Below are 144,179 nucleotides of genomic sequence, written 5' to 3'. Positions count from 1 at the left end.
TTGTTTGGCTAGAGATTTTGCTTCAAGTGGATATGATAGTAAAGGTACATATTCTCTTTTATGGCATGCCAACTTCCAATTTGTTTTATAAACTAAAATAATAAACTAAAGATAAAATTTCCTGTTTCTCTAAATGGGGAGGAGAACACTTTGCACTTCTGAAGGAAAGGAAAGGTCTAAATTGAATGTATTATTACCCTCAATTTTTTTTAAAAAAGTTATTAAAATGTTGCAGTTTGGAAAACTCTGTCAGGCTGCAATGTTTTGTCTCCCAGTGCACCTGCATTGAGATTAACAGTCCCAGTCTTTCTTCTCTTTCAGATTTGATGCTTGTAAATCCTTCCCTTTATTTTACAATTGTGGGTGACCCATAGTTTGAGAAATGCTGCACTAAGTCAAAACTAATCAAATTTTGGCTTAGCCTAATGCATGAATTCAGCATTTTTCTCCTTTGACACATGTTGGCGTGACCATACCATAAAGCAGTGTTTTTTAGCCCCGTGCTGGCTGGGGATTTCTGAGAGTTGAAGTCTATGTATCTTAAAATTGCTATATCCATCTTTCATACCAGACAACAGACAGAGCTTGGGCTAAGAGACAGTGGCTGGCTCCAAATTTCTCCAGTAAATTTCCATACCTAAGAGCAAACTAAAATCTGAGTCTGTCTAGCATATTGACCACTATACCACACTAATTGACCATAGCCTTCTATTCCTCATGTTGGATTTGCTAACTTAATTACAAAGGAAGGAAACACTTCTCATTCTAGCTCAGATTGCTGGCATAATCTGACAGATTTCCATAAGCAGCACCACTCACCCTAACTGAAAACCACTGAGAGACATTGGCAGTACATCAAGTAAAATAAAAATTAAAACCCCTGAGTAAAAAAGTCAACTCCTGCTGACTTCATGCTAGAGATTTTATGTTCCAAAGGGAATAAATTCCAGAATTTTGGCAAATTTACTAACCCCTCATGCTCCTTGAAAGGAAAACTACATTGCTAACACCTAGTTATTCTCTTTAGTATTAAACACACAGTTTGGGTTTTCACTGTAAGATTTTACCTTAGAACAGTATTTTCATAATCGGCTGGCTGGTCATATGTTTTTTCTGAATTAAAACTGAATTAAAACTGAAAGCACACAAAGCTGACAACAGTTCAAGTGTTTTAAAGTAATAAAAGACAAAAGTAGCATGTAATGCTCAGTGTAACTCCTGTTTCAAATAAGGAATAGTGATTCATACAGAGAGATAACAATTTAACAAATCTTAACCCAGTTGGAGAAAGAGAATTGCCTACATGTATTTTTTTTATATCTATGCCAAAGACACGCACCATGCCCATTGGAGTTATACATATAATTATTTGAATTCTAGCTATAAACGTAGCAGCTCCAGAGTAAAGGCAAACTATTTCATTTAAACCTTTTGCTAGGATGAAGTCTGAAATTTAACTTTCCTAAATTATTTATTCCAGTTATACTTGCCTTTCTACTCCATTTATAGCCCTCACTAACAAATAACACCCCCCAAAAAAATATAGGCATATGTCCAAATAAAGTGTTTTTCATTTATAAAGTACATATTCATATAAATCTTCAAAAACATTAGGTGGTTTTCCAAAATGCACATTATACATGAAACAGCTCCAAAAGAGTTCAGAATGAGAGAACTATGTGGTCTGGGCTACTATTAACTAGAAGAAAAGGAAAAGTTCATTTTGCTGCGGGCAGAGAGCAAAGGACTTTTCCATTTCTGGTGGAGAATTTTAACAGTATGTTGAAATCCAGGGAAAACTAAAGGGACTGCTGATTTTCCTCTACACCAACCCTCTGAGCATCTGGTTGCAGTTAAATAATTTTCTCAACATTTGAGTAACTTGAACAGTGTGTGGTTTTTGCTGCCCCAGAAAGAATGCAAAATAAATTCCTGCTGCTTTGAGGACCACCACATGTTTACAGCTTAAAGAAGGGTGATGCTCCTAGAAGAAATTAACAAGCTGAACTGCCTTTGTGGCATGTTTAGCTTCGAATGTCTGCTTAGCAGTACAGATGCCAAGACAGCAAAGTTCCACCTGGTTCCAATTGTTCTTCCAAAGCGGGGAGTGGAACAGCTCCTACCCACCTGTGCTTTTCCCGATGAAACAGCTTCCTAGTCCTTTTGGGAAGGGAGAAGAGGGTTAGTTCCAGTTTTAAATACTTAAAAAGTAGGCTTAGGCAAGAAGAAGTGGATGAAGAGTTATGGTCCCCTGGCAGCCTTTACTGAACATTGATTTAGGTTGATTGAGCAGCTGATCCAATTTTGCATATTGGTAAATATGACTAGTTTGGCCCACAAAGTGGACAACTGATTTCTGACTATACCTCATGTAAACTGATGTACAGGTAAGAAACAAGGATTATCAGATGTACAATTAAAGAGCCTTGAAGACAGCTGAGGGGCATTTGTAAAGTTGACATTGGCGAGATTCATGTGTTGCATATATTGTGCTGTTTGTTTGATTCTAGCTTTTGTATAATAGATAAACCAAACCATGCAGTTTGTAAATGTCAGTTTATAGCTTAGCATCATATATGAAATTATCACTGTGATTTAACAAACCAAGATTAAACATATCAAGGTTAGTGCAATAACATAGTTTGTAATGAGTATGGTGCAGAAAAAAGTTTAATGCCCCCTCCCTACAACCAAGGTTTCTATCCTCTTCTATTTATTTTAAAAATAAAAACAATTTGGTCCAATTAGCTTTTCCAAATATGAATGGAACAGTCATATTGATGTGGATGTGGTTCCCATCTTCAAAAAAGTGGGGGGAAACAGACCCAGGAAACTACAGACCAATCAGCCTAACATCAATACCTGGGAAGATACTGGAAAAATAATGAAAAAAACATTTGTGAATATCTAGAAAAAATAAAGTTATAATTAGTAGCCGGCACAGATCTGTTAAAAACAGATCATGCCAAGTCAATCTTATTTCATTCTTTGACAAAGTGACTAAATTAGTAGACCAGCAAAATGCTGTAGACATAGTATACTTAGACTTCAGGAAGACATTTGACAAAGTAGACCACAGCCTACTTCTTGGTAAGTTAGAAAAATGTGGGATAGACAGCATCAGCACCAGATGGATTTGTAGCTGGCTGACAAACTGTACTCAATGAGTAGTCCTTAATGGTACTACATCTACATGGAGGAAAGTAAGCAGTGGGGTACCACAGGGTTCCGTCTTAGGCCCAGTACTCTTCAATGTCTTCATAAATGACTTAGATGAGGGAATAGAAGGGGATCTCATCAAATTTGCAGATGACACTAAGCTGGCAGGAGTAGCCAATACCCTAGAAGACAAGCTCAGAAAATATCTCCAAAAAGATCTTGACAGACTTGAACAATGGGCCCTAGCCAACAAAATGATATTTAATGTGGAGAAAAGCAAGGTTTTACACCTGGGCAGGAAAAGCCAAAGGTACAAGTATAGATTAGGTGAAACCTGTCTCAAAAACAGTAATTGTGAGAGGGAGTCCTAGTGGACGATCACTTGAACATGAGTCAGCAGCCAAAAAAATAATACAACCCTTGGTTGTATAAACAGAGGCGTAGAATCAAAATCACATGAATTACTAGTATGGGGGCTTCATTATTCAAGGTTTTTAAGAAGAGACTGGACAGCCACTTGTCTGAAATGGTATAGCTTCTCCTGCTTGAACAGGGGGCTGGACCGGAAGATCTCCAAGGTCCCTTCCAGCTCTATTCTGATTCTCATTCTGAAATTAAGACTGATTATAAGTGTAACGATTAAAGATACTGATTTTTAGCCCTGTCTTAGGTATGAATGCAAATGGAATGACTTTGGGTCGGTCCCTTTCAAGCCTAGCAAGAGGGCAATGGTAAACCATTTTCAAAACGTTTGCAAGGTTATAAGTGCTGTTTGAATGGTAGGCTGTCCTAATAAAGATATAAATTCTTTACTGATTTGCAGGAGATGTAGATAATTTTTGTATGGACTTCTCAAAACAAATATGATCTTAAATAGATTGAAAAAGTGAGAAATGGGACAGAACTGAAACGATAGTTTCTTCCTTCCATAATTCTCAGATTATATGTAAGGCAGAAAAGCATAGACACTTTTTGCAATGGACATTAAACTGGTTCACTTTCCTTCATTCATATGCTCTTTCAGGATTTATTTGAGCATCCTTGGATCCATCAGTCCGGGATCCCCATTTGGTGCAATATGTGGTAAATAATTTTGGGTCTATATTTTCTTTCCCACATTTGTCTTTAAATTAAATGAAAATTATTTTTTTAAACCTCCATGGAGTAAAATCCAAGGTTTCTAAAAACACCTGTTAAACCATATGAGGTTCATACCCAAGCAGAATGTCAATGACACATTACATCAAAACATCTCCATAAGGAAATAGTTTTCACTATTTTAAGTTTTCACAGTGAAAAGAGCTTTGCTTTGGTCTGTCTGGTTACATCTGTGTTTCTCAATCTTGGCAATTTTAAGTTGTGTGGACTTCAATTACCAGAATCCTTAAGCCAACCATATGTTCAAGTTGCCAAGGTTGGGAAACATTGGGTGAGATAATCCAATAAGATTCTTTGAAAATTTGCATCCTAGACTATCATGATGGCATTAATATTAAAGGTAAAGGTTCCCCTGCACATGCGTGCTAGTCGTTTCCGACTCTAGGGGCCAGTGCTCATCTCCGTTTCAAAGCCGAAGAGCCAGCGCTTGTCCAAGGACGTCTCCGTGGTCATGTGGCCGGCATGAGTAGACACCAAAGGCGCACGGAACACTGTTACCTTCCCACCGCAGTGGTCCCTATTTTTCTACTTGCATTTTTATGTGCTTTCGAACTGCTAGGTTGGCAGAAGCTGGGACGAGTAACAGGCGCTCACTCTGTTATGCGGCACTCGGGATTCAACCCGCCAAACTGCTGACCTTCTGATCGACAAGCTCAGCGTCCTAACCCACTGAGCCACCCCATGGCATTAATATTAATTAGTACTAAATGAGGACATTTGTGCTTATTTTCTAAATGAACGTGTATGTGTTTTTTTCTTAAAAAAATCTTATTTTCAAAAATGCTTTTAAAATTTACATCTAATTTATTGTTAATCTCTCCATAATTTATAAGCTTTAAGTAAAGCTACCATATCTGGCAACAAAACTTTGTTTTTGGACATTTACTTCTTGGTAGAGTTAACCGCTAAGTTAGGTCCCTTGACTTCAAATTATGTTTTTTTAAAAATATTTAAAACAGTGAATTGGATAGCTGTATTCAACAAAACTCTGTACTCTACAGAGAATGTAGACTTCTTTACTTATTCATGTATCATGTTTATTTATCGTGCATTTGTTTAAAAAACTAGACTTGGAAGAAGCCTTGCATGAAATTAAGCGGTAGTGGCTATTACCTAAAAAATGTTGTTGATCCTTGTAATCCAAATTGGGAGAGACTGGGCTATAAGTGATTTTTTAAATTTAGTTTAGCCGATTTTGTGAGCATCATTATTTTGGTTTGTAAACCACAGTTTATGGTAACCATGATATGTAAACCTAGCCAATTGTGGTTTATTTAACAAACCATTATTAAAATAAACCCTGGTTTAGTGTGATGTGTGAATTCAGTAACAGAACTACAAGGAAGAAAGTCTAGAAATCTTTATCAAGAACAGAAGGGGGGGAATCTCCTGTCCTCCCCATCCTAAAAAAAGAGGGCAAATCCATAATGTTAATGTAAGAGAGACAAATACACTAATATATAACATAGCCAGCCTCCTGCCTGAATGTCTGACAAGCCAAAAGGAGAAGTGGTGCATACCTATACATCCATTTGTGCTAGACAACACATGAGACTGTGGTTTATTTGAACAACAAACCATGGTTACTAACACTTTCATATTATTTTTAAACTTAGCTCATAGACAGACTTGTCCATTCCACTAAACACAGCACAGGGTGTCTTAGCTTACCACTGCAAACCACAATGCAATTATTATAACCCATGGAATTTCTCTCTGGTTTATTACAATTGGAAGTACTCATTATGCTAAATTTGCATGAAGTAACCAATAGAAAATAAGATTTGAGTTGGTGGGCAGCTAACAGCAGCTCCATTCAAGTGGAGAATCATTGGGCCTGTCATAGCTAAATTGTGGGTGCAGTATGGAGCATTTTTGTATACCTCACATTTATTTTTTATTTATTTTGTTTATATCTGCCATTTTTTAATAAACAATTTAAGGCTGCAAACATATCTAATATTCTTTCTTCCTCCTATTTTCACCACAACAACAACCCTGTGAGGTGAGTTACACTGAGAGTGTATGATTAGTCCAAGGTCACCCAGCTAACTTTCATGGCTAAGATGGAATTAGAACTCACAGTCTCCCAGTTTAATTTGTTTTTTAGGTCCCAAATTAGTTGCAAAAGTGGATGGCAGCTTAAACTTAAATCACTTAGATTCTGATAGAGCAGATGGCTTGCAGAGACCTCAGCAGTGGAATTCTTGACTTGTTATTATGTGAAGTACATAAATTGGCATTTTCTAGGTTGCATTTGCTCCTGGATGATTCTGAATTAACTGATAAGCTCTAAAATCAGAATATAAGTGCAAAACTGACATGGAGATAAGCAAAGAGCGCTCAGATCTCCCAAGTTATATGACAACTGGAGAATGCTGGTTGCACTTACCCTGCCATTCGGCCTCTGCCAGTCTGCATCTGCGCTTGTGGGGCTGTCCGTGGTCGTGGTCTATTCTGGACAAGGTTCACCGATGGTGTTCTCTGCTGTAGAATCCAGCTTGGACCTCTACTCAGAGCACCAGTGTTTGTTCTAGGATTGCTGCTCTGAGACCTCACATTGGTGAGAGATGGGAGTTTGTGGACTGTGGGAGCTGAGTATTGTTTCTGAAGTTCTCTCCCTGCTGGATTTCTCATCTGGGCATTAGCCGCAGAATTTGTCTGAGGAGTTACAGGAACATGTTCCAATGTAGAAGAAGAACCATGTACTTGGAACAAACTGTGCACCTTAGTTCTTGGCCCAAACCTGCCTTGGTTCTGCTGAAATCTTAGCTGTGTCGTCTCCCTGTTCCCAGCATCTGTCCTGAAAGAAGGATATTGATCCAGTCGCCCAGCAAGGTCACTCTGACTGTCCACAACCCCCATAAAAAGTGCTATAGTTAATGGGAGAAAACTGTTCCAGGAACGCCTCATGATTTCCATCCCAGAGAAAAAGTGAACTCTTGTCAGATTAATAGGGTCATACACCAAATACAATTGGACTTCGGAAAAAAGTCCCTCCAGCTAAATCCCTCTGGTACATTTCAGAGCCAATCACTTGTTCAGGTACATCCAAAAGAGGCTTCAGTAATAACCTGCTGTCTAGATGGAAAAGCAAGGCTCAAAGGAGCAACAGCACAGGTCTTCCTGAACCAGAAGCAACAATTCCCTGCCTTAGAATTCTCTTCAGTGGCTGTCAGAGCGCGTGGTATTATTCTTTCCAGACAACTCCAAGGCACCTTCTCCTTTGCCTCTCGCACTGGCCGGCTCTGGATAGGATGGGCAATTTTATTTTTGGAAACCTCCCCCTTTTGAGTCTTTTTGATACTGACATAGTCCCTCTTCAGAGGACACGCTCAGTGCCCCCCCCCCTTTACAAAACACATTCCAGCAACACCCACTTTGGCACAGGGAAACAAATTACAAGAGAGAACTATTAACTCTTGAGCAACCAGAGAGGCCCATTCACAGCCTGTGCCAAAAGTTGGTGCGCTTTTGTTTCTTTCTCCCTCCACCCCTTTCTCTTACACACACTGCCTAAACTCAACAGAAGCACATGCTCAAATTTTTTGCACAACTTTAACCAAGCAGAAGTGAAATAGATGCAGACACAAATAGATATATGATGCATGTGAAACAAGTAATTGTCTCTCTACTCTGACTTGATGTCAACCACTACATATATTAGATTTAGTGCAGAACAGGGCTTGTGCAAGCCAAAGTCCAGGCTATTATATTCTACATTTTCAGGAAGAAACCAGAAAAATTCTTGATGCACTTACACAAGGACTGAGCAATAAAGTAAGGTTTGGCTACCATTATCTTAATCATACGGTTTGACTGGATTCTTTCCCTTAAAACCAGGAATAGGCACAAAGGTGATAGAATGAAATCTGCTTGTTATTATAGTCAGAGAAGGAGCTGGATCTTAATTATTTATTTATACTTTTAAATATGATATGCTAACCATTTTTCCATTCACCATGGCTTGCATACTTCTAACCACATATAAAAAACTAACAATTCAACCATTAAAAAACCTTACAACATTAAAAATGTAAATGACATGGATAACTCCCAAGGCAAATTGTTTCATAGTTTAGACCTTGAAAAATAGAATTGGTTCATCTATATGGCAGGATGTTTCAGCTGTGATTGACTTACCATCTTAAGCCTTTCCTGGAAAAGTCTCATTTGGCTAATCTTATTCATGCAATAATTTGTAATCAATTTATTGTAATGCATTCCAGTAAGGCAGGGGTCTTCAGACTTGGCCCTTCTATGACTTGTCGACTTCAACTCCCAGAATTCCTCAGCCAGGCATGCTGGCTGAGGAATTCTGGGAGTTAAAGTATACAAGTCGTAAAAGGGCCAAGTTTGAAGACCCTTGTACTAGGGGATGCCATTAAAAAACAAAAACTTGGAAACTGCAGTCGGTCCATAATGTGGCAGCCAGACTTCTGACTAAGATTAACCAGCAAAAGCATATAACACCTGTCCTCACAAAACTGCATGGGTTGCCCATTCATTTTCAGATTTTCAAATTAAATTCAAGGTGCTTGCTTTGGTGTGGAAATAGCTCAGTCTCTGATTATCTGAAGGAGTTTCATCCAGAGTAGGCTGATTATAAGCTGCAATAGCCTGCAAGGGTACAGTATTTTGGCACGTATATACAGTAGGTGGAAATAGAGCTTGCTGGTTTTTGTTGGTGGAAGAAACTAGAACAGCTCGTCAACTCCTTCAGATCTGTTATTTGGTATTTAATGTTTCAGTTTCTCTCCCTGTGCACCAGCCTAACCAACACAAACATTTCCTACAACTTATACCAAATTCTGATGCAAGAATTATGCAATATTTGAATGACATGATTAGTCATGGTTTTCTGAATTAAATCATTATTCACATAATAACACATTAAACTAAAACCTAATTGTATAACCAGCAGCTCCTAACTGCATTCCCAACAGAAGGTTTCAAAACAGGCAAGATGATGGTTGCAGCATCACACTCAAACCTGGCCCTTTTGTCCATCAATGTCACATGTACAAAGGGCAGACTTAAATTACAATGTTGCATCTGCATCCTACCTATTTTGGCTCTTCTCAATGCAGATGTTGCTGTTTGCGGTCTGGGTTAGCACAAACTAGAAAATGTCTGGGAAATTTGTGGTTTGGTGTATTGGACAAACAGTTTGCCCAAAAGAGTTATGAGGATAAATTCTATTGAGGGGGTTGTTATACAAGGGGTAATTTGCACATATAAGGTATTATTTAAAGGGATTATTGAGAATTTTGTATTGCATTTGGAAGAATATGGCAGATGATGAACATTAGTACAGGCTTCAGTGAAGCATGAAAATCCAAATTGTTTATGCAATTAAAGGTACAGTTTGGTGTACTTAAATAAGAAACAGGTTGAGAACAAGATGATATATTTAAAAATATCAGATGGACTAAAGAAGACAACCATCCTGATAACTCAAGAATAGATTTTCTTGGAGATGGGCAAAGGTCATATCAGTCCAGATAGAGCAATACATATATCAAGATTCAGAAAGACCAATATATCAATCTTCTTAGTAGTGAAAGGTCATCAAACTCTACCAGATTGGCCAAAGGCTACGTCAGTTGCTGGGGTACGGTATAACTGCACTGCATCACTCAGTATTATGGAGAAAATTTATTTCTGGATATAAGATAATATGTTTGCAATAGTGGCGAATATCTGTAGCTTGGGTGTAGGATGAAAGTGGAGGTTCATTCTATGAGCTTGTGGGTTGGTTTCTGAACATTTCATTACTAGACTAGGTAAATTCTACTGAAGATGTTACCTAGCCTGGTAGTGAAATGTTCAGAAACCAACCCACAAGATAACATGTATTGGGCTGCCCAGGCTAAGCTCACTGAGGGAAAACTCTCCAAAGAACCAACTGGCTAATGAGCTGCTTATCCTGGTAGTTATGGCAGATGGACAGCACACTCTATAGATGTGTCTAAATTTAATAGGCCTTCCCCAATTCTCGTTAATTATCATTTGTCTGAAATGATATAGGGTCTCCTGCTTGAGCAGGGTTTGGACTAGAAGATCTCCCAGGTCCCTTCCAACTCTGTTATTCTGTTATTTAAAAAGAAACAGTATTGAGATCTTATTTCAGTTACTTAGCATTTTTGGTATTAGAAGTCAGGATTTGCCAATGTAACCACCTCCCTCAGATGATGATAATAATAATGAAGTTGGAAGGGACCTTGGAGGTCATCTAGTCCAACCCCCTGCTCAGGCAGGAAACCCTATACCATTTCAGACTAATGGCTGTCCACTCTCTTCTTAAAAACTTCCAGTGTTGGAGCATTCACCACTTCTGGAGGCAGGTTGTTCCACTGGTTAATTGTTCTAACTGTCAGGAAGTTTCTCCTTAGTTCTAGGTTGCTTTTCTCCTTGATTAGTTTCCATCCGTTGCTTCTTGTCCTGCCTTCAGGCGCATTGAAGAATAGCTTGACTCCCTCTTCTTTGTGGTAGCCCCTGAGATATTGGAACACAGCTATCATGTCCCCCCTTGTCCTTCTCTTCATTAAACTAGACCAGAGGTAGGCAACTTTGGCTCTTTTATGACTCATGGACCAACTCCCAGAATTCCTGAGCTAGCCATCCTGAGGGGAAAGGGAGAGGTTTCCAAGCTGAGCCATGCTGGCTCAGGAATTCTGGGAGTTGAAGTCCATGAGTCATAAAACAGCCAACATTGCCTACCCCTGAACTAGACATACCCAATTCCAGCAACCGTTCGTTATATGTTTTAGCCTGCAGTCCCCTAATCATATTTGTTGCTCTTCTCTGTACCCTTTCTAGAGTCTCAACATCTTTTTTACATCGTGTTGAACAAAACTGGATGCAGTATTCCAAGTGTGGCCTTACCAAGTCATTGTAAAGTGGTATTAATACTTCACATGATCTTGATTCTATCCCTCTGTTAATGCAGCCTAGTACTGTGTTTGCTTTTTTGGCAACTGCAGCACTCTGCTGGCTCATATTTAAGTGATTGTCCACTAGGACTCCAAGATCCCTCTCACAGTTACTACTATTGAGCAAGGTATCACCTACTGTATACTATACCTGTGCATTCAGTTTTTCTTGCCTAAGTGTAGAACCTTACTTTTTTCACCACTGAATTTCATTTTGTTAGATAGCGCCCAGTGTTCAAGTCTGTCCAGAGCCTCCTGTATCTTAAGCCTGTCTTCTGGAGTGTTGGCTATTCCTGCCAGCTTGGTGTCGTCTGCAAATTTAATGAGTTCCCCGTCTATCCCCTCATCCCAATAATTGATGAACATGTTGAAGAACTGGGCCCAGAACAGAGCCCTGGGGCACCCCCACTACACACTTCCCTCCATTGAGGACCACAGGCTGAGTACGGCCAGTCAGCCAGCTACAAATCCTAACCCACATTTTTCTATCTTATCAAGTAGTAGTTTGTGATCTACTTTATCAAATGCCTTACTGAAGTCCAAGTAAATTATATCCACAGCATTCCTCTGATCCACTAATTTTGTTACTTGGTCAAAGAATGCAATAAGATTTGTCTGGCATGATCTGTTTTTGACAAACCCATGTTGACTTTTAGTAATGACTTTGTTTGCCTCTAGGTCATACATGTCGAACACAAGGCCCGGGGGCCAGATCCGGCCCGTGAAGTGGTTTCATGCGGCCCACGAAGCCATCCTGGAAACAGTGAGGGAACGGCCCCCACTGCCTTGGCCCTGGCCCAGAGACCCTCCTCCTGCCAGAGACCCTCAGATCTGTCCCACTCCTGCCCAGGCCCCCATAGGCACCCTTGATGCGAACGATGTAGAGCTGGCTACACCCACCCAGCAGGCCATACGGACTCTAGCCACGCCCACCCAGTAGGCCATGCCCACCCTGTCCATACCCACCTGGCCCCCTGAGGGCAACCACAATGCTGATGCAGCCCTCAATGAAATTGAGTTTGACATCCCTGCTCTAGGTGCTTGCTGATTCGTTGTTTGATTATCTTTACCAGAATCTTCCCAGGTATTGAGGTCAGGCTGATAGGTCTGTAGTTTCCTGGATCTATTTTTTTTCCTTTTTTGAAGATGGGAACTACATCAGCTCTTTTCCAGTCCACTGGTAGTTTCCCATTGCTCCAGGATCTTTGAAAAATATAATTCAGTGGTTCTGAGATCACATCTGCCAGTTCCTTGAGAACCTTGGGGTGTAGTCCATCTGGTCCTGGTGATTTGAACTTGTCTAGGCTGGACAGGTGCTCACTTACCATTTTCTTGACTATCTTAACTTGTGTTTCTATTCTGTTTTTTATGGCACTATTTTTTATAGGTTGGTCTGTTTTTTTCCCTTTGTGTAAAGACAGATGCAAAAAATGAGTTAAATAGTTCTGCTTTCTCCCTGTTGCTTGTCACCTTCTTGCCACTTTCACCCACTAATGGACCAATCATTTCCTTCACTTTTTTTCTTGTTTCTTATATGTTGAAAGAAGCTTTTTTGTTATTTTTGACTTTGGTCGCAAGCCTTAGTTCATTTTGAGCCTTAACTTTCCTCACTTCATCTTTGCAGGCTCGGGCTATTTGCTGATATTCTGACTTAGTTATGTGCCTCTCTTTCCACTTTCTATACTTGTCCTTTTTATCTTTCAATTTATCAGAGAGTTCTTTATGCAGCCATGCTGGTTTCTTTTGAGAGCAGTTATTTTTCCTCTTTGTTGATATTGTGCTAAACTGGGCTTTTAATATCTCACTTTTCAAAATTTCCCAAGCTTCTTGAGTTGTTTTCCCCTTGAGGTTTTTCATCCATGGAATCCTTCACAAGCTCTCTATAAGTTTATTGAAATTAGCTCTCTTAAAGTCCAAGACTCTAGTTTGACTGTATTCTATTGCTTGTGCTTCCATAATGTTGAATTCCAATATTGCATGATCACTTCCTCCCAAGGTTCCTGTGACTTCAACACCTTCTATTATTTCATCTCTTTGTTATTTCAGACAATTTTTTTCTACTACAAAATGTTTATATTTGAGTAAGATTGCCCTCCTAGTCAGTATTGCTTTACTTCTGACTTTACTTCTTGGAAACTCTAAATTGTTTATAAAGACAATTAAACTTCAGATAGGTCAAAACTAGACCCATTTAGTTCTTTGAGCTAATCTCACAATGTACAAATTTGAGAAAGAGGAAAGATACAGTTTCTGGAAAATATAAGAAAAGAATGCAAAGAAGCCACTTATAAATAAATGTGTTTGATAAAAACCTCTCCAATGCCCTGAATATATTGATAATATCTACAGTTCGGGCCTATTGCATAATCATTTTCAACCAACAAATTGTTCCCTTCATGGTGCAGAATAAAAGAGGAATGTCCCACTTTCCATCTTTATGTATGTATGTATGTATGTATGTATGTATGTATGTATGTGTATGTATATGTACAGTATGCATATATGTATTAAGGCTGAAGCAATTAAGGCTGAAGCAACTAAAGGTCACTTATTTGGGGACTGTCCATGCTGTCTTTACATAAGCACAGGCACATGATTCATTTCTTTTTATCTGAAAGTCTTGAATCAATCTTCTTAATTCCACTGTTATCCACATTACCAAGTTGCTTTTGGTGTAGCTGAAATTATAGGGATATGAAATCACACATACAACCCACCTTCTTTCCACTTAATTGTGTACAACAATGAAAATTAAAATATTATTAGAATAATTTCTAGTCTCCCGAATGTGTCAGTACAATGTATACATCTTCTAGTTTACTTGCAAAAATTTGTTAGATTAAAAATCCCTGTGTGAACAGATTCTTAGGGTAAGAGGGAAGTTTGATTATGTTTGTGACAAACAAAATGTGTCAAAAGTGTACCAGTGCTGTTCCTATTATTGGCAGGGAATGCTGCTTGTGGCACAGATCACATAAAGGCCACATTTCTAAAAAGCATTTTGTGAAAGATCCAAGTAAACAACAGCATGATGCCAGCAGATGTCCATATCCAGGGTCTTCTGAAATGATATTTTCTACATTAATGAAACTAAGAGAAATAAGTATTTGTGAATTCATACTCAAAACAAAAAACAAAACTCAAAACAAAAAAAAGTCTGCTTAGAATACATGGTTTTTAAACCGTATCCATACACTGCCTGGCAAAAGCATTAATTTTGGTTTATAGTTTATAGTTTATTTGATTTATATACCGCCCTTCTCCTTGGTAGGGACTCAGGGCGGTTCACAGGGCATATATAAAAAGAAAGACAATACAAAAATTAAAAAAGGATTAAACCCATGCCCAATTAAAAACAGTAATACAAATTTAAAAAACAATTAAAAACCCATAATCCCCCATCAGGCCAGACCAGCTAATTCGAACAGGTGGGTCTTCAGGCCCCGACGGAAAGTTCGGAGGTCTGGTGCCATCCGGAGCTCCACCGGCAGTTGATTCCATAATGCCGGAGCACCCACAGAGAAGGCCCTCCCCCTGGGGGCCACCAGTCGACATTCCCTGACTGGCGGCACCCTGAGGAGGCCCTCTCTGTGGGAACGCACAGGGCGGAGGGGAGTCGATGCCGGCAGCAGGTGGTCCCTGAGGTATCCCGGACCCATGCCATGTAGGGCCTTAAAGATCGTAACCAACACCTTGAACCTCACCCGAAAGACAACTGGTAACCAATGCAGCTCGCGGAGCAAAGGTGTAACATGGGAGTACCGGGAAACTCCCAAGACAACTCTCGCGGCCGCATTCTGTACCAGTTGGAGCCTCCGAGTGGTCTTCAAGGGAAGCCCCATGTAGAGAGCATTACAGTAATCAAGGCGAGAGGTCACGAGCGCATGAGTGACCGTACACAGGGCATCCCGGTTCAGATAGGGCCGCAACTGGCGCACCAGGCGAACCTGGGCGAAAGCCCCCCTAGTCACGGCCACTATATGATCTTCCAGGGTAAGCCGTGAATCTAGGAGGACTCCCAAGTTGCGAGCCCTATCCACGGGGGGTAAGAGCTCACCCCCCATAGAAAGAGATGGAACATTTTGAATGTCCCGGGATGCCGGAATGCACAGCCACTCAGTCTTGTCAGGGTTGAGTTGAAGTCTGTTCCTCCCCATCCAGACCCGAACCGCCTCCAGGCAACGGGACATCACGGCGAGGGCATCACTGGGGTGGTTTGGGGTCGAAAAGAAAAGTTGGGTATCATCGGCATACTGATGATACCCAACTCCAAAACCACGAATGATCTCACTCAGCGGTTTCATATAGATGTTGAACAGGAGAGGTGAGAGAACCGACCCCTGCGGAACTCCACAAACGAGAGACCTCGGGGCCGATCTCTGCCCCCCTGCCAACACCGACTGCGAGCGTCCCAGGAGATAGGAGGAGAACCACTGAAGAACTGTGCCTCCCACTCCCAATCCCCTGAGACGCCGCAGCAAGATACCATGGTCGATGGTATCGAAAGCCGCTGAGAGGTCTAATAGGACTAGGACAGAGGAATATCCCCTATCCCGCGCCCTCCAGAGATCATTCACCAGAGCGACCAATGCCGTCTCCGTGCTGTACCCGGGCCTGAAACCCGATTGGTAGGGGTCCAGATAATCTGCTTCATCCAGGACCAGAGGGAGCTGATGCGCCACCACACTCTCAACAACCTTCGCAAGAAAGCGAAGGTTGGAGACTGGATGAAAGTTGTTCAAAACGGCTGGGTCCAGGGCAGGCTTCTTGAGGAGAGGTCTCACCACCGCCTCCTTCAAGACGGTGGGGAAATAACCCTCACTCAGAGAAGCAGATATAACCGCCTGGAGCCAGCCTCGTGTCCTCTCCCTAGCTGCATAAACCAGCCAGGAAGGGCACGGGTCCAACAAACATGTGGAGGAGCTCAGCCTCCTCATAATCCTGTCCACTTCATCAGGGGTCACAGAATCAAACTCTTCCCAGATAACATTGACAAGACCGCCCGTGTCCTGATCGCCTGACTCTGCCCAGCTGGAGTCCAAACCGGTCCGAATCCGAGCAATTTTATCCGACAGATGTTGACTAAATTCCTCGGCACGACCTTGCAAGGGATCCTCCCTCACCTCCTGATTAAGAAGTGAGCGAGTCACCCTAAACAAGGCGGCCGGGCGATTATCTGCGGACGCGATGAGGGTGGAGAAGTAATTACACCTCGCCACCCTCATCGCTGCGAGATAAGACCTAATATAGGTTCTTAACCGCAACCGGTCGGGTTCGGATCGGCTAGACCTCCAGCAGCTCTCTAGGCCCCGTTTCCGACGCTTCATCTCCCGGAGCTCCGCGGAAAACCATGGAGCTCGCTGGGATCTGCGCCGGGTCAGGGGCCGCAAGGGTACAACCCGGTCAAGTGCCTCAGCGGCTGCCCTTTCCCAGGCTTCCACTAAGGCATCAGCCGAGCTGTGAGCAGTGGAGGCAGGTGGGGACCCCAGCGCCGCTTGGAATCTATCAGGATCCATTAAGCGTCTGGGGCGGTACCATCTAATTGGCTCCGTACCCCCACGGCGGGGGGTGGCAAAGCGGAAGACCAGCCGCAGGAGATGATGATCGGTCCATGACAGGGGCATAATAAATGGAGAGCCCCCACCTAGATCATCCAACCACCGTCTAGATAAAAAAATCAGGTCAAGGGTGTGGCCTCCCTCATGAGTTGGCTCTGAAATTACTTGCGTCAGGTCCATGGCCGCCATGGAAGCCATGAACTCCCGAGCTAGCTCAGATGAACCTCCCAGGGATGGTAGATTGAAGTCTCCCAAAACTATAAGATTGGGAAACTCAACCACCAAGCCCAAGAGGATATCGAGCAGCTCGGGCAGGGCTGCCGCTGTGCGACTAGGCGAAATGTACACCAGCAGCAAGCCCAACTGCGCCCCAGGACCAAATCTCATAAAGAGAGACTCACACCCGACTATCTGAGGAACGGTGGTCTCCCGCGGACATAAGGTCTCCCTAATGGTAACCGCCACTCCCCCACCCCTACCTTGAGCTCGTGGCCGGTGTAGCACCCGGAAGCCTGGTGGGCAGAGGTCAACCAAAGGGACCCCACCCTCTAGGCCCAACCAAGTCTCCGTGATGCAAGCCAGGTCCGCATGCTCACCCTCAACTAAATCCCTAACGAGGGGAGCTTTATTAACCACGGACCTGGCATTCAGGTACACCAGCCGGAGCTCAGGAGGCTGCACATCCCCGCTCCCGGGACCTCGGGGAAGAACCAGAGGGTCGGAGCGCCTCACCGCTTGTAGACAGCGGAGACGGCCCTCCCGGTAACGATATGGCCCCCTGTCTATCCGCCTGCTGCCTTTCCCCATCGTGGGAATTGGTAATCCCACGACCCGCTCATGAGCCCCAGATGTAACCACAACCCGCTCCCCCCGAACGCCGTCAGACCCAGGCCTGGCCTGCAACAAAGTTGTTTGGCTACCCCCCACCGCCAGACAACCACTACCCCCCACCCCCCTCCCCAACCCCCTAAAAAATTTGACTAAAAAATTAACCAGGGGCCTCTTGTTAGATTTATATCGAGAACCCCTGGCCTTTCCCGGCCATCTCTCAGGGTCCCAATAATTGGGCCCCTCATCGAGACTAGGGATAGAAAAAAAGGCGGGACGCACCCAGGAGAGGGGGGCACCCCTGAGGGCGAGTAAGTCCGTATCGGAATATCGATGCATCCAGTCAGCAAGTCCAGAGAGGGCAGTCCAATAATTAAAACCAACAGGAGGATCGAAGGAAAGGAGTGGGACATTTGGGCCATCCACCAACCAACTGCCACTTGGTTGGATGCTCCCAGGGGCATACCACAACCCGTCCTCTCACAACGGGGCGCGAGTATGCCTCCGGGGATGGTCCAAAATGCCCACCCTGGGTGGGGCAGCACCCACAGAGCTCCCACCTCTATGGTTTGATCTGAATGGTCATCTCTTAAAATACAATTCTGAGTAGCAAACATCAAAATAATAACATCGATAAAAAATCATCAACAAAACTGAAACACATCACTAAATTCTTTAAAGCATTTGCATTTTGAATAGAACTCTAAAATCATGATTGATTTGACTGTTTAGGGTGAAAGGTTGAGATAATTAGTTAAAGATGATAGGAAGTTCTGAGTGTGGAATAAAGCACTTTTTTGGTTCAGTCAATAATGGATCTTGAGGAAAAATGAAGTAAAAGAAATAACTTAAAGAAACAAGAAAAAAGTAGAAGGACCGCAGGAAGAGAACATTTGAGTCCTGTATAAAAATGCACTAGAAGATACATAAAACTCCCAACTTAATGAATGGAAAGTGGATATAAGAAAAGAGAATGTGGAAAGAGGGAAAGGGGTGAAAAGTATTATGTTGCAAGCTACAACAGGAATGGAACTAGTTACACTAATGAGAAATGTCAAAAAAAGATGCTTAGTGGATTAAGAGAAGATCTGGATGAGGAAACAAATTAATCTTTTTTTCTGTAAAAATGAGAATGAAAAAAAATATGCTGGTTTAATTTATTAGGTACAGCATGTCTAAGAAAATTAGCTGAATTCTGACTGAAACCATAATAAAGGTGACATTAAGCCAAACCTGGGGTGTACAGTCAGTGGTGGGATTCAAATATGTGAACAATCAATTCTCTATGGGGATGCCGCTTCCGGAAGTCTATTCTAGGCCTGGGCAACAAAAAAATTACCTACCAACTTTGCCGAAGTGGTGTGAACTGGCTGAATCCCACCACTGTGTACAGTGCAATTTTATGTTATGTGAATTTAGAATTTAGTGTACCTTTGGCATGAAGGTGGAGTTGAAGTTTGATTAGTAAATTTGATAGGAGTATAAATTGGAAATAAAGAATGCATGAGAAAGATGAAATGCTTGATAAAATATCATACAATGCTGGGACAATTATTGTGATTGCCTATATAAAACTATATTTTGTCTCCAAACCAGGCAGTTTTTCTGAAATCCTTAAATCTTTGCTTTTAGCCTTGTCTTTTGAATCCCAGCTGCTATTAAGAAATTTTAGCTTATCTTGAGCTCAGACTGAAACTGGAAATCTGGCGTTGCTTTCTGACTTTAGTATTGAATGTCTCTACCTATTATTGACTTTGGACCATTAATAATTCAGTCTGGAAAGCAGAGGAGTAGAGTCAAGCTATGAATTTCATACTTTTCCCATAGCGCAGGGACTGTTATTATGAATTATGTAATAAGGAACTTTGTTCTTACAGAGTAACATACAATTCTATGGAATAAATTCCACAGACAGTGAAGGGATGTCCTCAGTTGGATTGAATAAAAAAACGAGAGAGAGTCTGCAACAAGTATGTATTCATGTACAAAAAAATGCATATATGCATTCAGAAGTATCCAATGAACTTTGAATAACTAACAGTTTCTCCAAATTAAATCATGAAACAATTTTATGTGGGGGAAGAAGGGGGAAAATCCACAATATATGCCTGTCCCATGGGAGCAAACTAAACTTTTTAACATTTGTATGTCATATTATACAACTGAATTATTCTCATAACAATAAGGGGAGAAATTAAACATATTCTAGACATTCAAATTTCTAAATGCTGCCGGCATCAACTTCCCTCCGCCCTTTGCGTTCCCACTGAGAGGGCCTCCTCAGGGTGCCACCGGTCAGAGAATGTCGATTGGTGGCCCCCAGGGGGAGATCCTTCTCTGTGGGCGCCCCGGAGCTATGGAATCAGCTACCGGTTGAGCTCCGGACGGCCCCCGATCTTCGCTCCTTTCGCTGCGACCTAAAAACATACTTGTTCGAACAAGCCGGCCTGGCCTGATGGGGGATTGGTGGGGTTTTATTGTATTTTATTGGGGTTTTACTATGAATTGTTTTTAGTGGGCATGTATTTAATCATTTTTTAACTTTTGTAATTCTGTGTTTTTTATTCTTGCCCTGTTCACCGCCCTGAGTCCTTCGGGAGAAGGGCGGTATAGAAATATTAATAAATTAAATTAAATTAAATTAAATTAAATTAAATTAAATAGTTCTCCAATGGAAACTCCCAACAGTTAAATGCAGGTTCAAATATAGAAAGAGAGATAATTTCTTCAGAATATTATATAATTTCTAAAGAATAAGTGTCCTTCCAATCTTATACTATTGAGTATTCTGTGATCATAAAAGCTCACTTTTACTGTACTTTGATTAATATACAAACCATTGCTATATAATTCAGAAAACATGATCAATCATAAAAACAAATGAATCCTGTAGAACACAATTACTGTGTGAAACTAATTGGAAGCTACTATAACATGCAGTGCATAATATCAACCATGTAGTACTTCCAATACCCCAACTTGTAATTAATTGAACCTATCTTTTTTTAAAAAAAAAGATGCAGATATGTTCCATAGACATGAAAGTGATATCATTTTTAATATAATTGCTTATAAAAATGCAAGTAGCCAATTTCACCTTTTCATTTGGCACAGAAAGTAACATATATGTTAAGATGAACTCTTTTAAGAACAAATTATATATCCAGTGTAGAAATATTGTTTATCTTATATATAAATTCAATTAATTTTATTAATTAATTAAAATATATATGATAAGTCAACTAAAATGCTTTTAGTTAAGGTTCAGACCTAACTTATTCCCAAATGAGGACCCACCAGCTATGTATATATTCAATCACTCTAAGACAGCAGTCCCCAATCCTTGCAATTTGGTGGCCCAGGGGGGGAGAGGGGAACCGGGCCCCACAAGCAGTGGGCTGGCATGCACACACACATGCAGCTCGATTTGTGTGAGCAGCGGGCTGGTGCGTACATACATATGCACACAGCTCGACTTGCACAAGTTGAGTTGCACTCAGTTGTGCCCATGCGCTAGCCCACTACTCGCACAAGTCAAGCTCTGTGCATATGTGTGTGCGCAGGCCTGCTGCTCACATGGCCCAGTTCCAATTAGAACATGGCTCAGTAGTGGGCCGTGGCCCAGGGATTCAGGACCCCTGCTATAGGAGATGGAGAGGCTTTCTTCAGGGGAGAGGGGCTAATAAAAAAATAGTAATGGTATGTGAGAAAGACCTTGAGAAAGGGAGTGAAAAGATGTTACCTACAGAACTGTCAGATGAGATAGGGCGTAGCTTGCAGCTGCATAATGGGAAGAGAAAAAGGCTCAGAAGAGACTTTCCTCACTTTTCTGGATGTAAAGAAGATGACGGCAGATTTGTGCTTTCAGACTAACAAGATTATCTTACTGTAGCCTTATAATGATGTAGAATTAGCTCATTGGTCCACCTGGGATGTCTGACAAGAAGCATCACACACATAAAGTAACTACTGGGAAAATAGCAGATGCTGCAAGAACAACCAACTTTGCATTACAGTTCAAGACTCCAGTTGTTGACTTGGCTGTTTGATTTTTGTCTAATTTTCTGTCTACAAGCAGCCCTGAACTATCATTATTTTAATTCTGTCCATCGGATAACATTTCTATACAGATAAAGAAATTGTTTCCTGCCCATCAACCCCTCACGGTAAACAGAGACAGGGTTATCCCATTTCTTGGTCTGGGACTTTGTCTCTTCTTTAGTTTATTTTACCAGCCAATTGAATCAGCAAACTAATCTTAATCCCTTCTGGTCAATTTCACAATGTCTAGAGAAAGCTGTCCAGCTGATTTTTCCTGTTTTTAAAAGCAGTGTGCAGTTTCCCCAAGTGAAACTGATCACACCACAACTTTGAAACACATTGTACTTGGCAGCACATGGAAGCCACAATTACCCTTAAGAATTATCATAAACAATGTCAAGGAAAAATAACTTCATTTTTAGAGGGAAATAGCATCAGAAAAATGAATTGAGGAGAATGAGATCATTTGCACAGTATGGGATATTCAGAACAAGAATTCAAAATCTATTAGTAGAAATGCAAAAGCTTCAGAAGTAATTTATTAATTGCTTATGTACCATCAAGTCATTTTTTTATAGTTAGCAATAACATACATAGAAATTTTCTGTGACAATATATTCCTAATCTGTTCTTTCAAAGTCTCCCATTGATACTCCTATTGCCATTATAACTGAGTCCATCGTCCTTGCTGTTGGTTCCTTTCCTTCCATCTTTTGCAGCATTAAAACCTTTTCCACAGAGCATAATTTGAGCATGGTTATTAGTGCTTCAAGCGAGAACTCTGGGTTCATTTATTCAATGATCCATATGTTTGTTTTCTTGGCTGTCCAGGATATTCCCGGGAGCTCTTTGATCAAGAAACGAAGAATGCACGTTATTCAATTGTTATTAAGTGAATGTATTTTTTCCTTGTTTTCCTGATACAATTTAAACAAAAAGAGTACCTAATTAAAACCTAAATCAAATATCTGTACACGTGCTAGAGATGAGCTCACCAGTTTGAGCTATAAAGCAAAAGTGGGAATTTTTAATTTCATCAGTAAATAGAATGTGGGATAATTTTGGGTTTTACCAATTAGACTGATTTGCTGATACAGAAATGGCTAGTGCGTACTATTATAGAAATGTAAAAAGTTGGGATTTGATTTTAATGTCTGATTTTACTTGCAACAGAAAGAGTTGAAAGTCAATGCCTTTTGTTTTTTCCCCTCCCTTTCTTCACACCTTTTTTATTTTCCTTTTTTCTACTGTTGTCCCCTACTATTTGCTTTCGTATTTTCACATTTTATGTTATGAATGAATAAAACTAATAAAGAGTGGGGGAGAAGTAAATAGAATGTGGGGAGAGTTATAACTTATCCTATTTTGCTTTATATCCTCTTAAACTGTATGTCCGATCGTCCTCTCCTCACACCCAGTCAGCTATTACAAGAAACCAAACAGAGAAAACTATTAAAGCAATGGAGTGTGGAGTGCTAACATTAAAAGGTTCTTTCCTATTTTACTACAAACAAATCTTCAATTTTTCACATATTTACTTATGTAGTTAATTTGATATACTGTAACACTAACTACCAAAGTTACAATAAAGATTTACAATAAAAGCAAATGTAAAATCAAAACATTAAAACACTTAAAAGAACTATTAAGACAATGAACCTAGTAGAACATTTGAAATCTGACTGAACAATTACAAATTAAAAGCCTGAGCAAAAAATATGTTGTTGTTTTTTAAAAGCTAATAAAAATATGAGACCCATCACCTTTATAGGGTGTTCATTCCAAAGAACTGGAAAAACAAAGGAAGATTTGTCCTGAATCATCACTATACAACTTCACGCTGTCTATAGGTAAACCTGTTAGAGTCTGCTCTGTTGATTTGATGAGCATCACAAAACTTTCCTGCAGATCTTCACACTGCACTCACTCTGGTCTAATGGCCACACAGTTACTCTGCTCACCAAACAGCCAAAACAATCACAGAACCACTCAGAAACACTGATATGCGCATGTGGACATTTTGAAATGCTGGTTTTGAAATAGGAACTTCTTGTTATCTTTTATTTGAGGGGACAGCCTGTCTTTTCATGGAGAGACTTTTTGACTTGTTACATCTCCCAGCCCCTGGGATGTCCTTGTACTGGCATGTAAAGGAGATCAGAACCCCAACCTGCCACTCCTCATCATTTCTATTTCTACATTCCTCACACTTCTGTTTATCTCCATACCATCCTGGCATGCTATAAAAAGTTTTAAGAAGCATTAAATTCCATTTTTCTTCTCACTACTTTTCTCTTCTTTTCTCTTTGAATCCCTCTTCTCAAATAAATGTGCTTCAATTCTCAGTACCATCAAATAAAAATGATTCACCACAGGTGACAATGGAAGAAAATTCTTACATGTTTGGTTGACAAGTGTTGTTTGAGTTGTCTCGAATAGACTTATGAATGCTGGTGAAGGATAAACACAATCAGACTAAGATTTGCTACTATTCAATTTCCCCAGCAAAACAAGCTTAGAAGTGACAGGTCTTTCTGATGAAAATAGCATACAAGAATTCATGTGAGATCAGCCTTTTGCTGATCATGTGACATCCTAACCAGTTTGCAATTATGGCCATTTTCAGTATATCCTTATGCCAGTGGTACAGTATCTATGGCAGTATTCCTAACCATGGGACACTTAAAGACTTTAATTCCCAGAACTTCCCAGAGAGTCTGCTGGTTGGGCAATTCTAGGAGTTGACATCTGCACATGAAAATGGAGAAGGATGTTTGTTTAATCAGAAACCTGATGGAGCAGGATAAGATAGTTACTGGCAAAAAGAAAGCAGTGATTAATTAGCAGTTCTGTGTTCAGCTATAGGACAGAAAGTGTAAATCCTTTTGGCTGGTATTCTCGGCAAATATGTTAGATCTGCAAACATGTGATATATCAGTGCTCATAGCTTTCTAATCATTCTGAAAATATTCAAATGAGTTGGGGTCAATTTTGTTTGCACTTTAAACTGAATTTAAGAGTTGGAAGATACAAATGGCCATATAGAACTGTTCTTATTTTTCCTGTCACTCTAACAGAGAGAGGGAGTAAGTGGCTTTGTAGGGTGAACTGGCTCTAGGCTTTTTGTCATGTGAATGAGCTTTTTTTTTACTTGTCATCATCTCATCTTTTAGGGATAGCACATGTATTACAATTTTCAAAAAATATAAACCACAGTGCCCAGGGATTTATATATTATGAGTCAACTGAAATCTGGCATCTAGATATATGGTATATAAATAAATAAGCAAACATTTGGCTTCCAAATGTGTCTCTTGGCCTCATGTTTGTTGAGCTAATTAACATCATTTCTTTCAAATGACAAGTTCAGAATTCACATATGCTTATTCCCTGTTTCTCTCTCCCTCACTGAGCTCATCTCCTAATATATTGCAGATGAATGCATCCCAAGGACTTGGGAACTGTCTGTTGCAAGAACACCTCTGATCCAGAAGGACATTCCTTGATGGACTGAAGCTTCATAGATCGGGGTTACTTCTGATTCTGGACAGACACCAAGGATATTGGACAGATGATGCATTCAGAATATATTTACTTTGTATGGTCTTTCTTGTCTCAGCTTTGGTTTTCATAATGTGAGGGCCACAAAGTTTGAGTTTTTGAGAACTTGTTTTATCCTATCTGTAACTCACATTTTCTTTTTTTTTACACTCAGGCTTTATATGTGATCACAGCTAACTAGAAATATGCAAGCTTGTGAGTCCTCCAGAACTTTTTCTCAGGGTTCTCTCCTAGGATTCTTATCACTGTCCAAATAAGACATGCCAATAAAATAAAGTGTGCCATGTCCTTAGAAAAACAATGTCTGGGACTATACCATGTTGAAGTAGTATGACTGACTTTGAACTGTTCTGGTTCCTAATGGTGGGTGGAAAAAAACTCCTTGATGATTACCTGTAATGAAATCCCTATTATTGTGGAAAATTCTGAACTACCTTATGTCAATGGTGTTCATTCATTAATGAGAACAAGATGTGGCTGTCACATTAGATATGTTGTCTCATTAGATAAGACAATTAGCTTGTCCTGTCTTCCATCACCTCAGGTACCATCAGAGTGGTATGATAATAGGACTATTTTAAAAAATCTGAATAGAGACTCATAACCTGTTGTGTGTAGGGGGAAAGGTGCCAGGGTATAAACCAGGGTACCATGGTATAAATCAGGATACTATAAGTCCTAGAAATAGATCAATATTTTGTATTATGTTCATCTTCACTAGCACAGTGGTAGTTCTTCATTTTTCCTTTCCTTTCCTTTCTTTTGCACAGTGAGAAAAGCTTCTTAAAGGCACAATACAATCCACACAAGGCATTCAAAAACATAATACATATTCAAACTATTCAATCCTTCCCACTGCCTCATTAAGTCACAACTGCCTTGCCAAAAAAAACCCCACCCACCCCAGTTTCTTCTCCTTCTCCTTTTGGCTCTGTCGGATTCCTTTTGAATTTCTTTGTAGTTGGTGCTGCCTAAATCTTGTCTGCTCTGGTTCTATGTCAGTTAAGTCAGTCATTGTCCACTCCCAGCTGACATACCACACTGGGCTCTCCTCTTCTTCTCAGTCTTGGTCTTCCCCCAGCAACACATATTGGACAATCCTCACTGATAAAACATCCTAATCTAAATCCAAATCCTTTCCATTATAACCCCAGCCCATCTGCTTTCCTATGCTTTCTTCCTTTTCCTTCTCGTAAGAAGTTCCTCTACCTTTCCCTTAACTTGAATGCTTTCTCTCTTAGCTCCCTTTTTCAGTAATCTATCACTCACACTGTAAAGTTTTGACTTCTTATACTCTTTTTTATCTCTTGAAACCACCTCTTCTAGGTTAACCATTTTTATTTTATTTTTCTCTCCTTTTCCCATTCATCACTTTCAGACTAATTTTTGTTTTTCTTTTTTCTCCCCCATGTCTTGCCAGATGTCTTGCACCCACAGCTTCATATAACCTTCTGAAATTCACTTCTTTCAAATTGAGGGGGCAAGTTGCTTGAAGGTTTCACATGGTCTGCCAACAGCTCGCTTATTTCTTTCCAGAACGTATTTACCTCTAGCTCCTCCTAATTCACTTTAGTATCCAAGGATTTGGTTTCTACTATTGCTGATTCCTTCCACTTACAGACCTGTAAAACCACACTTAGCACCTGTTAATTTCTTTGCTTCTCATGGAAAAATCTTCTGCCAATTTACATCACCTCTATATATTTTCAAGTTTTCCGACGTTCTTATGTTTGTAGTTGTTGATTTATATGTTTCCCTGACTCCTATAGAAATGGGTGGTATATAGTGCCATGTAATAAATTGTAGACAATGAGAGGAAATAGATTTACCTCATTATGCACTTTTTTTGGCAAAATAAGAATCTCAGTCCCTTCATAAATGTGAAAGGTGACTAAGTGAGACTTTAATGCACTATTTCTGACTATGTGGAATTGCACCAACATAAGATTAAAAAAACATCAATATTTAGAGTTCTGGGACAGATACATGCACCATTACTGGAATGTAGGAACCCTGAGGCTCCTATACCTTATCCCAGCCTGGAATCCTTCACTTGTTTTAAAAGAAAGATGTAAATAAACAGATAAATGATGTTGAGGCACTTAAAACACTACTTTAAGAATGACAATCCACTTGAGGTACGGCAGGAACAAGATAAAAGCTGAGTCAAGATTCAAATTGCAAGTATGTACATCTGCAGTGTTAATTGGAACCCCATGTAAGGAAAGAGATTAACAAACTGCTTTAAATCTCTGACTATCCAAATTCTAGCACTGTTATTCCATTCTTCTCCAATTTGACCTCTTGCAAATATTTTGGGTTACAAGCCCCAGAAATTTGGCCATGTTGGGAATTATAGTTGATTTTCCACCACCACTACCACCTAAAAAAAAGAGAACAGTGTGTGTGCAAGAAATAGAAAACTTGTCAGTTTGACATCCGTATTGGCATGTTCCTTGAACAAATTATTAAATAGTATGTTGGTGAACAGTGGGATAGGAATGCAACAATTAGCAAAAAAACAGCATGGGTTTTTAACAAACAAGTCATGCCAGAGTAATATTATTTCATTAAAAAAATGAATGAATGACTTAGTAGATCAGAGGATGCTATGGAAATGACAAAGAATGTTCATTATATTCTCATTAATAATGCAGATATGGATTAGATGGATTCATAATTAGCTGAAATGACCGGACCCAGAGAATGCTCATAAATGACTCCATAACAGCACAGTTAGCAGCAGTGAGTGGAGTCCCAGGGACTTTGTCCTAGATTCTGAGCTAGTCAACATTTTTATTCGTGATCTGGTTTGCAGATGGACAAAATAAGGAGTTCTGGCTAATACTTTAGACAAGAAAGAAAAGGTTAGAACTTTGTTGTGCCTTTTTAATGATAATGATTTTGATGTTAGGTGTTCATTTCAAATCCTGGGAGATTATAGAACCCCAAAACTTGAAGGACTCTATTCTTGATACTGTGTTGTCTAATATAGTAAGAAGTGGTAGAATAGATGGCTCCTCCTAAAATCCACTGTCATCTCTACAGTTTTAAACATGTTCAACTCCAGATTGTTGCAGCTGTATCACAGGACCAGTTGTTCAACCTCCCATCTATATGCAGACTCATCACCATCTCAAATGAGATCAATGCCTGTTGTATCATCTGCAAACTTCAATATTTTAACAGAGGGATCCTCAAGATGGTATAGAGAGAAAAGAGTAATGGAGAGAATGCCCTTGGTTGTCATGTGTGATAACTGTTTGAATATTTGATGTGATTTTCCCTAACTTCACCTGTTGCTTACTATCTGTCTAAAAGCTTATAAAGTCCATAAATCTACAAATATGGATAGGCACAACTAGATGAATCAGCTTAAAGAATTTCTAGAATGATATTGAATGCTGAGCTGAGGTCCACAAAAAGGACCCTTGCATAATCCCTGGGAATTCAAGATGTTGCAAGATGGCAGTGTCATATTGACAGAATTATCTGCCAATCTATTTGTGCAGTAGGCAATCTGAAAGGGTCGAGCCACAGATCCATGATGATTTTCAGGTGAGCCAGCACTAGCCTTTCAAAGGTTTTCATAACTACAGATGTCAGAGCAGCTGGTCTGTAGTCATTCCATTCTTTGACGGAGGGTTTCTTGGGCACCAGGATGACAGTAGAGCATTTGAAGCAGAAAGGGATATAACACATCTCCAGTGATTTATTAAAGATTTGAGTGAAGATGTGGGCCAATTAATCAGTATAGACTTTCAAGCAAGAAAAAGTTACTCCATCTGGACCTGGTGCTTTTCCAGCCTTTTGTTTATGAAACAGACTTTGCACATCTTTTTTCTAGGATCAGGTTGGGGAGCTAAAGGGATGGAGCAATAAGCAAGTATACAGGGAGATAGATAGCATGGATGTTGATGCTGGGGATGGAGCCAGCCAGGATAAGTCTGATTTTACCCTCTATGTGTTTAGTTAATATAGTATATGAAGGTTTTTCTGAACATAACAATTTTCATAAGAATCCAGTCCTACGTTATGGCCATTAAATAAAGTGAGGTGAAGGTTTACGCTAAAATTTTTCTTTTGTCAGTGGGATGATGGTCTAAGCAAAAACAATGAGTTCTGCTCTTCCCTGCCACTTTGTTTGGCTCTTCTACCAGCAAAATAATACATATTGTATTTACTGCTAGCATGTTCATGTTACTATTTCTTCTAATCCTATTCAGCCAAAATTAATTTGTTGGAGATGCAGCTCTAGAAACATTAACTCTGCACTTTTAAGTCCTGCATATTCACCACGCCAAGGAACGTCTCTTTATTATTTCTTCAACTTTGCTCTAATTTGCCACAGACTAGTATTCTAAATTAGGCCATACTAAAGAACCTAAGGAATTCTGCATAGAGAAAAGAGACAAATTATAAAATAAAGAGATAGAGTGGGAGTTATTGGAACAAGACATCTCCTAAGATAGGAAAAGCAGTTACCAGAGCCAGAAAATCTGAAGAAAATGCAATAAATATGACTGCACACAGCAAGTTTGGTGATCAATGACATAGCTTGACATAACGGTGACTATTTTTCTTTTTTCTAGAAATCAAAAGACATTTACACACAGATGCCACAAGGCTGCCTTTAGGGAACATTTTAAGAGGCACTTAGTAGTCTTCAAGGAGATATGTTATCATGTCTCAGAGGCAAATCCAACCTAACCCAGCCTTGGAAATAGCCAACCCAGGAAACCAGACGTGGGTCAGTGACAGTCTGCTATAAAAACAAGGAGTGTGAAAAGCTTTCCAACTATTCCCAGTTTACATATTGTGTTCAGTTTACTATTTATTCTGCTTTTACTTAAAGTCGGACACTCAAAGACACAGTGAGGGCAAAGGCAAAGGGAAATAGGACTCTCCAGGTTAGATGTTTTGGGAATAGTGTGGTCTCAAAATACACACTCATATTAACAATAATTTGGAGGACCACACACCATGAAGGCTGATGTGCATCTCTATGAACATAAATAAGACAAACCTGGTCTAGTGGTGGGGTTTGTAGAATAATTCCACTCAAAAGTACCAAGGCCATAAAGAAAGAGATCTACAGGGGAGACTCTGTGGCTTTTAACAGAAGATTTAGGTCCATGGACATTAATCACACTATCTTATTCCTTTGTTATTATACCAAACTAAAACTATTTACCATAATTGTAAAATTATACACACACACACACACTGATGCATACTATGCACTGATTTTTATCCCCTCCTTACCCTCATACACACACACACAGAGTCAAGAGTCAAGAATAAGTTTTAAATATGGAAGAAAACAATAGATGCAGTAGACATAGTTAATCTTCTGTCAGTTGGTCTGGTCATTAGTGAACTTGTGTATGAACAAATACATTTGGTTGCAAGGTTCTAGTTACTGATGCAGCTCTGTTCTACTAACAATTCAATGGCATCATAGAAAATGGGAGAGGTCAACAAATCTGAAGCAAAATACTGAAAATGTAGACAAAATTATTGTACATACAAGGAATAACCAAAAGAAGGGAGAAAATTTTATAATTTGGGGAATTTGGAGTCTGTAACCATCTATAGGAATGTTTTTTATTAATTGTTTTATTTAACTGGTGTAACAGAATTTAACTGACTATAATTATCAAGAAAGAAGAAGAAAACAAAAGCTGCCTCTCATCAGAAATTGGGACTGCAGACTTAGCCCTACCATGTTCAAAAAGTGTCATGTTACCGGTAGTTTCTCCTATATTGAAAATTGACAGTCATTCACAAGTTTAGAAAAGTGGACATTGTAATGTGGAGAAAACCTACATCCATCTCTGTCTAATAAGGGGGTTAATCTCCTTTAAAAAAGAGTCTCCAGCTTAGGTTGTAATGTGTATCTAAAGGATTTAATAATGTGTTGAATTTGCAGTTCTATTGCACTATACAGACTTTCTTTCAAAGCTTCCCCCAGGCACACTAGTTTACTAGTTGAGATTAAAGATCAAAGTGACAGTGGGCTAAGCCTCTGCCATATGCAGAATAATTCCTGTATCTTCATAGAAGGAGTTGGAAATCTGCAGGCCAGAAAAATATAAATTACACAGACATTTGCTTAAAGCACAAAGATAAATACAGAATTTCAAGGTGGTCCTTTTTTTGACAGAGTGGACTGTTATATAATTCACTGGTGAACTAAAGTAATCTTTTACATACTTCCAGATGCTATGAGATGAGAAAAAAGTTTACCAAATTATTAGAAGATGATGTGTATGTATTTAAATCATCCTGCACTTCCTGCCTAAGCAATCTGGCAATTATATTTTGCAAGTATATGGATACTGAAATCATCCAGGGGAGAAAATAAAACAAATGTCAAGGAATGCTACTGGTGATATTGGCTAACCTCTCTGTATTATAGAGAAACAATATTCTCTGACTTTGTTTGGAAACAGTGTTGGTTTCATCAGAGATCCTGTCCCATTTTCCTAAGGTTCTGATTTATTTCAAATAGTTTTTCTACAGATTTCTCTTGGCTATTTTATCAGCAAAAATAGCAATTTCCAAGTTTATATGAGATGCATTGTTTAGGATTGGAGATGAGGGGGTCCTCTGGTGGGTAAAGAAGACTACAAAGAAGAAAATGGTACAATGAATCCCCAGGAGACAATGTAGCAAACAATGGGACTGGGTCTCATCTTGTAAGGACAAAGCAGCCTTCTCTGCTGGAAAGAATATTGTACTGGGATAATGTTTGTCTGCCACAGAAAAACCCTGGAAACAATCCACCCTAAAGAGGTTATGAGAGGAATGTTGAACTCCTGGGATCTTTTGTACAGACCTTCTTTTTTCCTGGACACGTTTTTTTCTTGGTGGCCCCAGGAACAACACTCCTCCAGGCTTCCAAAGGAGTTCAATCTCCCTATGCTGCTGGGAAAGGGGAGGCCATATTTAATACAATAGATTTCTACACAATCCAAGATTCTAATTCCCTTCCATGAACAGAAGGAAAGGTCTGACCCCAACAACAAGAGGGAACACAATGATGATGGTCACTATAGCTTCATTGACCAGAGAAGTCCCATAGGTGAATCCATTTTATCAGGAACTGACAAAGACATTAAGGAGATAACAGCTGGGCCTGATGGGAAAGTATTCTAGAAGAGCCTCACAAAACTAGTGATTGATATTCAATCCCATGGCTTGCACTGAAACATAATGAAGTCTGAATCAAGACCAACTTTGATTGGTGTGACAAAATAAGATAAACACTGATGTATTTCACTGATAAACATATATGATCTGTATTGTGTTTTAACATGGTTATTGAACTTTGCCTATAGAACTGAAGCCATTTGGTAGAACTGTGAAAGATATAGCTATTTTCTTTTTAATGCAAAGATTCTGGAGTTTTTATAAAAAGCTTTATATACAAATCATTACTGCCCACATTTTCATGCCTTATTTTAAAGTATATCTATTACTTAACAATTAATTTAATATTGATAAAAAAACCAAAACACCCTATCATGGCAACTATAAGTAGCATAGTGGGAGCCCATGGGAGTGAGGAGACAGACTGAAACACAAAGGTCTTAATACTGCTGTGTTGCAACACTGCCATTTTCACTACACATCTTCCCAGAATGCATATGATTGTTTCATTACCCAGTCTATGTAATATAATCAGTGAGTAACACTGATGATGTTACCTAGTTTGGGTAATGAAATGTCTGCAAGAAAACAACCAAGCTTGGAGAGCACCAAGGACCCCTCATTTCAACAAGGAGCTACAAATGTTTTCCTTTATTGGTGTGCATATGATCAGTGGAATTGGAGTGAAATTGTACATCCTGGAAGAGCTACATCATTTTTATTATCCTGCAGAAAGGAAAGGAGAACTAAAGATATATAGGCAATATTCATAGATGATAAACCAGGATTTTAAAGCCAGGGCTTATGAGGTTATGCATACTTCAAGAATGATTTGGAAGCAATGCTTCAGACTTTTTGTGCCAGCACAAAATCTCTCTGCTATTCAGTAAAGCAGCCCAACATTTTTCATGATCTGGCATAAGCCTGAAAAGAAGATATCACTGTTTTAAGAATTAAATTAATCTGAATGACTGAATCTCTTGAAGCACCATTGAATAAGCAAACAAAGCTGCTTCTCATATAATGTTAAGTATAGACGGGAGGTTAATAATGCCAGGCTTAGTCCAAAACAATCAAATTGCATTGTAGCTTAGTGTTATATGTGTCATTGGCTCAAGTGAATAGAGAGGCAAATCATACCTATGTGGTGGACATAATGTAATTTAATAAGCTGATTTCTCTATTCTGAGAAATTAAGAGAAGGTGGACTGTATATCCAATTCTGATACATTCTACATAACCCTGTCTGAAATTCCACTGAGCACCAAGATTTGGATAGCTCCTAAATCTGATGGACTTTACGTAGTGCTCCATAACCCTGATAGAGGGTAGGAAACCCATAGAAAAAAATATTTGGATATATATGTGTGTGGACAGAGAGGGGGGAGGGGAGGGAAAAGGAGGGAGGGAGGGAGAGAGAGTCTTAAAGAAGATGAAACTGGTCACATACTGCTTCCTGATAGCTAATCTAATGGTTTTGTAGGTGCAAAACAGAGTTCTTATTATTATTAAAGAGTTATTATTACATTTATACCACAGAACCGCATAGTCTTCCTTGTGGACTCTAGATGAGTTACTTCAGGAGCTCAGTCCCCACAACTCCCAGTCTTCCCCAAAGCAAAAATTATACTTTTTCCAACTTTATATTTTCCCTTTGGATGGCTCTCATGTTATTTTCATCTCCCGCAATTTCTCTGGTTTCAATTACCTTTGAAATACTGATTGCCAATTCAAACATGGCATAATCCTGACTTTTCCTTCAATATAAGTTCTGGCATTTCAGATATAATTTAGGAGATGTACTGCTGGAGTGCGGCTATCTGATCTGGACTGCAAAGATAAGCTCTTGTTAAAATAGTGAGTTAAATTCTAACAATAATCCATACTTAAGAAGTCCCTAAATGAATTTCAAATCATGTCTGCTGAGTTCAAAATCTGACCTCATTTCTTTCTTGCTCAGGTGGAGAATAGTTTTTTTTAAGCAAACATTTTGCAACAGTGAAGTTCTGTGGAGCTTGTGGATACTGTTTTCATACTGGAGGGCACTTTTGCTTTATTGCCCCTCTTGAAATTCCCACCATGTCGTTAAAGAGAAATATTGGCTTGATTTAACAGGAGACCATAAGTGCCCAGTTGCTTGGAGTTTTGATTCCTGCTTCTTTCCTTTTGGGTGGATAATGGGCAAGGAAATGTGTTGATTCCAATGCAGCGAAAAAGATTACGCCTTCCATAAATTCATCCACTGCTGCATCTCACTACCGTGGCCAGGGGCCTTAGATAAAAAGACTGGTTATGTACTTGATGGCATGATGTGAAGTTTTCAGTATAGCAGGAATTAGTTGCCATATGTTTTACCAGATTGCAAGCAGGACACTAAGTAATGTTTTTGTATGCTCCTATTGACCAGTTGAGCAGAGGAAATTGACTGGCTCATTAGTTTTATGGAGATATCAAGGAAGTAGACTTGTTCTGCAAGTATGTCTACATTGAGATTGATGATGGAGTGAAAGTTGTTGAAGTCATAATGGAATCTGATGAAAGAGTCATTTCCATCGGTCTAGGTCAGGGGTCAGCAACCTGAAACAGTGAAAGAGCCACTCGGAACCGGTTCCCTCAGAAAAGGAAAAACTGGGAGCCGCAAAAAATGTGTGCGCATGCACGTACATGCACGCATGTGCAGAAACAGGGTTTGACTGAAGAGTGGAGCCAAGGCGAGATATGCACCTACCCTGCATATTTGAATTGATTGGTTGAACTTTTTTAGTCCCACTTTTTTTTGGGACTGCACATGGCAGAGAACTGGGAGCCACAGGAGACGTCTGAAAGAGCCGCATGCGGCTCCAGAGCCACAGGTTGCAGACCTGTGGTCTAGGTGATAAAAATGTTATAATCTAAGAGTCTTTAGGGAGTGAGAATTAAGAAAGTGTTATTCTGGGTCAGCCATGATGATGTTGGCACATTTAGGAACTGTACATATTATTTCCAAAAAGTGAAATAATGTTGCTTATCATCATCAGCACCACATATAATCCCCTCTGCCCCTGGGATCACAAACTTCCAGTCTCTTAAATTCTTAATTATGAGCTATGCTATAAAAATTCAATCTAACAAAAGGCATGCATGATCCATTTGACATATATGATATACCAATGCAAAGCCCAATTATGTTTTGCAGGCAATATAAGGTTGAGGTTAAATGTCATGCAATTAAGTGCCAATAGTTCACATCTTTTAAAACAAGCAATAGGCCTGTGTGCTCCACTAATGATGAGCAGGAATGTACAAAGCATTAATGGGGCACTGAGAGCATAAAATTCTCCAGTCCTATCTGAGTAGAGTGCCAAAGTCACAAATGAGAGCACTGGGAAGAATTGTGTGAGATTTGTGATGCTTGTTTTCCATCATATATGTGAGAAAGGGCAAGAAGTGGAAAAGATGCATTTACAGTACAGTGAAACCTTGCTTTTATGAATTAATTGGAGGGAGTCCATTATTAAAGAATGTTCATTAAATTGTAGAATACATAATTGCAGCAATTTTATACCATTAGCATAACACTGTCACTAACATAATTATGCAATGGTACATTGATGCAAATGACATCTTTTGTGAAAAATTAATGCAAATTACATTTATGTGATGTTGCATTACCATACATTTCAGCAGGATTCAGTTCTCTGTAGGTGAAGTCCCATTACTGGCTTCTGAGTTGTAAATACTCAAAATCCAGATCAAAACACTTTTTAAACCTCTACCATAAGTATTCTTTATTTATAAATATAACCTAGAAAGTGAAGGACATGTGATTCTTGCCACAGCTGTTACTATCACAGCTATCTTACGTTTAACAGTCCAGTGACCTTGGAGCAAAGAACTACTAGAGCCAAATGCTGGTCTAATTGTAAGAACTAGGGTTAAAATGGCAAAAATTGCTGCACAGAGTTACCTACATAGCCAGATGCCTTGGCCACAGAAAATGAGTAATGGGATTACATGGATATCATTATGATTTAATAGGTCTCTTATTATATTCTCTTTTTTATCAAGAGATCTACCAAACAACCCAAAAGATTTAGATTTTCACGATGAATGACTAAAAACATATTTTGTGTGTTTGTGTATACATATACACACATATTTATTAAAACATATATAATTTCCCAGTGAAGTCAAAACAAAACCAGTTTTACTGTAGGCCTGGTAATTTATTTATTGTTATAAGCTATTCCAAGGATCTGTCAATTTTTCAAGCAGTGGGCACACTTGTGTAGTTTTGTACTATGTTGTTGTTGTTAGTTGTGAAGTTGTGTCCGTCCCATCGCAACCCCATGGACAATGTTCCTCCAGGCCTTCCTGTCCTCTTCTGGAGTCCATTTAGGCTCACACCTACTGCTTCAGTGATTCCATCCAGCCACCTCATTCTATGTCGTCCCCTTCTTCTATTGCCCTCAATCTTTCCCAGCATTAGGCTCTTCTCCAGTGAGTCCTTCCTTCTCATTAGGTGGCCAAAGTATTTGAGTTTCAACTTCAGGATCTGGCCTTCTAAAGAGCAGTCAGGGTTGATCTCCTCTAGGACTGACCGGTTTGATCGCCTTGCAGTCCAAGGGACTCGCAGGAGTCTTCTCCAGCATCATAGTTCAAAGGCTTCAATTTTTTGGCGCTCAGCCTTTCTTATGGTCCAACTTTCACAGCCATACATTATAACTGGAAGGACCAGTTGTACTATGTGGTAAGTGTCAAAAAATAAAAGCTTTAAAATTTGAATTAACAAATTATCAAAACATTACAGGAATTTTGTATGAAATGTAATTTATTGCCCATTTTTAAAGACTTAAAACTTTTGCAGTTTAGCAAATTAAGAAATTTCCTCTTTTAACTGCCAGGTTAACTAGCATAAAGCACTGAAAAATTTAAGTGCTTAATTTTTTTGGATCAACGGCATTTAAGGTTAAGAAATTGCACCGGCTAAACAATGAACATAACATAATGACTTTTGAAATTTATAATTCAGAGGAACTACTCAAATCTAATCATCATTTCTTGGACCATTAATGCTTTTTTTAGCAAAATATCTTTATATGAATTTCTCTCTTTGAGAGAAATATTGAATAAAAATATTTGTCTCCCATTTCTTCATAAGAGAAGAGTGTGTGTGTTCACACATATCAATTTCCATATGACATTTTTATTTTTTTTGTTCTTCCTTTTCCTTCTACTGTATTCTTCCTGTATTCTTCCTTTTCCTTCTACTGTATTTGCTTCAATGTGTTTTTATTTTTGCAAGAATATATCCACATCTCTCAAGAGCTCTCATTTTCTTCCTTTTTAAATTTTGTTTTCACTGGTGATCAGGCGTCATCTAGTGGCTATATGACAGACACTATATATTCCGTCCCCATGTTATTTCCATTTCTATCATCAAAGAAAGTTTATGTGAAAGAAGCTAACGGAAAATGCTATCTCTTTCCAAGCCACTGTACTGCTTAGTCAGGTCTGTCTGTCTGTTTGTCTAATTATCTACAGTATCTAATTATCAAATCTATTTGCTGCCCATCTCACGGTTCAGCTCACTGTGAGTGGTTTACATCAAGATAAAACAAATGTTCAACGATTGTAAATGTAAAAATGAATTAAAATTACAAAAATTAAAACAAGCTAAAAAAAACAAAGATTTGGAGGGGAGAGGTGGGGTGCTTTCTCTTTTAGTTTACCAGCCGTCTCCAGTTAGCAGCTTCTCCTTCAGGACCCCATGCCACTTGGCATACTCAGGTTTCATGGTTTTTCCTGAAGGCTAAAAGAGAGGGGAGATCTCATCTCCCAGGCAACATGTTCCAAAGAGTTGGAACAGTGACAGAGAAGGCTCTTCTCCTGGATCCCACCACTCCAAATTCCATGGCTGATGGGCTCCAAAGTATGCCATTTAATAAGCAATATGTAGGAAAACCTTATAATATTCACTTTGCTTGTGCTTTAATTCCAGCTCAAGAAACGTTGCTAATATCTGCAGACTATCTGATAGAGATTCCAGCTAATTAAACAGCCTACTTATCCAATATCTGTGAAATGTCTTTATAGACCGTGTGTGTGTGTGTGTGTGTGTGTGTGTGTGTGTGTGTGTGTAATACACACAATATAAGTCAATCAAGTAGCAGAAGAAAAACAGCAATAACAGTGTTGGGCAGGAATTAATGTTCAGCATATTTGATGTTTAATTATTACTTGTGATGCTGAAGTCAGAGAAGTAAAATTACACCTAATTACATACTGGTTGGACTGATACTTTGGCCTTAGCCTTACGTAATGTAGTCTGGTTTTTGGCTAAGTAGGATCTATGAACCCTGCCATGAATTGTTAAGCAAACTGTCTTAACACAATCTGTGACTCTAGCAACAAGAAAGATAATTGGTAAAACTTTTAAAATTCATATTCCTAACAGGCCCACTTCTAAAAGTGTCCCATCACTAATCAGAACTAGGTCTATTTTTTATCATTATTATCATTTCTGTTGGGAAGAAAATTGTTTACTTTTAACTGCTAGATCAGCGATTTTGATATTTTTTCAGGGAATACTGAAGTTCATTGAAAGCTGCTTACGCTCAAGGAAAACAATAATGGCAGGCAAGTATACTGCTCAAAAAAATAAAGGGAACACTTAAACAACACAATGTACTGTATTTAATAGTAGGATGTCTTATTTTCTGTTCCCTTTATTTTTTTGAGCAGTATATATCCAATGTATAACAACCTACAACTAACCAATCTTTCTATCAGTATTTAACAACTGAGGTACACCGAGCAATGGAATTTAGTCTCAGTTTCTATGAATCAGTGATAAGAATAGTATTCCAAATAAACAAAGCCAGGATTTTAAAGCATGCTCCACTACCTTCCTCAATATTCAAGGATTCAGCAGTACAGGTAATCCTTGGATTACAGTCACTCATTCAGCCATTGTTCAAAGTTACAACAGCACTGAACAACGGGGATTTATGACTGGTCCTTAAAGCTCTGGCTGTTGAAGCACAGCTGCAGTCACAGTTGTGATACAGGTGCTTGGCCACTGGTTTGCAGTTACATCATTTGCAGTGTCTGGCAATTACAGAATCACCATTTATGACCTTCCCTGTTGATTTCCCACAAGCAAAGTTAGCACAGAAGCTGACAGGAAAGTTTGTAAATTACTCCTGTAAGTCACTCCCGCTACTTTTTCTACCAAGGAGTCCTGCTATGAAATATATGATACCAGGGATCTCATACTCCATAGCACTCTCCTGACTGTCCACACTGCCTGGTGCCCACCTGCCTGCAGCACCTATCACCCTGGAATCCTTGCCAGTCTGGCCATGCTTCATGGTGCCTGCCCATGACACCCACCAACACCCCCCCCGCCCGCCCCATGCTCCATACAACTCCCCACTCCTTTCCTGGGACTCCTAGCTCTTCCCATTTAACAATCTGCATAGCCCTGGGATTACAATGGCAACTAGAACTGCTGGGATTGCTGTGGTTAAACAATGTGGTTATACAATATCATGCTTTACAACTGCATTACACAGCCACAGAAATTGCAGCCCCAATTGTTGTTGTAACCTGAGACTACCTTTAGACAAGTCAACATAAAACATAAGAGAATTTGAATACTGCTTTTTAGTGATGAATGCAATGGTGGCATATTTTTTTCCCCTGAAAGTAACTTTTGCTCTGCAGGCTGCCAGTGTAAAAGAGCACTGAGCTGTATTAAAAGAAGTTGCAGAAACAAACCCCAACTATTAAGTAAAGGCTGAATTCAAACTCTACCATTTTGGGAAGGTTGGGTCAGAGTTCCACGAGTTGTGCGATACATATATCCTATGGAAACAGTGTAGCTTATAGATGTTTAGGCTTACTGCAAACTCAAATATAACCAGCCAAGGAACATGCAAGCCATGTCAATCTTTAATCCAAGTTAAAACTATAACTCTGAAAAACTCATGATCTGGCCAGACTTTCTTGAATTGTTTTGTCTGAAATTTAAATTTGCAAAATGAAATGGGCTCTTTATAGGCTTTATTATGTAATCCTACCTACCAATTCTGAGGAGCAACAGTATAAACTGTTTCCTTATATGAGCATTATAATAAAACATAATCCCACAAGTATGTGGGCAGCAATATCGCTTAATATGTTCCAGTTTAGATGTGTCATAACCTCAGCTGCCTTTGAAATATCAGACGCCACACTAGCAACAACAAAATCAACTTTGTCCATGACTTTGACAAATGCACAAAATTGGCAGTTCCTCTTACAGCTCTCACTATCTTCTCTGTGATTGGTTTTAGATGATAATTTCCCTAAATTAATTTAAAAAATGGCTTAACAAAACCTGCAAAGCACTCAGCGGTGCCGTTTTCATAATAGAAATTGTAACAATATTTTATTAGGCAAGTCCTTCATTTTTTTTATCTTACATGTTAGTGTAATTTAGAACATCATTTAGAACCATGAAATAAGATTGTGTAACCCAAAGGGAAAGCTTCAACTTTATTCATCTAAATGGTATTTTCCTACATTGAATGAAGAAGTGCTTGTAAGAGGAAAAATTTAAAATCCGCTTTGTAACACAGCATGTCAGTAGCCACTCATAAGGAAAAGTAATCATATAGTTATCCTGGGATGGCAAAAGTTCCTCACTATGTCTTGATGTGACATAGACACTCCTCATTGGCAGAGTACTGTAGGGAATAAAATTGTTCCAAGTAGCCCAACCATCTGTAACTGATTTAGTAGTTGGCAATGAGGAACAAACCTTCAGAGAGGTCACCAAAGCTTCCTGAGTCATAACAGGATGTCTTTTTCCCACTGCTTTAAGTCCAAGACATGTGTTTAATTGTCTTTTAAGATTATCTTCTTCAGGACTGAATCATGTGTTTAATTGTCTTTTAAGATTATCTTCTCCAGGACTGAATCATGTGTTTGTCTTTTATGATTATCTTCTTCAGAAGTGAATTCTACTTACATTTACTGTACTTTCATCCTAATCTTAAATTACAGAGATATATAGCATTGATCTTCAAAATTAGTTTGCACTGCTTGCTAGAGTTCAATATGCCACAGGCATCCAGAAGGAGGGCCAAAAAGTCAAGATGGTGGAAGCTCCAATTTTTTTACATTTATCACACTCACTTTGCTCCATTAAGTTAGACTGTGGAATGTTGTTTAAACAACTTGGGAGATTCATTTTACTTTTAGGAGGCATGTGCTTAGTTGTGCTTTAGACAGAGAAAACATATACGTACATATACATGTGAGTGTTGGTAAGATGACTCCTGAAATATTATTATACATCTTCTTGGATAATAGAGACTTCTAGGGTCAAGCAACTACACACAAGCTCTGTTCAAATGTAATCCTAAAACTCTTCTTTAGCATACTGCATAACCCAAAGCAAACTTCACACAATTTCTGCTCAGTCCTTGGTACAACTGCTGGTCAAAGACTTCTAGCTATTTTCAGTTTCTATAATCATACTTTAGTTTCTTTTGTATTCTAACTTGTGATTGAATTCTTTTCCAATTTACTAAAATAAGGCAGTTTTGCTCATCAATCAGAAGCTGTCTTGCTTCTGTTAAAATGAAGAGTATGCATCAAAGCTCAAGCCAAACATTAAACTGTGTTTAGCTTTCTAAAATTTATCACTGTATGTTGAAGATGAAAAGCAAATGATATTAAAACCTTAACCCTAATCCTAACCACACTGGCTCAGCCACAATCTTTTAAAATAAAATCAAGAGAAATACTTACTCTTTTCACCTGCTTCACTGTGGAAATGGCATGGATGTTTGAACAGCCACTCTTAAGTTTGAATTGCAATAGTAAATGTTTGAAAAAACTGTATAAACTCTGAATGGATCAAACATCCAGTGCCATATCTTTTTGCTGTGGTTTAAATAAAATAGCCTTGGCAACCTTCAAAGTTACCATAAATGTTAACTTTATGATAAAATTTATGATTCCTCTTTTTTTGACTGTATGAGCAAGAAAACATAACATATTATGTCTATGCAAGGCATTTATCAGAGTTGCTTCACATAGCACAGCATGTTTGTGGAACTACATCTTCGAAGCAATAAAGAATCGGTGTCTTTTGCTTTAAAAGCTATCCTGTCATCATATACATGTATATCCCCAGACAATTACTGTCACTGAGATATGCGAATGCATACACGTGGAGAGAGCAGGGAACAACTTTTGTAGCAGCCAAACAAGTCGTCTGACAGCTCTAATTCTTCAACCACAACCTATACGGGAGAGAGATGGTTTGATGTAATGGTTATGGCATCAGGCAACAATTCCTATGACACCAAGCCAATAGGGTGACTTAGAGCCACTCTCTCTCAGCCCTAGGAAGGGGCAATGACAATGCATTTCCAAAAAATTTACCAAGGAAACTGCAGGGAGTCAACACTAACTTGAAGACACAAGAAGAAGAAAAAAAACAGCACCCTGTACAGGCCTCTTAAGGAAGCATTTGAAGATGAGAATCACAATTCATTTTTTATAATCTTAAATACTGGGATGAATAGAGGCTATTTTAGACTATTGAGACTTTTGCTTTCACCACTTTAATCAGGCAATCATTTTAAAGTACTGATCCTCCCTCTAGTGGTTATACTGCTGTCCGTAGGTCTTCCAACAAAGCTAGCAATAAAATACCTTCTGGAATTACCACAGAACTTTCCTGTAAAAAACTTAACAGGATGAAAGCTGCTCTACAGTCATTAGATTATGTTTCTCATTATTCTATAATCCCAATTCAGTCTGTAGAGCAAACGGTATTGTAGTATTACAGGTAGTCCTCATTTAGCAACAACAATTGGGATTGACAACTCATTCATTAAGCAAAACCGTTGCTAAATGAAACCATGACTGTGCTTATGATCTTATTTCAGCTTTCCTTTATAACCTGCAAAGATCATAAATACAAGGATTGGTTGTAAAATTACTTTTTTTATCACAGTTGCAACTGCAAATGATTGCTAAATGAGGCAATTACTAGACAAAGATTACCTATAACACATTACATTTGTTTTCATTCAAGAGACTGATTTTTGTGTTAAATAAGCGGCCCATATGAATGCTTGTTGTTACTTTTAAATAGGCCATATTAGCTATTGTCGGACTCCCAATAGTTTTATCTGTAACCATTCCAAGCACCTACCAAAAGGGCACAAAACAATTTACTATCTTAAATTTTCTATGATTCTTCATCAGACCAAAGAAAATGACAAGCAAAACTTAGGCCATGAGCTTTATCCATGAAATGGAAAGACAGCCTCAAGATAGAGGTTGTAGCCTACCTGCCGCTGTTTTTGAGAGGTATTATTGGCACTGGGTTATATAATAACAAAAGTGATAGCCAACGTGCTTTTCCAAATTGTGAGCACACAATGCCATTTTCATTCTGCTTCCTCTTGGAAATATATAGTGAATTTTTGTCCTTAGGATCCAACATGGATATATTTTTTATATAATTTTAATAACAATGTTGTTTTGAACTGAAGCACAAATAGCAATAATAGCAAGAGCTTTTATTAACGCCATTTATTGGTTTGGTTTTTATGAGTATTCATTTTATCGTGTTTACTATCCGGCAAGGCAGTATACTGTCGCCCTGCCTATTTAACTTATATGCAGAGCACATCATGAGAAAGGCAGGGTTAGATGAATCAAAAGTTGGAATTAAGATTGCCGGGAGAAATATCAACAACCTAAGATATGCAGATGATACCACTCTAATGGCAGAAAGTGAAGAGGAACTGAAGAGCCTCTTGTTGCGGGTGAAGAAGAGTGCAAAAGTTGGCTTCAAACTTAACATTAAGAAAACCAAGATCATGGCATCCGGCCCTCTCAATTCCTGGCAAATAGATGGGGAAGAAATGGAGGTAGTGACAGATTTTATTTTCCTGGGCTCCAAGATCACCGCAGATGGGGACTGCAGCCAAGAAATTAAAAGATGCTTGCTCCTGGGGAGGAAAGCCATGGCAAATCTAGACAGCACACTAAAAAGCAGAGACATCACCCTGCCAACAAAAGTGCGTATAGTCAACGCTATGGTCTTCCCAGTTGCAATGTATGGCTGTGAAAGTTGGACCACAAGAAAGGCTGAGCGCCAAAGAATTGAGGCCTTTGAACTCTGGTGCTGGAGAAGACTCCTGCGAGTCCCTTGGACTGCAAGGCGATCAAACCGGTCAGTCCTAGAGGAGATCAACCCTGACTGCTCTTTAGAAGGCCAGATCCTAAAGTTGAAACTCAAATACTCAAATAATGAGAAGGAAGGACTCACTGGAGAAGAGCCTAATGCTGGGAAAGATTAAGGGCAAGAGAAGAAGGGGACGACAGAGAATGAGGTGGCTGGATGGAGTCACTGAAGAAGTAGGCGTGAGCCTAAATGGACTCCAGGAGATGGTAGAGGACAGGAAAGCCTGGAGGAACGTTGTCCATGGGGTTGTGATGGGTCAGACACGACTTAGCAACTAACAACATCACCTAGAATCTTATGATCAGGCGACAGACACATTTTGGTAAATGAAATAAACAAAAAATATACTACTACTATTACTCAAAAATGATAGAATATTTTTTACATCAAATACAGTCCCAAAATAAGTAGAACTCACTTTTCACTATAAAAAATTAACTGCATTTTAAATTACCTAAACCACAGGTGTCAAACTCGATTGTGTCACACGACGTATTGACTTTTTTGCCTTTGTGGAGCCGGGGTGGGCATGGCCTGCGCATGACACATGCAGCCCATTGGCAGCCAGTTGGATACCCCTGGACACATATTCGTAATTAAAGCAAATTGTAATCTCTGTGGTTACGATCCTAAGGATATGAGATAGTAGCAATTCATCTCTAATCATAAAAGTAACTTTTATCATAATGACAGCAAATTATCCAGTCCATGTTGGGAGAATGCCAATTAATATGAAATCCACTAAATGATACTTAGATCAGTGTCAGGCAAGGCACATGCACATTTTTCAGAAGGGGTGACAAATGCATGGCTTGCTGTTACTTTACTTGTGAAGTTTAGAACTGCATGATAGTAGCTAGCAAACCAAAGTATGATTGAAGAAATACCTGAGGAAAGATCTTCCCTACCCACCCATTCCATCATATCCCACTTCATTATTTAAAGCATCCTGTCTTAGAAACACTGAGAGACAAATAATATTTCAAATATTTTATTTATTGTACAAACTATTTACATGAGAGGCTAACATAATCTTGCTGAACCCTACCTGAAACTGGCCACTGGGAACTAGCCCTGACCAAGCTAAAGTAACAGGTCTTGATATTAAAGCATGCAAGACAGTCTTATATGTAGGGCATCCTATGGTATCCAATCCAAGAGACAGAGATCTATGGGAGCCTACGCCACAAACTAAATCTCTATCCCTGGAATTATTCCATATTGGGTGAAACAAACAAGGACCAAATAAACCTTAAAATTTATTCAACACTCACATGTGTGTGTATACACACTAGAGTTGGTTTACAGCACAGCCTGCATCATGACACACAAAAAGAACTGGAGTATTATGACAGGTTTAGGAAAGAATAAGCAGCAAGGATTTAGGAAAATGCACTGAAATTATAAAGTACGGGGACAAACGTGACCCCGTTAACTAAGGGAATGCTGAGATGCACAGAGTATATTATTAGCTAAGAACAAGGGGCGTCTACCACTGTTTTGACTCTTACGTAAAAAGAAAATCCTTGGCTTCTGCAAAGAGGCAAGAAGTGCCAAATACATTTATTAATAGAGTGGTTTCAAACAGAAGGTGTCTGCTGAATATCCAGCCACTCAGTCCTCAGTTTAAAAAAAACTGAGCTCTAGAGAAGAAACAAAGGGATTCCTGAGGAAGATGTAGCAGAGCCAGCCTTCAGCCATGCCTGGGAATGCCCTTGGAAGGTCATGGAGCAAAAGAAAACACTGGAAGAGCATCAAGAAACACCCCACCCTCTAAACCATCACCTGGCTGAGCTGTGCAGCATAGGCTTTGTTTGGTCCCCCGGATGAGCAGTGGGCAATGAATGTTTCAAGGCATTTACAAGCCTTAATTGCACTGTCCAAAGAATTTATTCCTAATACAATCAAGATGGTACCTACTTGCTTTAAGCACTTGCTTAAAGAAGAAAAAATGGCTGCCAATGGAAAAAAAATACAGTGTTGGTCTCTAAAAATGCCCCCCAAGGAAGGGATCCCTGAATTGTTTCAATACTCAGTATTCCAGCAGTTTTGGCAAAATAATGGCTTGAACTTCTTTATAAATGTGGTACACATTCAAACTAAGAAAAAGTTTACAGTATTCAATGAGGCAGATTTGCAAATTGTCTTCTTTCTTATAATTTGCAAATGATTCAAATGATGATGGAGAAGTAAAGCACAATATTAAATAATATCATAAGATATGCCCATTCTTCTCCAGAAAATTGGAGCCTCAGTGTGTAGCAGAATGACTTATTTTAGCAGGTAATGACACTCTAATAATCTCTAGTCATTGATATCTGTCTCCTTTGACCAGAATAAATGCACTTTAGGTGCCAACAAAATACTCGGCTTTATTATGCAATCAGAGTTTGGCTTTGTTGACAAAAATTGGTTAAGTTACCAGCTGGGATCCCTGAATTCCCACTCATTATTGCCAAGGAAATGGGAGTGCTAAGAGTGTTGCAGCTGCAAAATACTCATCAATAACTTAGGACATTTCACACTGCTGTCCCATTCTACTTCAAACAGTAGTGCACTGTGTTGCCTTGCAAGCCCATTTCCTCCATGTCAATAATAAACACCTTCAATATCATCTCCTAAAAATATCATAGAATGCTTCTGATGCAGAACACAGGAAAGAAAAATGCTGGAATAACTGCCTTCTTTAACTACTCTCTGCCTGACTCAAGACACAGAAATAACATTTTTGCTACCATTGCCTGAACAGAGGTTGCTAACAAGTGGCTCCCCAGAGTTTCTCAATTCAAACTCTCATGAGCCTTAATTTCCACAATCAATTAGTGAGCATCCACAGGAGAGATTGCAGCATCTGGAAGGCCACAATATTCTCTAACTTCACTGGCAAAAATCAGTGGAAACCCTTCCATCCTTTTACCAGCTTCTCCTCCACCTACTGGGTGGAGGACCAAAATCACTGTCAAGGATTAGCACTTGTGCTCCAGTAGTAGAATTCTTGTTCACCAACCAGAACAACAAGTGACAGCATGCAATGCAAGGTGGCTAAGAAAATTAAAAGCTTTCCTGTAACATCCAAGTAAAAGAGGATTGCTTACATGAAAACTTAGACCAACGCATGGAAAGGTATGAAGACTTCCTGTAATCTGGGGATTCAGGGCTCCCAAACTCATCTAGTCATCTCCTCAAAGTAACGAGTTATATAACTATCCTAGTCCTCTCCTGTACCAAGCTGCAACACTGGTTTGCGTGGTTCCTCCCTTCAGAAATCCCAGACACACCACGCCCATGAAATACAACTCCAATCTCACTCCATAGGGTGAACCCCTATTCATGACAGGTACCATGCTGAGAAGAGAGCGATCAGCATAAGACTCTGAATTGTTCCAATTCACGTGGTGCCTTTCTCTGTCTCTACTGCCTTTCGGATGGGCGAGAGAAGGATCTGTGAAGTAAGACTCAGCCTTGCCCTGAAGAATTAAGGAAGGTTCCTCCAGTAGGTGTCAGAGCATACCAAAGCCCTCACAGCCCTCACTGATGGCCAGCTGCAACATCTTGTGCACCTCTTCATAAGAATCGTAAGTTGGGAGGCACAGCTGGTTAAAACTGAAAGAAAGAATACAGCTTATAGTATTTATAGTATAGAATGTAAAACATCAAAAGCTATGCTTTCGGCATTTCCTGTGCACAAGAATAGATATTTAACTACTCACAGTACAATAAAGGTAAAGGTAAAGGTAAAGGTTCCCCCGCACATGCGTGCTAGTCGTTTCCGACTCTAGGGGCCGGTGCTCATCTCTGTTTCAAAGCCGAAGAGCCAGCGCTTGTCTGAGGACGTCTCCGTGGTCATGTGGCCGGCATGACTAGATGCCAAAGGCGCACGGAACGCTGTTACCTTCCCACCGTAGTGGTCCCTATTTTTTTACTTGCATTTTTTACGTGCTTTCAAACTGCTAGGTTGGCAGAAGCTGGGACAAGTAACAGGTACTCACTCTGCTACGCGGCACTCGGGATTTGACCCGCCAAACTGTCAACCTTCTGATCGACAGGCTCAGCATCCTAACCCACTGAGCCACCGCGTCCCTTCACAGTACAATACACCCCTGCAAATCTCTAGAAACACTCTAGCAATGAAAAACTTCTGATTATCAGATTGAAGCTTGCTACAGATAACAAAGAATCTCTTAGGTAAGATACTCACCAGGTATGGGCTGTAGGAAGGGTACTGTGTGTTGGAGCTGCAATAATTTGGAAAGATGGACAAAGTGCAGCAAATCCTCCAGGAGGCAGCTGAGAAGAACCAGTGGTAAATTGCAGCAGTCTAGCCAGCTCCTCTTGTGTAAAACTAGACACCACTGTCCAAAACCAGCGCATCACCTGGAAGGTTCAGGGAAACAAAAAAGAATGCCAAATTATTAAGTGAGGAGATGGGCACGTTACTAAATTTATAGCAAAATAAGCACCACAGGTGCCATGGACAGCCAATTCTGAAGATGATCTAAAAAGTGAATTAAGATGTCATGCACACACAGATACATACATACAAATACATTTAAATCACAAAGAAAGTACAAATGTTTAAAGAACATTTTCAGGTTTACACATAAAGAAGAAATCTATAGAAAATTCAGCAACACAGCTTATTGTTTAATACTTATATTTTTAATTATACCTCCCCTAATTTATGAAGTATTTTTCTCTTTTTTTATAGAATATCAACTTTGTTTTTATCATCACTGAGATGGAGGAAGGAATTCACGCTACCTTCTCTCGGAAGTGCCACGAACCACCCACTACCACAGCGTGTGCTTTGAAATCACAGACGTTGATATTCCCTGTGCCGCACATCAGCAACTGGAAGAAAAGTAAACATCTTCTTAAAAAAAAACCACAAAAACCCTTCCGACATTTTCCTTTCAAACCGCACATTCGGTGAACTTTAAATGCTCAAAATTAAGAATAGGGACGTTTAATAGCAAACTCCGATGTCGAATTGCCTACATAATTATAGCCAAACAACATTAACCAATGAATAACAGAGAAGGTCAGCATTTTCAGAAGTATCTGTAATTTGCAAAATATTCCTTTACAAAAATCCTTTTTTAAAAGTATATATAAGGACCAAGCATAATAATCTGTTTCTTCCTTACTGTAATAATTTTATGTGAAAGTTATGCTGAGCTAAACTACAGTTTTTTTCTGCTAAATTTCAACAGCACAAATTTTCAAAGTGTGGGGTGGAGGGCAAATGGGTAGCAGGGAAAGATTTCCCACTTGTGAATTAAAGCACAAAGAATGATTCAATTTTCCAGCTAGGAAATTACTCAGATGTCACAGAAATATATATAAAACTCTGTACTTTCCAAACCACAGTAGATTTTCTGCCATAAAGCACTAAGCATATGGCAATTTGAATAAATGTTTAAGTTATCCTCAAGGGCAGGGTTTTCAATTTTTTGCAAGTTGTAAAACCTGCACCCTTACCATTAAGCATTTGAAAAATAATTTAAAAGCCCCTGGCTCCATTTGAGAGATTTTATTTATTTATTTTTTAATCTCGTGGCCTTTCAGGAACCCAGGGTTCTATGGAATACAATTTCAAACACCTGAATGAATTTACAGTATAAAACAATACTACTAAAAAGCAATGCAAGGCAAAAATAATGTTGGTTAAGTCATATATTTTATACAAACAAGACAATCATTCATAAATGGGATTCCAGCACCAACTATTCTACTGTCTCATATTTAACTGAGAATATGCTCTTGTTAATGACAAAGTCCAATTTCTCACCTCAAGTTCATTTTCATCAAAAATAGCCAAGAGGTTTTCAGGAATCAATTCATTGAGACCTAAAAGAGAATAGCATAATAGATAAACAACAACAACTCGCAAAGGGCATTAAAACCCAGATCAAACTTCCTTTTTTTTCTTTTCTTTTAAACAAATAATACTAAACTCTGGAGGAAATAACAAAGCAAAAAAAAAGGAAAGGAAAGCAAAAGAAATCAAAGAACACTTTTTGTGCATTACCTTTCAAAAAATGTTCAACTTCTTCTCTAACTTGGTTGGCTAATCGATACTGTGCAAGCAGATTCAGGTACAATATTTTATTCTCATTGGTCACTGGCATTTGAGCACCCCCAGTTAACAGTTCAACTATCTGGGAAAAATAAAGAGAGAATGTCTGGTGGGTGAAAAAAGTATATCTGTTTCATATGATATCCTTTCCCCACTCTAAATGGGAGACAACTAAACTGTATCTTTCTTTCTTTCTTTCTCTTTCTTTCTTTCTTTCTTTCTTTCTTTCTTTCTTTCTTTCTTTCTTTCTTTCTTTCTTCTTTCTTTCTTTCTTTCTTTCTTTCTTTCTTTCTTTCTTTCTTTCTTTCTTTCTTTAATTTATTTATTGTTGATCTCACCATGGGGCTACTCTAGGCCAGCAATCCCCAACCGTTTGGGTACCAGGGATTGGTTCCATGGAGAGAGGTTTTTCCATGGACCAGAGGGAGTGTGGTTTTGCATGCTGCCTGCATCCCACAGATGGGGCTTCGCTTGTTTGCGTGGCCCGGTTTTTGTCATGCCATGGACCGGTGCCAGTCCATGGACCGGGGGTTGGGGACCCCTGCTGTAGGCGGCTTACAACAATAAAAACAGAGAAATGAAAAGAAATGTAAACATAGTGAGGTAATGGAACAGTAGAATAAACAATGGAAAAGAAAGCAACGGTACAGCAATATGAGAATAAAAGAACAACAGCGTATCAACAACTGATTTCTCACCTTCTCAAGCTGTCCAGCTCTGTTGTATTTTTCCTCAGCAAAAACTAACTCCATTTCATTCACATCATTATTCAGAATAAAGCAAACCTTAGATTTATAGAACTCTGGGTCATCTGTCTCAAAATACTGAAAGAAAAACAAAATGGAAAGAAGGACAAAATAGTAAATAGATTTAAGACACAGTGCAAAATCTTGATCTCTCCTTCATTTTCTAAAAGAAAATCAAAAGTTTAAGAGTGGTTTTTACCTTGTAGTGCATTCTTAATCCTATGATCTGAGCCAAGAACGATCTTGTAAATCGAGCTTTCACCAGCTGCTTATAAGCTCCTCCCAGAGATGACTCATAAAGACACTTTCCAACCAAGCGCCCTGCAAATTCATATATCTTCAGTCTTAGATAAGAAGGTCGATTAGGATTGGGGTGCACCTACAAACAAGAAAGCTCACAATCAGAATGACCATCAGTAGAGCAGGGATGGACAATTAAGCTTCCCAAAGAGCTACATAAGAATCTAGAAATGTTATGTGGGGCTGCCCCCACTGCCCCCAGTCACCGCTGCCACAGGCCAGACAGGGACAGTCGAAGGGGCAGATGTGGCCTGTGGGCCATAAAATGCCCATGTCTGAACTAGACTTAGAACTTGGGAGAAGTAAGCCTCTGAACAACAACAACAAAAAAGACACACTATTTCCGTTATGATGAATAGAAAGATACCCACCAGTGCTTGATTATTATCACTGAAGCGAGTAAATAGTTGGTTGGTTGTGTCAAACAAAACTTTACAAATCAGTTCAAACCACTCTCTACGAGGACCTCCCCAATCCAAGGCTGCAAGGAAAAAAAATAATTATGCATTCAAGAATGCAGTGATCAAAGAAAAATATATTTCTAAACATGATGTCTTTTAGCAGGGTCCAGAAGCAGGGCCTTCTCTTGCTATTGCTCCTGCCCTGTGGGACTTTTTGCCCACAGTGTGAGGCCAGTTCCAACCCTCCTGACCTTTTGTAGGAGCCTAAAGAACCGGCTCTGCCAGTTAGCTTGGGGCCCCAATGGGGAAGCATCACAATGGAGGTACTTGATCGATTAACAATAGATCCCATCTCCTCCTCCCCACTCTGCCCCTGTCTTCCCCATCTGTAACTGTGGTAAGACAAGCAGCCAATAAATATTAAGTTATTTAAAAATAAATAAATAAAAACAATAAAAATAAAAAAATAAAATAAATGAATGCATTGCAGGAAGCCAAAACACAGACTTTAACTTTGCTTCCTTCAATATCACAACAAATTAACACACCTTCTTCATCCTGAAAAGTCACTTCAAAATTTTTGCTCCAATCAGAAACAGAAAAATTCCGTGTGGCTTTCAGAGACTATGAATAAAATAAAATCAAGACATATCATGAAATCCAATATTTAATCTATAAATACTGTCACTGTACGGATTTTCTCCAAAATTTCTATCTTTTATCTATAGGAGGATTGGATCTACCTGATCTGAAATTGCATTTTGTAGCCTACTGTGTGATTTGGTTGAAGGAATGCATGCTGCTGAAAATAACAAGGCTTTTGGAGATAGGAGGGCACATCCTGAGATTTGGGTGTCATGGACAGTTATGGTATGATAATGTCAAAGTTAATGTGGACCATTTTAAGTATACAGAATAGATACAATCCAGGTTGGGTCCAAAAACAACTTTGTGGTTCTCAGCCAAAATGCATTTTATAGACAAGAAATAATAGGCAAACACAAATGGCTAAGTTATTGTGAGATACAGAATTTTATCAAGGGGAATACAAAATAAAATCAAGAGAACAATTGGAGGCTGAGGGATATAGTTGCCAATGGGTTTTTTTATTTATAGTTATCAGAAAAATTTAAAGTAGACAAAGTTTTGTGATAATAAACAGTGTAATATTGATTTTGAAATAGAATTATGTATAGAATTTGTGTAAAACAGAAAAAAAATCTTATATGTTTTCATGATTAGATTATAGAAAGCAGAGTCATGAACTTGAAAAAAGACGTAAATTTATAATTGAGCTTATAACTGTTGTCAGTGCTTTTTTTCCTAAAAAAAAAAAGTTCCCGGAACTCTCATCTTGGCAAACACAGGAGGCAGGGGGGCAGCACTGATGTGGCCGGCTGCTCCCGGGGCCAGAGCCGGTGCGTCTGGTGCTGTGGGAGCAGTGGGGCCCGCTCTATACAGTGGGGATGTGCAAGCTACATTAATTGAACACATGGCACACATCACAAATCAGATTCCTCTTTAATGCACTATTTCTTTGCATGACCGTAGGACATTTAGAAATGCAACTTTATTCTTATGCTTCCAAAGCATTCTTCCTTATCTTCCTGATACATTGATCACCATAAAAATACTCAAGGTCTCTTGGAATAAGAATAAGTATGGTATTTAAGGAACACAATAGAAAGCATTCACAATGCACAATGTATTTAAATTTCATTTTGTTTGAGGCAACTTCTTATAAAAGAATTGCCATTAATTTGTTTTAATAAAATAATTTAAATCAATTTTTCACTTGATTTCAAATTAAATGAATTATATTGGTTGACAATGAGATAATTTTTTTAGTACAATTGCCAAATGCAATAAACTGGTTTTAGGTATATGTGTGCACAAATTATTTCAACACCAATACATTTTAACAACATATTCTAAATGCAAATGAATGCAAATGCAAATTATACAATTTTTGTGCAAAAATAGAACAAAGTAACAGATTTAAGAGCTGTTATCATTAGTTATCCTTAGATAAAAAATAATTCCATCATCCAAAACTTTGTTATACTGTATTTAACGAACAGATGCTTTGGGATTAAAAAAAAGACTGACTACATTTGATTGTGTATCACCATGGCATTAAAACAAAATTCGAACAGTGTATGAAAAATAAAGGTTCCCTAAACGTCTGCTGGCTATATCCATACATTTTCCTTAATAGCACTCTATTGCCTTTTTTAGCATTTTTTTCAACTTCTCAGCTTAAAAAAGGCAAGGCATCCCGCACCAGGAGCTGAAAGTTTGTTTAAGCAGGTTGCTAGGCAACCTGTTCACACTCAGCCCTTCTTACCCTCCCACTTTTGAATTAGCCCATTCGGAACGCATTTCCTTCGATCTGAGCCATCTGAAGGCCCATCGCTGTGATTCATTCTGCTGCTCTGCAATCTGGCTGCCTCCTTGGTGTGCTGCTGAGGAGAATTTGGCTCTCCGGAACAGTTTCCTTCAGCTTTTTTTTGTGTGTGTGCAAAAAAAAGGTGCCGGAACGCCGTTCTGAGCGTTCTATGGGGAAAAAAGCCCTGACTGTTGTAAAGAAAAATGAAATCATTTCTTTGTATCTTTTTTCTTTTCTAGTTTTCTTTTACTGTTTCTTTCTTACACTTCTATCTCTTTGTTCTTTCTTTTTCTTTTTTCTTCCTTACTTTCTATTAGTTTATATTAGTTTTTACCTTTATTTTTAAAACTTTTAAATAATTATATAGTTTAAAAAGAATATGTACTCTAAATAGTAATATATTTTAAATTATATATTGTTGTTATTCCTTCTCTAGAATAAGTATTCTCCAAAACTTCTACATTAGACATACTCACTGAATCCAGAAGATTAGGGCGGCTGACTTTCAAAGAAATTTTGGAATGAGGTTTCTTCATATGCACCTGACGCAATTCCCTCTGGAAGAAGTTCACTTTGTCTTGAAAAGTCTCAGAGCCTCCTAAAATGTATAGGCCCAGAATCATATCTGGAACTTTTCAAAGTCCTCATGAACATTTTTAGTGCAAGATAGAGATTTCTCGGCCATAAGAACCTTAAAGCAGCAATTATGCTTTATCTCTGAAATATATTAACAGATAACCTATGGCAGGTCATACATAATTGTATTATTTATCTGATTTATATTGCTGCCCATCTGAAGTAAATGACTGCAAACACCTCACAACATTAAAACAATTAAAACATATACAAATATTAAAATAAAACATAATTGAAACAATTTATTTTTCAAAAGATTCATTCTGTAAGAGCAAATCATGACAAAAATAGCCCTAAGCACTATCTTATAGAATAGGGAAATAAAATTTCTATTTATTAACATTTTCTGTCCCTTTTTTTCTTTCCCCATCTGAATTTTTATGCACACAAACATCCATTCACACACTAAGTTCTGCGTATTAGAGCAGTTTATATTCCCCATTATGGAACCACTAGATTTTTACAAATGCAGAGAAGAGATAAATAATCTCTCCAAGTAAAGAAATATCCAAATGGGATTAGAAAGTTTATATGGTATGCAGAAAGATATATAATTGGTCTATAATTATACATGTCTTAGTTAAAGCATTCTACTCATCTTTCACATTGATGAATTAATGTCATGCCAAGTTTCGCCTTACAAAGTCGCTTTGCAGCAAGATGGGCAGCAAATGAAAGAATGAATGAATGAATGAATGAATGAATGAATGAATGAATGAACGAACGAATGGTACAAAATCTATCAGTGGCACAAATGCTTATGATTTGTTACACACCAACCAGTATAGCCTTCTGCTCTGACTCCTTTTACCTATATTTTTATGCAGAGAACGTATAAAAGTGGCCGCCAAGATGTTCCTCTCTTTGCAGCTCAACTCCACAGGAGGCTGAATCCCATCATCCACCACCAATGTCAGCAATTTGTGAACAGGATCAGGCCCATGATAAGAAAACTAACACCAAGAAATGCAAGAAATGGGGGAGGGGGATGGAAGAAGGAACCATCATTCACCAGAAAGCATAGCACATAAAGCAAATGCAGTTAGCAGTGTTTGTGCATATTCTCTTGCCCCACCCCTTGTTCTGGACTGGCTAGCAAAAAAAGGTGATTTATAAATTCCACTTCCCACAGAATGAACCTGTTTGCTCAGGGAAGAAAGAGAAAGTTACAAGGAGAATGAAGTTGAATGACAAGGTGCAGGATGTAGTACCAGACAATACCACAGCAAGTTCCCCAGAATAATCTAAAGTGCCATCTAAAAATCTCATAGGCTTGCAAATGAAATAAGCTATTTGAATCCCCTCATGCCACAAACTTTCTCAAAACAAAACATGTCCCACCACTTAGCAAGGTGTTCCACAAACTCACTTTGGTGCCAGGACATACTCGGAAAGTAAAAAGACGCCAAGGAATAATCTTCAAGTAGAATTCCTTCACTGAGAATTGCTTTGAGGCAAAGAAAACAGAAATCGTATTTTCATGAATACATTATTCTGAAAAGATGTAAACAATGAACAAGTCTATTCTTTTTTTTTAATGTGACAAAGGTAATCTAAAGTAGGCTTTAGCCACAACTCAGATTTGTAACTAATATAGAGATGAGCCATGACAACGTGAATATTTCTGTCACCTTGTAGAAAAGAAAAACTCTGTAGCACAATACACCTGCCCTCCTAACAACCACACTGAGACAATTCTAGAAGATAATTGCTAATTAGAAACATAACAAACAGTGACAATGAGAATCGTGTAAACGTAGTTATTGTCTGAATGGAAAACTGATAAAGCAGCATTCTTACTTTGGGTGAAACGTAGCAATAAACCTTTTTGGGTTTCTTCACTTTTTCAGGGGTCGGGCTATCAGAAGGAGAGTCTTCATCCTCATCCTCAGTAGCGGTGGAAAGTCGTCGCTGAAAGGAGCCCAAATGCAGGGGTGGAAGTTGCCACTGGGTGTTGGTATAGCTACTAGCATTATACAGGTAGGCTTCAAAGTAGATACTGACCCCTGAGGTAGAAACATTACGCTCTACGATGTTCTTTTCATCCTCTGCAAGATGGACAGGTGTAAAGTGTAACACAGGCAAAGCTCAGAATGGAAACACAAGTTATGCAGCTGGGTTTTCAAAAAGGTTGTGGATCTAAAATATTATTTTGCAGCATGTATGTTTTATTGTTAACGAATAAGGATATTTCATAGAGAGCCAGTTTAGTCTACAGTAGTGGTTAAGGGATCAGGCTAGAAACCAGGAGACCATGAGTTCTAGTCCTGCCTTAGGCACAAAGCCACCTGAGTAACCATGGGCCAATCTTTCTCTTGGAACCTTAGGAAGGAGGAAGCACTTCTGAAAATCTTGCAAAAAAATGCACTTTTTTGAGTGGGTTGGTTTTAATGTGGGTTGAGTTACAGGCTGTGCCCACTACTTCTGACTCTTCCAGTCATTTTCTGTTTCAAATCTTGCCACTCCATGATGAAAGAGGAAGGAGTAAACATCCAGGAACAACTAAGGAACATTGCAAATATTTGCAAGCCCAAATATATTACCTTAAATTTCAGATGCATTCAGATGCATGTCTAAACAGTGCTGTACTGATATCAATGGAAAATATGTGTACATTTTCAATATGTTGGAAGATGGATTCAGAGAAGCAGAAGAGGTAAATGAGATGGAAATTCCTCAAACCCACTGCTTTTCCACTATAGATTTTTTTAACCAGCAAACTATAAACTATTTTGAAATCATTCATTTATAATTTGCCAACTTTTCTTTATACTTCATATGCTTTACTTATTCAAGGAACGCAGGCAGCAAAGTCTATGAAGTTTTATTTTAAATATCTTTCTTTATCATTAACAATTTCAAAAAAACTAGCAAGGAAATAATGACAATGCAATTTTCAGTTTCAGTTGCTTGGAAGGCCTTATTTTTTATGAAAAGGACACAAATTAATCAGAAGCCAAAAGGCAGAATGCAAGGATTAGATTTGAGAAACCCAGATTTTTAACCACAGTATGAAGTGCACAATGTTGTTTTGAAAATTATATACCAGGCTGAAGTTCTGGAAGAGCTACACAATGTATAAAAAACTGTTCACTTACCACTGAGAACAATTATGTCAAACTCTCCATTACTAATAGGCTGGTTTTGGTAAGAGATGCAGGCACGGAAGCAACCCCTATGCAGTAGGGTGAGTCTCAGGAAAACTTGGCAAGTCTGTTGATTGGACATCACAGACTTTTCAAACAAAACATCAGAAGACTCTTCTTCCTGAGGGCCAAGCTAGACAAAATAAATATGGGTTAGGAGACATTGGTATGCTCTGAAGTTTTATGTGAGAAGACATACAGAGTCCACTTACTTCATGGATCAAGAGGCTGTAATTGTGCTCATCTATCAATGATACTGAGTTGCTAGTAGGGTTATCATATTCATCTCTGGGAACTATTTGCAAAGTGTGTGGCTGCTCACAAGTCAGCACCAGAGTGGAGAAATGGCAGGCAATTTTGGTTTTTGAGGGAACTACCATCCCTGAAATAAGAAACACGTTGCATAAATCCCTTATAAAATTACGGTATTTGCAAAGACGTAATGACATGTAGAAATAGGACTGGATACCAAATGAAGCAACCAGTGTTGGCTAACAAACAAAAACAAACATTTCTACACCCCAAAATGAATAGTGAAGAAATCACTATTTCTGGGTTATGGTAATAGGCACAGAGTCAACCCAATGTTTCATGGAGTAACACATATGATAGAACTAATTTCACATTTACATAGCTAAAAAATAAGATTATCTGAATGTGGCAGAATTTTTCGCTTCCTTGGATAAAATTATTCATGGTGATGTGCACCATAAATATTTAAGGACAGAATACGTACCAGGAGACCAAATGTGTAAATTATTAATTCCAGACAACTATAGCCGAGTACTATGATTCAGGTTATAGCTAACTTTGTTTCTGAACCTCTTCCCAGTGGATTGTATTTATTCCATCTTTTTAATTTACAAGGAATCGGACCCAATTAAGCAGATAGTTGACAGGCAAGATAGAGTGGTGAAAACCACAACATGAATCTCTGTAGTCATTGGTGCTCCCTGAACTTGTTTTATTGCAGACATCTCATTACCCAACTAGGTAACATCATCAGTGATGAGAGTGGGGTTTGCTCTCTGTTTATATAGTAATGGCTTGACCTATCGGTGTTGGTGGTTCCTCAAAAATGATGTTGGTGGTTCTTCTTCCTCCTTTAAATTTCTGGGAGTCTACCTCTGTGAAGATCTGACCTGGAAAGTTAACACAACCCAGGTGGCTAGAAAGGCCCAACGGAGGCTTTACTTTCTTAGGGTCTTGCGGAAGAACAGGGTAGAACAATGGCTAATGACCCTCTTTTATCAGTCTACTATAGAGAGCGTCCTCTCGTAGGGTATTGTGGTTTGGTATGCTGGTCTGACAGCCGCGGACAGGAAAGTATTACAGAGGGTAGTGAGCACAGCACAAGACATTGTGGGCTGTTCCCTGACACCACTGGATGACATCGCCAAGGGTCGTTGCCTTGGAAGAGTGAGGAAGATTCTCAGGGATGATTCACACCCTGGACGGTATCTCTTTACTCTCCTACCATCCGGTAGGAGATATAGGAATATAGCCAGCCGTACCAACAGGCTGAAAAATAGCTTTTATCTGTGGGCTGTTAGGCTTTTAAATGGGACATAATCTCTGTGAACTTATGCAGAATTGACTTGGGAGGCCGGTGTGTGGTGTAGTTGGTTCACATGGTGTGGTGGGATGGAGGGTTTGTTGTCACTGTGTGTTGGGGGGAGAGAGCACAGGGGGGAGGCTCAGCTAATCTCAATGTACACATGTTGTACCTTGACAATAAAGGTTTATTATTATTTGTTAGCTTGTTTGTCTGAATTGATAATTCCTTGATTGGGATATTGTTTACTGCTTGACTGTTGGTCTAGTTCAGGGGTAGGCAACCTCGGCTCTTTTATGACTCATGGACTTCAACTCCCAGAATTCCTGAGCCAGCCATTCTGGCTCAGGAATTCTGGGAGTTGAAGTCCATGAGTCATAAAAGAGCCGAGGTTGCCTACCCCTGGTCTAGTTCAATTTTTATTTATTTATTACATTTATGTGTGCCCATATCATTCAGAGGCGACTCTGGGCAGCTTAAAAACATAAAAATTAGTAGACATTAAAATGATAAAACAATAAATAACAACAAGAAGCAGAGTGAAAAGATGGAAAGGAAAGGAGCACAAAGTACACAGTCTTGGTGTTAATTTCTGCTTATCTGGGTGTTGATTGCTGGCAAGGTCTTTTGTTTGTTTAACAAAGAAAAATATATATAAACAGAAAGCAAATCCCATTCTCTTCTATCACTGATGATAACTAGTTGGGTAACAAAATATCTTCAAGAAAAAAACAAGTTTGGAGAGCACCAAGGACCCCACAGCTCAATCCTGAGCTACAAATATTCTCTTCTACAGGTAATATGAATCTCAAAGAACACAAGTTAAGAACTCATTTTAGGGTTGTTCCATTATGAATATGATGGTAGCAGCAAAGAACTATTGCTCAGTCTTCTAATATAATTAGTTTATTATTTCCCATAGGCGTGGAATATATTCTACATTCATCAAAGGGAAAATATTAAAAAAAATCTTCAATTATATGCATCAGTTGGATTGTCTTGCGTAAGGTCATTAATCAGGATAAACATGTTATTATCATGCAGGACAAAATGGAGTGCAGAGCTATTAAGAAAAATTCTAGAAAGTAGACTAGTAAAACAGATGAACAAAATTTGTCATTTTTAAGGTTCCACCATACTAAAAAAATAGGGTGTTTTCCCAAGTAGGTATTCTATATTTCAGTGTGTTCATTAATTAAATTTTACCATAAATTAATGGTTTAATCCCAAAGCTAGTAAAGATGTAATCTTCTGAGCATCATCTAATATAGCCATGGCACTAAATAAATATCCCCAACTACTTGTTTTTGCTTTAAGCAAAAACTTACCTGGTTGAAATACTTTGTAGTATGGACTATACGCAACATTCAAGCCTCCAAGTTTTACACTTATCTCATACCGCCCAGCTCTGCGCACAGTGAATGCCACCTTTACCACATTGGAACTGGGTTCTTGAAGCACTTCCTGGGTGACAGGAATATCTATTGCTAACTCCACATGGCAGATGTGAACTCGCAGTCCAACAGGATGATGAGCAGGGAAAGGCTGGCCATTCTTATAAAACAACTGTATGGGAATTAAGAAGCCAAGTGAATAGCAGACTGCAAAGATATTAAGTTCTTACATTAGCCATTAAAAGATGCAGTAAATTAAAATCTTCTTCGTGACATTACATGAATAGTGGTGAAAATCTTTGCTTCAATATACATATACAGTACAAGATCCAAATTTGAAGTTGCCACAATAAATTAATAAAGAATAAAGAAAGAAATATTCTTACAAGGGTTTAATAAAGTCTCAATTCAGCACACACAACTCTTAACCAAATCTGTGGTTAAAGACATTTGCAGCACAGAGAATGTTCAATACGTATAATGATATCAAAAAAAGAGGTGCAAGAGGAAAAGGAGAAAAAAAACACCCTTATTAGGGGTTTTTTTTAAGTTTTGTTTTGTTGTTGTTCAGTTGCTAAGTCATATATGGCTTTTCACAACCAGGTCTCCCTTTCCTTCATTGTCTCCTGAAGTTTGCTCAAATTTATGTTTTTAGCTCTGATTGCCTGGATTTTTTGTTCTGCACTTTCTCAAATTGTCATAGAAATGAAAACTTCCTCTTACGTGCACTCGGAAGGCCATACTACGTCCCACCTCACAGGGATCCTTCCAATCCCAGAAGACTTTACAAGAGCGGGGGTCCAAGTAATTGCCTCGCACATAGTCATAAATGGTACGTTCTCCTCGGCGTTCCCGGTCCTCATGCTGGAGGAAGCTGACTACACGTGCGGCAAGCTCAAAGAGGAACTTAATGGTGAAAAAGAAAGCTACCACAGATACCACTGTGATCCCACCTGTCAAACAGAAAATAGACAGTAATTATAAAAAAGGTAAAGGTTCCCCCGCACATGCATGCTAGTCGTTTCCGACTCTAGGGGCCGGTGCTCATCTCCGTTTCAAAGCCGAAGAGCCAGCGCTTGTCCGAGGACGTCTCTGTGGTCATGTGGCCAGCATGACTAGATGCCAAAGGTGCACGGAACGCTGTTACCTTCCCACTGTAGTGGTCCCTATTTTTCTACTTGCATTTTTACGTGCTTTCGAACTGCTAGTAATTATAGGATCCAACAAAACTCTTAAAATCCATCACCATGGCTATTTCGTGTCACAAGTAATCCTCAACTTACAACACTGTTCAAAGTTACAACAGCACCGAAAAAAGTGACTTGCGACCATTTTTCATACTTAAGATGGTTGCACCATACCCATGCTCAAATTATCAAAATTCACACTTGGCAACTGATTCATATTTATAACGGTTGCAGTGTCCCTGGGTTATATGATCACCTTTTGTGGCCCTCTGACAAGCAAAGACAATGGGGAAGCAGTATTACAATCATTTTACTAACTTAACAACTGCACTGATTCACTTAACAACTTTGTCAAGAAAGGTTGTAAAATGGGGCAAAATTCACTTAACAACAGTGTCGCTAAGCAACAAAAATTTTGCACTCATTTGCAGCGTTATAGTAACTTTGGATGAGAATTTACAATATTTAACCTTGAAGTAAAAATTTTATAGGGAATCATTTCAATTAACAGGACTAAAATAAAAATCAAGCCTTCTGAAATATTAAAGTTCCAGATTATCCATTTTTTATTCTATTATTAGATTTTTATTACATCTTTATTTAATTATCTATAAAGAAGACAGCTCAAATGGTAAACATATATAATACTCCTGCCTCCTGTTTTACCCACAACAAGCAGCTGGCTTTCATGCCTATGGCAGGCCTAGAATTCACAATGAGACTTTAACCACTATACCAAACTGGCTCAAGCAATAGAACTGAATAGGCTCAATAGTGTTAGCATAACAGATTCCATTCACAAAACTACAAGTAGTTCTTGAACTATTGCCACAAGTAACAACATGGAATTTTGGTCATTAAGTAAGTCTTCAAGTGACCAATTTAACAATCATTTTTACTGCAATTCTTAGGTGAATCATGTGGCCATTAAGGGAAACATGCAGTCATTAAGCAAATCCAACTTCCCCAAATGACTTTGCTTGTCAGAAGCCAGCTGAGAAGTTCACAACTTGTTATGATCATAGTCACGACAATCATTTGACTACAAACTGGAAATACTGTAAACATGAGCCAGCTGTCAAGCACCCAAATTGCGATCACATGACCATGGGGGGGACTGTGCAATGGTCATGACTTAGAGCAGCGGTCGGCAACCTTAAACGCTCAGAGCCACTTGGACCTGTTTCTCACAGAAAACATTGGGAGCCACAAAACCCTTTTGACATCTAAAATGAAGATAACACTGCATATATCCTTTTTTGCCTTTATGCTATGTATAAAAAAGTATAGTGTGTTGCATTTATGAAATCAATGAACTGCTACAAAGAAAACAATTTTTATGCCGGAGAAAGTGGGGGGGAAAAAACCCTTTCTCCTTCATCCCAATAGGTGAAAACAATTTTAGTAGCTTATCTACCATCTTTAAATACAGCATAAATATCCCCATACCTCATCTCTTAATTTTAAAAAATTGAAATATTTCATTAAATGTTCTTTACTAAAAGTCCAATAAGGACAACATATATTCATAGTCTCTTTCTCTCTCTCTCTCTCTCTCTCTCTCCCTCCCTCCCTCCCTCTCCTTCTCTCTTTCTCTATTTCCTCTCCCTCTCCATCTCTTTCTCTACTTCCTCTCCCTCCCTCTCCCTCTCTCTTTTGTCTCCCTCCCTCTCTCTCTCTTTCTCTCCCTCCCCTCTCTCTCCGTCTCTCCGATCTTCTGCTCACCTGGCCAGCTGGCCTCATGCTGTTCTCCAACAAGCTGACACACATTCTTATTGGGCTGGCTCTCTCCTTCCCTTGGTCTGCCAGTCCTCTTCCCCCACTAAGTAAGTGTGTGTGTGTGTGTGTGTGTGTGTGTGTGTGTGTGAGAGAGAGAGAGAGAGAGAGAGAGAGAAAGAGAGAGAGAGAGAAGAGAAGGGCAAGTGCCTCTCTCTGTCTCTGTCTCTCTGCAAATGGCGGAGGAGGACTGGGAGCCGCAGTAAAAGGCTGAAAGAGCCACATCCGGCTCCAGAGCCGCAGGTTGCCAACCCGTGACTTAGAGGATGGGTCATAAGTCACTTTTTCCAAGGCTGTTACAACTTTAAACAGTCATTAAACAAATGGCCATAAATTGAGGGCTACTTGTAAGTTAAAAGAATGAAATCTTGAAGGCTCCTTTTAGATTCTATGAATAGATTCTTCCCTTACCAATAATGTAAAACATTAGGTCCTTGCAATCAGACACACAGCCGAGGATTACAGCTGCATCTAGAAAGGAAAAAAACAGATCTAGGTCAAATCAAAAAATCTAAGTCAGACATGTCAAACACAAGGCCCGGGGGCCGGATCCGGCCCGCGAAGTGGTTTCATGTGGCCCGCGAAGCCATCCTGGAAACAGTGAGGGAATGGCCCCCACTGCCTTGGCCCTGGCCCAGAGACCCTCCTTCTGCCAGAGACCCTCAGATCTGTCCCACTCCTGCCCAGGCCCCCATAGGCACCCTTGATGTGAACGATGTAGAGCTGGCCACACCCACCCAGTAGGCCATACGCACTCTAGCCACGCCCACCCAGTAGGCCACGCCCACCGAGGCCACACCCACCCGGCCCCCTGAGGGCAACCGCAATGCTGATGTGGCCCTCCATGAAATTGAGTTTGACACCTCTGATCTAAGTGGATCTACAAAATATTTAGTCTCCACAAAACACACTAAGCATTCTTTGATTCTTTAACTTGGATTTTTTTTAAAAAAAGAAAAGGTGAGGTCAGTTGTAGTTTTTGGAAATAGAAGTTAATAGTTTTAAGGATTAAAAAACTGACTACCAGCAATAATCCCTGAGAACTCTTTTAGTTATTTATTTATTGTTTTTATATACTACACTTTTCCAAAAAATGGCATCCTCCTCCTCCTCCTGCTGCCAGCATCAATCTCCCTGCGCCCTGTGCGTTCCCACAGAGAGGGTCTCCTCAGGGTGCCACCGATCAGAGAATGTCGATTGGTGGCCCCCAGGGGGAGATCCTTCTCTGTGGGCGCTCCGGAACTATGGAATCAGTTACCGGTAGAGCTCCGGATGGCGCCCGATCTTCGCTCCTTTCGTCGCGATCTGAAGACATTTTTGTTTGTACAAGCCTGATGGGGGATTGGTGGGGTTTTTTATTCTTGTATTCTTAATATTGTATTTTTGGGGTTTTATAATTGTAACATATCAATTGTTTTAAAATCGGGCAATTATTTAATTTCCTTTTAATATTTGTAACTTTGCATTTTATTCTTGCCCTGTGAACCGCCCTGAGTCCTCAGGGAGAAGGGCGGTATAGAAATATTATTATTAAATTAAATTAAATTCTATTCTCAGAAAAACAAACTTTGACCATATTGTGCCACTCATTCTTCATTCTACCACTTGAAAGAATATTCAATGATTAAGAAGATTTTAAGATGATAACTATTATCCAACAGACTTCAGAAGCCTAAATAAAACTTGTAAATCAAAATCACCACCTAGAATATTAATATTTAATATGCAGAAATGTCTGCCAGGTAGCTTAAGACTGCCAACAAATCAGATCTAAGAAAGAAGGGAACCCCAAGATATACATACGTAGAAGAGACCTCTTCCCATAACAGATTAAGAAAGGCACCAAATTAAGATTTTAATTTTTATGAAGGTCATTATGGGGAAGGCAATATTTTAGATATCCAAGTTCTGGATATTCAGTAGAATAGAAAATGTTTCACAAGCAACATTTTGATGGTTAAAACATAAAACACAGACTAGCAGAATACTGTAGATTTCAGCACCCAAAAATGCTGAATGAAAATGCTTTCATCTTCCTTCTCATATAAAGGAAAGCTCTGGTATTTATTTATTTATTTGTTTGTTTTATTTATAAACCATGTACCCCATCCTCATCCAGAGAATATTTAAATCTTCAAGACACTAAAGCAAAGCATAGATGCCAGCAAATCCCATGGCAATAGGAATCTAACTACTTGCTATCAAGAGAACAGGGTTCAGATGTGTCAATTCAGGGGACAGAGAGACTTAGCAATACATTATATAACCACAATATCTTACAATAATGCCACCTAGTAACAGTAACACCTTCTATTATGTTGGAAATCTGTACTGGACCTATTCCTATTCTCTTTACCAAGCCTTACTTCACAGATTGCACAAGCATGTTCCACATCCCTCCAGCTCATTGAAAGAATTACCTTTATTCAAACTCCCATGTCCAGAAAGTCAAAGTGGGAGTGCACATTCCTTTGCACCTTTTATTCAGGATAGATACCAGGCAGTATCCATAGGATCCTGGAAATTACAATAGGAGCTCAGAGCCAGGCAATCAAATGTAGCAATGAAGTGAATCATCTCAAGAAGTGACACTCTGCATCATCAGACCATGAAGCTCTCAGATCATTTTCCTGAAATGAAAACAAGGAGTTGCAATCATTATGTATATTACATGTGATTTTAAAAAATTCTAGAAGAAATTGGATTTAAAAAATGGTCATTCTTTGATTCTTAAACTGAGAGAGCCAAAGACTAAGCATAATATCAGTGAGAAAAAAGGCATTATGATCATACAGAAGTAGTATAAAATAAAGCAGATTCTCACTTGACTCTTATTTATAAGTAATTAATAATAAATTTATAAATCAGCCTCACAGTATTTTGGGTGGGGCAACTAAAAAAGTTAAAAAGTCCAACAAAAGGGCTACAGCAAACCACTTCAGACCTATTACCAAGAAACGTACAAGTGGGTCAAGCTTCACCTGAAGGAGGCATGCTGACAGATGTATCTGAACTGAACAGGGAGAGAAAGGCAGTTGTGTTATGCACACTCCATGCAAATAAAATGAATGGTGATGGTTCTTCTCCAAGCCATGAGCAAAGGACTCATCGCTTTAGTAACAATTTAACATACAGGGTGAATTTAATATTTTTAACTGGTTTTTAACTTTTGTATGTTTTGATTTTTAATTCCCTGTAAACCGCCCTGAGTCCTCAGGGAAAGGGCGGTATACAAATGTAATAAAATAAATAAATAAATAAATAAATATAAAATAATGCAAGGCAGAATAAACCTGTGGTTCCTTCTAAACAGCATTTAGAGTACAGGTAATCCTCGACTTATGACCGAGCTCACAATTGTGATCGTAAGTCATGATGGTGTAAGGCAGGTCACCCACACGATCGTACCCAATTTTACAACCTTTTTGGCAGCAGTCATTAAGCAAACAAGAGTCACCTGGAGGCAAGATGGGTGACAATCAAATCAATCAATAACATTACAATCATAAAGAGAATGCCATAGTAAACAAATCCATTTTTCCCTGTGGGGCAGTTTTTGTTGGAAATTGGAAGTAACCACTGGTTTCCTGCAAAAACATTGTAAATTGTAGTCACATGACCACTGGTTATTGCAAATGGCTGTAAAGTTGCCAAGCATCGAAAATGTGGTCACATATGGGGTAGGGTGGGATATCTGGATATCAGAACTTTGAATCTGGGTCATAAATCCCTTTTTCAGGGTCCATGGTAACTTTGACTGGTTGCCTAGGAACTGGTCATGAGTTGAGGACTAGCTGAAATCAACTGTCTTCAATATTTGTTCAATACCAGTAAATAGGATAAGCATAAGGGCAGGAGGTTTGTCCTGTTCTCAAAGATTTCACAGTATTATTATTAAAAAACCCTGTCATATATAATCTTTAGAAGAGCTCTTTGATTTAAAAATGTTAATTTCTGTGCTCTTTCTCAATTTAATAAAGTTAAAAACATACTGATTTGTCAAAACAGAGTTATTACATGTTTCTCCCTAAGCATCCTCAAAAGTAAAAATACTTAGTTCTTGCTGCTTCAATAGAAAGGCCAATAATTTATCAGATTTTTTTCAGTTGCTTCCTATATCTTTGGTTGATGGTTCAATGAATATTCTGTGCTGATTGTCCAAAGGCAATAAGATCCATTTTAACAGAAATATAAACTTTATAAAATTCTAGAATTTCTTACCTTTAGTTTCTTACAACTAACAAATTTTATCCAAGGGCATCAGAATGCATACATGTATTTATTCAAAGTTATGTGTTGTGTGTGCCTATGTACACACACACACAACTTTGAAGGTTATTCTTGAATGCCAAAGCTGAATAAACGGTTAAATCCTGCAATGCCATTAGAATGATTTAAAGATTAAGATTGTGAATAGCAAAAATAAGGAATATAAAGTTAGACTATTGGATCAGGGATAAATTATATGTTTATATTTCTGGTAACTTCTAATGGATTGCATAAAGATAAAAGTAAGACTACAAGGGAGAAGAATTTTTTTTATTTGTAACTTTAAAAGAGGATGAAAAAATTATTATGTCAGCTTATGCTCAGCATGATGAAGGTTGGAAGTCACTTCTTTGTTATTATCTTTGTTGCCTTTTTCTTTTTAACATTTTTATCTTGTTCTTTTTTCTGTAACTTCTGAAGTTTCATTTTTTTTGTTTTTTCTCCTACTTTACTTTGTAATAAGTTTTGCTATTAAAAAAATGTTTAAAACAGGGGTCCCCAACCCCCAGTCCATGGACTAGCACCAGGCCGCAGCATGTCAGAAACCGGTCCGCGCAAACAAGCAAAGCCCCATCCGGGAGATGCAGGCAGTACATGAAACCACAGGTCTGCAGAAAAACCTCTCTCCGCGAAACCGGTCCCTGGTACTCAAAAGGTTGGGGACCTCTGGTTAAAAAAAAAAGTCCAGAGATTAAATTCCGATATCTCTCCAAGAAAGAATGATCAAATATAGGCAAGTTATTCCAGTTTGCCTGGATTTTTTTTTGTCTGTACACACAACCAAGGAAGCTAATAAAATGTTTCATTCATTAGAAACAGAACACATTAAAGAATAATTCAGGATAGGCAGAAGATCAAAAATTAGATGATTGCAACTGTTATTTCTTAAGTGTAATTAACAACTGACATTATGGATCCAATCATAATATAAACAAACTGAACACTCCATTCAATAGAGAGAAAAAAATATTTACTATATGTAGGTAAAAACTTGATGCATTGATATTCATAATACAACAGATGAGAATCTACAGGCTTTAGATACTCAAACTAAATCAGAATCAGCACTGTGATGCAAAAGCTTAAATAAACTACACAGTTTCGAGATTGCATCAACGGAAACACAATGTTCACAAAAGATAATAATTAAATTGCACCAAACAAAATAGAATGTTATCAAGAGATCAAAAGGTCAGGCCTGTCATGCCATGCTTCAATTTCCTGCTACCTCAGTCATAAACATTCCTATTTTTTTTCTCTTTGAAAGTTATTAGAAACTAATAAAAAGGTTTATTTTTATATGAATCATTTTGAGAGGACATTGCCCAGATTAACGAATTGCCCAAATTCATTTCAAATTTGACCAACAAAAATGTAGGTTTAATTCACATAGCACAAAATTCACAGAAAGAGATTATTTAGGCCATCAAATCTAATACCTTGCTCAATGCAGGAATCCAACATGAAATATCAACAATAGATGGTTTCTCAGCCTTCTTTTAAACATAACCAATGAAGGGAAGCAGGTTAATTTTCTGAGTAATAGTTTCCACTATGAAACTGTTTTTACTGTTAGGAAGTTTGTTCCCACTTTCAATTAGAATTTTTCTTGTTAAAAAGTATCTTTTGGGTCATACATTCTTGAATGACAGCAAATAGATCCTTTAAAGGTTACAATAATTGGAAGTTTCTATTGATACAATATTTAAATTCTACAAATGAAAAGTGTGAAATAATTCCGATGTTTTCTTCTACACACCCACTTTCTAGTTGACAACACAACACTCTTTTCAATATTAAGAGTTTTTCACAATTTTTGATAAACCTCTCAGTGAATATTTATTTTGCATTACCACCTGCCTATTAGTAGCAAGCAGTCTGACTCCAGGCAGTTTCTCTACCATGCAGAGAATGCCGAAATCACAAGCATACTCTGACATATGCTATTCCACCATATTTCACCAGATATGCTGGGAAAACATTCCCAGTTGCATTTTTCTATTGAGTTTGTACAGTGATTATAACATTGATGCAGATTCCCTGTTAAAAATATTTCTGAACACAAAATGCAGGTTGCGAGCAGTCTGTAAATAAAGTGAGATTATGTCACAATAATGCAAGTGGTGCCAGGTCAAATCTGAACACTAAAATGGAAAAATACTATTAGATACATAAGGTACTTAAAATACAAAATTAAACATTTGTTCATACACTAACCAAGCCCCTTGTGGTATAGGCAATTAATAGTTCTTAGGTGAACAGTTGGATAAACATAATTAAGAGTTCTGCTGAATTGTCAAAATAGATCCAAAACTACCTGCTGCAAGTATCACTTCACCTGCCATACCACTGCTTACAAAATATGAAATATTAGGAATGTTTTTATTAATCAGTATTTATCACAATAATTTTACTTCAACCTATGTTTTAGACCCACCTTAGTAATTTGCCATCTTTAAAAAAGTGGGGTAGTTTTTAAATGGATAAAAAATGTAACCCTACTTAAAATCAATTATTTATTTAAAACCAATTATTATTTAGTACAAGTAACCAAGTGGATTATTTAGTACAAGTAACCAAATATTGCAAGAGTAACTTTACAAGTAACAACAAATTATTGTAAGTATCTAAAAATTATTACTTTATGAAGTAATATCTGACAACGACCAAGCTGATACCTATATTATACAAGAATATAATAAATGAGAGTAAATTATAAGAAATCAATTGGAAATGATCCAATAGACTATGTAACTTCCTGCAATTTGTATGCTAATTTTTTCCTGAATTTCACAAAAACAAGATCAATGTAGGACAAATTCTATCTGGCAAGCCGCCCTGAGTCTTCGGAGAAGGGCGGGATATAAATAGAATTAAAATAAAAATAAAATAAAAATAATATATGTCATACAATGAAATACCACCTTCATAAACGCTAATAGTAAGATAGCGTGTTGACATTCCATATAATACTTTCAAGAGGAAGAAACCTTGAAACAGAACTATTAGTAAAGGTGTTTTCCACTCACTTACTAAGAAGTAAAACCGTTTTCATTACTAGCCTGACATGCAGGGCAATTTTGACACTAACCAAATTAGAATTGCACACCACTTTTCAGAACGACGAAAAATATCTCACTGCATAAAGCTTACAGACCACAAGACAAAACTAATTATAACAGCAGTACACAATGAAACAATATTAAAGACTAAAGCAACACCTAACAAGGCTATCTGCAAAACATAGAAAGAACATAGTTTTCCAAATCAAATAATGAAAAATATTAACTAGCCTTTCGGGACAAATTAAAAAAAATGGAAAGTGTTAATTTCCAAGGGGAAATTATGAACTGATAAATTTAAGGACACCTCTGCTTTCCAGTTCCTCCTTTCCTAAAGACACGAGCGGGAGAGGATATTATAATTATAAAATATTGTAGCAACACACCGCTTTCCCCTCTTCTCCCGGACGGAGGGAGGGAGAAGTACACTCGTGCGAGGGGAAGAAAAGAAAGCGAGAGAACCAAGTAACCCCCCGAGTCAAATTTCCTTCTTCTTCCTGGCTGGTTAGAGAGAGAGTTTGGAAACAAACGAGCCAACTGGGAGGATTCCCATCTGAGATCCCTGCAGCCTCTTTTAACTCTGCGTGCGGTCGGTCCTAGCACCTGTTGCTTCCAGCAATCCTATTGCCTGCACTAACGAAAGCAAAAAGCCAGAGGCTGCCCGTTTCTTCCAGAAGGGCAGGATTTTCTTAAGGGACCGCCCTCTTCCTGCTGCAGCTACTTCCCTCTTCTCCCGTCCCCGTACCAGGTCCTCCTGTCTCTCGCTTTCCCCTGAAGAAAGAACAGACGAAGCGGAACAGAGTGGAAGCCGAGGTGAAAAAATGCAAACAGTCGATTCTGACGTTCCCTTAGCAAAACGGAACCAGGCTGCTCTAGCCTCCATTTGACGGCAATGACCGGAAGTGATGTACTAAAAGGGGGACACATGTGCCGCGCGGCGGAAGTAGCGGTGGAAAAGTTTAGTGGTGTTGCCCACAGCGGCTGCATCGTGGGAACTGGGAGATGGTGAGTATTGATCTTGGGTTTTAGAGCTATAACTGGCAGAGCTGTAGTCTTAATGGGAGGCTGGACATACGTGTGATCTTCAGGTAGTGCCTCCGTTGGAAAAGGTACAACAAAGCAGTTCCCTTAATTTCTTTCATTAGATTCCTACAGCTCGCAATTACATTATGTGGCTTGGTGTGAACTCATTTCCCCATCTCAGTATATTTTAGGGAGGCTCATTAGCGCTGAGAAGAAATGTGAATAAAAGAAATAAATTGGTGTATATAAAGAAAATAGGCTTCGTAAAATTATCATGAGCAACGTTCACCAGCCATAGTGGAGAATACAAGAAAGTTGCACTCTGGGGTCATTGTAATCAGTTTCCAAAGCATGAAGATAAAGGTGGGATATACTGGCCACATCGTGCCAAGATTGATTGACATATCTTTACTGATAATACAGAGTAGTATGGGTACAACTAAGAATGGTAACCTAGTCTTCACTTTTTAATCATACTTAAAATAATCATGCAAAAGCTTTCAATTGGCCCAAACCATGATGAGTGGCAGAGATCAATATTTATTGGCCGTTCTGATGACAAACATGGAAAATTATAGTTTGTAATGAAACACTAATATATGGAAAAGTACACAAATTAATGAATGGAAGGAAGAGAATAGATCTAACACTTAGAATATAGAATAGAAATAGAAATAAGAAGAATAGAAGAGAGTAGAGTAGAATAGAATAGAATTCTTTATTGGCCAAGTGTGGTTGGTCACATAAGGAATTTGTCTCCGGTGTATAAGCTCTCATAAAAGTAATACTGACAATCATGATCATATACAACATGAAATACAACACGTCATCATAAATTGTACAAGCAGCAAAGTTATAGTCATAAGATAAGGATAGGTAATAGGAAACATGAGGGGTACCATAGTAATACAGCTTTACTAAGTATTTTGACAGTGTTGTAAGAATTAGTTGTTAAGCAGTGATGGCATGGGAGAAAAAAACCCTGTCCTTATGTCTAGTTCTGGTGTGCAATGCCTTATAGCGTCATTTTGAAGGAAGAAGTTGAAACAGTTTATGTCCAGGTGGTGAGGGGTCTACAGATAATTTTACAGCCTTCTTTCTGGTTTGTGCAGTAGACAGGTCCTCATTGGAAGGCAGGCTGGTAGCAATTGTTTTTTCTGCAGTTCTAATTATCCGTTGAAGTCTGTGTCTGTCTTGTTTGGTTGCAGTTCTAAACCAGACAGTTATAGAGGTGCAGATGACAGACAATAATTCCTTTGTAGAACTCTATCAGCAGCTCCTTGGGCAGTCTGAGCTTTCTGAGTTGGTGCAGGAAAAAATTCTTTGTTGTGCTTTTTTGATGGCATTTTTGATGTTAGCTGTCCATTTTAAGTCTTCAAATAATATAGAACCTAGAAATGTTAAGGTCTCTATTGTTGATACTGTGTTGTCTAGTATTGTAACAGGTGATAGTATAGGAGGGTTTCTCCTAAAATCTACTATGATTTCTACAGTTTTGCGTGTGTTCAGTTCAAGATTGTTCTGGCCGCACCACAAGGCTAGTTGCTCAACCTCCCATCTGTATTCAGATTTATCATTGTATGATCTGCAAACTTCAGTACTTTAACAGAGGGATCTTTTGAGAGGCAGTCATTGGTATATAGAGAGTACATCTATCTTACTTAGCAACAGAGATTTTGGGCTCAATTGTGGTCATAAGTCAAGGATTCATATTGTATTTGAATTTTCTTTACCTTATTTGCATGTCCACAAAGCATGATAAAATGTTCTTCCATGTTCATAATTTAAGCATACATTTAAAATCCATTTATACATTTTAGACAATTTCTCGTCTCATATGCCATTGATAATAATTTTACAAAAATTCTGTTTAAGATCATAACAGAATGTAAATTTCAACTTTTAACTACATAATTTCTCACTGATTCCTCTGTATATTATAACTGAAATTCTTAGCCTACCTTATCATATGCTTGATTTATTCCTCCCATTTCAAAATTCAAAAGTTTATAGTTTAGCAATTACATATTCATCATCATCTGTACACAATTGTACTTCAAATTTTGTGTTACGTTGCTCTATACCATAAGTGTTTTTATTCATTTTGAATATTTCTGATAACTGTAAATAAGAAAAACATTGACAACTATGACCATTCCCCTTGATAAAATTCTAGTATCTCACAATAACATTTATCTTTGCCTATTATTTCTTGCCTTAAATGCTTCATACTAAGAGGAATGAAAGTATTTTCAAGCATAGCTTAGGTTTTTCAATGTGACACATCTAATAAAATGATTATTAAAATGCACATTAATTTCAGCTTTATCACCAAAAGTATCCATGCCATCCAAACCTCAGGTTGTAGTCTTCTAACTCTAAAAATCTCGTTTGTCAACTATACCCATTCTTTTATCCAAACCAAACCACAAATACAATTTCAATCTTCCTCTTTCCTTTGCATCTTGTAACACTTTATATTTAACTCTTCGCTTTTCCCCTTGCCATACAGATATATCTTTCCACCATTGTTTGAATTGCACATCAGTTTCAAAAGAAGTACTGTTCGAAACAAATTATATTCTAGCAAGCATTCATTTTTATCACAGAAATCCTGCCTAAAAATGACAGTTTTAATTTCTCCCATCTTATTGTGTCCTTAATTTCCATGTCTTAAAATAAAATAAAATTATTTTGAAATAACATAATCCATATTTGTCATAATAGCACTCATATTGTACTTTGTCAATCTTAAAACCATTTTGAATACTATTTCAAAAGAATTCATTTATTATGAAACTGAAGAATGGAATGAGAATCCACATTTAATCTTCTGGGTAAAAGCTTGAGTTTTGGAATCAATCTGAGAAATTAAGCTTTGTATTATAACATTAGTGAAGACTTTTCATCATTTCTTCACAATATCAATTTATAATTAACTTGCTTTCTAGGGGAAACAGAAGAAAGCAAGGAAATATGCTGCCATGAAACGCATGATCAGCCTTCGTGATCAGCGCATGTGAGTTTTTTGTTCACTTAATGGTGACAATTTTTGAAGCATTTAATACAAAATACTCCAAAGTTTTATACTAATTATATGTATGATTCTATTTCTTCCCAAATTTTGCCTCTGAGTAATTCAGTCAATTTTTTAAAATAGTATGTATTTATAAATCTTTTGATATTTTAGTAAAGAGAAAGACAGAGCAAAACCTAAAGAAAAGAAGAAAGAAGATCCCAGTGCAATCAAGGAGACAGAAGTGTGAGTACCAAATGATTCCTACCTTTATTGACTGATCAAAGAAGTTTTATGAGATATATTAGCATCTAAGTTCAAACCATTTTCTGTGCAATTTTGGCAGTAATACAGTATTTCAAACTCATTAGTAAGTTTTAAACCAGGGATCCCCAACCCCTGGTCCATGGAGCGGCAGCAGTCCGCGGCATGCCAGCAACTGGACCAAGCAAACAAGCAAAGCCCCATCTGCGGGATGCAGGCAGCATGTCAAGCCACGCCCCCTCCAGTCCACAGAAAAACTTCTCCATGGAATCGGCCCGTTGCCCAAAAAGTTGGGGGCTGCTGTTTTAAAAAGTTCATGATACACTGCTTAGATCTAGCACAACATTGTTTCACATAAAGGATTACACTGCACGATTAATTAGTCTAAATCCCATTCCAATGCATGAACCATTCATACAACTCTTTAGATCATAGATCAATTTATGTAACAGTTTAGTTCATACAATGAATTGGGGTATCCTGTAGCTAAGAACTATATTATAATTTAGTCATAGTTAAGAACTAAATGAAACCCAGTTCGGTGTAATGATTAATGCAGCAAGCTAGATTCTGGAAGACCAAGAGTTTTAATCTCACCTCAGGCAGCTGAGTGACCTTGGGCCAGTCATTTTCTCTCAGCCTTAGGAAAGAAGCAATGGCAAGCTTCTAAAAAACCTCCCAAGAAAATTGCAGGGATTTGTCCAGATAGTCTCTGAAGATTTGACACAAATGAAGGAAAAAGAAAAGAAACCATCAACAATGAAATACGCTGTCCAAAGCAAACAGTGCAGTGTATCAAGCCTTGCAAAGTATTAGAAATAGCAAATTGATATTGTGAAGTAAAGGTGCTTAAAAATAGATAGGTTGGGATGGCTTGAGCAGCCATCCATATTGTGCATTGTAAGAAAAAAATATTCTTTCATCATTCTTTCAAGTGAGATCTAAATGGTTAGCTACATGACTCTGAAGGAGCTGGGATGGCATTGCAGCAGAGATGGGCCAGACAGCAAATTCTGGTCAGAAAAGTCCCTCTGAACAAGGAGAGGCCATGAGATCAGGAAACAGCTGCTTCTTGTGAGGAGACCACAGAAATCGTGGCTTTTGTGGTTGACTCAAGTGGCTGGGAGTCATGGATTTCATATAACTACAATCTGGGCTGTGATGAACATAAGGGTTGCAAAAGCCTTACCTTTTCTAATCACTCTAGGTAGTCGTAGACTTATGACTACAATTGGGACTGGAATTTCTGTTGCCAAGTGATGTGGTTGTTAGGCAAAACATCATGTGACCACAGGGCTTAGTGAATGAAAAGACATGTTCCAAGGAGTATTCTTATGGATTTAGGGAGAAAAGTAGAGACCACATTCTGTAGCATTTTAATACTACATTGAAGTCTAATATTGTACAGTAATTGTACTTAAAAAACATCCAATTAGAATACTGCAATAATAGATGTGAACATGCAAAAAAAAATTTGATCAATATTACTCTTTAGTTTACCCTAATAGGGTATATGTTTTATATGAAAAAGTATTAAAATCAGTGTTGCTCTTTTTCAGCCCCAAATATCCTTCATGCTTATTCTTCCAATATAACACACAACTGGGACCTCCGTATTATATCTTAGTGGATACCAATTTTATTAATTTTTCCATTAAAGCCAAATTGGATCTAGTACAATCAATGATGGATTGCCTCTATGCCAAATGTAAGTATCCAGATCTATATCATTTGTTAAGATTTACATTGATTTTAATAGTTTTTATATTTATATTAATATTTGCAAATATTTCCATGTTTCCTAAAATAATTAGACTTGAGTATTATAAAATATATTTTTTAAAAAAAAGAAAGGGCAGCCAACTAGCAAGATGTTATAACTAAAATAGTTATTTTTAATTGGTAAATGGAACTGGTAAATAACTGGTGAACAGAACTGTTTTGTTATTCATTCAATCCTGATTCTTCATAACAACATGGATATTATTTTCCCAGAACTGTACAGCAGAGGTCCCCAACCTTTTGGGTACCAGGGACCGGTTCCGTAGAGAAAGTTTTTTTCATGGATCGGAGGGTGTGTAGTTTTGTGTGCTGCCTGCATCCCGCAGATGGGGCTGTTTGTGTGGATCGGTTGCTGGCATGCTGTGGCCCAGTATTGGTCCATGGACTGGGGGTTGGGGACCCCTGCTGTACAGTATGTGTGTAATTGCTTCTTTCAGTTTTTTTTAAGGGCAAGAAAAGTTTTGATTTCTGCATAGCATCAAAATAACTTAGCTTAGAATACATAATTTGGTATCCTAATGAGACTGAACAGCACTGATATTCCTCACCTGAGCCATATACTTTTGACTTTGAAGTTCATATACATACTTATTTTCACAGTTAATCAATTTTCTTTCAATGGCATATCCCATCTCTTCTGTGAGGTGTTGGCTTTTCATGCATCTGAGGTCATGGTGAAAAGAAGGGGCTCATCTGTTGGTAAAAGGCTTGTGTGTTTTGGTTTCTCTAAACTTTTCACAGTGGTCTGTGGAGAAGGCATTTTGTTTGCTCTCTGTCCTAGTTGCAGTCAAGAAGCTCTGACCTTCAGCTAGTACCTGTCTCACAGTCACATTAATACGGGATGCTTCCAGATATCTGGCACACGTTTGCCAATCACCATCGGAGCAGGGCTCAATCACAGAGTCTGCAGGCAGGTCAGCAGAGAGAGGTAGCTCTAAGGAAGATGGCAAAGGCTTTCCTTCTAGATTGGGAAGGATCTTCTTTCAGTTCTTGTAAGCTCAAGCTTCTGTCATCACAGAACCTATCTGTTGTTGTTGCGAAGTTGTCTCCGACCCATTGCGACCCTATGGACAAGGAAGGCCTGGAGGAACGTTGTCCATAGGATCCTATCTAGCAACCTTCTATTTTCTACCCTTTTGCCAATTACCTTTGATTTTTCCAAGTGCAGGAACTTCTTTGGTCCCTCTTTTGCTCTTGAAGTATTTACTCCAAATATTTAAATTTTAGATTATTTATTGGTGTTGTCAGTGAACAGACTGGTTTTAGATTATATGTTTAGATTATATCAGGATTATATATATTATATCAGGTACCTGATATAATCTTGTGCATATTCTCAATAGTTTTCTTCATGCCTCGAACCCTTTTCTTCATTTAGCATTTCTGATTTCAGCTTTCATAATCATATAATGCAACTGGGAAAACTGTTATCAAATGTAATTCTTTTGTCTATATCTCATAGCATGAATGAATGAATGAACCTTTATTGTCAAAGTACATGTATACATTGAGACTGGCTGAGCCTCCCTTCGTGCCTCCCACAACTCAGTGACAACAAACCCACCATCTTGTTACACCATGTAAGCTAATTGCACAACACACCGGCCTCACAAGTCACTCATAAAGTTATTTCCCGTTCAAGAGCCTAACAGCCCATGGATAGAAGGTGTTCTTCAGCCTGTTGATATGGCTGGCTATACTCCTGTATCTGCTACCTGATGGTAGGAGAGTAAAGAAGTACCGACCAGGGTGTGAGTCGTCCCTGAGAATTTTCCTCACTCTTCCAAGGCAACGAGCCCTGGCAATGTCATCCAGTGGTGTTAGGGGACAGCCCACGATGTTTTGTGCTATGCTCACCACCCTCTGTAATATCTTCCTATCCGTGGCTGTCAGACCAGCATATCAAACCACAATACAGTGCGAGAGGATGCTCTCTATGGTAGACCGGTAAAAGAAGGTCATTAGCTGTTGTTCTACCCTGTTCTTCCGCAAGGCCCTGAGGAAGTGGAGTCTCTGTTGGGCCTTTCTGGCCACCTGGGTTATATTAACTTTCCAGGTAAGACCTTCACAGAGGTAGACTCCCAGGAATTTAAAAGAGGTAACTCTCTCCACACAGCCCCCCCCCCCATGTAAAGTTGGGGCAGGTTCCTCTCTTTTCCTCCGGAAGTCTAGCACCATCTCCTTTGTCTTGCCGGTGTTCAGGTGCAAGTTGTTCTCTAAACACCATAGGGATAGTTTTTGTACCTCCCCCCTGTATGCTGTTTCATCTCCACCTGTAATAAGACCCACTACGGTGGTATCATCTGCAAACTTAATGATCACAGTGGATGGGTCATACGATACACAATCGTATGTGTACAGTGAGTACAGATAGGGGCTAAGCACACAGCCCTGTGGCGAGCCCGTGCAAAGCTTCAGGGGGGGTGGATGAAACAGACCCGACCCTCACTGTAGCCGGTCCCTTAGAAAGTCTTTAATCCAATCGCAGATGGAGGGGGAAAAATTCAAGTCAGTCAGCTTTTCAATAAGGATGCTCGGCAGAATAGTGTTGAAAGCCAAGCTATAATCAATGAAAAGCATCCTGACATAACAGCAGTTCTTTTATTTAATGGCTGCATCTCTGGAATGTTTGGCCCCTAGGGAGATAAAATTCTGTTCTATTTCTTCAATTCTTTCGTAATGTTTATCTTCTTGTAGTGGGTTGGCATGATCTCTTGACATACTTTTTAATAATAAGCAAACCAACTTCTTACATTCATATTCAGCATGATTCCTTAAGAGATCTTTGTTTCTATCATTAGCATATCTGAGACTGTTGTATTTGCCCAGAAATTTTTATTTGTGTTTTCTATATTAAATCACATGTACATTTTACAAGATTTTTGTAATCATAATAGGGAGCTCCAACATAAGAAATGTCTATTAGAAATTTTGAGCTTTCAAATAAAATTTAAGACGTCTGGACTTTTCTAGCACTAATAATGACTATTTTAAGTTTCTTTTAAAAGTTAAATATACATACAGAATGTGGTTGTAAGGCTTTTTTATGCCCTTTTGTCTCTAGACCAGGGGTGTCAAACTGCCAGCCCGTGGGCTGGACACATCATCCCAAAACCGCGCCTACCCCATTGCAGGCAATGGAGAAAAAGCTCCAAAACTTTGCACGACATAACATGACGTTGCAAGTTTGACATGTCTGCTCTAGACTGTACTATTTGAATGTTTATATATCATTTAAGTATGTTTTTCCTATCTAATTATACTGAATTGTATAGTTCAAGCACACTAACAAAGTTACTAATAAAATTAATAAAGTTTTCATTTTTAACCTAATTCTATAATAGTTATAAATCCCTCATTTATCTATGTGCTTTTTCTTTATTGCTTGTTTTTTATGTTTGGATCTGTGTATATATCTTTTCTCTTTTCCTTTTCATTAAAATGCTTACTAAAATTATTATAAAAACAATAAACTATAAATAGGAGTTTAACTGCATCATATCTAAAATTTTGTTTTAGTGCTAGATAGTTATAACATGTACATTTCTGCAGGCATTCCTTGTATCACAGATTGTGTCATGGCTGAAATTGAGAAACTGGGACAGAAGTATCGTGTAGCTTTAAGGTAATAATGTAATAATTTGGCTGTTCTTTGATATGATTTATCTAAAGTAAAAATATGAAAAATAAAGATTCATGATTTGTTTAGAATATAAATCCTATACTCCCATTATGTTTTAATATTTTTTCCATCACTTTCTTTTTCCATGGGTTTCAACATCAGAAAGTTCTTAAAGAGAATAAGCCAAGGCAGTAGATCTTCCTAAATTCCTGTAGTAAAGAGGCTCAGTTCTGCTTTCAGCTACATTTGAAAGAATATTCATGCCTGTGGAAAAAGTTCTCCCAATTTTTCCTGGTGCAAAGAGAAACAGGAGAGCATTCAAAATATACAGAATAACAGAGTTGGAAGGAACCTTGGAGGTCTTCTAGTCCTACCCCCTACTCAGGCAGGAAACCCTACCATTTCAAACAAATGGTTGTCTAATCTTTTCTTAAAAACTGGGACATTCACAACTTCTGTTCTAATTGTCAAGAAATATTTCCTTAGTCCTAGTTTGTTTCTCTAATTGATTAGTTTCCATCCACTGCTTCTTGTCTTGCCTTCAGATGCTTTGGAGTATAGCTTGACCTCCTCTTCTTTGTGGCAGCCCGAGATACTGGAACACCGCTGTCATGTCATCCCTAGTCCTTCTTTTCATTAAACTAGGCATACTCAATTCCAGCAATCGTTCTTTATATCTATTAGCCTCCAGTCCCCCAATCATCTTTGTTGCTTTTCTCTGTACTCTTTCTAGAGTCTCAACATCTTTTTTACATCGTGGCGACCAAAACTGGATGCCGTATTCCAAGTATATACCAAGTCATTGTAAAGTGGTATTAACGCTTCACACATTCTTGATTCTATCCCTCTGTTAATGCAGCCTAACACTGCACTGGCTTTTTTGGTAGCTGCAGCACACTGCTGGCTCATATTTAAGTGATTGTCCACTAGGAGTCAAAGAATAGTTACTATTATTGAGCTAGGTACCATGTATACTATACCTGTACATTTGGTTTTTCTTGCCTAAATATAGAACCTTACTTTTTTCACCATTGAATTTCATTTTGTTAGATAGCACCCAATGTTGAAGTCTGTCAAGATCCTTCTGTATCTTAAACTTATCTTCTGGAGTGTTGGTATTCCTGCCAGCTTGGTGTCGTCTGCAGATTTGATGAGTTGCCCATCTATCCCCTCATCCAAATCATTGATGAAGATTGTTCTGTACCAGCCTGCTACCGACCCTGCAGAAAAGGCAGGGACAACCCCTTTACAAACGGCAAGAGGCTGGGACTAAGCCTGCCAAATTTATTAACATAAAACAGAGCAAAACAAGACACCAACCATGAAACAGGAGCTATGAAACAGGAACTATTCAAGCGGTTGCCTTCAGCAAACCAGCCCTCCCACGCATTCCCCTTTTATACAGTTCAGGGCATGGCTTCTCTCTGCCTCATTCCAAGGTGCCCCATTGCCTTCCTCTGTTTACTCCTGATTGACTGCCTCCTGCGTCGGGCGTCCTTGAACAGGGCCAGCTGTGGGTCATCTTCATCCATGCTGTCAGGCTCACACAGCTGGGTCTCCGCTGTGACCAAGTGGGAGGGGCCTGGCTGAGGGCTCTCATCAGCAAGCTCTCCAACCCCCTCAGCAAGCTCTTCAACACCCTCCTCCTCTGAGTCGTCCGACCCAACTGCCGAACCCACAGGCTGACCCTGAATCACAATAAAGATGTTGAAGAGTACTGGGCCTAAAACAGAGCCTTGGGGTACCCCAATAGATATTTCCCTCCATGTAGATGCAGTTCCATTGGGGATAACATGTTGAGTGCAGTTGGTCAGCCAGTTACAAATCCATCTGGTGGTGATGCTGCCTAACCCTCTAGGTTTTCGCTGATTCGTTGCTTGATTATCTTTTCCAGAATCTTCCCAGGTACTGAGGTCAGGCTGATAGGTCTGTAGTTTCCTGGATCTATTTTTTTCCTTTTTTGAAAATGGGAACTACATCAGCTCTTCCCCAATCTTCTGGTAGTTTTGAAAGATATAGTTCAGTATTCTGAAATGACATTTGCTATCCCATAGAGTTATACAAAATAAAATATGTTTCCATCTATCTTAATTATACAATTGGGATGTTTTATAGATATCATCATTGAATTCATATTCATAAAAATTGCATTGCATTAGATAGCAATTTATATTGGAAGAAAATAGGACTGTGCCTTTCTTGAAAATAAATGGTAGAGAGGTGTTGTGCTTATATGAATTTTAAACCACTTTTTCCTAATTATTTTCAAAGCATCCACTCTCCTCATAGAAAAGTATCTTGAATGTCTCCTGAGAAAACCGGCAGCAATAAGTTTCCATCTTCAAATTATATAATACTAAACCAGAAATTGGCATTTTTTCCCCTTAAGGGTTGCACTTTAATTATTTTCTTAAGTCTTCCAAGACCCCAGGAGATATGGCAAAAAGTTGGAAGCCTTTTTCTTAGTTTGGTACAATTGGGTTACAGAAAATAGATGACTTAAGCTCTTGCATATCTTGTTCATGAACCTCAGGATTTATCAGAAGAAAAAAATCAAATTATCCTCAGAATTCCTATTTTCCTGATGAACGTATAGCAGCACAGACCCCGTTTAATTAAAGACAAAAATGTGATTTTTTTTAAAAAAATTGTTTTTCATAAAAACTATTCTATTTTTTTCTGTTATCACTGTACAGGATAGCAAAAGATCCACGATTTGAGCGCTTGCCTTGTACTCACAAAGGAACCTATGCAGATGACTGTTTGGTACAGAGGGTCACCCAGGTTATTTCCTGTTCTATGAACTTCTCTTGCTGTTCTGCTGACAGAAGAGCTCTTTAATTTGTTTTCATTACAATCTTTTTCTTTGCCATCAGATATATTTTGCAGACCTAAGGGGTAAAAAGGTCTTTTGCATTTTCATTGTTATAGGGATATAGGGAATATAGGAATATAGAGCTGTTAAGGGAAATGTCACAACTTGAGAGACAGGAAATGAAGAGAGAAATGGGGGGGGGGTGTTTAAGGAATATAAATGGGTGGAATTCCCCCCCCCCCCAAAATACCCTACCCAAATTGTTTTCCTCATGGCAAGCAATTTTCAGAAAAATAGAAAATTCCTGGGCAATCTAATTGCCCTGGCTTGGAAAGCAACTTGGCAAAGAAAGAAAGTGAGAGTCAGATTTTAAAAATAGAAGACTTGACCTTCTAAAGGGGGCATTATATGTTTAAATACTTTTTTCAATAAGATTAAAAGAATGAGAGACTTAGATATAATTAGACCTTTACAATGAAACATATGATTTAGAATTAAGGTAGCATTTTTTTTCTTTTTTTGATATGGGAAATATGAAGACAGGAGGATTGATTTGAATAAAACTTTTAGCTATATAAATGTAATTAATATTGAGGAAATCATGATAAAAGATATTTCAAATACTGATGGGAAATCAAACTTTAACAAGCATACAAAAAACAGTATATTGATTAATGAATTGACATTATTGACTTATGAATTGATATTATTATTTGTATATTAGTAAAATATGATGAAGATGCTTATATCTAACTTTGTATACATTAAAAGTACCAAAAATTGTAATGGTGTAATGAAGGGAAAATGGAAAAAATATGAAGAAGGATCAGGGGAAAAATACTGGATTGTGTTAATATTGAACAGATTTATATTGACAAAGTTAATGTTAAATAGTTGAACTCAGACAACATGTTTTTACTAAGCACTAAAGACTGTAATTTTTAAAAAAATAATAAAACTTTTATTAAAAAATAATTTGTTTTCATTACAGTGGACCCAAGAGAAGTTAATATTCAATTGGGTGTTGGCTTTAGTTAATATTTCACATATCAGAGAAGGCCATGTGACATAGAAATAGTTTAAATAATTCATCATAGCTCTCAAAAGTTTGCTTAAAAAATGAAAATTACTTAATTTGGGTGTTCTTTTAACCAGATTGCCTCTTTCTCCTATAGCATAAATGTTACATAGTGGCTACTGTAGACAGAGACCTGAAGCGAAGAATACGAAAGATCCCAGGAGTCCCAATAATGTATATATCTAATCACAGGTATGTGAGAAACCATTATCTGACCAAATAAAATGTAGTTTATGATGTTGCTGAACTTTCAAGAGCATGTGTATATTTATGTAACACACACACACACACAGAAAAAGACTTTTGTAGATAGTGAATCAATGTAAAGCAAACTGCAAACTCAAAGATATGGTTATGCGCAGCATTACTTGTGTACATGAACTTTATGATTCAGCTGCATACCTAGCCCTTTATGTCAGAAACATTCTGCTTAGATGACATAAAACTAGAGATTAAATAGTAATCAAAGCCACATTACATTACATTTGTACATTAATTTAGAAAACTGAAACTAGCCCATGTACACACACATACACACACACTCAACTTCATTTCATGCCCTTATTTTATATTTCTATATTACTAATTTAAATAAATGTATGTTCATGTATTTATTAAATTTGCTGCCTGATTCACAGTAACAGGATATCTGATGGCATGGAATAAGCAATAGTATATAATACTCTTTTATAATTTGTAATTTTTCCTGCAATATTTAGTAATATGTTGCTTCTTCCACTTGCTTAGCCTGAATGTGCAGCACCTTGAACTGCTGTCTTAATTGCATAATGATAAGTGCTTCTAAGATTCTAAACTTATACTGGCTTAGTACATCAGGGAAAATATAGCGGACTTCATAATTTTTCAATTTTTCTCTCTAATTTTAGGTATAACATTGAGCGGATGCCTGATGATTATGGAGCTCCTCGATTTTAAATATGATAGAAAAAGTGCTATGTTGAATTCCAGAACACTGAGCCAGTTATAATGTACTTCTAATCTGGGTTTATTTCTTATGGTGCTTGGAATTTGAACTAATTCATTAGACAAGTCTCTTCCAGATAAAATGCACATTCTATTCCATATTCTGGGATCTAGAATAAATATTATTACTTGTAAATAAGCTTCTGAGAATTACTTCTTTACTATTAAGAAATTTTCTTATGATACAGCCATTTTACAAATGTTCAATATTCATATATGAACTGTGAAGTGTTTCAACAGGGTTGATGTAAAAAATCAACACTTGCTTGAAATTGTCAAAACACTCAATATTTTGAAATTTGTACAAAGAACCCTCTATTCCATACATATATGATTATTTAATATAAGTGGAAAATTAGAAACATTGATCCTGGCATTAATTCTAACTGACATAAAGAAGCCAATTTAATCTGTATGTAATATGGTTGTGTTCAACACAGGAAGCTTCTAAAGAAAAACGCTTTTCAAAGTGACACTTTGAAATATTATAGAAATATAAAATAATTACAAGGGCATTTATCCTATAACAAAGTGTTTATATTTTATAAAATCTTAAATGATAGTATAAAATTGTACAGATAATGGAGCCACTTTTTTCATTCATAATACTAAATACCAGGATAATTCAGTAAAACTGAAAGGTTTAGATTTTGTTTAAGAATATGTTTGTGATGAAAATAGAAGACAAAAGTGGGGGGGCTGGTAAATGGAATTAAATTATAGTTGCTAAAGAAAGCAGTTTTGTTACAAGATCAGGCCTGCATGCAAAAGCAATTAAAGATTTTTTTCTCTGAAAACCATCTTCAGCATTTCAAAACTGGATTAAAGATGACTTCTCACATCATGATTTTTTTTTCACATTACAAGGTATCTATAATTATTTTTTCCTTCCTCAGCTCTCTTAGCAAGAGATGGAACATTACATGATGGAAGCTAAAATTAAAGATAGCTGCCAGAAAAGTGTCTCCAAACTAAATTAATGGTTTTAAATGATGTCATCAATCTACTGAATTTTGAGGCATGGGAGATTCCAGAACATTTCCCAGGATGGCTGCTTAATAATTCTGTAGGTGATTTGCAGTGTCTTCCAGCAACCACCAATGTTTTGAGATACTGTACAATTGGAGGAAAAAGTTGCAAAATACCAAAATAGTTTTTATTTATTTATTTATTTATTTGATTTATATACCGCCCTTCTCCTGAAGGACTCAGGGCGGTGTACAGGGCAATAAAAATAAGAATACAGGTTACAAGATTTAAAGTTAAATGATTCTGCCCAATGTTGTAGGTTAGTTAAAATAATGTTAAAACCCAAACCCATCAGGCCAGGCCGGCTTGTTCGAATAGATAAGTTTTTAGATCACGTCGGAAGGAGCGAAGGTCAGGGGCCATCCGGAGTTCAGCTGGTAAGCGGTTCCAAAGGATTGGTGCACCCACCGAGAATGCTCTCCCCCTGGGGGTCACCAGCCGACATTCTCTGACCGGTGGCACCCTGAGGAGGCCCTCTCTGTGGGAACGTACAGGATGGAGGGAAGTTGACGCCGGCAGTAGGTGCTCCCATAGGTAATCCGGACCCATGCCATGTAGGGCTTTGTATGTCATCACCAGCACCTTGAATTTCACCCGGAAGGCAACTGGAAGCCAGTGCAGCTCACGGACCAGAGGTGTAATATGGGAGTATCGGGAGACCCCCAAAAGAACTCGTGCAGCTGCATTCTGTACCAGCTGAAGCTTCTGAGTGGTTCTCAAGGGCAGCCCCATGTAAAGAGCATTGCAGTAATAAGTTACTGAAATTTTTTGCCTCAGCATGAAATAAACAGCCAGGTAGTAATAAACCTGATTTAAATTGGGAGAAAAGAGAGAATATTTTCCAATCTGGTAACCCCCGCCCCATATCTAACTCAAGATTATGCCAAGAAATTGGGTTTAATTGTCCTGCTCAAATGGAAAGCATTTTGCCTGTAAATTTAGCAGCAAGCAATGGAACAATTTAGGATCTTTGTTAAATAAGCAGGTACTGCACCCAGTATCGGTGTATATGGTAAGAACCATAAGCAAGAAATGCTAGAATATTCACTGAGGGATTAGGCTACTAGCAACTAGAGAACAAGAGGCCGGACTACGTACACCCTTAATCCAAGCAGGCTTTTACATTCTTTTAGTCAGCATTTTACAGAACAAGCTTTCAACATGCTTATAACCTCGTTGGGGAAATTTAAATGCATGCCTCAGACTTGAAAAAAGTTTATATGAAGCGTTTACTACTCGTACGGCAACAAACTTACTCGGTTTCTTTTGATATAGAATCCCGCCTCAATGCATTTGGCCGGAAATCAATCACAAGCACCAATGCCGTGCTTTCGTCATTCCCTTAGCCGAGTGCTGAGCCGGAAACACTCTTGCTTAAAGGAAGTCACATCTCTATGACTCGAGGGCGTTAGGCATTTTGGTACGCAGGCGCAGAGGAGCGCGCGCACTTCGTCGCTATTGCGGCCTGCGGAGGCCTGCGATTTTCCCAGCCGACGCCCTCGGAGACCCGTTTCTCGGCTCTATGTTCCCGACGTGGGGTCTGTATGGGGCAACCCCAGGGCCCTATCCTCCGCCCCCTACAATGCTGTTGCCGCCGCCGCCTTTGCCTGGGCCTTTACCGGGCGTGCTGCCTACCGCCATGCCGCCGCCTCAAGTCCCGGTAGTCCCGCCGCCTGTTTTAGGTAGTTACGCGACCAGTTCGGCGACTACTGCCGCTGCCGGCACCGGGGGATTTCTGAGTCTACAGGAACAGCACCTGGTCCAGCTGCAGCAGCTCCAGCAGATGCACCAGAAGCAGCTGCAATCGGTGTTGTTAGGCGGGGGGCCTCCACCCGGCGCGCCTCCCCCGAATATGCCACCGCCTCTGCCCAGTTCCTCTATCGCTAGTACTTCCTGGCAGCCGCCGGTGCCCGCCGGACCGCCGCCCCCGCGCAGCTATCAGAAACAATTCAAACACCGCGATCCCCTGCCTCCGCCTCCGCCTTTGCCCCGGGAACCACCGTTCCGAAATCCCCCGATGCCGCCGCTTTCGTCTACAGATGAGGTTGCCGAGTCATCGCAGCCCCGCAATGAGTGGGAGCCCCTGGTTCCTTCGGCCAGTCCTCGCATGGATATGGACATGGATCTGTCTTCACCACCACAATCACCTTCCCAGTCTTTCGTGCCCCAGTTAGAAGCTGATCCCTATGTGCCCCCACCTCTGCCAGCGCAGAGTCAGATCCCGCCACCACAGCCTTACCAGTCCCATTTGCCCTTGTCTCAGGCAGTTCCCAAGGCATTTTCAGACCCATCTTCAGCTGTTTCTCAGTCTTACCCAACCCAGTCCCAATCTTATCAACCCATCTCCCAGTCATCCTCCCAGCTGGGCCAGCCCATTGCAATATCAGCCTCCCAGCCTGAATCCCACTTCACTTCATCCCAGATTACTCAGACCACTTCTGAACCACCAGAATTAAGACTGAGCAGTGGCCCAGAGAAAGAGTGTGAGCAACAGCAAAGCACCTCACGTGCAGATCTATCCACAATGACCCCGCAGGTAAGGATGAAGTAACAATTGCAATTTATCTCTGGACTACAAAAGCTTTTTCCTTATTCAATTAAGTGTTCTAACTATGAGATGTGTATATATAGCAGTAGGACAAAATGTGAGTGACTTATTATAAATGGGAAGAAGGCATTAAATGCTTAAATGATATTCCATAAACTTTCACATGCTATTTGTGGAGTCCTTGGTGCACCCTAACCTTGCTTGTTTCACTTGTAAACATTTAATTATCCATCTAGATAAAATCACGGTTTTAGTGGCACTCATTGCTACAGTGCTGTGATGTCACTGATCAGTGCCCTACAATCAGGGCACTGATAAAACATCAAGTAACAACCAAAACTCGGAAACCATCAAGAACTTAACACTGAGGTACATATATTCTCTTCTTTTGGATACACTATTTGCTCAGTGGTTACTGAGACCTTTTCAATAGCATGGCCTCAATTTTGGAATAACCTGTAATGACAACTGACATAATCTGTGCTATCTTTGGGGAGAGGAGGGTTGTTGCACAATGAATACCTCAGACTTTATTTTTATCCTACCTATTATTTTTGTCAATAATTCAAGTTAGCAAGCATGCCTAATACTCCTCCTTCCTCCCATTTTCCCCAACAACAACAACTCTGTGAAGTGAGTTAGGCTGAGAGAGTATCTGGCCCAAAGTTGCCCAGCGGCTTTCATGCCTAATGCAGAATTAGAACCAATGAAGGAGAATATTTGTAGCTCAGGGTTGAAATGAGGGGTCCTTAGTTCTCTCTCAGCTCGCTTGTTTTCTTGCAGATGTTTCATTATCCTAATTAGGTAACATCAGTGCTGGTGATGATGTTACCTAGTTAGGGTAATGAAAATCTGTAAGAAAACAAGCTCAGAGAGCAGAATTAGAACTCACAGTCTCCCAGTTTCAAACCTGATGCCTTAACTACTAGCCCAAACTTATTTTTTATTAAAAAATGTGGCATGATATGTGCTGAATGCTATTTTGATAAAAAAAATGTCCATAATGATATTTCTTTTAAAGCAACACTATACAAATAATTACGAAATAGTAAACTAAAGAATTCAGCTCATGAAGAAAAGGAAATACATAGTTTATACAGATAAGATTCAATACATCTCTATTCTATACTTGCAAACCATCCTATCTTCTAATATGTTCATGAACTGCTTGATACTTTGCCTTTTCATATTTAAATATCTGACTTCTGAGGGTTCACCAATTCCATCCAAGCACAAATTCCAAGCCTTTCTTGTTCACTCTTCCTTCATATATTTATTTTGCAATTTTCTCCTCTTTCATTCTCTCGCTTTCATCCAAAATGTTGCAATATATTTCTTTTGTACTTGTCACTCTGATATTCAATCCATGTTTTACTGAACACTCATTAATTCTTGACCTATTTTTTCTTGTGTTTAGTTGTCAACACTGCTAACATCGAATGTTATTGCTTGACAAGAGATGAAGAAGTAGCCATTTCATATGTTAAACTTGTGTATTACTTGAAGAGATGGGGGGGGTCCTCAAGGCCATCTGAAATAAAAAGATAAGAGCTTGGCAGGTTTTCTAATGGAAAGGAAACTGATTCTTTAAATTAATAGGAGAATATGATTAATGACAAAATTAGAAAGGTGGAGAATTGTGTTTTAATATATTGTGCAAGGGGGTGGAGATTTCAGATTCCAGCTTCGAGCAAGCATTTGCTGGTGTATTAGGCTGAATAAAGGACTTTTAAGGTAAACAGTGCCTCAGAGTCACTTGAAAAGCCCATATGTTGGAAACGACATCAAGCTGGAATCCCCACTACTTTTTAAACTAATTAGGGAGTCCCGACCTCCCATCGCTGTCTCCAAGTTTGGGAGGCAGTCTGCAAAGAGTTGGGGAAAATCCCATAATGGCGGGAGAAAAATTGCCTGAAGCCAGCTCCCCGGCATCAGCAGCCACCCCAGAGGGGGAAGGGCCAGAGAAGAAGCCAGTAGGGAAAGAATTTCAGCAATCCTCCCAGCTGGGAGCTAGACCCAAACAACCAGGAGAATTGGTCTGGTCGTCAGAGTGGATTAAGCCCAGCGGAGACTCCAGGTGCCTCGGAGCAGCCAGGCCAGATGAGATTTGAGTACTCGGGTGAGTGGAAAATCCTGTCTGCAGATCAGACTGCCTGCCAGACCCAGGAGTCCCCTGCCAAGCCCTCCAGACCCATAGAGACAGAGGACCCCAGCCTGGGGCCTCTGCAGCAATGGGAGGCTGGGAAGCCCCCACAAGTGAAAGGCCAACAACCTCTGAGCTTGCCCCAGCTAATAGAAGTCTTGCAACAGCTGGGGGTTGTGCAGAAGCCTGGAGTTCAGCAGCTGGTGGGAGGCGGCAGCAGGACCCAAATGTGCAACTCCTGAGCGTACAGCAGTACCAGTGGGGCCAGCAGCAGAAGGGGCCCTGGCACCCATTAAATCAGCAACTAGAGTGGGGCCAGCAGCAACTGGAGACACAACAACAGCAGTGGGGGCCCTGGCAGCCAGTGAATCAACAATCAGGAGGGGGGCTGCAGTAACTGGGGGCACAACAGCAGTACGGGCTACAGCAACCGTTGATCCAACAACCAAGGGGGGGGAACAGCAGCATTGGGGGCCCCAGCAGCCGTTGAACCAACAACTAGGGTGGGGTCAGCAGCAATGGGCCCCCCAGCAAGCAATAATGAACCCACCCTTCAGAGCAACCTTTGATGGGGACCCAGAGAAATTGATTTTTTTTCCTCAACCAAGTATGCTCTCACTTGAATCGCTGGGGTCACATTTACCCGGACCCGAGTGCGATGGTCGATGTGATTGCATCCAACCTAAAGGGAGAAGCATCTGAATGAACAATTTATATAACAAGCAGGCCCCTGAATGGGAGGACCCCCACCTTTCCCTCCTGGGGCTGAGGGAAAGATTTGAGGACCCATCCATTGCCTTCAAAGCGAAAGAAAAAATCCATAAGATAAAGCAAGCTGACCGGCCTGCCCTAGAGTACGTGCGGGAGTTTTGAAAGATGGCAGGTCAGATAGAGAGATGGTCTGAGCAATCAATAATTCATCTTTCTAGAGAAGGATTAGACGACCACCTTTCTCAGGCATGTATCTACCGAGCTGTACCCGACCAGCTGCATGAATGGTACCAGGCAGTGGTGAAATTAGATGTCCAGCTCGCCCGCTATAAAAAACCTCTCCCACATGAAGCTGCGCTAAAACCAGGATCCAGATGGCTACCACCCCCCCGAAAACCCCCAACGACTGCTACTGCCGAAAGACCTAGACCACCTATAGGTCCGGCAATCAAGTGCTTATGATGTGGGCAGCAGGGACATCAAGCAGCGAACTGCCCAGTTCCTTACCCGCAACAACAGAGTAGACCAGATCCAACAACAAGGAAGAAACCTGCACAGCAGCCATCGAGAGAAAAGTCCAACTGGGCCACCCAGGAGCCTGTTACCCAGGTTACGTCCCTCACCCAGGAGGACGCTCGCCCACCGACCAGACTCACCCCCACTTTACCCGGTTTTGACAGCGATGATGAAGGGGAGAACAACCCGATGGAAAGTCAATGCATCCTACCTTTTTTAATTGCCTGCTAAACTCATAATCCCTAAGTCAGGGGCACAAGTAGACCTGAAAGTGCTACTCGATACTGGCTGCTCCCGATGCATCATTAGCCTGTCATGTGCCTTGATACTGGGCACACGGGCCAAGCCGCTCTCCAAACCTGTGAGGTTCGAGCAACCCGATGGCTCCCTAATGGAAGGGACTTTAGTCACGCAATTAATGGAGCCCTTACACTGTTACCATATGTAAACTTCCCCAACCAAGAATGTATTTTATGTCCCCCCTTGAAATGGAGGAGATGCAGCGATATGTGGATACAAACCTAGCATTGAACAGGCAAAGTCTACTGTGGGAGCCCATATGTTGTTCAAAGAGAAAAAAGATGGGTCTATACGTCTCTGCGTGGACTATAAAGGCCTAAACGCTGTGAGTGTGGAAAATAAATACCCTCTCCCCCTCCTGAAAGACTTGCTAACCCACCTGGCGAAGGGGAGCATCTTCACCAAGTTAGACCTGAGAGCGAGAGGAGATGGACAGTCTGGGAGAAAGAGGCCTTCGCTATTAGGTGGGGGCTATTAAACTGGCGGCACTACGTAGAAGGGAGCAAGGTGCCTTTTGAAGTATGGACAGATCACAAAAATTTAGAGGCACTGAAAACTCCCTGCAAACTGTCCCCAAAACAAGTACAATGGGCACAGTACTTCAACTGTTTTAACTTTACTCTAAAGTACATACCAGGAAGAAAAAACTTCCTAGCTGATGCGCTCTCCCGATTGCCACAGTACAAAAGCGAACGCGAAGTTCATGAGGCAATTATCCCCAGTCCACAAACTGCGGCCCAACGCACACCTCACAGGAACCCCTAATCCTGATGACCCTGGGGTAAAGAAAATAAAGCGAGAACTCACTGATCAATGGTTTAAAGACAATGAGACATCCCTAACATGCAGGGATGGTCTGGCTTACAAGGGGGAAAAATTGTACTTGCCTGAAGCTCTTCGTCTTAATGCCCTCAAACGCAGCCATGATGTCAAACAGGCTGGACATTTTGGATATCTAAAAACTCTACATCTCACTCCCCGGCAATTTTGGTGGCCAGGACTAAAACGAGACGTAGAAAACTGTCAAGAGCTGTACTGTATGTGCCACCATGAAAAGAATCCCAGGAAATACCCCTGGGTTACTGCAACCAGTGGCCGAACCATCTCAACCATGGGAAGAAATAGCTATGGACTTTATAGTAGACCTACCCGACAGTAGAGGAAATACTGTCATTTGGACTGTGATAGACCTATTTTCAAAACAGGCTCACTTTATCGCCTGCAAAGGACTTCCATCAGCTCAATGCTTGACTAAATTGTTCCTAAAACATATCTATTGACTTCATGGCGCCCCTAAGCAAATAATTTCGGACAGGGGTGCAGTTCACAGCTAAATTTTGGAGAAACTTTCTTAAACTAATTGGATCATCTCAAGGCCTATCAACTGCTTTTCACCCGGCTACTAATGGAGCCGCAGAATCCGCCAACAAAATGGTGAAACAATACCTTAGATGCTACGTCTCTTACCAACAAACAAACTGGACCGACCTCCTCCCTCTCGCAGAGGTGGCTTACAATAATTCATTACATAGCAGCACCAGCTACACTCCTTTCTGTGTAGCCACAAGGAAAGAATTCAACCCCATACTGGAATACCCTCAGTTACCCTCCACTTCCCAGACTCTTGATCATTGGGTGAAGGGTTGAGAAGAAGTTTGGAAAAATACAAACGTGGCCTTAAAAAAGACTTTTGAGACCTACAAAAAGCAAGCTGACAAAAAGAGAGCTCCCCGAAGAACATTCCAAGTTGGGGAAAAGATCTATTTGTCGACCAAATACTTACGCCTTAAACTACACAATAAGAAATCAGGACCAAAATTCTTGGGGCCTTTCCCCATTGTGAAAATCATCAACTCAGTCACAGTAAAATTGAAACTACCCAGACTTTGGGGGAAAATTCACCCGGTGTTCCATTGTAGCTTGCTGAAACCTTTCCGAACCTCCACTTTAAGACCTCCCCCTAAGAAAGCACCTAGACCCCTCGTAGTAGTAGGCCAGACCCATTATGAAGTGAAACGTATTCTTGACTCTAGAATCTTTAAGGGAAAATTGCAATACCTAGTATAATGGAAGGGATACCCATTGTCTTGAAGCCATTTGGGTGAAATCTACTGATGTGAAAGCTGACAGACTTATCAAAAGGTTTTACGAGAAACACCCCAGCAAACCAAAAGCCAGTTCCTAAGTTGTGTTTTGTTTATATTACAGGATCTGTCCTTTTTGTAAGGGGGGGGCGGATGTCAATGCTGCTAACATCGAATGTTATTGCTTGACAAGAGATGAAGAAGTAACCATTTCATATGTTAAACTTGTGTATTGCTTTAAGAGATTGTGAGGGGGAAAGAGGAGGATTGTTCCTCAAGGCCATCTGAAATAAAAGAAGATAAGAGCTTGGCGGGTTTTCTAACAGAAGGGAAACTGATTCTTTAAATTAATAGGAGAATATGATTAATGACAAAATTAGAAAGGTGGAGAATTGTGTTTTAATATATTGTGCAAGGGGGCAGAGATTTCAGATTCCAGCTTCCTTCGAGCAAGCATTTGCCGGTGTATTAGGCTGAATAAAGGACTTTTAAGGTAAACAGAGTCAGAGTCACTTGAAAAGCCCATACGTCGGAAACTTGATATTAGTACATATACTGTACCTCTTAAGTAGCTATTCGGCTGCAATCAACTTACATTGATCTTTCTTCGCATGTGTCCAATTCTTCTATTTCACAAAGTGGCAGAACTGTACGTAGTTATTTAGCTTTGTTTGACAAACGTTTATCCTTTGCAACAGATTCTTTTCATTTTCTTTTTTTATTATTAAAAAGTTTTACAGATACATTATAAACGTAATGTATCTGTAAAATATATCCCTCCCCCCACCCGACTTCCCAGAGCATAATACAGGGTATTAACCCTAACAATCTTAAACTATAATATGCTAACTATAATAACACTTTAAATCCTATCGAACTTTAACTCTCATTTACTTTTCATTTTCTTTACACCATTTCCATGTCTCAAATGCTTCCCTCCATTTTCAACATTGAGTAAACATTCTACCAAAGTATACAATTTACTCCATTTTCTATGTCACACACAATTGCCTTGGTCTTTAATACATTAATTTGCAGCTCTGTGTTATTTGTATATCTTCTTGTCCAACATGTATTGAAAGGTACTTGGGTTCTCATCTAGCAAAATAACATAATCTGTAAACAGAAATATTGCCTCTTATCTACCCAAACAATGCTTGGTAATTAGGTTGCATTAGTTTCCATTGGGGGGTGGGGGGACATCTTCAGTGCGGTGTGAATTGTGCTTGGTTTGTTTCAAATGTTGCTTTCAGTTCAGATAGCTTTCTCGCTCTCAGTCGTTGGTAGGCGGGGTCAATGTCAATGTGTCTGTTCACTGATTGTTTGGTGGAGAACCAAGCCTCAAGAAATTCTCTTTCTCTTCTTGACTTTGTTTGGGTTATACTTATGGTCCGGGTTAGATCGAAGTTGTATCCTTCTGAGTCCTCATGGATAGACATGAGGGACAATGGGTCGTGTCTTTTGATAGCCAGGGAGTCTTGTGCAGTCTGGTAGATAGCTTTTTGAAGATGTCCCCCCCTTTTTTTTTGAAGATGTCCCCCCAAACAGAGACAAAACATTTGCAACCTAATTACCAAGCCCAGAGATCAATCCAACAGCTCAGCTACTAACCCGTGCTATTAATATTCAAAACACATCTCAAATATAGTTGTGTGTGTGTGTGTGTGTGTGTAAACAACAAAGGTGTTCTGTGGGAATTTGGCTGCGTTGATAGAATTTAGCCTTGAAGTCTATTACTATAATCAGTTATTTTGTATTAGAAATCAATTCACTCTAAAGGAGGGGTTCCCAATCCCCAGGCCATAACCCTGTACCGGGCTGCGGCCCATTCGGAACCAGGCCACACAAGAGGCAGGCAAGCATGTGCATGCATGCACAGCTCCTCTTGCATGAGTGGTGAACAAGCGTGTGCTTCCCACCATTCATGCAGAACCATCTCCCCCCCCCCGCACTGATGCCACCGATGCCAGTCCACAAAGCCAGGGCCACTGCTCTAAAAAGTCTCATACGCATTCAGCATACAGGGACTCTTCAATGTATTGAGAAATTAGCTTACTACTCTTGTTTTCTTCATTATTTCTTGATAAATTCTAATCTAATACATTATTGAAAGTCATCTTGTAACTATCTTGAAAGAGAAGAGTAGAATAAAAAATTCTTTTTATACTAGCTATGCGTTATTCAGTTATGTTGTTGTTAGTTGCGAAGTCGTGTCCAACCCATCGCGACGCTATGGACAATGTTCCTCCAGGCCTTCCTGTCCTCTACCATTTTCTGGAGTCCATTTAAGCTCACGCCTACTGCTTCAGTGACTCCATCCAGCCACCTCATTCTCTGTCGTCCCCTTCTTCTATTGCCCTCAATCTTTCCCAGCATTAGGCTCTTCTCCAGTGAGTCCTTCCTTCTCATTAGATGGCCAAAGTATTTGAGTTTTAGCTTCAGGATCTGGCCTTCTAAAGAGCAGTCAGGGTTGATCTCCTCTAGGACTGACCGGTTTGATCGCCTTGCAGTCCAAGGGACTCGCAGGAGTCTTCTCCAGCACCATAGTTCAAAGGCTTCAATTCTTTGGCGCTCAGCCTTTCTTATGGTCCAGCTTTCACTGCCATACATTGCAACTGGGAAGACCATAGCCTTGACTATACGCACTTTTGTTGACAGGGTGATGTCTCTGCTTTTTAGTGTGCTGTCTAGATTTGCCATGGCTTTCCTCCCCAGGAGCAAGCGTCTTTTAATTTCTTGGCTACAGTCCCCATCTGCAGTGAACTTGGAGCCCAGGAAAATAAAATCTGTCACTACCTCCATTTCTTCCCCATCTATTTGCCAGGAATTGAGAGGGCCAATGCCATGATCTTGGTTTTCTTAATGTTTAGTTTCAACCCAAGTTTTTCACTCTCCTTCTTCACTCGCAACAAGAGGCTCTTTAGTTCCTCTTCACTTTCTGCCATTAGAGTGGTATTATCTGCATATCTTAGGTTGTTGATGTTTCTTCCGGCAGTTATAGTTGCTAATAATTATACTAGTGTTATTTACATGCTTATGTCTGGAATCAATATAGATTCATGAATTAATCGTTTATTCTTGAATTAATACTGTTACAGTCAGATTTCGGGCCAGGGTACAGTTCCCAAATGGCATTGATTGCACTTGTGGATGACTTCTGGCGAGACCAAGATGGAAATAGTATATCCATCCTAGTGTTGTTTGATTTCTCAGTCACTATCAGTGCCATCAATCATATTAACCTTCTGGGCTAGCTGAAGGGATTGGGAGTGAGAAGCACTATTATTCAGCGGTATTTCTTCATCCAAGACCCGTTCCATTCGTTATTGGTAGCAGAGAGAGGTCAGCCTTTCCTTCCCTACTCTTATAAAACCATTGAATTATGTCATTGATCAGTGATCTAGGTGAAATATCAGTATGATGATGATACTCGGCTGTACAACACTGCCCCAGACCATTCAAGTGATTCCATCAAGGGGTTTTCCTAGTCCAGTGATGGCGAATTCTTTAAAGACAGAGTGCCCAAACTGCAACCCAAAACCCACTTATTTATCGCCAGGTGCCAGGTGGGCGTGGCCCACTGAGTGGGCGTGGCCCACTGAGTGGACGTGGCTGAGGTGGTCATGGCAGATTGGGTGGGTGTGGCCAAGGTGGGTGTATTCACTTCCATGTTGCTCGTGGGAAGGGACACCTTTGGGGGGTATGCAGGAGATCCAGGGGGTCTCTGGCAGGTGGGGCAGGAGGCTCATCCTTCAGGGTGAGGTGAGGCAGGGCAGGGGTGCCATTGCCATGGGGCAAGGCCAGGGCAGCTGCTGCCTGATACCATCGGCACCCACACACAGAGGCCAGCGAGCGCATGGGGCCCGACGGTGTCCATCAGCAGCCATAGCCTGCTGGCTCCTCGACCGGCACACTCTGGGGCTCCGCAGCCCGCCGCCAGCAGTTCAAAGAAGCCGCCTTTGAGCTGGATGGCCGGCCAACAGCTGAGGAGGCGATGCAGTGGGTCGTGCCCAGGAAAAGGAGAGCATGAGAGGCCAGGAGGGACAGGATAGGGGGAGAGGGAAACCAGCCATGCCGGGATGTATCCGGCCATATGGGGCCTCGGCGAGTTAGCGGGCTACTTGAAGAGGGACGGTTGCCATCTCCGGGCCATGGCAAGCATGCCCACAGAGAAGGCTCTTGAGTGCCACCTCTGGCACACGTGCCATAGGTTCGCCACCACTGTCCTAGTCCCTGGAAGCTAAATGGTCCTAGATGTGGAAGTACCAGCTTTAGCTCAATGCTGATAAAAATGGGAGGCTGTGGGTTTTAGGGTCCCCTGTGTCTAGTGGTTTGCCATCTTTAACTCTGGCTGGGATGTCACTCCTGACCATTGGCTCAATCAAGAGGTAGCATCTGTAGCCAAAAAGGCCTTTGTACAAATACACCAGTTTGCGCTTTACTAGTTTAGGAGACCTTGCTCACATTCACTCACGCACTTATGCATTAGTCATCTCCCAATTAAACTATTACAATGCAGTCTCTATATGTCTGTCTTGAAAAATAAGTGCCCATGTAACATTGTTGCTGTGTACGTTTTGGGTCCAGTGCAAGGTATTGGTATCACTTTTAAAGTCCTACATGGCATGGGACCAGGTTACTTGTTGGATTGTCTATCCCCAATGATTTTTACCCCTCTATTATCTCTGACAGAATAGGCATACTTTGGATCCCCTCAGTGAAACAATTATCACTTGGTGGAGCTTCAGAACTGTACATTTCATATTATGCTATTTGTCTTGTGGAACAGCTTCTCTCAGAAATACAGATAACCCCAAATCTGTTGACTTTTAGGAAAACAGTAAAAATCTGGCTTTCCCAGTGAAAATCAGACACTGGGGCCAGAATGTTAATGGAGCTGGCATGAGGGTTTGATGGATAAACGTTGAGTTTTATTTGGGCTCATTGTTTGTTATTTTAAATGCTTTTTTATTTTAGTGTAGTGTGTTTTTACTCAGTGCCGAAAATTCCTTCTAATAGAAGGATATCCCTACAGGTTTGTTTATAAATCAAATAAATACATTGAAGTAAGCTATTACTTTTATTTATACTGTAAAAATTGTGAAGTAGGCATAAGAACCAACTAAGAGATTTTGCAGAGACTGATTCTTTGAAGTCATTCTAAGTCATTCAGCTGCTTTATGAAAGCAAAGCCATTCTCTTAATAGCTGAGGAAATTGTACACATGTAGTACTTAATGACGTAATTGGAACCAGAATTTCTGTTACTAAGCAAAATCTTTGTTAAGCAAAACAGCATCTGTCCATGCTGCTTAGCCGTGCCTTGCACAAACTCCCCAATAATTTATAGGGATGAACTTGGGAGACAAGGAGAAGACGCCCTAGTTTCCTGGGCTTTAAGAAGGAATGAGGTAGGGAAAGAAATGTACTTTCAGACTTGCAGGATTTTATTAATATAATTCTACAGGCAATCTTTGCATACCTGTCATTCGTTCAGGTGACCATTTGAAGTTACAGTAGTGCTAAAAAAGAATCTGGTGGGCAATTCAGCCAAGGCCTCGGTTAAACATGAATTTATTCTCTATTTTACAATAGATACTGTAGCTTTCTTCAGATTCTAGGATATTCTATGAAAATACTATGCTTCTCCTACCTATTGTAGGAACAACAGCAATATTGGTATCAACAGCATCTACTTACTCTTCAGCAAAGGGCAAAAGCACATGCATTGGGACAGCAGCAGCCACCTGTTGTTAATGATGCCCCTGAACAGAGAAAAGAAAGAGAAATACCTGTTTCTAGTGGCCTTTCTGAACCCAGTTTGAATTATGAACCCATGTTACCACATCCAACTGATGGAGAGCCTCCTGTGTCATCTGTTGAACATAAGGTATGCTATTCAAAGAAGTGTTATTATATATAACTGTTCATTGATAAAAATTTCTCTCTCTTATTTATTTCAGATATTTAAATGTATTTGTTATTAATGGAAACATGGTTAGTAAATCTTGGGGGGTCAAAAGGTACAGCAGGAGTGGGCAACTGACAGTGCCAGTCTTCTCCTTTGGGCTTCCTTGAACCTGCCCTGAGATTTATGGTAACATTTTTCACAGTTTGGAGACATTGAACAGAAAACTACAAGTCCTATAATAGTCTCAACAGAGTTTAAAAATAATATTAAGTCTGCAAAACTCCCCCTCCCAAATCAAGAGAAAGGCCTGTCTTTGCATCGTTCCCCATCACTTCTGTTCTCACAATGATACATTACATATGGAAATGACCTAGGTCAGGGGTGTCAAACTGCCAGCCTGCGGGCCCGACGTGTCATCAGGAAACCGTGTCCACTCCATTGCCGGCAATGGAGAAAAAGCTCCAATACATCGCACGACATCATGTGACGTCACGAGTTTGACATGTCTTGACCTAGGTTAAGCAACAACAAAGTGACACCTAGGATGTAACTAACGTTAGTCTTTCTTCGATTTTTAAAATCTTTTTAATCCTGGTGTTTCCTTTTATTTAGAATTCTAATCACTGATTGAAATAAATTGTGACTGATTCCTTCTACTCTAGCTAAACATTAAACCTCCAGAAGATCCTGAAGAAAGCTTGAGATTACAGCAGCTACAGGCAGCAGCAACACAATGGCAGCAGCATCCACAACAAAGAGTGGGTTTCCAGTATCAAAGAATAATGCAAAAGCATTCACAGTTGCAACAAATTTTACAACGCTATCAACAGATTATACAGCAACCATCACATTTGTCAGTAAGTTGTTTAAAACAATATCATTTTACTTACTTCCAACTGAGTAAAATTGTTGGCTTTTGTTTTTGTCCTTTTGAGTTAATGTTGACTCCTAGCAACTGCCTGAAAAGTACCTAGCAGTTTTCTTGACATTTCAGAGGTGCCATTGCCTGCTTTCTAAGGCTGAAAGAGAATGACTGGCCCAACGTCACCCATCTGGCTTTGTGCCTAAGGCAGTACTCACAGCCTCTCAGTTTCTAGTCTGATGCCTCAATCACTATACCAAACTGATTCTTGAGTGAAATTGTTATTATATTTTAATTATGAAATACAGAATTAATAGTTATTTACTTGTTCTTCATAGTTTGTTTGTTTTTTCCTGTGTCTAGGTAGACACAATTTGTCACCCCTCGGGTGTCTTGGATCTCGGTTCACATAATCCCACACCAGTAGGGTTATTTCAGGCTGAAATGGATGGAAGTTGCATTTTGGTACTTTCTATGTCAGAGAATGCTGATAACATTTTTGCCTAACAGTGAAATGTTATGTTCTTGTTCTTATTCTAGAAACTATACATCAATCTTAGAAGTAGCACTACTGATACTAATACCACTCAACTTCCTAAGGAAAAGTAAATTAAAAACACTTTTTACTAGAAAATAGTAATAAATTGTTGGTTAAACTAATGAAATTGTAGAAAGTATGAAATTTTATTTAAGTTTAAAATGATATGCTAATACATTAGGATAACTGTGAGTACAGATCCTGGACTTTAAAAAAAATAATCCAAACACACAGTATCTTCCATTTTTTCCTGACAGACAGCAACAGTAGAGGTGCAGCTACAACATTATGAGACTCAGAATAAACAATTCCAGCCACTTTACAAAGAGTGGGAACGTGAATATCAGCAGTGGCAGGACCAACTTCAGACCTACCCTCACAAAGACCAGCTTCATGAGTGTGAGAAACAGTGGAAAATGTGGCAGGAACAAATGAAAGCCACTTACACTCACCTTCAGGAGAAGGTGAAGTCTCTTCAAAACCTGAATACCCAGTGTCCCGGAAATACGTTTCCATTTCCTCCGTACTCTCAAACAGTGCAAAGTAGCCTGCCTGTTTTACCTGCGACTACACTTCCTCCCTCAACTACTGGGTTTTCTGCTGGCCCAGGGACATCTGACACGACTGTTTCAAAAGAATCTGGACCTAATAGCACTCAAACCCCAGAAACGAGACCAACTCTGTTTCCCACTCCTAATTCTTTTTCTTTCAAAGTTAGCGAATCGCTTTCCAGTTCTCAGGTGACAGAAGGGATCAGGCCAGCTCTCCTTCCTACCCCTTCGTCTGGTTCTTTCACATCCAAAACAGATGATTCTTCTACCGCTTCCCAGAGCATGGAGACGAGGCCAACTTTGTTTCCTACTCCTACCTCTTTTACATTTAAAGTTACAGAGTCAATTCCCTCTTCTCAAAATACAGAAACAGCCAGGCCAGCTCTTCTTCCTACCCCTACTACTACTACTACTACATTTACCTACAAAGCAACTGAATCTCCTGCTACTTCTCAGACCATGGAGGCAACAACCAGACCAGCTTTGCTTCCTACCCCTGCCCATACTTCCTTTCCTTTTAAAAATAGTGATTCGTTGGTCATCCCACAGGCAACTGAAACAACTAGGCCAGCTTTGCTTCCTACTCCTACTTCTGCAGCTGCTTTTTCATTTAAGGTTGATTCAAATGCAGCTGCCCAAGTCACTGAAACCACCAGACCAGCCCTTCTTCCTACCCCTTCCTCTGCTTCTTTTTCTTGCATTGATACATCAGCCACTTTGTCTTATCATTCAGACGTGACAGCATCTGCTAGCTCTTCAGACCAAGGTGATTCTTATGCTCCTCTGGCCAAACAGGCAGTGGCATTTGGGTCAGCCTCATCTGACCATGTTTCTGTAAAAGTGAAAGCAGATTCTACAGTAGCTTCATCTGTGTCCACCACTACTATCACTACCACCGCTGCTTATCAGAACAGATCATTGAGGCCAGCTGGGTTTTCTGATTCCCCCAGGGCACCATACTATGAAGGTCCCAGGGGCCCAAGGTAGGTACTCTTTTTGTTTTGTTTTCACTTGGAAAATCCTATATTATATACATTTAAAGATGTGATATGTTTATAGAGATAAGAATATGCTTGTCTGATAATCAGATTGGCAGATCTGATTATATTAGCTATTGTACATCCCCAAGTCACTTCCCATGAGATGGGCTGCTATATACTGTAATTTAATAAATAAACAGTTATTGCCATATTCCCACATTGCCAAACTATGCTTTACATAGATACACCTTAGACATTCCTAAATAATTTAGGAAACTATTCTTCCTGGTATTCTGTTTTCTTCTGATAATAAAGGATGCTTCTTGAAACAGGGCTCTGAGGTCAGGAATACACTTAAAAAGTTGTCTGTCAACAACTTAGCAGCCAAAATGGTTTCATAAACAATCCAGAAGAAAGAATCCCAAATAATGCAGAAGAAAAGCAGAAATTATACAGCCAGATAGCTCATATTTACACTTGACTTACAACCTCAGTTTCTGTTGCCAAGTGAGACCTTAGTTAAGTGAGTTTTGTCCCATTCTACGACTTTTTGCCATAGTTGTTAAGTGAATCACTGCAGTTGTTAAGTTAATAACCCAGATTGTTGGGGGCGATAAGCTGACTTTGAAATAATGCTGCTTGGGGGAGGGGCCGAAAGCCCTAATAAGCAGGCATATACATAGAATGAAGGCTATTGCTAAGTACATTGGTTTGTGCTTAGATTGTAAGCCGCCCTGAGTCTTCGGAGAATGGCGGGATATAAATGGGATTTTTTTTAAAAAAACATGCTTGTTAAGTGAATCTGGCTTCCCCATTGACTTTGTCCGAAGCTCACAAAAAGTGATCACATGACCATGGGAATGCAGCAACGGTTGTAAATGTAAAAAATGTCATAACTCATTTTTTTCAATGACATAACTTTGAACAGTCACTAAACAAACTGTTGTAAATCGAGAACTACCTGTATAGAAGGAAGAGTACATAAATTCACAATGGTAACTAGAATTGAAGCTGATATATCAGATACTCCAAAGTGTCTCACAGCTGGAGTACTGGCAAACCAAATATAAAGCCTACCTCAGAAACACCTCCAGCAGTATTTGTTATAAATTCCCTCTTATTTAAATTAGCGGCCAGCATCATTTGATAATCAGAAATTATCTGTAGTCATTTCAAGTACTCTCTTGTTTCATTACAGTAAAAGGATTTGTACAAGTTTTGTTTGTATTTAAATGTGATGCCTTTAAGTATTTTGCCATTTTAACTGACTTGAAGTTGAATTTCACACTCAAAGAAGGAATACAGAATAAATAATGCATAATATAATATTTTTACAAATGTTTATTCAAATACCAAATCCCTGGAGTGATCATTCCATTCATGTTCCACAAATTATATCTTTAATACATTTTTATCATATCGCCATTGTCAAGTGCAATGTAGTGTATTGTAAATTTTTTATTTTTATTTTAATTCCATTTATATCCCACCCTTCTCCGAAGACTCAGGGCGGCTTACAAGCTTAGCAGTAGCCTTCATTCTATGTATATGCCTGCTTATTAGGGCTTTCACACACACCCCAAGCGGCATTATTACAAAGTCAGCTTAATTGCCCCCAACAATCTGGGTCCTCATTTTACCTACCTCAGAAGGATGGAAGGCTGAGTCAACCTTGAGCCTGGTGGGATTCGAACCTGCACTAATTGCAGGCAGCTGGTGTTACTTAAGGAGGCATTAGCCCACTGCTCCACCAAATAATGTACTACATAAATATGACATAATATACTACTAGATTAACATTATGACAAGGATGAAAAATGTTGGATGAAAAATCAGTTTGCAATTCCCAATGAGAAATATTTAAAAAAAATTATCTGGAAACTTAATAAAATATGCCTATTTCCCAGTATAATACTTTAGTACTCAAGTTAACATAGAGACACATGTTAATATAAAATGCTGGCCCAGAACAAAAAACCCTTTTCAATTAGAAAAAAATATCAGACTATGGGCTTGACACAGAGCAGCTCTAACCAGAGCAAGATTTTGAGTTTCTGGATTCTATGGTAAAATGCAGGCAGTTTCATCAAGTACCTTATTCAGAGAACATACATACATACATACATACATACATACATCAAAGAAGGTACAAGTAATATTCCCTCTCTTCCTCTCTCTCTCTCTCTCTCTCTCTCTCTCTCTCACACACACACACACACACGTATATACACATATATACATATATGTATATATATACATGTGTGTGTGAGAGAGGGGGGACATTATTCATATCTTCTTTGATTTAAAACTATATGCTTTTGTCAGAACACAACTTTTAAAGTCATTAATTGATAGGACAGCTCACTGGGACCCATCAATCTTACCTTCTCCAAGATACAAACATGTAGGTAGTAAAAAAGAAGACCAGGCTTATAGCTAGCTGAACCCATCCAACTGAGAACTTCCTAACTTGATCTGATAGGAGTCAACTTCCCAGGAGATTATCTTATCTGATTTTTTCATTGCTGTAGTTACCATATTTTATTTAATACAGTTGCTTTAATCAATAAACAAATTTTAAATTTTATATTTATTCCTCTGACCAGGAGAATTGTTTTATAGAAAAGTCTCACCAAAGCTGTTAATTGAATAAAACATTCTGTCTAATTCCACAGATTCGATGGACCCCGGGGAAGAGGCTTTGAACCTCCAAGGCAACGAGGTCCTCATTTTCAGGGCCAACGCTTAGAAGGTCCAAGGGCAAGAGTTCAAAATCAGCATATAGATGGATCTTCAGGAAAACAGGGGACAATTCCTCGAGGGCCAGCAGCAGCATTTTACACTCCTTCAGGAACATCACACATGCAGTCTTCTCAAGCAAGTGGACCATGGTGGCGGGGACCCAGACCTCCTTTAGGACAACAGAACCATCAAGGAGAAAATAAAGAACTATTTACTGATACTGTCAATAAATCTAAATTTATCCCTGATGTGAAAGTTTCTGGCCCAGTTCAGCCAGACACATCCAGAAAGGAGGCCATAGAAGGAGTGTCGGAAATGAAGAAACCAAGTGCCATGGATTCTGGATTACAAGCAGAAGCATCCAAAACTTCTTGCACTTCCACAAGTCTGCATCAATCCAGTATTCCTCCAGCGCCAGGAGGGAAGAAAACATTACTGCCATCACCAGTCACAGGAAATAAAGATATGAACTCTACGGAAAATAAATTGGTTTCTCCAGACAATAATCAGAATAAGGAATCCTCTAAACTAGAAAACAGGGAGAAGGGACAAATGAAACCAGGAGATGACCAGGGAATAGGGCCAGCTGCCAGAGGCAGAGGCCAGTACAGAATGGAAGATACTAGAGGCAGAGGACAGGGTCGATTAGAAGATATGAGAGGAAGGGGAATAGTAAATAGAGGGAGAGGTCAATCAAGGGATGTTGTTGGTAGAGAGATAAGCAGCGGGCTAGGAACCCATGACAAACTTCCAGAAGGTCAGTTAGGCAATTGGGAATCTGGGATGGGTAGACAGGGAGGTAACCAGGAAAGGATACTGGGCAGGCAGTCAAATAGCCAGGAAAGGGGATTACCAGCTCCTCGGATGGGCAGCAGGGAAAGAATCCAAGCAAATAATCAGGAAAGAGGTACAATCAGGCCTCCCAGCAGTCAGGAAAGAGGACTGGATTGGCAAATTGGAAGCAGGGAGAGAGGCCCAGGTCGACAACCTACTAATCGAGAGAGGGACACAGATAGGCAAGGTAATTGTCGGGAAAGAGAACCTATTAGAAGGCCTAGCAACCGGGAGCAGGACCTACACAGGCGTGATACAGGACTTGGGGAAAATACTGAAAATTTACCACCATTTTGCGAAGAACCACCAAGGCCTCCATGGAGTTATGAAGAGGAAAGCATAGAAGAGAGTCGTTCATTTGACTTCAGAGATATTGCTCCTTTAGAACGCAGACGATTGGATGATTGGGAAAGAGATAGATATTGGCACGATCGAGACCAGAGGTATAATGATTCCCTTGATCCATATGAGAGAGATGAGGGGGTGCCACAGCATCATCCCTTACCCCCTCTTTCGCCACTTCCCCCTCTTCCTCCTCTACCTCCTTTGATGGATCGAGAACCATTTTGGGATGATTGGGAAAGGCCATTGAGTAGAGACAGAGAGGGAGACAGGGATCTTGACAGGATCAGAAGACCCTTGGATGTGTATGATCGTGAATTGGAAAGAGACTGGGACAGGGATTATATCAGACCATCAGGGGACAGAGATGGATTGAATTGTGATATGGACATACCACCTCTACCTCCTTTGCCACCTCTGCCTCCACTTCCTCCAATAGATAGATATCATGAGGACAGATGGTTAGAAGAGAGAGACAGAGATTTCTACAACAGAAATTCTAGAGATAGAGGGGGGATTAGAATTCGTGAATATCCAGAAAGACGTGATACATGGAGAGAACAGTCTGATTTCCCTCCTGACAGAGGAGACTGGGAAAGAGAAAGGTTTTCAGAGAGGTGGTATCCTGATGAAATGGATAGATTTACATCCTTAGACAGTCGTCTGGATCCACCACCCATGCTACCACGCTCATCTGAACTGTTGGAAGAAGAGCCAAATTTAGCTTCTGAGCAGTCATTAGGAGGAGTAATGGTTCTTAGTCAAAGGCAACATGAAATAATCTTGAAGGCTGCCCAAGAACTAAAGATGCTACGGTGAGTTGATTTTTTTTCTTGTCTATTTTAGAATAAATATACTTTCCTTAGTCTTCTGTTTGTATAAATTACCCTTACCAAGTGCTTTAAAAACTTAGTTAGGCATCAACTATACGTTTTTAATTACTTTAAATGAGAAGGCATTTTATGCAAGTTGAAATAACTGCTTTAAATTCCCTGTAAACCGCCCTGAGTCCTCAGGGAATAGGGCAGTATATAAATATAACTAAATAAATAGTATACTATATCTCTTAAGCTAAAAGAGTTAATCTTTGTTTTAATTTGAACCGTCCATTAAATATATAAGCACAAAAAGTAAATGATAGAAGAGTTCAAATAACATAGCAGGTGATATTTTTTTAATTGTGATGATGAAGAAAGAATCCTATATTGTAATCTCAAATAGAATTGAGTGAGTGAAAAGCATAAGAAAACAAGATCTGGAAAATTTACAGAATCATTCATATAGGTTTTCTTTACAAATGCGGTTCCATCACCCGATTCCATTTGAGAAGTAAGCTGAGATAATTCTGCGAAGGCTATCAATTAAATAATTCTTCCAAGAGAGTTTTATCTCACCTGTGAATTATATCTTTAGATCCAGTATCTTAAAATATTTGTGCAGAAAATAAACAAGCTATAGAAGTCTGCTTTTGCTTTGTTTAATTTAAACTACTCCTCCTTAAGTGTATAATTATGTAAGTATATCAATACATCATCCTATCCTATTTTGAATAGATGGTATAATATACTTTTAGAGCTGTTGTGGGGGCAAGTGAGCCACATTTAAAGATTCCAGGTTCAGTTTTTGGCATCGGTTCTTTTTAACTTATTGCCTGATAGGGCTATAAATCTGAAGTTGGAAGGTCTCCTGGAGGCGGTATTTCACAGTCTTCAACTAAAAATGTGTACGTTTATATCCTTAAAAAGACCATTTGTGACAAACAATATACTTTTCTGATTATAGGGAACAAAAAGAACATATGCAGAAGATGAATGAATTTGTTCCTGACACACAAATGTCTGAACTCCCATCACAAGAAATGTCTAGGTCACAAAGTACATCTGCTAGGAAAGATAACTTTCAGGTAAATTAAAATATTGCCTATAAATGGCTTTCAGATAGACTGTATGTTTTAAAAAGTATTTATAGTTTGGTTTTCCTATAAAAAAATCCTAAGATAATTTGCAAAGTGTCCTAAATCATCATAAAATGTAGAAAAATGCAAGCGTGTACACCCACACCTCATTTAGCAACCAAGTTCCTTTGCGGCAACCAGGTCATTAAGCAGAATGGTTGCTAACAGAATATGTGACTAAGAGAGACACGCCGCAAGGATCTCTGGATGTTACCATCTTATTTAGATTAGGTTCTCTCATACAACTACACAAGCAATACTCCACTTGTTGTCAGCATTTGTTGTCAAGAATGCAAAATTTGGTCATACATGTATGCCTTGGTTGGAAAATGAGTGTTTTATTGCTGTCATATATGCAAATGGTCGCTACCAAAGTAGTTGTTAAATGAAGACGGGGTATAACAACATATCAAAGCATGAAATCTGAATGGCCATACATGTTTGACTGAAGCAATTTTTTATGATTTGCCTGAAGCTATTTGCAATAAAACCCTTGACCATAATGCTGAGACATAGGAAGATAACTGTGGACCACTGAGACTATTGTTGCTAATAAAAAGATTTTTGCCTATGTATATAGCCACCCAAGTTACAAATTACAGCTCTCATAGTATTAAAAACACAAAACATCTAATAAATATAAACAAATACAAAACAACTAAGGCAAACTCAAAATCATATTAACATTTATTTATCCTGCCTTATCATTTTTATAAATAACTCAAGGAGGCAAATACACCTAACACTTCTTCCTCCTCCTGTTTACCCTGTGAGGTAAGTTGGGCTGAGAGAGCATAATTGACCGAAGATCATTCAGCTGGTTTTCATGCCTAAGGCAGGACTAGAATTTATAGGTTTCTTGGTTTCTAGCCTGGTGCCTTAACCACTACACCAAATTGGCTCCCAAACAAGCATCCCCCAAACCATTTCAAGATGGATTGATTTGATGCTCTGGCTCACTGTTCACAGAAAACCCAGGTGCTCATGGCCTTACAGAAGGCCAGCACATGCCCATTTAAATTTCAGAGATATGCTGTTCCAAAAGAGAAATGCATGTTTGATTTTGTTTTATTTTTGTGCCTTCAAGTTGGTCTTGACTGTTGGTATCCATATAAGCAGGTAGGTCAAACCATTTTTGGAAGGGGTTTGCCATTGCCTTCTTCCTAGGTATGAGAGCGGGTGACTGACCCAAAGTCAACCAACTAGTTTCATGTCTAAGGCAAGACTAGAACTTACAGCCTGCCAGTAATTAATCCAGTCCCTTTAAATTTGCTAGTTTATAAATAACATTTTTAAAATATGTCCTAATTTATATTTGTTTTGTCCCATTTTTTAACACTGTACACATTTTTAAAAAAGATTAAGTCATATAGTTGTATAGCATTGGTTCCCTATATATGTCCTATCATGCTTAACAATAGCTTCATGTAGCCTTCTCCAAAATTATAGTTATGCTGGTTGGGAATGAAGGGGAAAAAATTAGCATGCCAGCAACCATCATTTAGCTTAGTGAGATTGCATAAATAGGTACAATCACAATGAATGCGAAGTCATGCATTGCCTTCTCTCGTCTTTCTGCAACCCAGGCTTAGAAATTTGACCAAATTGATTTGGTTGCTTGTTGAATATCTGGATTTGGGCCTCAGATTAATTAAAAACATTAGCTTAAAGAAACCACTGTTTCAGATCAAGTTTTTTAAAATAACCAATGTCAGTCAATCAATCAAAATCAATTTCCTCTTATTTTTGGCCAAGGAATCCCAGCAGTCCATGATTAGACTAAAGGTGAAAGCTTCCAAGCTGGCCCTAACTGGAGAGGAAAAGGAGAAGCATGGAATCCCATGATTCATGGTGGTTTGTGCAAAAGAAATCATGGCTGATAACGTTGATATAACAATTATTTTTACAAATTTTATTTTCACTTTTCCCATTATCCAGGCCTCTTCTGAAATGCAAGGTAAAGTGACAGCAGAGGAACAATCTATTAAGCCTACTCCAGCAGTAATTATAAAGCCCCCTGTCTTGTTTCGGAAACCTCCTCCAACCATTAAGCCACCTCCTATAAAATCTTCTCCAATGACGAGACCCCCTGTTTCAGCTGCAAAGATTCCTATCCCAACAGGGAAACCATCTGCTCCACCATCACAGTTAAATATTCCAATTCCCATTTCAACTGCAGCAACAGCTCAGGTTTCAGTTCCCATGGTAAAGACATCAACTGGTATGAATCAAGAACGTTGGGATGAGGACTCTTTCCAGGGACTTTGGGACAGTAGTGAGGATAAAGGGTTGAAATCAGAATATGACTTATCTACATCGGATTCTTCATTGCCTTCATCAATATCCCATGTGCCTAGTATGGCACCTCATGGCAAACCACCAATTATTCATCAGACTGTTGACTATGGACATGGACACAGCCATGGTCAAGGTAAATGCTGCTAATGTTTTGATTTCTACTTAATAAAACATTTAAGGAGCTTTCTAAAGAAGCCTGTCCTGGGTCTCTTAGTGTAGGACAACTATTGTATTTCCAGTCTCACCTTTGGGGGGAAAGTTGTAGAGGAGGTTGTGGGATAACAATTACAAATACTGTGAAAGAAGCAGATTTAGACCTCGGGCCTGACAAGGGGACAAATCACATCAGTCTTCCTCATGAATGACCTTTACTGGGATTTGAAAGGAGAGAATATGTCTGTGCTTGTTCTGCTAAATCTCTTAGTGGCCTTTGATAGTATTGACCAGTGTATCTTTCTGGATTGCCTGTGAGGGCTGGAGATCAGAGTCACTATATAGTGGTGAATGTGCTTCCATTTGAGCAAGTAGTTGCAGTTAATCTTTGAAAGCAAAGGAAATTCCATTATGCCACAATACTCAACCCTTTATCCTGTTTAATATCTGCATGAAGCCACTGGGGAAATCCACCAGTTTGAAGTGAGATATCAGTATGTTGACCAGTTCATCCAGGCCAAATTAGGAATGTGGTGGAAGTCTAGAGCTAGTATCTGGAAGCTGTCAGGGTCTTTAATTATTATCATTTTGTATTTAACAGATATAACCACCAGTAAAAGTGGACAACAAATTCCTTACGGGGAGCGAATAACTCTGCGTCCAGAACCTCATGAAAGGCAACCCTTTTCAAAAGGTGGATTTATCTTTCTTGTCACAGAAATATCTCTTTGAGAAAAAAGAAATCTGGTATTTGATAGCTTTGTTTTTTAAGATGAACTGCATTTTTTTCTTTGTGGTATGATAATTTAAATGCTTTGGAATATTTTAAATATGATGGACATAAAATTAGCATATGAAAGGAAATATAGTTAATCCTCGATTATAATAGTTTGAAGTTACAATGGCACTGAAAAAAGTAAATTTTCACACTTAAAACCATTACAACATCCCTGTGGTCACATGATCAAAATTCAGATGCTTGGCAATTGATTCATATTTATGACGGTTGCCATGTCCCAGGGTCATGTGATCACTTTTTGTAACCTTCTGACAAGCAAAGTCAATTGGGAAAAGCCACATTTACTTAACAACTATGTTACTAAATTGACTAGTGATTCACTTAACAACCTTGGTAAGAAAGGTCGCAAAATGGGGCAAATTCACCTATCAGATGTCTCACTTAGCAACAGAAATGTTAGGCTCAATTGTGGTCATACTGTTCTGTTCCAGCCTACGACCATCCTTGTTTGCGTGTCAAGGACAACCCCTTTTCTTGTAATCAATAGGCTGGAAAAACCCAACCCTTTTATTTATATACAGTTCAAATACTTAAGTCCAAAAAAACAACAGAATATTTTTCTTAGCAAATAAATGGTTCAAACAGCAAAAACAGGAGTTAAACAAGACATTCAGCAAGAACATAAACAGACCAGGATTTCCTTTGAAGTTCTGCAAACGGTTGCCTTCAGCACCGCCCACACCTTCCTTTTTTTTTTTATTGCATTTATATACCGCCCTTTCCCTGAGGACTCAGGGCGGTTTACAGGGAGTTAAAAATCAACCATACAAAAGTTAAAACCCAATTTAAAAAATATTAAATCAACCCTGTACTATTAAAACCCCCAATTAAAATGAATGTCTCCTCAGCCTGGGCCCGAGAGCTCAAAGAGCCAGGTCTTCAGGCCCCGGCGGAATGATCGGAGGTCGGGAGCAGACCTTTATTAGCAACCCCAAGGCATGGCTTCTCAATGCCTTCTCCGCCTTTCGCTGAGTTACCTCATAGTCTTTCTCTGATTTGCTCTGCTAAACTGCCTTCTACTTCGAGCGTCTATAAATACATTCATCTGTGAAGCCTCAGAGTCCGAATCCTCCTCCCCACACAGCTGAGCCTCATACAGAACACAATTGGAGGGGCCCAGCTCTTCCATTGACTGAGAGTCCTGAAATGCATCAGAACCTCCCTCCGACTCCGAACGCTCTCCAAACCCCTCCTCTTCCTCAGATTCCTCAGACTCAGGTGCTGGGAGCACAGGCTGACACAGAATCACAACACACATCGAGGACTACCTGTAGTGGGTTCAACTTTCCCTGATGTGATCATTTTACTTGCAATCTGGTTCAGCTCAAAAAATTTTTTGATTATAATACTCTAGTCCTAAAATTATTTTGATTTCTTATTTCCAGAACACTTAGGCCAGCGGGATCGATACACCAAGGAGAGAGATAATTATTTTGAACGACAAAATAATAACAATCCAGACCACAGAGATTTCAGGAGGGAACGAGAACTGTATAGAGACCGAATTTCTGGAGATCATGATCGGGAACGATTTGACAAAGAACGATACTCACGAGAAGACAGGTATGTGAAACTGTAATACCTAAATAAGAAAATGTGCCTTCATAATGATTATTGAAACTTTTATATAGTCAGTTTTCTGTATAAATAAAAATCATGTTATAAATAAGAATAAAATCCTATTCTGTGATGGATGGATGGACAGATTGAAATTCCTTTTATTCTTAGTTGTGGGGCAACACATATCATGATGCCATTTTGATAGACTCTTAAGTCTCTTTTCCTCTGTTGCTACTATCTTGCTAATTTGTTTCTCTTGCATTTTTTTTTTGCTAATTATTTCTAGTTATACTAAACCACTTATTGGGCATTTTGTGGTATTAAATTGGATTAATAAAGATGTTCATTCATTCTGGACCACTTCAGAAGTTGCCTGTTTATATCATGCCTGAAGAAAAATTTATGCCTCACAGAAAAAACACCAAAGAACAAAAGTCATTGTAGTTTATTTTTCAACAGAATCAGATGAAGCTTTCAGGAAAAAATGGCATTTTTAAGAGCATGTTAAGCATGGAGCAAGGGACCCTTAATACATTTGTTTTCATTTGTCTTTAGAAAAATTTCTATACCTTAATTATTTTGGGACTGGTTTCTGTAACTGAAGTCACCTCTTGGCGAGATGGGCATTATACATTTAATAAATAAACATTTGCTTGATAATTGCTTTTGGGAGAAATCATAATTTCAAATTAATTGAGGGTAATATATAGATTTTTTTTATTTTAAAGGATCTTTGCATGTAGAGGAGATATAAATTTGAGAAATTAACTTCTAGTAGATAATGTTCACTAATTGGTAGGAGATCAACCAGGTTTTTGCCCTCTTCCCTAAAATCACTGTAGGATATACTATACAGATGTGCTATTTACAGTGGTCCTACTAAATATATATATTAATTGCATGCCGTAGCAGTAACGAATGAGGAAATCAGAGACGCTCTTCCACATTTTTAGATAATTTGTGTAGCATGCTGAGCATTCATTCTGGACACTGGCTTTATTGTCAGTTTGGGGGGTTATTGCTGTTTCGTGAGCCACCCTAAGTGTTGGCATATAAAATGAGCATAAAGTTGTTTAAATAAATTCACGAGTGCTTTCTCCATTTGACAGGCCATCTCCTTCAAGGAATCAGTCTTACCGTGACAAAGATCATTCAGTCTCAAGAAGGGGAGGATTTGAAAGACAGTCGTATGAGCGGAAGCCTGATCGTCCTCCTTATGATCATGGGCCTTCCATGTTTGGAGGTATAATTCCAAATCATTGAGAATTGGAGTGAGTTAGAATGAGGCTAGAAATGTAAATTCGATTGATATTACTTAACAAATACAATTGAAAAGACCAATTGCAAGGGAGGGATATCCATTATTCCCAAATATCTGTTAAATTGCAAATTACATCATTTGCAAGAACTGACATGCTATTATTGAACATATCTATTATTGGGAAGACAGTATCTAGAGAGAAGTATGACTTTTTGTTTCTGAGGAGGTTCCCTGAAGATGGACTCCAGCATGAGTCCAAAAATGAGTCCAAAAGCTCAGAAGAATAAACCTCTAGTCACGGTTACTGAGCCAGATTGGATCCTGCAGTATTATCCTGGGACACACATATTCTCCTTCATTTGTGAAATGAAGTCTGTTAAATTAAGGTTTCAAGGTCGATTTAAATTATTTAATTTTCTAATTAAAAAGTAATTGTAAGAATAATTATATAAATTATATGCATCAGTATCATATAAATAGAAGAATATCTGGAAACTCCAACTGGTGCAGAATGCAGCTGGATCAATACGCATAACACCTGTGCTCCACAAGCTGCCCGTTTGTTTATAGGTCCAATTCAAGGTGGCTGGTTTTGACCTTTTAAGCCCTTCATGGTATAGGACTGGGTTATCTGAGGGACCTCCTGTCTCCTTATATCAGCTTGACAGATGGATGGATGAGTATACATTTAGATATTATAGTAAGCCAGTAATGTACTGTATAGAATTCTGACTTAACTTGTGAATAAGCAAAAGGTGCATGCACATTGCTCAGTTTCACTTGAGGTTTCCTCAGCTGAGGCTGCAAACAAACTTGCGTAGCTCTTCCTGGCTTGCTTAGAATTATGCACAAGCATGAACATCAATAGGCATTGATATCTACGAGAAAGGACCTATATAAATACACTAGCAGGTTAGGCTTATCCTATATATTGACTGCTTAGTAATCATTAAAAACCTTAGTGGATTCTCATGGAAGACACTGGTCATCAATACAATGCCTGCATTCATTATGGCACAGATGATGCCTTCCCATAATAATCATTACAGAATTTGCAGAGTTAATAAATTATTTTTTGTAACATTAAAAATGACAACTATCATGAGAAGGCAAAAAACTCAGAATTTCACAATCTTGCACTAATTGATCCATTATATGTTTATATTCATTTTTATACCTGCAATCTAGACCATCTATAGTATTTTGGAGAATTATTGACATAGATCATTCATGATAAATTAATGATTCAGCCTGTGCAGGCAGAGATGGATCTGATGTTAAAGCTGCAGTGGTGAAATGCCCCATGGCAGAATTTATCCTTTTCCCAATGAAAGCCATTCATATGCTCATATATTAGTCTTCTAATCATAGGCAGCTACCATATCATGAGCATGAAGCTACTAAAATGATGTTTTAAAGAGATACGATAGAGATGTGAAAATCAAGATTTCCTTTCTTGCTTTATTGTGCTATCTTCTGGTTGCTTATATTTGCAGTGGTAGAATCATTAGGAAGAAAATGTCAAATTACTGGACAAAACATATTATTCTATCCAGATATTTATGTCTTACTTTTTCCCTCTTCTCTTTCATGTAAATTTGATTGAAAGGTGATAGGAGAAATTACGGTGAGGATAGAATTCCCATTTCTGCTCCAACAATACCACGACAACCGCCACCTGCCCCACGTGTAGAGAAAAAACCAGAATCAAAAAATGTGGATGACATATTGAAACAGCCTGGACGGGAAAGTAGACCAGAACGGGTAAGTACTATGACTCTGGGTTTCTAATTATGTGTAAGGAGCTTCATACTTTTGTTAATATTTATGAAACAGTACTTTCTATAGTACTGTTCCAGCAGTCCGGCCTGGCCTGATAGCTCTGATTGGGGTCCCAGTTTGTTTTTATTATTGTTTTTTCACTATTGTTGATTCTGTATACCTACCTTATTCTGTACACCGCCCCGAGTCCCTCGGGAGAAGGGCGGTTTATAAAAACAAATAAATAAATAATAATAAATAAATAAATTCATGGCTTCCTTCAAAAGTCTTTGGTGCATGCCTAAGTCCATAATTGTCCAATTATATTGTCATTGATTTTCTCAGCAGATGCTTTTCTATGAAGAATTAAATTACTGATTCTTGTATACTTAGCTATCAGGAAGGATTACAATTAGAGCAAAAGGTGAGTCCACATGCACAAACTGCACAAACATGCAGTTTGTGCATGTGGACTCCTACATATGCCAATAGTTTTGTTATTCTAACAGTATCTTGATTTCCAAAGATATTTTCCTTTTTCCTTCTGTAACATCTTTTCTTGTCTAAATAATTTTCTCATTCTCTGTTTAAATAATAATTATTGAAAAGTAGTATTATCCTAGTAACCAGAATTACTTACCGGTAGGTCATAACTGGTTTCCTTCAGTATTATTTTGATCCTAGACTCTGGTGGGAGAAAGATGTGAATGGTGAGTGAGTTATATCATGCCAAATCTGAAATCTAGTCCACTATTGCTACAAATATGGTTGTCATATTTCATTTTCTGATTTTTTACAGATTTTGAGGTCGTTCAGTAACAGTTCATAGTTACTGAATAAGGGGGACTTAACAAACATTTTTCATAGTTGCAGCTGTTGCAGCATCCCCATGGTCACATAATTGTTATTCTGGTGGCAACCAATTCACAATTACAATGGTCACTCCATCCCATGTCATGTAATCACCATTTGCAATTTTCACTGCCATTTTTCAACAAGCAGAGTCAGTGTGGAAGGCAGCAGGTGGTTGCAAATGGCAATTACATGACTGCATGACACTAACTGCACAAGATTCACTTCATGATAAGCAATTGGGACTGCCACATCTGCCATTTTATGACAGTGTAGTTACATCGCACCACACTTTACGATGGTGTTGCTTAGTGACAAAATTGGTTGTCCCAGTTATAGTTAAGTGAGGACTATCTATAGCTTGCCAGTCTATAGTCATAAAAATTACTTGGTCTACTGAATCCTCATTATTCAGCTTAATAAGCGTGCAATATTTCATGTTTGTGGTCTCTGTTTTAGATTGTCATAATCATGCGAGGATTGCCAGGCAGTGGAAAGACTCACGTTGCTAAGCTCATCAGGGTAAGTGGATAATTGTTTTCTTTGTCTTCAGTCTGTACTGAAGAATAGAGTTGAATTGCATGTTGTTCCAGTCACTTGTTGTATCTCTTTTCTCCCACAGTTTCATTTCTTTATCCACCCACAAGACAAAGGGAAGTCATTTTTATGGGCATTCTGGACTTTGCACCATACATATTATTAAAGATTACCTTGTGTAACTTTCTTCCTGGCCTATCATAGATAACAACCAGGTTAATTGAACTGGATATGGAAATAGAATGCTTTCTTAGAAATTGGATGAAAATTTAGCTTTGATGTTATATATTTCAGGATTTTTCTTTATTTTTTCTTCATAGGATAAAGAAGTTGAATGTGGAGGAGCTGCACCCAGAGTACTCAGTCTGGATGATTATTTTATTACTGAAATAGAAAAAGAAGAGAGGGATCCAGACACAAAGAAAAGAGTAAAAAAGAAGGTATTCTTAATGTATATTCCAATTATTGATTATTGTAACGAATTAAAAATGAAAACTGTAGTCAACAGCCAAGAAACTATGCTCATCTACACACTATTTTAGAAAAAAAATAGATTATGATCTGGGAGTGCAGAGTTGACAACTTTTTTAATTGAACAAATCTTTTGATTATGTGTCATTAAATTAATGTCTGTTACTCTACAATTAATCTGTATTTTCTGGATTAAGAAATTAGTTCCTTTAGAATCAAATGGGTTTTAGAAGATTTGGAGAATTTTCCTGTCAGAACAGTTTGTATTCTTCATGATTCCCTGATTACTTTCGGAATGTAAATGTGTTTGATTATCAGTTATTGCTTATAGGTATTTTATTGATGGGTCATTAGTTTTTTGCCTCAGATATAACTCATACAAGGTAGAAAGAAAAATATGCAGCAAGCAGGTTGCTGTACACTTTGAATGCACTTTAAAATTCTGCAAAATTCTGTTTTGAAACCACAAAGCAAATATAGCAGGTTTAAGCATTGAGAAGTTGGAAGAGTCCACAAGGATCTTTTGAAACTCTTGTAATGTTCAGAAATACCAATTAAACTAGAAAGATTCTGAACCTGTGTTTGGAATTAGTGATGGTTTAGACCAGGGTAGGCAACCTTGGCTCTTTTATGACTCATGGACTTCAACTCCCAGAATTCCTGAGTCAGCATAGTCATAAAAGAGCCGAGGTTGCCTACCCCTGGTTTAAACAAGATTAAGCAAAATGTAAATCCAGGAAACATAAGTATAAGGATAGGATACCTTGAGTACCCTGGATTCTCTTTAAATGATAGCACAGCAGTTCTCCTGTGCTGTATGACTGTATCGTTAAATCAATAGCATTGTTTGTGGCTGAGATAAATGCTCAGATATGTTTTTGTTCGCTTCCTGATAAGATGTGTACTTAGATATAATATGTATTGTTTGAACTATTATACTATGTTCTAAGCCAATGGATGATTTCAACTTGCATAGAATATCACTATAACTATGCTTAATTAATATGATGAATTTAGTGCAGTGATGCATTTGAGATATTGTCTCAATTTCTCTGCGACAAAAATGTTGGAATATGTTCAAAAGAATCCTGGTTAAAGCAGAGATAGATAATGCAGCCCTCTCCAGATTTTTGAATTTCAGCTCCCATCCTAACCTCCCATTCCTAATTGTCAGCAATATTGATTCTCATTTATTAGAGCAAGTGATAGTAGCATTTTCTGGCATTGGTAGACAATTCTGATCTCTAAGTTTGACTGTCAGAGTGGACTTGTAATACTGAGAAATTTGCTGGGGGAAGTAAGAAGAGAACAAACCTGTTAAGTTTCTTGACTTGCCAGGATCTTTCAGTACTAAGAACCATAGTAGCCTTCTGTATAATCTTAAGAAATGGGAATTAGGGTGAATTGTACCCCACTACTTCAACACATGTCAAATGTCTTTGTCATTGATCTCCTACCCAGTATTTGTGCCATAGGCTTCCTAAGGGACCATCTTATCCCATGATGTTTAGGAATCTGCATAAAACTGATACATGGGTTTATCCATGATCGTAATTGAATGCCAATAACATGCCCTATCTCATTCCTTTTCATTTCAATTTCATAAATTTTATCAGTTATTCATTCCTAACATAGGACAGCAATAGATAGATTTAAGTTATTCAGGAAAAAAAGTTTTGTTCTTTGCCTAACGATCAGGTTTTGGAGTATGAATATGAAGCTGATATGGAAGAGATCTATCGTGCCAGCTTGTTTAAAACTTTCAAGAAGACTTTGGATGATGGATTTTTCCCCTTCATCATTCTTGATGCCATCAATGATAGAGTACGGCATTTTGAGCAATTCTGGAGTGCTGCAAAAACAAAAGGATTTGAGGTAAGCACCCCTAGATAATTTCTGTAATTATTAATACTTCTAAAACAAACTTCCACTGGTTTGGAATCATAAACATTAATATTTTGCAAGATAGGCAATAATAGCAGATTTAGGTTTAGGTATACAGTGAGGGGAAAAATTATTTGATCCCCTGCTGATTTTGTACATTTGTCCACTGACAAAGAAATGATCACTCTATAATTTAATGGTGGGCTTATTTTAACAGTGAGAGACAGAATAACAGCAAAAAAATCCAGAAAAAAGCATTTCAAAAAAGTTATAAATTGATTTGCATTTGAATGAGTGAAATAAGTATTTGATCCCCTATGAGAAGGAAGGACTCACTGGAGAAGAGCCTAATGCTGGGAAAGATTGAGGGCAAGAGAAGAAGGGGACAACAGAGAATGAGGTGGCTGGATGGAGTCACTGAAGCAGTAGGTGTCAGCTTAAATGGACTCCAGAAGATGGTAGAGGACAGGAAGGCCTGGAGGAACGTTGTCCATAGGGTCGCAATGGGTCGGACACGACTTCACAGCTAACAACAACAACCCCTATCAGTCAGCAAGATTTCTGCCTCCTAGGTGTCTTTTCTACAGGTAAACGAGCTGAGATTAGGAGCACTCTCTTAAAGGGAGTGCTCCTAATCTCATCTTGTTACCTGTAGAAAAGACACCAGTCCACAGAAGCAATCAGTCAGATTCCAAACTCTCCACTATGGCCAAGACCAAAGAGCTGTCAGGGACAAGATTGTAAACTTACACAAGGCTGGAATGGGCTACAAGACTATTGCAAGCAGCTTGGTGAGAAGGTAACAACAGTTAGTGTGATTATTCACAAATGGAAGAAACACAAAATAGCTGTCAATCTCCCTCAGTCTGGGGCTCCATGCAAGACCTCACCTCAAGGAATTTCAATGATCATGAGAACGGTGAGGAATCAGCCCAGAACTACACGGGAGGATCCTGTCAATGATCTCAAGGCAACTTTTTCATGAAACCACCTGGTGAAGTCATTTGCTGACATGGAGTATGGTATCAGTATACTAAGGATATCAAATTATACCTCTCCGCTTCTGGCCAGGCAGATGAGGTTGTTTTGGATGCTGACCAAGTGCCTTGAGCTGTGAGAATCTGAATGGGGAGGAACCAACTTCAACTCAAAACTGGCAAGACAGAATGGCTTTGAATCCCCCTCCTCCCCCCAGTATCTGCTAATATCCCAACTGTGGGTCCAGATAGGGTAGCAGTTTTCTGGACAGAGCTGATGTACAATTTGCGGTGCCTTATAGACTCACAACTACTGCTTAAGGAGCAGGTGGGAACTGTGTCTACGGAGGCCTTTTTATACATTAATCTTACATGCCAATTGCATCCTTTCCTGGTTCCAGGAGACCTTACTCATAGTCACCGATGCAGAATGCAGCAGTGCATACAGTGTGGGCACTCCTAGGTTCATCCATATTACATTTCTGTTGTGTGAGCAGCACTGGTTCCCAGTTTTCTTCTGGATGTAATTCAAGGTGCTGGTTATGGCCTTTAAAGCCTGATATGACATGGGATCAGGTCATCTATAGAACCACTTCTCACTGAGGGTATTTGCCCTTCCCATCAGAGTAGATAGCATAAACATGCTCCAGGTTAAACATCGCCATTTTGCGGGTTCTTGTAGGCATACCTTTCCATTGCTACCCCTGCCCTATGGAATGCCATCCTTCTTAAGATTTAATAGGCTCCAGGCTGTTTAACCTTACAGAGAGCACTTAAGATCTGGCTCTTTCCCCAGACTCTGGGCTAGGGTGAGGTCAGAGCAGGGTGAGAATTCTGTGAGTTGCCTCAAAAGGGAGGGTTTGGGTACCAGATTTTTCTGTTTCAGGTTTTATTGTGTGGTGTTTTTTTTTTACTTCTGCCATGGGTCATATATTTTCAAATACATTCCCTCTTTTTCATGTATCTTAGGTTTACTTAGCTGAAATAACTGCAGATAACCAGACTTGTTGCAAGAGAAATGTCCATGGACGCAAGCTCAAAGAAATCAATAAGGTAACTTTGTAAATAGATTTCCCCAACATTACAGTACTAAAAATTTTGTGTGCTGGGGAAAGTGGAAGAACAAGCTTGGTTTAAGAATTTTAAAATGATCTTATTTTTATTGAATTTATTTTAGAAGTCAGTTTTTGTGTTAAGTGTCCTTCTTTTGCTTCTCTATCATTTGGAGCAGATTTTGTTTGGGAGTATTTACCGTATTTTCCGGCGTATAAGACGACCCGGCGTATAAGATGACCCCCTACTTTTAAGAAGTTTTTCAAAGTTTTTTGTCTTATACGCCGGAAAATACTTACATGCCCTGCCCTCCCTGTCCGTCGCAGAGGAGGCGAAGGCCCGACTGGCCCCGCTGGCCCTTCCACTGCTCCCGCGCTTCTGCTGGCCCCCGTGGCGCAGTGTTTCCCGGGCGGCAGGCAGCGCCGGAGGGCAGCCGCTACCCCGCCACGGCCGGCACCTCTCCTGCTTTCCCCCCCCCAGGCCTTGAACTTCTCCCAGCCCGCAGCCTCTTTTTCATGTGCCGCTTCCCTCTCACCGTCGGCCGAGGCGCGCTCGGCCCGGACTCCCGGTCCCTCTTCCCGGCCGGCTTCCCGCCCTGCCCCTCATGGAGCTGGACTGGGCGTGCAGCCTCTCGGTGTGGCTGCTTTTCCTGGGCAGCCTGGCAGTGCGGCTCCTGCGCTCGGACCTGTTGCTGAGCCGGCGGCTGCTGCTGTGCATGGGGCTGCTGCCCCTCAGCGCCGCGCTCACGGCGGCTGCCTGATGGCTCGTCTCGGCCAGCACCGCCCGGCGGAAGCGCAGCATCGGACAGGAGCCGGACTTCCCTGCCGGCTCCCGTCCCACGCTCTTCCCTCTTGAGGCAGCTGCTGCCTCAAGAGGGAAGAGCGAGCCGGCAGGGAAGTCGGCAGGGCAGTCCTGCGCACGCGCGCACTCCCCAGCTGCTAAGGAGCAGCCGGGGAGTGCGCGCGTGCACAGGACTGCCCTGCCGGCTCCCGCCAGACGCCACCCACTGATTTTCCGGCGTATAAGGCGACTGGGGGTATAAGACGACCCCCCAACATTTGAGGTGATTTTCATGGGTTAAAAAGTCGTCTTATACGCCGGAAAATACGGTATTAATATAACACAAATTAAGCTATAACTATGCCATCACCAGCATTTTTAATCTGAAAGCATAGGACTAGATCTCTCTCTCTTACTTAATTATACTAATCAATCTGTACCCAATCAAAGACTGTGTGTACTATATAAATATTGTAGATTTTTTTTAATTTTAATTTTTCATTTTCAGATGGCTGATCATTGGGAGACAGCACCCCGTCATATGATACGTTTAGATATTCGCTCTTTATTACAAGATGCTGCTATTGAAGAGGTGAGATTTGCAAACTAGTAACTTATGCAAATTAGTAAAGAAAATCTATGAATTATACTTAGAAAGGTAGAAATTGTTTTTTAATATGCGGTGATTATAGATTATTATTTAATAAGATAAGCTACTAAAATTAGAAGTTTTGAAGGTACGTAATTCCCTTAAGTTGATAGACTTTGTCTTATGGGCATATACACAGGATCCGTTATCTAAAAGTGAATTTTCTGAATAAACATAATAAAATACAAATCAGTTCAACCCCAAAACTGTGTACTGTGTTTAAATATCCATCTTTGGTAAAGTCTTCATAAGTGGTGTATTACTATACCAAAGCATAAGAATGGCCATTCACCAATGTAATGTAATGTAATGTAATGTAGCATGTAATGGTAACTATTGACTGGCAGAATGTGATTCATTCATATGACAGTACATATCTTTTTTGGAGGTAATCCTCGTGCCTGAGCAGAAGTCGTGATTGCAATAATCACAGATATAACCTAACAATTATATTCATTTTGATCCTCTTTCAAAAAAATGTAAAATTTGACAGTATAATAAGATTTAAAATCTAGACTAGCTCGGTAGAAAATAGAAATGTTACCTGTGAAATATGTAACTAAGTGAATTCTCAGAAAGGTTTTGTGTGTTAGTTTACATTTATAGTCTCTGCTGCTATTCTTTTATACCATAAGTAGCTAAGGCCAAAATAGGTTTCCAGTAATACAATCCTGCTTATTATATATTGACTTAGGTGGAGATGGAAGACTTTGATGCAAATATTGAAGACCAAAAAGAAGAAAACAGAAAAGATGCAGAAGAAGAAGAGAGTGAACTGGTAGGAAATGCCCCTGCAACATTTTTTTTAATATAATCCATAACAGAGTTTTTACTTGCTAGAATTCAGTTTGCTTTCTCACCACCACATTCCCAGTCACTGCTGCTAATTCTATAATTTAAGAGCACTGAGTTGAATATATAAATTAATATTTAATAATTCCTTTGGGATATTTAAATCTTGAGTACTAGGGATCAACATTCTGTCTTCTATTAATAGAAGATACAAACTTATACAAGCTACAAGTTAGTGAGAAGTCAATTTTCAGATGCAATAGAGAAATTCACATTTGGATACCCAATATAGAAGACAGATAAATTGTTTGTTTCATTAGCCATTTTCATAAGAACTATATGTAACTAATCTTTGTTACAAATCAGGATATCTCTTAACACATGAACATAAACTTGTGTGCTCAGAAATATATTCCATTACGTTCAGTGAAGCTTATTCAGAGGAGTTTATGCACACAGTATTAAACTTTTAAGGAGTTTGCATAGAATGCTTATTCATAGGAAAAGAAGAAAGGGCTAATTAATTCTTTCTAAAGTTAGGCAGCAATTCACATTCAAAGGGGAAAAGGCAATTGTGTGGGTGCTTGTCTTATACCTGACAGTTGCTTCTTTAAAAAGCTGCACCTTCTCTGGGCTTGAACAGCTGCCACATGCAATCCCAGCCAAAATGTGTTTGATTGAAGGATGTGAAATGTAAATCACTTTTTCATCTTTGAGTCTAGATCAGTGCACACAGTCCTGCACGAAACAGCTCATTCCATCAATTGAAATTCCAGTTTCAGTTCAGCTTTCGGCTGAAGGGCAGGACTCCTTTGACAATACAATGTGAGGCAAAGTTATAATCATAAATATATCAGGGGATAGAAATCTGTGTATTTCTTTCCTCTTAAAACCATGGACTTACAGGGTAAAATAGGAAGGGATACACTGGAACATGATACCTCTACCCATTCTAAATTATTAGATTTGATCCTTGTACTCTTTCTGGCATCCCGTTTTGGCTTGAAGACTAAGAATGTAGTTTTTTTTTATTTTGTTTATTATATTTACCTCCTGCCACACTTGAAAATCCAACTGACTCTCAGCAGTTCTATTTTGTTGAAGCTACACCATTTCTACTTTGGGGGAATATGTTTCATCTTGCTGGAAGCTGCAGTAAATGTTTTCAGGAAGGGGGAAAATGCACCAATACAAACCACAAGTGTTTCTTGGAAGGGTAATAAGGGTATTTAGGTATACCTGAGTACAGTTTTCTATATGGCTCATGTTAGCTGTTGTGATAAACTGAAGAAATATATGGCTAAAACTTCTAACCAATTCCAACAGCAGCCAACTACTAGAGAGAAAGTTTGATAAGTGCTTATGGAGTGGGAAAGAAGGGAAATTCTGATCAACATGCAATTTTTACAACCTCAAGGAAGTCTAGAAGATCCAAGCCTACTTGGTCAACAAATTGTCAGTCCTTAACACTGATGCCCTTCTGTCTGAAAAAGTGGATAATTGCTATTGAGGTGTAGGTTTACTACAGCTTTTCAACCATATATGGGAGTTCACAACCAACATTTATCCTTTAATAGAGTACAACTGGATTGTGCTTGAGAATTAGCTACTAATCCATAAGGTAGGTTTGTTCTCCCTCTTTCAACCAAGTCAAGCAAAACGTTGCTGAAGGTTTTTTATGCTGTTACTTATTTGTTGGATAAAAGAACTTTCAAGGAAATTTTAGCACCTCCTCTTTCCATTCACAATACATATTTGTTTGATATTTCTAGATTTCACTTTTTCAACCAGTTCTCCAGGAAAATAAAGAGTATACTGTCTGACATTGACTGAAATGGTAATGGTAATAGTTGGATCCTTCCAGGATACCCAACTGAATTGTTAGATGGTTCATCAAAGGCATTAAGAAATAATTAATGAATCCCTATTATGGAAACAAATTTCTTTGTCTATTGTCAACATGAAACATTTTTTATCCAAGACACTGAAGTCCAAATAGATGTTTTCAGTTGCCCTCCTTGTACTTATTTCTACTGATAACATTTTATGAGGATGTGACCAATCAGAACTGGAGCGATTCTGTTGTTTCATGTTGACTGCATAAATTTCTCTCCTATCACTACTTCATTTGTGTGTTTCCATCTGTGTACACACATATCTATACATATACATGCACATATAACAGTTTTGAATGAATCCCCCCTTCCCCCCGAGCAGCTAAAGAATTCATTTGGATGTTATGAGATAAGCCGTTTGGCCGATGAGCAGCATTAGCTGGAAATGACAAAATATTTCTCAAATGTAATCAATTTTTCATTGATAACATTTGGTCTCAAAGCATCTACCAGTAGAAAATAATCCAGTGTATTGATTGTTCTAGGAAATTAAAGTCTGAAAAAAATTACTAAGAAAAAAAAGGAAAGTTAACTATGTATCTTTTTTACCTTTTGTATTATCAAGGTTCTTCTCATACACGTACACAAGGAAACACAACATTCTTATTTCTTTGCAATATAGCTGGACATAATCTTTTTCAGAAGCCTGCTACTGACTTGGTTTTATGATTTGCTCTTATTTTGAAATTAAATTTTTGAAAAGATAACATTTAAAATAATTTCTGCAAATAAAATGAATTTGTACTTATTTTTGCAGAACACTACCAACATAATCTGTCACCATTTTAACAACTAAACTATGAAGGATGCATAGTGAATGCCCAGTTCTTTGTAGATTGCTTATTTATATTACATACTGTTTCCACATTATTGAGTCACCTGTTTTTATTTAGGTACTTTCATGTTAAAAGAGCCTTGGTGGAGCAGTGGGCTAATGCCTCCTTAAGTAACACCAGCTGCCTGCAATTAGTGCAGGTTCGCATCCCACCAGGCTCAAGGTTGACTCAGCCTTCCATCCTTCCGAGGTAGGTAAAATGAGGACCCAGATTGTTGGGGGCAATTAAGCTGACTTTGTAATAATGCCGCTTGGGGTGTGTGTGAAAGCCCTAATAAGCAGGCATATACATAGAATGAAGGCTACTGCTAAGCTTGTAAGCCGCCCTGAGTCTTCGGAGAAGGGCGGGATATAAATGGAATAAAAATAAAAATAAAATAAAAGCTAATGTGTTATTATATTTTGCTCTTTATACTACTACACAATCTTTGCACCAAGATGGTGCTTATTAGATAAGACTTAGTGACAGGCATCTTGAAATTTTGAAAATGGAGGTGAATGCAAAAGGTTCATATAATATATTCCAACTCTACATACCTAGATGCATGATTTTGAATATTCTAGCTTCAAGTTTTACTGTTTACCTTGGAAGGACATCAAAAACTTTTTATATAAATTACTCTGGACCCAGACCTAAATTTATACAGTTCCTTCCCATCAGATTGATTGAGAAAACATGTAGATCCTCCACATATCTACTGTCATGTTGTCTCTCTCAGAGCACTGGCATATTATATAGCATTTCCTATTAATTCTTGCATGAATATTCACTACAAAGAGTAGATATCCTGGAGGAAAACAGGTGTTAAAAACCCAAATATGCATAGAATTTTGAAAATATTTTTTTGCGGAAGTTTACCAGCATATGGAATCAATGAATTTCTGAAGTGTTTGGGAACTACTTGATGATCCAATGAAGAACAGAATGACAACTTGTCTAGATTGCTCCTGAAATATATTCAGCTTATTAAATGGATGGTCGGATAATAAGCTTGATAGCAAAATATCTACAACTTTGCTAAAGAAGGAACAGCTTGGATTAACCTTTTCCCCATGCAAAGATCAATAAATCAAGCTAACTGGAAATACAGTTTTTGTAACTTAACTTCTCATTCATATAGTTTTTGCTAAAGTTTGGGAGTTTTCATTGCTATTATTGGAACCATTCTTTATTTTATAGCAACTTTGTTATCAAACACAGCTTTTCTATTGCTATTCCAATCTGCTGAGAAAATGAATTTTATAGGGTGATTTTCCTCCATAATCACTGAGGCCTGAGTCTTTCTAAATCAAGCAGAAGATGGAGAACATTTGTGCAGTAGATTGCTTCAGACATAGTGTATTCCTGAAAGGATTGTCCATTTCTTAACCAAAGTTACAGTTGCTGTACATCCAATAGTTGGCTGTTCTACCTTTTGAACTAGAAATAGAATCTATACTGATTATCAGATTCTTTTCTGGTTATATGGAAAGAAACCCATTGGTCTCAACTTTGATCTCTAAATTTCACAATCCTTTTATGATAGCAATTCTTCTCTTGCTTTTCTTTTTAAAGCTTCATGGATAGCTAAAAGTTTTGATTTCAGAAATTAAAGCCTTTTCTCCAGGATTCTGATGATCTGCTCCCAAAATGGGCAGAAATTTTATTGTGAAAGGAATTTGAAACTATTTCTTCTGAATGGACAGAAGAGATAACCATCTTCACAGGCAATTTCTCTTTAGCTGCCTGGATTTTCTTGTACTAAGTATTTATTTTCATAAATATTATGACTACATCATTGGAAAAGCTGCTGGATCACATCAACATCTTGAACCCAGTATCTTGGTTTCTATAGTAGTCAAGAAAATGCTATGGAAAGCCTGTAGAACATCCCCTCTGATCTCTGCTGTGCTTCAGTCACTGGTCAGAAAAAAATGCAGTCTCTGATTCTGGAGATGGTTACTAATAGCTATGTCTATATATGCCTTGAATTCCTGTCTTCCATGAACGGATCATATACTCTTAAAACCTTCAAGATTAGTAATCATCATTCAGGTAAATGAAATGTAAGGATAAGTATCACGAGCTTTTTTAATTATGCAATGCTTCTTTTAATTGGACCAGTGATACAAGTGTTTTTATTCTTACGGTTTCTATGTTTCAAGTTCTTAAGATTTTTATGTTGGAATCATGTATCTGCTGGCCTGAAAGTGGATGCTAATTTTATTCCTTCCAAATTGTACTGTTTCTTTTTAGAAGACAAAAATGATCAAGACCAAATATACAAAGAAAAGGCAGAACTGTAGTTGCAGTACAGATGGGAAAAATAAACACTTTCCTATACTGTTTTTTCCATTGTCTGCTTTTCATCAAAAATTACCAATGTTTCATTTTTCTTTCGGAGTTTATTCTTCCAAATGAATGTATTCTTATCAAAAAGAAAAAGAAAAAATACTGAATTCAGATAATTGTTTTTCATGGAGTAAATAATGTACATATAAATACCAACGTAAACACCCATCTCCATTATAGAACAAATGTTAATGTTATGAAATAACACAGCTATTTCGATTCTTCAGAAACCAGAATGATAATTGCCTATGGAATAATACATAGGAAGAAAAATAAATAAATGGACAGTACAATCATTCCACCCTAAAGTGCCAGGATTTTAACTACCATCTGAGAATTAAGTATTGTGATATTCTATACTGCTGCTACCTGTAGTAAACATATCCCATTTCTCTTAGACAACTGCCAAATTTCAGATACTGAGAGCAAAAAGAACATAATCTGGTGGTATGTGTACAAGACGGCAAGAATCAGCCTTTGGATCTGAAGCAGAAACCAACAAATAACCAGGGGAAATTAATCAATTTGCTGGGCCAGCAACTTTTTCCTCAGCCTTTCCAGACATTTTTCAAGAGCAGCTTGTTAAAGAAATGGAATATGGAAGTTCGTAGAACATAAGCATACAGTTCCAGAAAACAATGTTGCTAAAGTCTCAGCCGCTATAAAGTGTTCATGGTTCTTGCAGTTAGAAGTGGCTTCAGATCAAGCAGTGCCTAAGAACTGCAGTCTACATTCAAAATAGTGGCACAATCTATTTCTAAATCAGGCAGCCTATCAAACAGCAATATTTCTATACAAATTATAAAAATGGTACTTTAAATCAATTTGAACTAAGAGTTGTATTGAATAAAATGTATTAAACAATAACTGAGGTACTGGGTTATAATTCTACTATTAGTCCTAACTCCTAATTTAACTAGGAAACAAGTACATGTCCCTGGTTGGATGAGGAATCCTGCACACACATGTGCCCCCTTGCTGCATTGGTTTTCCATCCAAATACCAGAGTTCAGTGGACAAAAAAGGTGAAATATGCCATCAGCTGTTCAGAAGGAAAAGCAAAATTTGGATCTAATCTCTAAATAGCTGATGAGTGAAATTTCATCTTTTTGAAAACGTGGGTCGCTTGTGGTATCCTGCCTGATTGATATGTACTCTGCTGGGTCAGACTATGAAGTTCATGTGTTACATATTTTTGATAACTAAAAATGTGAGATTTCCATTAATAAATGCTTTCTGTCATTTCTAGTGGTTTTAACTGGTTTTTTCCAATCAGTTCTTGTATTCAGCCATACATGTTTTTTTGTGATTAAGTTCTTTTCTGATTCTTAAAAATACATATTGAGAGCTGAACTAAAATGCAGAAACCCATACTAATAAAAAAGAAGCAATTTTAGAATACTTTTTTAAACATTTGTGGAACAGTCCCTAAAAATAAAACTCAAACAATTGTCAGAGGTATTGATGCTTATATAATGGGCTTCTGAAGTCTTCATCCCACACTTTTCCCATATAGAAAGATGACCTGTGAAGATACTATTATAAAATACTATGTGAAAATCCCTGATGCACATATATGAATTCTGATCATCCAACACAAGCAACACTGAGATACTTATTATTGTGAGATACTTCCTATTGTGAAATTATTGTAAGATACACTCTTATTGTGAGAAACAATCTTGTACTGGATGCAGAGTGACTATGAATATTTTTCATATTGCAGTATCTTACAATTTCAAATCAAGTTTACAGTTCAGATTGAGTATCTTAAGAAAATGTTTGCAGTATAATTATGTTTCAGGATAAAATATGTTATATGCTTTCTGTATCTCTCTCTAATCCTTCGAGCTTCTCTCTGTATATGATTTAGGGTTACATTCCGAAAAGCAAATGGGAGATGGATACTTCTGAAGCAAAATTAGGTGGGTATTTAATTTATTTTATTAACAAAAAATCCTCATATTCACACAATATGGTCTGATCACATGCTTGAGCAAAATATACTGAATTTGACATTTTTGATGATACAGCTGCCTCTAGGCAGTGTAATATCCTTTTATCTCTGCAGCTGCAATGCTATAATAATCAGATTTTTAAAATTTAGTTACTTGAGAACACTTTTGTGATGCAGTTTCTTATATATTAATATTCAAATAAATGAGCGGTGAGTAAAAGGAATTATTTGTAGTGGCTTAGTATTTCCTACAGAGCTGACCAGTTTTATGTATGCCATTCTTTAGACCATTATATCTATATATTAAAGTCTGATTAGACTAACATTATTGTTCAACATTATGCCTTGGTTTGGCTTGATTGGGATTAGCACATATGGGTATCATTTCAAAGCATAATTAATCTTTTATAACATTGCTATGTGTGAGTACATTCTATAATTTAATGGAGCTCCAATGCTTCTCAGAGAAAAGAAGCAGAAAGATAAGATTTTACATCCTTTCTTATTTTCATTTAAGCCATTTGCTATGTTCTTTTCTTGGAAGCCATTGCTTTAAAACAATTATTTGACCAGCGTAAGTATGTGCTTTTGTATTTTAAAAGTACTATTTTAAATAGTTTCAGCCATTGAGTTATAGCATTTGAAGAGTAGAAATTTTCTAGTAGAAATAATAATATATCAGATTAAAAAGGAAGATAGTTTGAACACAGAAATATATCTTTATCAGCACTTTGTGTTCTGGTATATCCATGGCAAGAATATAATATAATAATAATGTGGCTCTCCCAGTTTGATGCTTTTAAATTTGTCTGGACTACAGCTGGTCATAATGATGAACAATGTCATATGAAGAGACATCAAGGAATTTTTGATATACTTCAGTTTCTGTAACATATTGAGTTAACTCAATGGTAAATGTATCTTACTAGTCCTAGAGGCTTTATAGGACAATATATCAATAAGTATTCCCTTTCAAGTGCTTTGATTTTCAGAGGATAATAACATTCAAGGCAAATACAGCATTAGGAAGGATTCATTAAAAGCTCACTTTTAATATAGATCTGTTTGTTTAATGTTTTTACAAACTTTTTCACTATAGGGAACAACTTGAAGAAATCTGAAGGATTGGTATAAGATTATACATATATAAGGGTTTTTTACATCTCAAATCTGTTCTTTTAGTGAACAGTTAAAATGTCAAAAAGAACTCCACCATCATGCCTTTCTAATATATGACTTGTGCTCAGCAAGAAGGCCGAAATAGAGTACTGAGTAGTTGAAAAAGATTTGATTAAAGCAAGTATGTGCTTTCATTGAATATAGAATTTACTATGAAGCCAATGCCTTAATATCATGATTTTGTATATTTTATACCATATAAATTAATAATTTGATTAATCCATCAGATAGTTATCAAATGACTATAGAAAAGTATACGCATTTTGGCACAATTAAGGAATTGTTCAATATTTAACATACTGCTTATTTAATTTTCTATATCCAGGTATACCATCTTAAATTCTTTGCATGTTTATTCATATCATTCTATTTCTCCCTTCCCCCCCCCCCCCTTTGATCCTGGAGGCTACATTATCTTCCTGATGCATGACCTAGTTTCCCAGTAATGCCATTATCTGTAAGTTTTTCCTTCTAAGATAAATTCAATATTTTAAGCAGAGGCAACGGGTCCGGTGGCATTGTATAAGGTATAAAAATGAGAAACCTTAACATAACTTGATTCAATAAAATACATTAAAATATTCACAAGCAAAGAATTAGTAATATGGCTTTCTACCATATTATGGAAACATTCCTTGCTAACTCTGTGGTGTATGTTACATATGGTGAATCTCTAAGCATTCGTGCATCATAAGAGTTTACTTCATGCATTCATGTGACATGGTTTATTTTCATGGATTGTTCTAAATAGACATATAATCTCATAAGAACTGATGTCACTTTTTGCAATAATATTTTTAAAATAAAAAGTCCTGAAATGATTTAAAATATTTCTATTTCACTTCATGTTGTGTTTGTGATAGCTTTACCATATAATCAAAATGAACAATAAATAGTTCAATGCCAAAATAAAACTATGGAAAAAATAAAACCATTTTAACCTGTAAGAGCTTTAGTGAAAACAAGCTTTAAAAAACTCCCAACAAAAGCTGTAGCAAAGAAGGCTACCTATGATTGCAATTCATCTCACCAGGGTGTATGAATGGAACTATTAAACATGATCTAAAATCCTTGTCCTGAGCCTATTTATTTATTTATAATTGGAAGCTACTGAATATAATAAAGTTATTTAAACAATGCAAAGATGATTGTTACAGTAGATTACATTTTTGATGCTGCATTCTGAATTAATTTAAATTACTGAATAGGATCTTAATGTAGCCCCAAATAAGCCAAATCATTTTAGTCCAGTGTTTGTATTGCCATGGTGTGGAAACCTTCCAAGAGGGCTACCTTTGGTGTATCAGCTGAAGTTGATTTAAAGAAATGAGCTATGAAAAGTATATAGCTTATTTATAACAGTTTGTAATAACACACACGTGCAGGGGATCTGATCAGTTAAAGGTTGTTAAACTACTCAGACCATCCTTTTATATTTTGGCAACCAATGTGCTGCAGTCTTAGCTGGCTGTATTGAGTTTGATGTTGGATGGCACATAAATATGTAAACCATAAATAAGAAAAACTAAACTGTAGTTTTTCTTATTTACAGTTTACATATTTTATTTAGGTAACAATGAGAATGAGCTATGCCTTCACTTTTAATATAATCTGAGAGTTGTTACATACTTGTTAACTTCTGCTTAATGACTTTCTTCCAGCTTATCAAATCTAAACACCTGGTTCAGAACATCTGCAGTCTTTCTAAACTTAATGAAAAGACAGCAGAAAGGTTTTGGGTGGGGTTTTTCTTTGTGTTATGGCAAGGGTGTCAAACTGCCGGTCCGCGGGCTGGATGTGCCATGCTGAAAGTGCGCTCACCCCATTGCCGGCAATGGGAAAAAAGTCGTGATACATCGAGACACGTCATGTGACATTGTGAGTTTGACACCCCTGTGTTACGGTACACTAATAAGCATTTACTGTAGATATCCTGTTGACATTAGTAATGTCAAGTAGATTTTAAGTACTGCCAGGCAAATGAAGTTTTGTAGAAATCAGAAGCATGTACAACATGTAGTGGAGCAAAGCAGCAATCCTCCAGTACAATCTTTTGGAACCAATTGGTCATATTGAATTGTAAACACAGAAACCTCCAATTTCCATTGGAGATGAAGAATGTAAACATGTACTCTGGTCAGTATTATTAAAAACTGATGAAAGGTACAAAAACACTTCCACATCTTCTTAGTTATATAACTTGACCACAGTCAGACAATACAGTGATAATGTCCATTTTCCAAAGTTCTTCTGAAATTCAAATGCTGTTGCTCCCGATGCTAACAAGATCAGTAACATGTCACTAAGTATTAGCTTCCTGATTCTAAAAATATATTTCAGATGTTATTTGTTTCAAATATTACCTGTAACATAATACAGCATGTTATATTAGTGTCTCCTCCTATATATTTCCAACTTTTTGCTTATAAAGGAATAATATGTGAATTAAAATGTCTAGTGCTGCTGTTAATTCTTTGGATCGCTTACTTCATAATAATTCCTTTCATGCATCAATCTTGCCATTATTGCAGTAGTAAATCAAACTTGATGGAAATAGACACAGTACTACTCATATAATTTGGTGTCTTAAAACTTTGTTCCTTAGAACTTTTTGTTTTCTAGCTGAAGAGTGCATAAACTATTTTTTGTATCCATTGAACAGAAGAATTAACTTTCCATGTTGATCAGATGTGCCTGTTAACAATTTGTGGTTGCAGCAGTAAAAAGCAAGGCTTTCATACCCTTTTATACATACTCTCCTTCCCATTCAACTTTTCCTTCCTGAATCTGTTCTTAAAGGCAAGAAGAATTAGCAAATAGAACCACACACAATATACACATACCTAATTAGTAATATTTTTTGCTTCTATGCAGGATTATTTGGATTATGATCTGAGTTTGTGGCAGTTTCTGTATAGTTATAATATAAATCACATATAACCTGAAATGTACATATCACTATATTTCTTCATGGTTTTTACACATTATTTCATGCTGCTCATAATCTATTTCTTAAATGAAATTGGTTTTAGTAAGACACTTTGTGAATAATGTTCAATAGATTTCAATACATTTTACTATGGCAAACTAAAGATCTTAAACCAGATTAATTTTTTTTCTGTTAACAGCTAAATTAAATACAGGCAGAAAATGTTTAATTGGCTGTTTAAAAAATCTTACAATATGTTTAATAGCTCACTTATTGGAATTTTGCTAAGTTTTTAAGTTCTTCCACTAAAAATAACAAAAACATATACATTATTAGGAGAGAGATAATTCTGATATAGAGAAATGTAATAAGTTAATTTTCACATCGGTGCCACGTTTCTGTCTGTTTTGCTAAGAAATAAGTATGTAAGTTATTTAAAACTCCATTCAGAAAATAGCATAATATGGAATTTGCTATTTGTAATAGACTATGATCATCATTTAAAAGTTACAGTGCTCCATTTTGCATTAAATACAGGTGTATTTATAATAATAAATGAAATTAGAAAAACAGTTGTTTTGTGTAAGAAAAACACCAGTTTTACTTATATATGCTTGCATGTAGTTTATAGAAATCGCTTCTTAGGAATAAGATTGAAAGATACTGTTTAGAAAAATGTGTTGATCACATGTTGACCACATATTTCAACTTTATATCAGCTCCTGAAGCAAAGGCAAAAAACTCTGATCTGCTTTTGGATTAATTCCTCCTTAGCTGGTATTCTGCATTACATTCAAGTTCTTTGTCTGGTGATTGTTCTGAAGTAATGTTCCATTATTTGTGGAACATCTCATGCATCTTCCATAGGTTTGGCTTAAAATATAGTATGGAACTTCTAAACTGGTCATCAGAAGTGGTTGAAGTGTCACCATTGTACATGGATTCTGCTAGCTATTCAAGGCAATAAGTAGTTTCTCTTGCACATATGCATGTTCATATTTTTCCACACAAAAGACTGAATTTCAAAAGGGTAGAATGGCTGCTCCATTTTGAATTTATGCCGCTCACAAAGACATCCACCAAGACATCCACTAATTGGCTATCACCACTATATATTGTCAATGATCTGTTTAAGAAAATGTTTATGTATACAAAATTTTATTTAACCATAAGGCTATGTGTTTGTTCTCAGACAAATTGGATGGGTTGCGAACTGGTACTAAGAGGAAGCGTGACTGGGAAGCAATTGCCAGCAGAATGGAAGATTACCTTCAGCTTCCAGATGATTATGATACTCGTGCTTCTGAACCTGGGAAAAAAAGGGTAATAAATATCATTTTTGTTTAACATACCCCAGCCACACTGAGCTTCAGGAAAGCTCTTAAAACTTGGCTGTTCTGATAGGATATATAGTTATATAAGGTTATTCCCTCTTGCAATGGTGATATGTTTGTTAATGGAATGCTATTGCTAAAAAGTATATTGGATAGATTGTGTTGGTGTATGATTCTTTTCTATCTGGAGAGAACAACCTTTCAGTATACTTAATATTGTTATATTAGGTAGAGTTATGTTATATATGGATGGAGTTGGTGAGGCAATTTTTTTTCCAGCATTGAACCGCCTATTGGAAGTTTTACAGTTTTATGTATTTGTTATCTCAAAATGGCAATAACCATTCAGTAGTTATGGTTAGTGGAGACTCCAAGAGTTGTGAAAAGTGACTGTGGGCTGACCACTCTAGACCAACACAACCTTATTTTTCAGTAGAATACATTCCTCTCCCATTCAAACTAGTCAATTAAATGCAGCTGGATCAAGACAAGGGAGCATTGTGTTGTTGTCTCAACAGTTGAGAGTGGTCTCATTACTTTGTCAATATCTTCTTGAAATAGTTTTTCACCTTTTTACCAAGGGGTATGCAAAAATTGCTTAGATTGCAATAAAAGAAATCTTTATGAGGTTTTCCTGCTTTTGACTGTGCATCCTACCAACAAATTTTGTAACTTGCAAAGTCAGTGGAACAGTGGAACAAGATTCACTGACATATCTTTTGCCCCTCATTACTTCAATGTTTTCTTTCTCAGTTTCATTATAATCTAATTAGTATAGTTTTTACAAATAAATAATATGGATGAAAGAAAGTTGAACTTGTATCCCAAGTGCTTAGAGTAAACTTGGAAATCAGACTGATTATGATATGATATTGGTAGTATATATCTAGAATGAAGCTTAATAAAAGAACATTTAACTTCAGTAACCAAAGAAGAAAGTATCAAAAATTCCAATGGTAATAAATTAGCAACATTCCCATATATTCAGAAAACAGATGCATATTTGATGCTTTTGAAGAAGGCACCAATATCCTCAGAGCTTCTTAGAGGAATTCTAAAGGTGTGTGGAACAGTCACACCAAACTCTAAGAGAATAAATAGCTTCTTGTCCAATAAGAGACTGGATTTAAAATAGCAAGCTCTGAAAAATAAAAATGAAACCTTTTGGGGGGAAAAATCAATTTTTCATCCATTTTTCCAAGTAGGAAGGTTTGCGAAAGGGCAAGATTAAAAAGAATATTCTTATTCTTTTTCCCTTTATAAGTATCACCTTCATCCAAATGCTTGATTTTTTAAATTCACAAAATTAAACATGGGTAAGACTTAAATTTTGTTCACCTCTAAACACATTAGGCAGCTCAAGTGAATTGATGGCTAATCAGTTTTCTTAATTGTCTAAAATCTCTGCAGGGGTTAAAATTGTATCAGGGATTTATGCATGCTGCTTCTCTTTCCTAAAATTACTGTTACCCAAGCAGTGTATCTTTTTCTTATAGGTAAGGTGGGCAGACCTTGAAGAAAAAAAAGATGCAGACAGAAAGAGGGCCATTGGTTTTGTTGTGGGACAAACAGACTGGGAGAAAATCACAGATGAAAGTGGTCATTTTGCTGAGAAAGCCCTCAATCGCACCAAATACATCTGAATCAGTTGGCACATGGAAGATGTCTTCCTTTAAGGTTAGAGCTGAACTTTCTATGTCTTCATATGTATTTGAGAATGAGCTAAAGAGCACGTAGGGGATGGATCTGGATGTTATTTTAATCATTTGGTTAAAGTCAGATGTCTAATCTCGGACTATATGCAGTTTGGAGAAACAAGAATAGCACAGTTCAAAAATTGGGGAAATCCTGGTTTACTCTCAGCTGTGATTACTTTTCCCAGGCCCATACACTGGCTCATCATCTAACCTTTTTGTTTTTCTCTACAGGTTGTTTGCTTTGGTGAGAGATGTACACAAGGCGGTATGGAACATGTCATTGCCCATCTACAGAGCTTTGTGATTCTTTCCTTTTGAACTTTTTATTTCTTTGTGTTCCTTGCCATTTAACTGGTGATATCCAGGATCCCCAAATTATATAAAATCCTCTTGCATCTCAATGTGAAAAAAATTTATGTTAAAATCAGTAGTCTTAGCTTTTATGTGTACAGTAGAATTGCAAGACAGTACTGAAGCCATTTCCTCTGCTATACCCTGACAGAATGTCAGCATTACTTTGTATTGTTGCTTTGTGCTATTGTCATTTTATACTGTACAAACTTGGTAGTTTATTGTACTAGGAAACAGAACAATAAACTTTCACTATGAACTTAATAATGTGGTTGACCATATATTTATGTTGGTTATTATCTCTGGATTTGATTTTTAAAACAAGAACTTCTCTAAATAGCGTGTTGGAGATTGGCAAGGAGAAGATAAGTAAATGAAATCAGGATGGGCCCAAAATGTTTCTGGTCATTAAAGTGCCCTATTTCCTTATACACAAATCTCTTCAAAGCATTTTTATTCTCCTCTCAGCTTTATTCTTCACACACCCATCTCAGCTGTCACAGAGAACTTTAATTCATATTTGAGTGAAAATAATCTTGCCAAATAATTTGATTAAGCAACTTTCAGAATGGTATATATCCTGCAGGGTGGGTTGATATATTGCTTTTTATTCTTTGCTGCTGCTGTTTTTGTTTCGAATTGTAGATCTAGCATTGTATGTTTTATGGTTTCAATTGTGCATCACCCAGTGTGTGACAAGAGGACTATCCATTTAAATTGAAATAAATAAGATGTGTATATCTTATTTATTTTCCATGGTTATTAATTAACAAATGCAATTAACTTTTTTGTCCTTCAAATAGTTTCTGTTCATAGGCATGTTAGTATTGATGTGTTTTTCCTCGGTTCCTCTTTAGTACTTAAGGAATAGCTGCTCCTAAAATGCATTTATTTACATGACTTTATCCAGTTTAATTAAATATGTATAATTAGAAGCTATGGATATATCTGAATGTATAGAATGTTAGGAGATTGCAAAAACATTCATTTGCATAATTTATCTTTATGCCATACAGTAACTTTTAATATTGGTAAGTTATTTTGAATCTTCATCTCACAGCAATTATGAACACATTACACATTTTTATGATTGCCTTGCAATATTAGAATTACACTCTATTTGGTGCTAAATAAAACCCATTAGTGGATGAAATAGCAACTGGCTCCAAATATATACAAAAAATCTCTTGTTCAATCCAAATGTTTTGTGCACTTATTTTTAATATGATCATGCTTCTCACATCTATAAAATTCTTCCGTTGAAAAAATCTACCTTTTTTATCATGGGGAAAATACTGTTTAGTTTCTCAAATTTAATTAAACAGGCAAATGTGAAATGAAAAAAAGTTTGACATAACATACTTGGTGATGTTTTCAGAAATTGTGAAATTCCAAAATTTTCATAATGTTGAAAGTGGATTGTATACTGTTTTGGCTTGTTTTACTGATGTTTTTATGAGTGTTATACTATTCAGTTAGCAGGAATGGACAGGTGTGCATAAATATTTTCCACACAGCTGGTATTTGGTTATATGGGCTTTTTAAAATATCTCAAAGCTTATAAGTGATGATGATGTTAAACCATTCAGTTGTGACCGACTCTTGGTGATTTTTTGGGGCCAGGTCTCTCCTTGTCTTTTGATCTTGCACTATTTCTTTGAGTTGTTCTATGCTCTGGCTAGTGTCAGCTTTGATGGTGTCCAGCCACCTTTTAACATTAACTTTTCCAAACATAATGGCTTTCTCTAGTGAATTCCCCTGCGTGACATGGCCAAAATAAGTGAGATGCAATTTTGTGATTTTGCTGTCCAGTGATAGGTCTGGTGTTATGGGCTCCAGTACTTGTTTCTTAGTCACTTTTACTGCCCAAGGAATATGCTTTGCAGAAGCCTCCAGCATCACAGCTGAAATGAGTCAATTTTCTTCCTGTCTCAGTTTTTTAAAGTCTAACCTTCACAACCATATATTATCTACTCTGTTGCTACAAACAACAAAACTTCATTGCATGATAACGGTCAAATAGCTCTTAACTTCATGAAAACTGCTTTTCCATGCACCTCATCATTTTACTGTAGAATTTAAATTTTCTAATCACATTTTCCAAAATAAAGATGGTAGCTTTTATTCCTTTACACAGGATATTCAGTAAATATATTTCTTAACAATTATGAACAATTTACTTAATTAAAACTGGTGTAAATGTTATAAAAACAAATTTTAATAAATAATAACAAAATTAACAATCCAAAAGCTTTGCTGCCATAATAAATGTCTTGTTTTAACTGTGTTATAATTTAAGGAGAATATTTCTTTTTCAAAAATTCTCATGCTTAACAGACTGATGAACAGACATGTATACGAATACACATGTATAAACTTTATTTCAATTACTTTGCCATCAAATGGGAATTAAAAATTGAGTAATTTTTGTTCTGAATAATAATCACAAAAAAACACTACACTGAATATTCATATCATTTCAAACTACACTTTTTAATAGATACACATTTCTCATTCATTTTGGTGCTACTACAGATGTATATGTGAAGCGGCCTGAGACTAAAAACATACTTCATCTTTTTTATATTTGTGAAGCATCTTTCCAAATCTAATTTTATACTTGTATTTTCTGTTTGTGTTGAGTACATTTATGTTAAACTGGAATGTATTTGGAAGCTAAGAATTATGAAAAATGCACTATAGTTCTCTTTTCTATATCATATTTTTCTTTTTATACCAATACATGCAAAGTTTGTAAAGCAAGGAAAATAATTAAAAATCCATTAGGGACAAAGAAGAAAAGGAATAGCAATTTATTTTCACTACCTACAACAATAACTGCAATGCACATTATGGAAAATGTGTTCCAACGTATTATGGGGGAAAAAATATCCCTTGGTCTTTAAATCTGCATCCTCCCCCCAATAACTTGAACTATTAATTCTTGTTGCTTTGAATATTTTCATATTGTTTTCAGTTAATCAAGTAATTTTTATTAGATTTAAATTGTATATACTCCAAAAAAATAGGAGATCTATTATGGGTACTAATTAGTACTACATAGATTACAGGTACGAGAATAATTTATACTATCTTTTTATTCTGATAACTGAAATATGGTAGCAATGTTTTAAATAATTAGGTTAGGGGAGAGGAATGGACCCAATGCAAGCATTTTCCTATGTACAGAATTAGTTCTGTATCAATAAAGTTGTGCATTAGACTTAGTGAAGCCTGAAGAGCCTGAAAAGTAACAGAACGGACCCAACAATTCTTTGTACTATTCCACAAAATTGGACAAACATTTATCACTATTAAAATAGGAATAGCTTTAGCTTTGTAAAGTTTTGCTGGACACTGGATGATAGGTTCTCAATGTAACGATATGGAAATGTAAACTGATAATGATGGTTTTCCTTGGAAAGTTTATTTACAAATATTTGCATGTCACAGCATATTTTCATGATTCTGGACAACAAAAAACAATAAAATATCTACAGCTGTTACTTGCTAGCTACAGTGATCTCTATACTAGTTTAATGCTGGAAAGAGTGGCAAGTTCTAAAGAGGCTGAGAACCTTCTCTAGGAAACTGTTCATTCCTGTAGAAAAATGAGACCTTTAAAACTGGATACAGCAAACT

General features: G+C 38.4%; 4 protein-coding genes and 1 long non-coding RNA gene across 11 annotated transcripts in view; 2 read left to right on the top strand and 3 right to left on the bottom strand.

The window, feature by feature from the left end:
* Window positions 1-7,239, bottom strand: part of LTBP2 (latent transforming growth factor beta binding protein 2) — a gene marked incomplete at its 5' end in the record, with an annotated part of 136,804 nt that extends 129,565 nt beyond the window's left edge. Inside the window, one exon of the mRNA XM_083354371.1 lies at window positions 6,710-7,239. Within this exon, the coding sequence (XP_083210497.1) occupies window positions 6,710-7,239 (530 nt within the window). The remainder of the gene's footprint in view (window positions 1-6,709) is intronic.
* A 38,350-nt stretch (window positions 7,240-45,589) lies between these two features.
* On the bottom strand, window positions 45,590-72,469 carry AREL1 (apoptosis resistant E3 ubiquitin protein ligase 1). Of its 6 annotated transcripts, XM_083349137.1 has the most exons (22): window positions 71,960-72,330; window positions 69,951-70,151; window positions 66,663-66,872; window positions 64,654-64,713; window positions 62,003-62,232; window positions 61,214-61,451; window positions 58,543-58,712; window positions 58,283-58,463; window positions 57,189-57,232; window positions 56,985-57,095; window positions 56,554-56,631; window positions 55,996-56,137; window positions 55,025-55,146; window positions 52,708-52,783; window positions 52,130-52,239; window positions 51,658-51,837; window positions 51,411-51,536; window positions 50,665-50,794; window positions 50,425-50,483; window positions 49,395-49,484; window positions 48,832-49,007; window positions 45,590-48,236 (listed from the first exon to the last, which is right to left on the bottom strand). In XM_083349137.1, exons 4-22 carry the CDS (start codon window positions 64,667-64,669, stop codon window positions 48,134-48,136), a joined length of 2,382 nt encoding a protein of 793 aa, XP_083205263.1. In that variant the 5' UTR covers window positions 64,670-64,713; window positions 66,663-66,872; window positions 69,951-70,151; window positions 71,960-72,330; the 3' UTR covers window positions 45,590-48,133. The 6 variants fall into 6 exon arrangements, with proteins under 6 accessions (XP_083205263.1, XP_083205260.1, XP_083205258.1 ...); XM_083349134.1 differs by having other exon boundaries at window positions 56,985-57,232; window positions 72,319-72,408; XM_083349132.1 differs by having other exon boundaries at window positions 56,985-57,232; window positions 71,960-72,328.
* FCF1 (FCF1 rRNA-processing protein) lies at window positions 72,450-86,360 on the top strand. Its single transcript, XM_083349139.1, has 8 exons — window positions 72,450-72,578; window positions 75,548-75,615; window positions 75,787-75,858; window positions 77,436-77,584; window positions 81,211-81,283; window positions 83,977-84,064; window positions 85,271-85,365; window positions 86,061-86,360. The coding sequence occupies exons 1-8, from the start codon at window positions 72,576-72,578 to the stop codon at window positions 86,107-86,109; spliced, it is 597 nt and encodes a 198-aa protein (XP_083205265.1). The 5' UTR covers window positions 72,450-72,575; the 3' UTR covers window positions 86,110-86,360.
* LOC310632145 lies at window positions 73,296-78,930 on the bottom strand. Of its 2 annotated transcripts, XR_014490792.1 has the most exons (3): window positions 78,247-78,930; window positions 76,474-76,588; window positions 73,296-74,717 (listed from the first exon to the last, which is right to left on the bottom strand). It is a non-coding gene; the product is annotated as an uncharacterized lncRNA (long non-coding RNA). The 2 variants fall into 2 exon arrangements; XR_014490793.1 differs by lacking the exon at window positions 78,247-78,930 and having other exon boundaries at window positions 76,474-77,324.
* Window positions 86,361-88,613: 2,253 nt separating the features above from the next.
* YLPM1 (YLP motif containing 1) lies at window positions 88,614-140,804 on the top strand. The gene is made up of 21 exons (XM_083349131.1): window positions 88,614-89,722; window positions 101,150-101,377; window positions 102,061-102,255; window positions 103,056-104,332; window positions 107,005-109,062; window positions 110,030-110,150; window positions 112,140-112,632; window positions 113,254-113,346; window positions 114,837-115,014; window positions 116,121-116,254; window positions 117,882-118,036; window positions 119,345-119,407; window positions 119,743-119,862; window positions 121,592-121,768; window positions 123,724-123,807; window positions 125,096-125,179; window positions 125,931-126,014; window positions 132,964-133,015; window positions 138,348-138,478; window positions 139,986-140,166; window positions 140,418-140,804. The coding sequence occupies exons 1-20, from the start codon at window positions 88,709-88,711 to the stop codon at window positions 140,130-140,132; spliced, it is 6,888 nt and encodes a 2,295-aa protein (XP_083205257.1). The 5' UTR covers window positions 88,614-88,708; the 3' UTR covers window positions 140,133-140,166; window positions 140,418-140,804.
* Window positions 140,805-144,179: the final 3,375 nt, after the last annotated feature.

This window comes from Vipera ursinii (genome assembly GCF_947247035.1).
Source record: "Vipera ursinii genome assembly, chromosome: 1".
Taxonomy (NCBI): Eukaryota; Metazoa; Chordata; class Lepidosauria; order Squamata; family Viperidae; genus Vipera; species Vipera ursinii.
This window is presented reverse-complemented; position numbering and strand designations above follow the sequence as displayed.

Excerpts from the sequence above, each read along its gene's own strand:
- AREL1 (XM_083349136.1), bottom strand. Across the intron at positions 56,632-56,984 it reads ATTGCTACGTTTCACCCAAA|CAATTCTCAGTGAAGGAATT; the intron begins GTAAGAATGCTG and ends TTTGCCTCAAAG. Across the intron at positions 51,838-52,129 it reads GTGATAATAATCAAGCACTG|GTGCACCCCAATCCTAATCG; the intron begins GTGGGTATCTTT and ends TCTTGTTTGTAG.
- FCF1 (XM_083349139.1), top strand. Across the intron at positions 81,284-83,976 it reads AAGTATCGTGTAGCTTTAAG|GATAGCAAAAGATCCACGAT; the intron begins GTAATAATGTAA and ends ATCACTGTACAG. Across the intron at positions 84,065-85,270 it reads TGGTACAGAGGGTCACCCAG|CATAAATGTTACATAGTGGC; the intron begins GTTATTTCCTGT and ends TTTCTCCTATAG.
- YLPM1 (XM_083349131.1), top strand. The coding sequence starts at position 88,709 with ATGTTCCCGACGTGGGGTCTGTATGGGGCAACCCCAGGGCCCTATCCT. Across the intron at positions 110,151-112,139 it reads CTAGGAAAGATAACTTTCAG|GCCTCTTCTGAAATGCAAGG; the intron begins GTAAATTAAAAT and ends CCCATTATCCAG. Across the intron at positions 115,015-116,120 it reads CGATACTCACGAGAAGACAG|GCCATCTCCTTCAAGGAATC; the intron begins GTATGTGAAACT and ends TCCATTTGACAG.